At 50.5% G+C, this 124735-nt stretch overlaps 6 protein-coding genes across 6 annotated transcripts; 1 reads left to right on the forward strand and 5 right to left on the reverse strand.

Moving 5' to 3' along the window:
• Positions 1 to 1429: 1429 nt before the first annotated feature.
• On the reverse strand, positions 1430 to 4255 carry LOC137302412 (zona pellucida sperm-binding protein 3-like). The gene is made up of 9 exons (XM_067972060.1): positions 3869 to 4255; positions 2937 to 3052; positions 2748 to 2851; positions 2474 to 2651; positions 2263 to 2383; positions 2095 to 2186; positions 1853 to 2004; positions 1649 to 1781; positions 1430 to 1572 (listed from the first exon to the last, which is right to left on the reverse strand). The coding sequence occupies exons 1-9, from the start codon at positions 4241 to 4243 to the stop codon at positions 1569 to 1571; spliced, it is 1275 nt and encodes a 424-aa protein (XP_067828161.1). The 5' UTR covers positions 4244 to 4255; the 3' UTR covers positions 1430 to 1568.
• Positions 4256 to 9651: 5396 nt separating this feature from the next.
• Positions 9652 to 12936, reverse strand: LOC137302411 (zona pellucida sperm-binding protein 3-like). The gene is made up of 9 exons (XM_067972059.1): positions 12536 to 12936; positions 11522 to 11637; positions 11330 to 11433; positions 11069 to 11246; positions 10855 to 10981; positions 10685 to 10773; positions 10484 to 10605; positions 10278 to 10412; positions 9652 to 10199 (listed from the first exon to the last, which is right to left on the reverse strand). Exons 1-9 carry the CDS (start codon positions 12908 to 12910, stop codon positions 10081 to 10083), a joined length of 1365 nt encoding a protein of 454 aa, XP_067828160.1. The 5' UTR covers positions 12911 to 12936; the 3' UTR covers positions 9652 to 10080.
• A 3432-nt stretch (positions 12937 to 16368) lies between these two features.
• LOC137302165 (zona pellucida sperm-binding protein 3-like) lies at positions 16369 to 19364 on the reverse strand. Its single transcript, XM_067971830.1, has 9 exons — positions 18964 to 19364; positions 17951 to 18066; positions 17759 to 17862; positions 17498 to 17675; positions 17286 to 17412; positions 17116 to 17204; positions 16915 to 17036; positions 16709 to 16843; positions 16369 to 16630 (listed from the first exon to the last, which is right to left on the reverse strand). The coding sequence occupies exons 1-9, from the start codon at positions 19336 to 19338 to the stop codon at positions 16494 to 16496; spliced, it is 1383 nt and encodes a 460-aa protein (XP_067827931.1). The 5' UTR covers positions 19339 to 19364; the 3' UTR covers positions 16369 to 16493.
• A 5823-nt stretch (positions 19365 to 25187) lies between these two features.
• LOC137302410 (zona pellucida sperm-binding protein 3-like) lies at positions 25188 to 28070 on the reverse strand. The gene is made up of 9 exons (XM_067972058.1): positions 27683 to 28070; positions 26671 to 26786; positions 26479 to 26582; positions 26218 to 26395; positions 26005 to 26131; positions 25835 to 25923; positions 25634 to 25755; positions 25428 to 25562; positions 25188 to 25349 (listed from the first exon to the last, which is right to left on the reverse strand). Exons 1-9 carry the CDS (start codon positions 28055 to 28057, stop codon positions 25231 to 25233), a joined length of 1365 nt encoding a protein of 454 aa, XP_067828159.1. The 5' UTR covers positions 28058 to 28070; the 3' UTR covers positions 25188 to 25230.
• A 3709-nt stretch (positions 28071 to 31779) lies between these two features.
• Positions 31780 to 34781, reverse strand: LOC137302409 (zona pellucida sperm-binding protein 3-like). Its single transcript, XM_067972057.1, has 9 exons — positions 34376 to 34781; positions 33362 to 33477; positions 33170 to 33273; positions 32909 to 33086; positions 32696 to 32822; positions 32527 to 32615; positions 32326 to 32447; positions 32120 to 32254; positions 31780 to 32041 (listed from the first exon to the last, which is right to left on the reverse strand). Exons 1-9 carry the CDS (start codon positions 34775 to 34777, stop codon positions 31923 to 31925), a joined length of 1392 nt encoding a protein of 463 aa, XP_067828158.1. The 5' UTR covers positions 34778 to 34781; the 3' UTR covers positions 31780 to 31922.
• A 26866-nt stretch (positions 34782 to 61647) lies between these two features.
• Positions 61648 to 119207, forward strand: LOC137302303 (ephrin type-B receptor 3-like). The gene is made up of 13 exons (XM_067971943.1): positions 61648 to 61824; positions 87731 to 87795; positions 88576 to 89248; positions 95317 to 95472; positions 100855 to 101187; positions 102789 to 102916; positions 103534 to 103696; positions 105901 to 106000; positions 106717 to 106769; positions 110039 to 110161; positions 112966 to 113213; positions 116261 to 116476; positions 118659 to 119207. Exons 1-13 carry the CDS (start codon positions 61773 to 61775, stop codon positions 119205 to 119207), a joined length of 2859 nt encoding a protein of 952 aa, XP_067828044.1. The 5' UTR covers positions 61648 to 61772.
• The last annotated feature ends 5528 nt before the right edge of the window (positions 119208 to 124735 follow it).

The following is a 124735-nucleotide window of genomic DNA, read 5'->3' on the forward strand; positions in this document are numbered from 1 at the left end:
ACATTAAAAATAAGTGCATTTTTTTTTTTTTTTTGCAAGGATAGTCAGCACACTGACTGTTTAAAGTATTGGTACAATGAGGCAGTTGTAGCAAAGGCAGCAGAGAGAAGTGAAACTACAAATACATCCTTTGTCCTAGTTTGGAGGAGGAAAAAAGTGGACTTTCCAATATGAAAAGTTCTGATAGTTTCTCACCACCTGTTCTGTTTCCATTGGCAGGAGGGTCGGTAACTCCCGAGGACACAGATTTAAGATAATTGGCAAAGGAACCAGAGTTTGGGGGGTGGGGTGGAAGAAGGAGAACGTAAAATGCGCTGCCCGAAAGAGCAGTGAAAGAAAATTCAGTAGTAACTTTCAAAACAAAAAGGTGGATTAATATTTGAACATGTGCAGAGCTATGGGGAAGAGCAAGGTGAGTGGGGCAAATTGGATAGCTCTTTCAAAGAGCTGGCACAGGCACGATGGGCTGAATGGCCACCTCTTGCACTGCAAGCTTCCAAAGCTCCTTCTGAGATACAAGAAACAAAAAGTTCACCCACATAACCAACCATGACAAAGGAACCATGTGCAGTAACAGCAACCCATCACAAGTGTAGCTAATCTCACTGGTCCTTCACTTTGTTCTATTGTAAGCGCTGATCCTGTTCAGGTGCAGAAAATAATCAATAAGGCTAATGGAATGCTGGCCTTTATATCTAGAGGACTGGAGTACAAGGGGGGCAGAAGTTATGCTGCAGCTATACAAAACCCTGGTTAGACCGCACCTGGAGTACTGTGAGCAGTTCTGGGCACCGCACCTTCGGAAGGACATGTTGGCCTTGGAGGGAGTGCAGTGTAGGTTTACTAGAATGATACCCGGACTTCAAGGGTTAAGTTACGAGGAGAGATTACATAAATTGGGGTTGTATTCTCTGGAGTTGCGAAGGTTAAGGGGTGATCTGATCGCAGTTTATGATATTAAGGGGAACAGATAGGGTGGATAGAGAGAAACTATTTCCGCTGGTTGGGGATTCTAGGAGTAGGGGGCACAGTCTAAAAATTAGAGCCAGACCTTTCAGGAGCGAGATTAGAAAACATTTCTACACACAAGGGTGGTAGAAGTTTGGAACTCTCCTCCGCAAACGGCAATTGATACGAGCTCAATTGCTGAATTTAAATCTGAGATAGATAGCTTTTTGGCAACCAAAGGTATTAAGGGATATGGGCCAAAGGCAGGTACATGGAGTTAGATCACAGATCAGCCATGATCTTATCAAATGGCAGAGCAGGCACGAGAGGCCTGGCCTTATCCTGGGTACAAGTCCATCCCTTCAACAGACAACAGGAAGATAAGTCCTGTTGGACATAGACATCCAAAGTCTGTCTTCTTCACTAGCTTCAGGAAATGCTGAATTTCACCCGAGAAATAACAAAAATGGACAAAAAGCAGTTGTATTGTCATTTTATTGTTGAGCAATTTACATCAAGAAGCTGGATTCAGTCATGTTTCCTGGACAGTAGGAAGGCCAGAGATCAGGGCCTGAGCTGCTGGTGTCACAGCCATGACCAGAGGCACCTCAGAACCCACATCACCTGCAGAGAATGAGAAGCCAATTTTGAGTCAAGAGGCACAAGACTGGAATTGGGTTGTCGTCGAATCAACACTCACCTGGAGGAGAACGTGGAACCGCTCAGAGTCTCGGCCGCTTCACGGCCCGCTGAATGAACCAGGCCCTTCACATCAGCATCCAGAACGATCAGGGGTCCAAGGGAGGCCTCACCCTCCCACACAGGCTCCGACTCTGCAATTGGTTCCATCCAGTTACAAAACATCCAACTTTACCCCCCCTCAACACCCACCACCACAACATACCGAGCTCAGATGGAACCTCCCTCCAGCCCCTGGAGTGCAGTCTTCCGCCAGGTCCCAATATCGGAGCGGTGCAGTTGCCCCCATCACAACAGGCACAAACCTCATTGGATCCTTCCAACTGGGTCAGGTCCAATTCATTCACCAGGAACCATCTAAACAAGGAAGCAAGCCATCGGTCAAGAGTTGCATCCATACTCCAAAAAAATAAAAAAGTCCACCGTTCTTGGGCGGATTTAGCTCACCGGTTGGCTGGCTTCTGGAAGGAACAAGCCTTGTTCATCGAATCGGGCCTTCGCTCTGCTGCCACTACTTTCAGGTGGCAACTGATGAAGATCTACAGGAGACACATTCAGGAGTCACTGAGTGTCAACACTCACCATCTCACCCTTCAACATCCAGCCTCCTCTTACCAAATCCCGAGCATCCTCAAAGAAGCGGAAGGCATCCAGGTTGAACCTGATCTTGTCCCGGTGATCTCGCGGTGAGACGAAAGACGAAAGGGAGTCTTCACCTTGGCTGTCCAACAGGCAACTGGAAAGAGGGTGGGAAAGAGCTGTATGGATAAGAATGGATCCCACCAGCTATGGGACAGGCATTGCAGAGCCCAGCTATAGACCTTACCCATTGAAGTCAATGATATGGTATCTGGGGGTGGACTCCGGATCTGGGCTCAGTGTAGCTACACAGCTGTCAATGTAGAGCCTCAGCGACATGTGGTTCACCGTTACAACAGAGGCCTCGATGCGAATGAGGTCACCCAGGTGGTAGATTTGGGAGGCACGCTCTGCACTCCAGTCATCTGGAACACACACAAGGGGGAAGAGCTCTGGATTCCTCACTCGATCTCAAGAGACAGGTTAAAAACCGGCAAGGTAGACAATTGGCCATCACTTACCAGTCATCAGACGCAGGGAGAACGACAGACGTCCCTCGGCCGACTTGGTGGAGGAGAATGGGATCCAGGTGGGCTTGATAGCATTGCTGCTCACCGTCCTCTTCCTGTGGGAAGGAGCAAGGCCAGCTTTACTTCCAATTCACCCCCCCCCACTGCAAAATCAGGAGCCTCTCAATCACCCCCCCTTACCTGGGATAATGGCACTCAATAGGGATAACAGCTCCACTGGTTCTCACAATGACTCCTCCAATAGGGCTCGGCCTGTAGTACAGGTGGGTGGCGTAAATCAACAGGTCCTCAGTCATCTGGGAGAGAGAGAGGGAGGAAATCTGGTTAGGGTCAGGTACAGAACAGGGGGAAGTCATTCTTGGACAAGAGTGCAATTTGTTTTAAATCAATTGCTGCTGAAGAAAGAAACCCACTGAGCCCTTCATACTTGTGTTAACTAGCTAACTAACTAGAGCCAACCAACGAGAGCCAACCAACCAACCCTTTTCCTACATCTTATTTCTGCCTTTCAAAAATGAAACCTGCCATTTCCATTTGAAGTGATATTGTAGGCCATTGGGTGAAGGAGCCTCTCAATCACCTCCTTCCCCAGGATGAAGACACTCAAGAGACAATTGACTGCTCCATTGGTTCTCTCTCAAGTACCTCAATAGTCACTTGTGTTAAGGCATTCCACACCTTCACAACCCTGAGAATTTCTTCAAAGGATAATCCTCAGTCTATGTTCCCTCATCGCCATATCACCCGAGGCAAGTCATCTCTTTACTCTAGAAGCTCCCCTTAACCGGCCAATGAGAAAGGTCTCAATGTTTCCCCAAACCTTCCTGCAGAAAGAAGCTCGTGTGACTATTCAGCAGGCTCTTCCCATGATCCTTCCTGTAACAGGGCCCAAAACCACATGAAACCCCGACTGTGTCCTAACCAATGGACAGTAGAAATTAGAGACAGTTTATTCAAAACCACCCCAGTGTAATAAAAAATTGCCTGCACTCTGACCGACAAAGCTACAAACTCTCATTCACTTCCTCCACTGTTACCCTGCTCAGGAGAGCTCATTAACCTGGTTATTCAGTCTGTCCAGAGAGACGTGTTTTAATGAAGAATCACATTACCTTTACTGAGCTGTTACACTCATGGAGCCCGTAGTCAAAGAGGACGGTGTGGTTCTGAGAGTAGACCCCAGTTGGCCGACAACCTGCTGTCCCCAGGGTCAGGTCAGCAGCTTTAATCAGGTGCCTGGTTCCAAATAAATCCATGTCTACCCTCACCAGGAGGTTCTGCTCTCCACACTGCACCATCACAGTCTGCAGTGGGGACAGACTTCTCCCCTCAGACAGGCTGAAATGGGAACCAAAGGGAGGGGCAGGAGTGGCCTTCTCAATGTTCCATGGGAAGTCCCTGTTTCTAAACCGCTGCCAAGTATCAGAGCAACAAACAGCTCCGACCAAAACCAACAGAGAAACCAAACCCTCCACTAGTTGCCCCATAATACAAACTATTACAGCTCAACTGGGAACTGAAGGGAGTCACTGATCCCTTTTATACACAACCTGTAGTCAGTCACCTGACACCAATTGGATAAACGACCAATAGACTAATCTCATGACATCTTCCAACAATCTCACTCATTGGTTGGTCTCGCAAAAGATCTTCACACGGCGAGACTGGGTTAGTGATTGGGAGATGATCCAATGGAATTAGTCCAGGTTGCAGACAATCTGGGTCTCCTCTTCTTGTGTAACCATCATAAAAACCCCCCTAACAACCAATCTCAACTAAAGTGCCCCCTCCTGAGAGGGGCACAAACGATAATCACCCAAATCATAAAAAAGCAAAGGAAACTTATCAAATTCAATCATAATACTGAACGATAGGCGCTCCGGTCCCTGCGGTGCCCACCGGCCGCGGAAAGCCTCGAGCGTACCGGCAAACACCGCGTGCTCCCTCTCCAGGGGTCACCCGGGCGCAGAGAACGCCGCGGAAGAGAGGCAGACAGTCGGAGAGACCGTCCCCCCACGGGCCGCGTCCAACCTGGACCTGTGGATGGTCACCTTGGCCAGGCCCAGGAGCAGGCCCACGAGGAGATCCTTCGACCTGCCCGCCCCCCCCCTTCCTCACTGGGTGGCCCCAATCCAGAGACTTGAGCACATTATCCAGGCTGACACCCCCAGTGCCCGTACTGAGGGAGTGCTGCACTGTCGGAGGGGCCGTCTTTCAGTTGAGATGTTAAACGGAGGCCCCTCTCAGGTGGACGTAAAAGATCCCACGCCCTCTATTTCGAAGAAGAGAGAGGAGTTCTCCCCGTGTCCTGGGCCAATATTTATCACTCAACCATCATCACTAAAACAGATGATCTGGTCATTATCTCATTGCTGTTTGTGGGATCTTGCTGTGCGCAAATTGGCTGCTGCGTTTCCCACATTACAACAGTGACTGCACTTCAAAATGTACTTCATTGGCTGTAAAACGCTTTGGGAAGCCCTGTAGTTTGATCAAGTGACTGCTCCTCCTGTGCGATCGGAGACAGCAAGTGTCAGAAGGCTTGTCCCAGTCTGTATATCCCCCCACACCCCACCCTTAGTATTTTGTTAAGTGTAGTCACTGTTGTAATGTAGGAAACGCAGCACCCAATTTGCGCACAGCAAGATCCCACAAACAGCAATGTGATAAATGACCAGATAATCTGGACACCAGAGAGAACTCCCCCGCTCTCCTTCGAAATAGTGTCTGCAGGGGGTCTTGCTGTGAGAAAATACAATGTCGATTGGTTTACATAGAAAATAGGAGCAGGAGTAGGCCATTCGGCCCAGATAACAGCTTCTATAATTCTGCGTACGTATTGGGAGGCTGGAGAAGGCAGGTTATAAATGCACAGCCATCGTTTGTATGTTGTGCTCGAGACTTTGTGCAAACTCTCAGTAAACCCGGGTGAGACTGTCAGACTTTTCCTTTGTTGTCCCGGCGTCTCTCTGTATTCACAAGAGTTTTCACACAGGGGACAGTGCCCAGACAGTGCCCAGCTCCTGTATTGACCGGGCAGTGCCCGGCTCCTGCAGTGACCGGGCAGTGCCCAGCTCGTGTATTGACCGGGCAGTGCCCAGCTCCTGTAGTGACCGGGCAGTGCCCGGCTCCAGCAGTGACCGGGCAGTGTCCGGCTCCAGCAGTGACCGGGCAGTGCCCGGCTCCTGCAGTGACCGGGCAGTGCCACTAGGGGGACAAGGACGTGCTCATTATAATTGGTGTGGGTGCTGTGCCACCTGCTGTTGGTGACCCAGTACTGTAACTGAATCACAATTGGGCCCCGGCTGTTCAGTGGGTCGTTTGCTCTTTTTATATAAAAGATGTAGATTCTACACTGATGTCACATCGAGATGTTCAGCAACTCAAGGGGGTGCCTCCTTCCCAGGGGCACTTTTTATTGGAGATAAGATTCCTCAGGAATTGTCCCCTTGGATTGGAAAATTGCCAAAGTCACTCCATTATTGGGAGGAGAGATAATGAGAGACATTAATCGACTGGAATCTGTTGTCAGGGGCAGTGACTGAGCTCTTGGATAAAGATGGAGCCAGCATGGATTGTAAAGGATAAGTCATGTTTAACAAACCCAGTTAAATTTGTTGAGGTCACTAACGGGGTCGATGAGGGAATATCCATGGATGTTATTTATGTGGAATTCCAGGAGGCATTCGATAGCGTTCCACATAAGAGACTAGTCACAAAAATGAGAAATATCTGGAATTTGAGGCAACCTATTGATGAGGGTAGAGAATTGGTTAGGAGACAGGGTGGGGATAATGGGTCTGTACTCAAATTGGCAGGATGTGACCAGTGGTGTCCCCCAGGGATCTGTACTGGGGGCCTCAGCTTTTCACTCTATTTATAACGGACTTGGATGAAGGAATAGAGAGCTGTATATCCAAGTTTGCTGATGACACTAAGTGAGGTGACACAATAATTAGTGTAGACGGGAGCAGAACGTTTCAAAGGGACATTGATAGATTAAGTGAGTGGGCAAAACTGTGGCAGGTGGAGTTCACCATGGGGGGAGGGTGAGGTCACCCACTTTACACCCAAGAAAGATCAGAGTATTTTCAAAATGGGGAGAAGCTCGGAACTGTGGAGGAGCAGAGAGATTGAGGGGTCCAAGTACAGAAATCACTAAAAGCTAGTGAACAGGTACAAAAATAATTTAGCAGGCTAAAGGAATGTTGGTCTTTATCTCAAGAAGGCTGGATGTTATGCTACAGTTATATAAAGCTCTGGTCAGTTCTGGGCAGCGAACCTCAGGAAGGATATATCGGTCTTGGAGGGGGTGCAGCACAGATTCACCAGAATGATACTGTCCATGGCAGTATTGGTAGGAGTGACCACCGCACAGTCCTCGTGGAGACGAAGTCCCGTCTTCGCACTGAGGACACCATCCAACGTGTTGTGTGGCACTACCACCGTGCTAAATGGGATAGATTCAGAACAGATCTAGCAGCTCAAAACTGGGCATCCATGAGGCGCTGTGGGCCATCAGCAGCAGCAGAATTGTATTCCAGCACAATCTGTAACCTCATGGCCCGGCATATTCCTCATTCTACCATTACCAACAAGCCAGGGGATCAACCCTGGTTCAATGAGGAGTGTAGAAGAGCATGCCAGGAGCAGCACCAGGCGTACCTAAAAATGAGGTGCCAACCTGGTGAAGCTACAACTCAGGACTACATGCATGCTAAACAGCGGAAGCAACATGCTATAGACAGAGCTAAGTGATTCCACAACCAACGGATCAGATCAAAGCTCTGCAGTCCTGCCACATCCAGTCGTGAATGGTGGTGGACAATTAAACAACTAACGGGAGGAGGAGGCTCTGTAAACATCCCCATCCTCAATGATGGCGGAGTCCAGCACGTGAGTGCAAAAGACAAGGCTGAAGCGTTTGCAACCATCTTCAGCCAGAAGTGCCGAGTGGATGATCCATCTCGGCCTCCTCCCGATATCCTCACCATCACAGAAGCCAGACTTCAGCCAATTCGATTCACTCCACGTGAGAACAAGAAACGGCTGAGTGCACTGGATACAGCAAAGGCTATGGGCCCACACAACATCCCAGCTGTAGTGCTGAAGACTTGTGCTCCAGAACTAGCCACGCCTCTAACCAATCTGTTCCAGTACAGCTACAACACTGGCATCTACCCGACAATGTGGAAAATTGCCCAGGTATGTCCTGTCCACAAAAAGCAGGACAAATCCAATCCGGCCAATTACCGCCCCATCAGTCTACTCTCAATCATCAGCAAAGTGTCATCGACAGTGCTATCAAGCGGCACTTACTCGCCAATAACCTGCTCACCGATGCTCAGTTTGGGTTCTGCCAGGACCACTCGGCTCCAGACCTCATTACAGCCTTGGTCCAAACATGGACAAAAGAGCTGAATTCCAGAGGTGAGGTGAGAGTGACTGCCCTTGACATCAAGGCAGCATTTGACTGAGTGTGGCACCAAGGAGCCCGAGTAAAATTGAAGTCAATGGGAATTAGGGGGAAAACTCTCCAGTGGCTGGAGTCATACCGAGGACAAAGGAAGATTGTAGTGGTTGTTAGAGGCCAATCATCTCAGCCCCAGGACATTGCTGCAGGAGTTCCTCAGTGCAGTGTCCTAGGCCCAACCATATTCAGCTGCTTCATCAATGACCTTCCCTCCATCATAAGGTCAGAAATGAGGATGTTCGCTGATGATTGCACAGTGTTCAGTTCCATTCGCAACCCCTCAGATAATGAAGCAGTCCGAGCCCGCATGCAGCAACACCTGGACAACATCCAGGCTTGGGCTGATATTTGGCAAGTAACATTCGCTCCAGACAAGGACCATCTCCAACAAGAGAGCATCTAACCACCTCCCCATGACATTCAACGGCATTACCATCGCTGAATCCCCCACCGTCAACATCCTGGGGATCATCATTGACCAGAAGCTTAACTGGACCAGCCATATAAATACTGTGGCTACAAGAGCAGGTCAGAGGCTGGGTATTCTGTGGCGAGTGACTCACCTTGTGACTCTCCAGGGCATTGCCACCATGTACAAGGCACAAGTCAGGAGTGTGATGGAATACTCTCCACTTGCCTGGATGAGTGCAGCTCCAACAACACTCAAGAAGCTCGACACCATCCAGGACAAAGCAGCCCGCTTAATTGGCACCCCATCCACCACCCTAAACATTCACGCCCTTCACCACCGACGCACAGTGGCTGCAGTGTGCACCATCCACAGGATGCACTGCAGCAACTCGCCAAGGCTTCTTCGACAGCACCTCCCGAACCTGCGACCTCTACCACCTGGAAGGACATGGGCAGCAGGCACATGGGAACAACACCACCTGCACGTTCCCCTCCAAGTCACACACCATCCCGACTTGGAAATATATCGGCCGTTCCTTCATCATCGCTGGGTCAAAATCCAGGAACTCCCTTCCTAATAGCACTGTGGGAGAACCGTCACCACACGGACTGCAGCGGTTCAAGAAGGCGGCTCACCACCACCTTCTCAAGGGCAATAAATGCCGGCCTTGCCAGCGATGCCCATGTCTCATGAACAAATAAAATGTTAAATTATGAGTACAGGCAACATTGACAAGGCTTTTATCCCCTTGTGCATAGAAGTTTAAGGGGTGATCTTGTCAAGACATTTAAAGGATTTGATGGGGTAGATATTGATTAAAAGTAGAGGCAGGCCGTTCAGGGGTGATGTCAGGAAGCACTTCTTCACACAAAGGGGAGTGGAAATCTGGAACTCTCCCAAAAGCTGGTGAAGGGGATTAATTGATAATTTCAAAACTGATCAATAGGCGTATGAAGAGAACCAAGGTGGGTCGATGGGGTTAAGAGATTAGCCATGATCTAATTAAATGATAGAATATGATCCTATGACAAGACCAGCAAATTAACACAAACCAATGTTTAAAATGCTCCCAATCACTAAGAACTTGGCACAGTTCAGTGGGACTCAATATCCCCACGGTGAGACGATCAGGGAGCCTGTAGTCAGGCTGGTCAAACTCACACCACAGATACTCAAGACCAGGAGAACCCCTCAAGACCAATAAACATTTCATTAACAATGAACGTGGAACATTTGTATAGCTAGTTATTACACTAGTTTTCAGTCAGTAACCAAATGAAATTCACTACAATGAGATTTGTTCCTCATTCAATCACTTTATTGATTATTTGATAACTGGCACTTATTGTCTGTCTCCAGCCCACACAACATCCAGTGACAAATGAGCAACCAGCCATTAGAAGATACAAGTAGTCACTGCTTTATTGGTCATTTGATAACTAGTTGAACTGTGTTTGCTTGTGTTTCCTGTACAGGAACAAGGCGATCAAAGAAGCAGAGATCAGAGAGACAGCGCTCACAGTCAGGGCCAAAATCAGGACCACCTCAGACTCCACACCTAAAAAGCAACAAGAAACCAATGGTTAGAGAAGGAAATACTGAGGGGAAAATGGAAACTAGCAGTCGGCCAACTCACCACCTGGAGACCTCTCCTGCATCCTTTGCTCAACCTCATTAAGGGGCTCAGTTGCCAGGTCTGTCACATCAGGATCCAGAATGACCAGGGGTCCAAGTGAGGCCTCACCCTCCCACTTCAATTCAGCATCACTCTCTGCAATATCAAACATTCCAGTTAGAGAGGGTAAAGGGGGACCTCCAACATAGAGAGGATCAATGTCCTACCAGGTCCAGATACAAGATCCCTCCTTCCTCTGGAATCAAATCGGAATTCCCTCGTGACACTGCAGTTGTCCAGATGACAACAGGCACATACATCATTGGTCGATTCTTCCAATGGGGTCCAGCTAAACCAGAGAATCAGTTTATCAACCAGGTTGTGCATCACTTCACACAACACATCCCCGTGGGAGAAAGGGAACTTACACATTCTGCATCTTGTGGAAAGTACAAGCTTTGTTCATGGAATCTCTCCGATCCACTGCAGCAACTTTCAGGTGACAGGTGATGAAAATCTGAGGGACACATTCAATACAAGTTGTTATTCAGTGACTCCCCTCCCAACATGGGGAACCCAATGATCGGCTTCCTCTTACCAGGGAACGGTCATCTCCAAAGAAACGGAACGCATCCAGGTCAAACTGGAGTTTGTCCAGCTCACGTTCATCTCTGGGCAACACAAAGGTTGAAAAGGAGTCCTCGGCTTTGCTGTCCAGGAGGCAACTGAAGAGTCAAAAAAAAAGGGCCATGAAGTGAATCAAGTGAAGCCATTGAGAGGAGAGCAGCTGGAGAAAGCAGAGAGCTCCTTACCCATTGTAGTCAATGATGTTGTATCTTGGGGTGGAATCCTTGTCTGGGCTCAATGTAGCTGCACAGCTGTCAATGTAGAGCTTCAGGGGCATGTGGTTGGTCATTGAAACAGAGGCCTCAATGTGAATGAGGTCACCCAGGTAGTAGACAGTCGAGGTGCGCTCTGTAAGCCAATCATCTGATGAACAAGAGTTGGAGTCAGTGGGTGTAACTCCCATTGGACAACGACAGGAAAGTCCTCCCCGTCCACCCATCACATACCATTCATTAGACGCAGTGAGAATGACAGAAGCCCTTCTCCAGACTTGGTCGAGCTGAATGGGATCCAGGTGGGCTTGATGGGGTTACTGCTCACATTGCCCTTCCTGGAAAGGACAGTGGACTCATTTTAGGATAAGTTCAGAGAACTACAGCAGCTGTAGATCAGATTTGCGACAGAGTAAAGATTCTTACCTCAAATAGTGGCACTGGATGGGAATGACAGCTCCATTCGTTCTCACAATGACTGATCCACCAGCATTTGGGGTGTGGTTCAGGTGGGTGGTGTAGACCAGGAAATCTCCAGCCATCTGAAAGACATCAGGTGAAGGAATGAAGAGCTGGTCTCATTGGACAAAAGCTATTTCTGGTCATTTTCCTGCCCTGTTAAGCAGCAGTTTGAGGGGTTTCAGTTGCTCCCCAATGACACATAATTGAAGCAGCTCCACCATTGAGTGAAGTTGCCTGGAGCAGCCTCTGTTACTCTGCTCAGTCCACCTTCTATTACAGGGGACTTCAGGCCTGCAGTCAGAAACCCTGAAATGATTTGGCTCGGCCAGGTTAGATGAGAATTCTACCCTATATAGAATAGAGCTTCCACCGTAAGGGGCTTCAATTGACCCCTGGGATGGAGCACTAAACACAACATCACTTTTAAACCTCATCTGTGTCCGTGGAATCACGGAGGGGGTCGGCAGGTCTAAGAACCAAAAGTGGAGTTCCCCTTTAATACATTGTAGCCCAATTATCCCACTAGTTTAGTCTTTCAAGAGAAGTCCCAACAGGTTCGACAACACTGAACATCCATTGACCTGAAGTTGAGGCAACAGACCAGAATATCCATGAGAAGGAAAAGGATAAATCTACAGAGGCACAAAAGGAAGGACTTGTTTGGGGAAATGTAGGTGAAGGTGCAAGGCCAATAGAATTGAAAATCAAAGTTAGAGAATAGGAAAGACCAGTTAAAGAAAGTTGTAGAGTCTTGGAGACAAATTAGAATCTTTTAAAGATAAAAGAAAAGAGACATGTTAACAAAGTAGTTTCACACAGGGCGATAGTTAACATTGCAAGAACCTGTACAGGGATTGGAGGAAGAGTTCAGGGATCTCCTCAAACTAAGTGGCTGGAGTTTCACCCGATGTTCATGAGTTCAGAGTGAGGAGTAATCTACACAGGGAAATTGGAGCAAGAGTTGAGGAATCACATTACCTGCAATCTGCTGCCACATTCATGGAGCCCATAGTCAAAGAGGACAGTGTGGTTCTGAGAGTAGATCCCAGTTGGCCGACAACCTGCTGTCCCCAGGGTCAGGTCAGCAGCTTTAATCAGGTGCCTGGTTCTAAATAAATCCATGTCTACCCTCACCAGGAGGTTCTGCTCTCCACACTGCACCATCACAGTCTGCAGTGGGGACAGACTTCTCCCCTCAGACAGGCTGAAATGGGAACCAAAGGGAGGGGCAGGAGTGGCCTTCTCAATGTTCCATGGGAAGTCCCTGTTTCTAAACCGCTGCCAAGTATCAGAGCAACAAACAGCTCCGACCAAAACCAACAGAGAAACCAAACCCTTCACTAGTTGCCCCATAATACAAACTATTACAGCTCAACTGGGAACTGAAGGGAGTCACTGATCCCTTTTATACACAGCCTGTAGTCAGTCACCTGACACCAATTGGATAAACGACCAATAGACTAATCTCATGACATCTTCCAACAATCTCACTCATTGGTTGGTCTCGCAAAAGATGTTCACACGGAGAGACTGGGTTAGTGATTGGGAGATGATCCAATGGAATTAGTCCAGGTTGCAGACAATCTGGGTCTCCTCTTCTTGTGTAACCATCATAAAACCCCCCCGAACAACCAATCTCAACTAAAGTGCCCCCTTCTGAGAGGGGCACAAACGATAATCACCCAAATCATAAAAAAACAAAGGAAACTTATCAAATTCAATCATAATACTGAACGATAGGGGCTCCGGTCCCTTTCGGTGCCCACCGGTCACGGAAAGCCTCGAGCGTACCGGCAAACACCGCGTGCTCCCTCTCCAGGGGTCACCCGGGCGCGGAGAACGCCGCAGAAGAGAGGCAGACAGTCGGAGAGACCGTCCCCCCACGGGCCGCGTCCAACCTGGACCTGTGGATGGTCACCTTGGCCAGGCCCAGGAGCAGGCCCACGAGGAGATCCTTCGACCTGCCCGCCCCCCCCTTCCTCACTGGGTGGCCCCAATCCAGAGACTTGAGCACATTATCCAGGCCGACACCCCCAGTGCCCGTACTGAGGGAGTGCTGCACTGTCGGAGGGGCCGCCTTTCCGTTGAGATGTTAAATGGAGGCCCCTCTCAGGTGGACATTAAAGATCCCACGCCCTCTATTTCGAAGAAGAGAGAGGAGTTCTCCCCGTGTCCTGGCCAATATTTATCCCTCAACCATCATCACTAAAACAGATGATCTGGTCATTATTTCATTGCTGTTTGTGGGATCTTGCTGTGCGCAAATTGGCTGCTGTGTTTTCCACATTACAACAGTGACTGCACTTCAAAATGTACTTCATTGGCTGTAAAACGCTTTGGGACGTCCTGTAGTTCGATCAAGTGACTGCTCCTCCTGTGCGATCGGAGACAGCAAGTGTCAGAAGGCTTGTCCCAGTCTGTATATCACCCCAAACCCCACCCTTAGTGTTTTGTTAAGTGTGGTCACTGTTGTAATGTAGGAAACGCAGCACCCAATTTGCGCACAGCAAGATCCCACAAACAGCAATGTGATAAATGACCAGATAATCTGGACACCAGGGAGAACTCCCCCGCTCTCCTTCAAAATAGTGTCTGCAGGGGGTCTTGCTATGAGAAAATACAATGTGGATTGGTTCACATAAAAAATAGGAGAAGGAGTAGGCCATTCGGCCCAGATAACAGCTTCTATAATTCTGCGTATGTGTTGGAAGGCTGGAGAAGGCAGGTTATAAATGCACAGCCATCGTTTGTATGTTGTGCTCGAGACTTTGTGCAAACTCTCAGTAAACCCGGGTGAGACTGTCAGACTTTTCCTTTGTTGTCCCGGCGTCTCTCTGCATTCACAGTAATAAGTTAATATTCACAAGAGTTTGCATACAGGGGACAGTGACCGGGCAGTGCCCGGCTCCTGCGGTGACCGGGCAGTGCCCGGCTCCTGCCGTGACCGGGCAGTGCCCGGCTCCTGTAGTGACCGGGCAGTGCCCGGCTCCTGTAGTGACCGGGCAGTGCCCAGCTCCTGTGGTGACCGGGCAGTCCCACTAGGGGGACAAGGACGTGCTCATTATAATTGGTGTGGGTGCTGTGCCACCTGCTGTTGGAGACCCAGTACTGTAACTGAATCACAATTGGGCCCCGTCTGTTTCGTGGGTCGTTTGCTCTTTTTATATAAAAGATGTAGATTCCACACTGATGTCACATCGAGATGTTTAGCAACTCAAGGGGATGCCTCCTTCGCAGGGGCACTTTTTATTGGAGATACGATTCCTCAGGAATTGTCCCCTTGGATTGGAAAATTGCCAATGTCAATCCATTATTGGGAGGAGAGATAATGAGAGACATTAATCGACTGGAATCTGTTGTCAGGGGCAGTGACTGAGCACTTGGATAAAGATGGAGCCAGCATGGATTGTAAAGGATAAGTCATGTTTAACAAACCCAGTTAAATTTGTTGAGGTCACTAACGGGGTCGATGAGGGAATATCCATGGATGTTATTTATGTGGAATTCCAGGAGGCATTCGATAGCGTTCCACATAAGAGACTAGTCACAAAAATGAGAAATATCTGGAATTGGAGGCAACCTATTGATGAGGGTAGAGAATTGGTTAGGAGACAGGGTGGGGATAATGGGTCCGTACTCAAATTGGCAGGATGTGACCAGTGGTGACCCCCAGGGATCTGTACTGGGGGCCTCAGCTTTTCACTCTATTTATAACGGACTTGGATGAAGGAATAGAGAGCTGTATGTCCAAGTTTGCTGATGACACTAAGTGAGGTGACACAATAATTAGTGTAGACGGGAGCAGAAAGTTTCAAAGGGACATTGATAGATTAAGTGAGTGGGCAAAACCGTGGCAGGTGGAGTTCACCATGGGGGGAGGGTGAGGTCACCCACTTTACACCCAAGAAAGATCAGAGTATTTTCAAAATGGTGAGAAGCTCGGAACTGTGGAGGAGCAGAGAGATTGAGGGGTCCCTGTACAGGAATCACTAAAAGCTAGTGGACAGGTACCAAAAATAATTTAGCAGGCTAAAGGAATGTTGGTCTTTATCTCAAGAGGGATGGAAGTTATGCTACAGTTATATAAAGCTCTGGTCAGACCCCATTTAAATACTGCGTTCAGTTCTGGGTAGCGAAGCTCAGGAAGGATACTGGAGCTAAAAGGGTTAAGTTATGAGGACAGGTTGCACAAACTAGGCTTGTATTCCCTTGTCTGCAGAAGGTAAAGGGGTGATTTAATTGAGATGTTTAAGATGATTGAAGGATTTGATGGGGATGAGAGAGAGAAACTATTCAGACTGGTCAGGAGAGTCCGGAACAAAGGCGCATAACCTTAAAATTAGAACTAGGAAGCACTTCACACAAAGGGGAGTGGAAATCTCGAATTTTCTCCCAAAAGCTGGTGAAGGGGATTAATTGAGAATTTCAAAACTGAACAATGGGTGTGTGTTAGGTAAGGGTATTGAGGGTTTATGGAACCAAGGTGGGTCGATGGGGGTTGACAGATTAGCCATGATCTAATTGAATGGTAGAACATGATCCTATGACAAGACCAGCAAATTAACATCAATTTACAAAATGCTCCCAATCACTGAGAACTTGGCACAGTTCAGTGGGACTCAACATCCCCACGGTCAGAGGATCAGGGAGACGACAGTCAGGCTGGTCAAACTCACACCACAGATACTCAAGACCAGGAGAACCCCTCAAGACCAATAAACATTTCATTAACAATGAACATGGAACATTTGTATAGCTAGTTATTACACTAGTCTTCAGTCAGTAACCAAATCAAATTCACTGCAATGAGATTTGTTCCTCATTCAATCACTTTATTGATTATTTGATAACTGGCACTTATTGTCTGTCTCCAGCCCACACAACATCCAGTGACAAATGAGCAACCAGCCATTAGAAGATACAAGTAGTCACTGCTTTATTGGTCATTTGATAACGAGTTGGACTGGGTTTGCTTGTGTTTCCTGTACAGGAACAAGGCGATCAAAGAAGCAGAGATCAGAGAGACAGCGGTCACAGTCAGGGCCAAGATCAGGACCACCTCAGACTCCACACCTAAAAAGCAACAAGAAACCAATGGTTAGAGAAGGAAATACTGAGGGGAAAATGGAAACGAGCAGTCGGCCAACTCACCACCTGGAGACCTCTCCTGCATCCTTTGCTCAACCTCATTCAGGGGCTCAGTTGCCAGGTCTGTCACATCAGGATCCAGAATGACCAGGGGTCCAAGTGAGGCCTCACCCTCCCACTTCAATTCAGCATCACTCTCTGCAATATCAAACATTCCAGTTAGAGGGGGTAAAGGGGGACCTCCAACATAGAGAGGATCAATGTCCTACCAGGTCCAGATACAAGATCCCTCCTTCCTCTGGAATCAAATCGGAATTCCCTCGTGACACCGCAGTTGCCCAGATGACAACAGGCACATATGTCATTGGTCGATTCTTCCAATGGGATCCAGCTAAACCAGAGAATCAGTTTATCAACCAGGTTGTGCATCACTTCACACAACACATCCCCGTGGGAGAAAGGGAACTTACACATTCTGCATCTTGTGGAAAGTACAAGCTTTGTTCATGGAATCTCTCCGATCCACTGCAGCAACTTTCAGGTGACAGGTGATGAAAATCTGAGGGACACATTCAATACAAGTTGTTATTCAGTGACTCCCCTCCCAACATGGGGAACCCAATGATTGGCTTCCTCTTACCAAGGAACGGTCATCTCCAAAGAAACGGAACGCATCCAGGTCAAACTGGAGTTTGTCCAGCTCACGTTCATCTCTGGGCAACACAAAGGTTGAAAAGGAGTCCTCGGCTTTGCTGTCCAGGAGGCAACTGAAGATTAAAAAAAAGGGCCATGAAGTGAATCAAGTGAAGCCATTGAGAGGAGAGCAGCTGGAGAAAGCAGAGAGCTCCTTACCCATGGTAGTCAATGATGTTGTATCTTGGGGTGGAATCCTTGTCTGGGCTCAATGTAGCTGCACAGCTGTCAATGTAGAGCTTCAGGGGCATGTGGTTGGTCATTGAAACAGAGGCCTCAATGTGAATGAGGTCACCCAGGTAGTAGACAGTCGAGGTGCGCTCTGTAAGCCAATCATCTGATGAACAAGAGTTGGAGTCAGTGGGTGTAACTCCCATTGGACAACGACAGGAAAGCCCTCCCCGTCCACCCATCACATACCATTCATTAGACGCAGTGAGAATGACAGAAGCCCTTCTCCAGACTTGGTCGAGCTGAAGGGGATCCAAGTGGGCTTGATGGGGTTACTGCTCACATTGCCCTTCCTGGAAAGGACAGTGGACTCATTTTAGGACAAGTTCAGAGCACTACAGCAGCAGATGATCAGATTTGCAACAGAGTAAAGATTCTTACCTCAAATAGTGGCACTGGATGGGAATGACAGCTCCATTAGTTCTCACAATGACTGATCCACCAGCATTTGGGGTGTGGTTCAGGTGGGTGGTGTAGACCAGGAAATCTCCAGCCATCTGAAAGACATCAGGTGAAGGAATGAAGAGCTGGTCTCATTGGACAAAAGCTATTTCTGGTCATTTTCCTGCCCTGTTAAGCAGCAGTTTGAGGTGTTTCAGTTGCTCCCCAATGACACATGATTGAAGCAGCTCCACCATTGAGCAAAGTTGCCTGGAGCAGCCTCTGTTACTCTGCTCAGTCCACCTTCTATTACAGGGGACTTCAGGCCTGCAGTCAGAAACCCTGAAATGATTTGGCTCGGCCAGGTTAGATGAGAATTCTACCCTATATAGAATAGAGCTTCCACCGTAAGGGGCTTCAGTTGACCCCTGGGATGGAGCACCAAACACAACATCACTTTTAAACCTCATCTGTGTCCGTGGAATCATGGAGGGCGTCGGCAGGTCTAAGAACCAAAAGTGGAGTTCCCTTTAATACATTGTAGACCAATTATCCCACTAGTTTAGTCTTTCAAGAGAAGTCCCAACAGGTTCGACAACACTGAACATCCATTGACCTGAAGTTGAGGCAACAGACCAGAATATCCATGAGAAGGAAAAGGATAAATCTGCAGAGGAACAAAAGGAAGGACTTGTTTGGGGAAATGTAGGTGAAGGTGCAAGGCCAATAGAATTGAAAATCAAAGTTAGAGAATGGGAAAGACTGGTTAAAGAAAGTTGTAGAGTCTTGGAGACAAATTAGAATCTTTTAAAAATAAAAGATAAGAGACATGTCAACAAAGTAGTTTCACACAGGGTGATAGTTAACATGTCAAGAACCTGTACAGGGATTGGAGGAAGAGTTCAGGGATCTCCTCAAACTAAGTGGCTGGAGTTTCACCCAATGTGAATGAGTTCAGAGTGAGGAGTAATCTACACAGGGAAATTGGAGCAAGAGTTGAGGAATCACATTACCTGCAATCTGCTGCCACATTCATGGAGCCCATAGTCAAAGAGGACGGTGTGGTTCTGAGAGTAGATCCCAGTTGGCCGACAACCTGCTGTCCCCAGGGTCAGGTCAGCAGCTTTAATCAGGTGCCTGGTTCTAAATAAATCCATGTCTACCCTCACCAGCAGGTTCTGCTCTCCACACTGCACCATCACAGTCTGCAGTGGGGACAGACTTCTCCCCTCAGACAGGCTGAAATGGGAACCAAAGGGAGGGGCAGGAGTGGCCTTCTCAATGTTCCATGGGAAGTCCCTGTTTCTAAACCGCTGCCAAGTATCAGAGCAACAAACAGCTCCGACCAAAACCAACAGAGAAACCAAACCCTTCACTAGTTGCCCCATAATACAAACTATTACAGCTCAACTGGGAACTGAAGGGAGTCACTGATCCCTTTTATACACAGCCTGTAGTCAGTCACCTGACACCAATTGGATAAACGACCAATAGACTAATCTCATGACATCTTCCAACAATCTCACTCATTGGTTGGTCTCGCAAAAGATCTTCACACGGAGAGACTGGGTTAGTGATTGGGAGATGATCCAATGGAATTAGTCCAGGTTGCAGACAATCTGGGTCTCCTCTTCTTGTGTAACCATCATAAAAACCCCCCGAACAACCAATCTCAACTAAAGTGCCCCCTCCTGAGAGGGGCTCAAACGATAATCACCCAAATCATAAAAAAACAAAGGAAACTTATCAAATTCAATCATAATACTGAACGATAGGCGCTCCGGTCCCTGCGGTGCCCACCGGCCGCGGAAAGCCTCGAGCGTACCGGCAAACACCGCGTGCTCCCTCTCCAGGGGTCACCCGGGCGCAGAGAACGCCGCGGAAGAGAGGCAGACAGTCGGAGAGACCGTCCCCCCACGGGCCGCGTCCAACCTGGACCTGTGGATGGTCACCTTGGCCAGGCCCAGGAGCAGGCCCACGAGGAGATCCTTCGACCTGCCCGCCCCCCCCCTTCCTCACTGGGTGGCCCCAATCCAGAGACTTGAGCACATTATCCAGGCTGACACCCCCAGTGCCCGTACTGAGGGAGTGCTGCACTGTCGGAGGGGCCGTCTTTCAGTTGAGATGTTAAACGGAGGCCCCTCTCAGGTGGACGTAAAAGATCCCACGCCCTCTATTTCGAAGAAGAGAGAGGAGTTCTCCCCGTGTCCTGGGCCAATATTTATCACTCAACCATCATCACTAAAACAGATGATCTGGTCATTATCTCATTGCTGTTTGTGGGATCTTGCTGTGCGCAAATTGGCTGCTGCGTTTCCCACATTACAACAGTGACTGCACTTCAAAATGTACTTCATTGGCTGTAAAACGCTTTGGGAAGCCCTGTAGTTTGATCAAGTGACTGCTCCTCCTGTGCGATCGGAGACAGCAAGTGTCAGAAGGCTTGTCCCAGTCTGTATATCCCCCCACACCCCACCCTTAGTATTTTGTTAAGTGTAGTCACTGTTGTAATGTAGGAAACGCAGCACCCAATTTGCGCACAGCAAGATCCCACAAACAGCAATGTGATAAATGACCAGATAATCTGGACACCAGAGAGAACTCCCCCGCTCTCCTTCGAAATAGTGTCTGCAGGGGGTCTTGCTGTGAGAAAATACAATGTCGATTGGTTTACATAGAAAATAGGAGCAGGAGTAGGCCATTCGGCCCAGATAACAGCTTCTATAATTCTGCGTACGTATTGGGAGGCTGGAGAAGGCAGGTTATAAATGCACAGCCATCGTTTGTATGTTGTGCTCGAGACTTTGTGCAAACTCTCAGTAAACCCGGGTGAGACTGTCAGACTTTTCCTTTGTTGTCCCGGCGTCTCTCTGTATTCACAAGAGTTTTCACACAGGGGACAGTGCCCAGACAGTGCCCAGCTCCTGTATTGACCGGGCAGTGCCCGGCTCCTGCAGTGACCGGGCAGTGCCCAGCTCGTGTATTGACCGGGCAGTGCCCAGCTCCTGTAGTGACCGGGCAGTGCCCGGCTCCAGCAGTGACCGGGCAGTGTCCGGCTCCAGCAGTGACCGGGCAGTGCCCGGCTCCTGCAGTGACCGGGCAGTGCCACTAGGGGGACAAGGACGTGCTCATTATAATTGGTGTGGGTGCTGTGCCACCTGCTGTTGGTGACCCAGTACTGCAACTGAATCACAATTGGGCCCCGGCTGTTCAGTGGGTCGTTTGCTCTTTTTATATAAAAGATGTAGATTCTACACTGATGTCACATCGAGATGTTCAGCAACTCAAGGGGGTGCCTCCTTCCCAGGGGCACTTTTTATTGGAGATAAGATTCCTCAGGAATTGTCCCCTTGGATTGGAAAATTGCCAAAGTCACTCCATTATTGGGAGGAGAGATAATGAGAGACATTAATCGACTGGAATCTGTTGTCAGGGGCAGTGACTGAGCACTTGGATAAAGATGGAGCCAGCATGGATTGTAAAGGATAAGTCATGTTTAACAAACCCAGTTAAATTTGTTGAGGTCACTAACGGGGTCGATGAGGGAATATCCATGGATGTTATTTATGTGGAATTCCAGGAGGCATTCGATAGCGTTCCACATAAGAGACGAGTCACAAAAATGAGAAATATCTGGAATTTGAGGCAACCTATTGATGAGGGTAGAGAATTGGTTAGGAGACAGGGTGGGGATAATGGGTCTGTACTCAAATTGGCAGGATGTGACCAGTGGTGTCCCCCAGGGATCTGTACTGGGGCCTCAGCTTTTCACTCTATAACAGACTTGGATGAAGGAATAGAGAGCTGTATATCCAAGTTTGCTGATGACACTAAGTGAGGTGACACAATAATTAGTGTAGACGGGAGCAGAACGTTTCAAAGGGACATTGATAGATTAAGTGAGTGGGCAAAACCGTGGCAGGTGGAGTTCACCATGGGGGGAGGGGGAGGTCACCCACTTTACACCCAAGAAAGATCAGAGTATTTTCAAAATGGGGAGAAGCTCGGAACTGTGGAGGAGCAGAGAGATTGAGGGGTCCAAGTACAGGAATCACTAAAAGCTAGTGAACAGGTACAAAAATAATTTAGCAGGCTAAAGGAATGTTGGTCTTTATCTCAAGAAGGCTGGATGTTATGCTACAGTTATATAAAGCTCTGGTCAGTTCTGGGCAGCGAACCTCAGGAAGGATATATCGGTCTTGGAGGGGGTGCAGCACAGATTCACCAGAATGATACTGTCCATGGCAGTATTGGTAGGAGTGACCACCGCACAGTCCTCGTGGAGACGAAGTCCTGTCTTCGCACTGAGGACACCATCCAACGTGTTGTGTGGCACTACCGCCGTGCTAAATGGGATAGATTCAGAACAGATCTAGCAGCTCAAAACTGGGCATCCATGAGGCGCTGTGGGCCATCAGCAGCAGCAGAATTGTATTCCAGCACAATCTGTAACCTCATGGCCCGTCATATTCCTCATTCTACCATTACCAACAAGCCAAGGGATCAACCCTGGTTCAATAAGGAGTGTAGAAGAGCATGCCAGGAGCAGCACCAGGCGTACCTAAAAATGAGGTGCCAACCTGGTGAAGCTACAACTCAGGACTACATGCATGCTAAACAGCGGAAGCAACATGCTATAGACAGAGCTAAGTGATTCCACAACCAACGGATCAGATCAAAGCTCTGCAGTCCTGCCACATCCAGTCGTGAATGGTGGTGGACAATTAAACAACTAACAGAAGGAGGAGGCTCTGTAAACATCCCCATCCTCAATGATGGCGGAGTCCAGCACGTGAGTGCAAAAGACAAGGCTGAAGCATTTGCAACCATCTTCAGCCAGAAGTGTCGAGTGGATAATCCATCTCAGCCTCCTCCCGAGATCCCCACCATCACAGAAGCCAGACTTCAGCCAATTCGATTCACTCCACGTGATAACAAGAAACGGCTGAGTGCACTGGATACAGCAAAGTCTATGGGCCCCGACAACATCCCGGCTGTAGTGCTGAAGACTTGTGCTCCAGAACTAGCCACGCCTCTAACCAATCTGTTCCAGTACAGCTACAACACTGGCATCCACCCGACAATGTGGAAAATTGCCCAGGTATGTCCTGTCCACAAAAAGCAGGACAAATCCAATCCGGCCAATTACCGCCCCATCAGTCTACTCTCAATCATCAGCAAAGTGTCATCGACAGTGCTATCAAGCGGCACTTACTCGCCAATAACCTGCTCACCGATGCTCAGTTTGGGTTCTGCCAGGACCACTCGGCTCCAGACCTCATTACAGCCGTGGTCCAAACATGGACAAAAGAGCTGAATTCCAGAGGTGAGGTGAGAGTGACTGCCCTTGACATCAAGGCAGCATTTGACTGAGTGTGGCACCAAGGAGCCCGAGTAAAATTGAAGTCAATGGGAATTAGGGGGAAAACTCTCCAGTGGCTGGAGTCATACCTAGCACAAAGGAAGATGGTAGTGGTTGTTAGAGGCCAATCATCTCAGCCCCAGGACATTGCTGCAGGAGTTCCTCAGGGCAGTGTCCTAGGCCCAACCATATTCAGCTGCTTCATCAATGACCTTCCCTCCATCATAAGGTCAGAAATGAGGATGTTCGCTGATGATTGCACAGTGTTCAGTTCCATTTGCAACCCCTCAGATAATGAAGCAGTCCGAGCCCGCATGCAGCAAGATCTGGACAACATCCAGGCTTGGGCTGATATTTGGCAAGTAACATTCGCTCCAGACAAGGACCATCTCCAACAAGAGAGCATCTAACCACCTCCCCATGACATTCAACGGCATTACCATCGCTGAATCCCCCACCGTCAACATCCTGGGGATCATCATTGACCAGAAGCTTAACTGGACCAGCCATATAAATACTGTGGCGACAAGAGCAGGTCAGAGGCTGGGTATTCTGCGGCGAGTGACTCACCTTGTGACTCTCCAGGGCATTGCCACCATGTACAAGGCACAAGTCAGGAGTGTGATGGAATACTCTCCACTTGCCTGGATGAGTGCAGCTCCAACAACAATCAAGAAGCTCGACACCATCCAGGACAAAGCAGCCCGCTTAATTGGCACCCCATCCACCACCCTAAACATTCACTCCCTTCACCACCAGTGCACTGTGGCTGCAGTGTGTACCATCCACAGGATGCACTGCAGCAAATCGGCAGGGGTTCTTCGACAGCACCTCCCGAACCCGCGACCTCTACCACCTGGAAGGACATGGGCAGCAGGCACATGGGAACAACACCACCTGCACGTTCCCCTCCAAGTCACACACCATCCTGACTTGGAAATATATCGGCTGTTCCTTCATCGTCGCTGGGTCAAAATCCTGGAACTCCCTTCCTAACAGCACTGTGGGAGAACCGTCACCACACGGACTGCAGCGGTTCAAGAAGGCGGCTCACCACCACCTTCTCAAGGGCAATAAATGCTGGCCTTGCCAGTGATGCCCATGTCTCATGAACAAATAAAATGTTAAATTATGAGTACAGGCAACATTGACCAGGCTTTTATCCCCTTGTGCGTAGAAAATTAAGGGGTGATCTTGTCAAGACGTCTAAAGGATTTGATGGGGTAGATATTTCCTCTGGTGGGGGGAGTCCAGACCAAGGGGGCATAACCTTACAATTAGAGCTAGGCCATTCAGGGGTGATGTCAGGAAGCACTTCTTCACACAAAGGGGAGTGGAAATCTGGAACTCTCCCAAAAGCTGGTGAAGGGGATTAATTGACAATTTCAAAACTGATCAATAGGTGTGTGTTAGGTAAGGGTATTAAGGGTTTATGGAACCATGGTGGGTCGATGGGGGTTAAGAGATTAGCCATGATCTAATTGAATGGTAGAACATGATCCTATGACAAGACCAGCAAATGAACACAAACCAATGATTAAAATGCTCCCAATCACAGAACTTGGCACAGTTCAATGGGACTCAATATCCCCACGGTTAAACGATCAGGGAGCCTGTAGTCAGGCTGGTCAAACTCACACCACACAGATACTCAAGACCAGGAGAACCCCTCAAGACCAATAAACATTTCATTAACAATGAACATGAAATATTTGTATAGCTAGTTATTACACTAGTCTTAAACAGTAACCAAATGAAATTCACTACAATGAGATTTGTTCCTCATTCAATCACTTTATTGATTATTTGATAACTGGCACTTATTGTCTGTCTCCAGCCCACACAACATCCAGTGGACAAATGAGCAACCAGCCATTAGAAGATACAAGTAGTCACTGCTTTATTGGTCATTTGATAACTAGTTGAACTGGGTTTGCTTGTGTTTCCTGTACAGGAACAAGGCGATCAAAGAAGCAGAGATCAGAGAGACAGCGCTCACACTCAGGGCCAGGATCAAGACCACCTCAGACTCCACACCTAAAAAGCAACAAGTAACCAATGGTTAGAGAAGGAAATACTGAGGGGAAAATGGAAACTAGCAGTCAGCCAACTCACCACCTGGAGACCTCTCCTGCATCCTTTGCTCAACCTCATTAAGGGGCTCAGTTGCCAGGTCTGTCACATCAGGATCCAGAATGACCAGGGGTCCAAGTGAGGCCTCACCCTCCCACTTCAATTCAGCATCACTCTCTGCAATATCAAACATTCCAGTTAGAGAGGGTAAAGGGGGACCTCCAACATAGAGAGGATCAATGTCCTACCAGGTCCAGATACAAGATCCCTCCTTCCTCTGGAATCAGGTCGGAATTCCCTCGTGGCACCGCAGTCGTCCAGATGACAACAGGCACATATGTCATTGGTCGATTCTTCCAATGGGGTCCAGCTAAACCAGAGAATCAGTTTATCAACCAGGTTGTGCATCACTTCACACAACACATCCCCGTGGGAGAAAGGGAACTTACACATTCTGCATCTTGTGGAAAGTACAAGCTTTGTTCATGGAATCTCTCCGATCCACTGCAGCAACTTTCAGGTGACAGGTGATGAAAATCTGAGGGACACATTCAATACAAGTTGTTATTCAGTGACTCCCCTCCCAACATGGGGAACCCAATGATCGGCTTCCTCTTACCAGGGAACGGTCATCTCCAAAGAAACGGAACGCATCCAGGTCAAACTGGAGTTTGTCCAGCTCACGTTCATCTCTGGGCAACACAAAGGTTGAAAAGGAGTCCTCGGCTTTGCTGTCCAGGAGGCAACTGAAGATTCAAAAAAAAGGGCCATGAAGTGAATCAAGTGAAGCCATTGAGAGGAGAGCAGCTGGAGAAAGCAGAGAGCTCCTTACCCATGGTAGTCAATGATGTTGTATCTTGGGGTGGAATCCTTGTCTGGGCTCAATGTAGCTGCACAGTTGTCAATGTAGAGCTTCAGGGGCATGTGGTTGGTCATTGAAACAGAGGCCTCAATGTGAATGAGGTCACCCAGGTAGTAGACAGTCGAGGTGCGCTCTGTAAGCCAGTCATCTGAAGAACAAGAGTTGGAGACAGTGGGTGTAACTCCCATTGGGCAAAGACAGGAAAGCCCTCCCCGTCCACCCATCACATACCATTCATTAGACGCAGTGAGAATGACAGAAGCCCTTCTCCAGACTTGGTCGAGCTGAATGGGATCCAGGTGGGCTTGATGGGGTCACTGCTCACATTGCCCTTCCTGGAAAGGACAGTGGAGTCATTTTAGGACAAGTTCAGAGAACGACAGCAGCCGTAGATCAGATTTGCAACAGAGTAAAGATTCTTACCTCAAATAGTGGCACTGGATGGGAATGACAGCTCCATTAGTTCTCACAATGACTGATCTACCAGCATTTGGGGTGTGGTTCAGGTGGGTGGTGTAGACCAGGAAATCTCCAGCCATCTGAAAGACATCAGGTGAAGGAATGAAGAGCTGGTCTCATTGGACAAAAGCTATTTCTGGTCATTTTCCTGCCCTGTTAAGCAGCAGTTTGAGGGGTTTCAGTTGCTCCCCAATGACACATGATTGAAGCAGCTCCACCATTGAGTGAAGTTGCCTGGAGCAGCCTCTGTTACTCTGCTCAGTCCACCTTCTATTACAGGGGACTTCAGGCCTGCAGTCACAAACCCGGAAATGATTTGGCTCAGCCAGGTTAGATGAGAATTCTACCCTTTATAGAATAGAGCTTCCACCGTAAGGGGCTTCAATTGACCCCTGGGATGGAGCACTAAACACCACATCACTTTTAAACCTCATTTGTGTCCGTGGAATCACGGAGGGGGTCGGCAGGTCTAAGAACCAAGTGGAGTTCCCCTTTAATACATTGTAGCCCAATTATCCCACGAGTTTAGTCTTTCAAGAGAAGTCCCAACAGGTTCGACAACACTGAACATCCATTGACCTGAAGTTGAGGCAACAGACCAGAATATCCATGAGAAGGAAAAGGATAAATCTGCAGAGGAACAAAAGGAAGGACTTGTTTGGGGAAATGTAGGTGAAGGTGCAAGGCCAATAGAATTGAAAATCAAAGTTAGAGAATGGGAAAGACCAGTTAAAGAAAGTTGTAGAGTCTTGGAGACAAATTAGAATCTTTTAAAAATAAAAGATAAGAGACATATCAACAAAGTCATTTCACACTGGGTGATAGTTAACATGTCAAGAACCTGTACAGGGATTGGAGGCAGAGTTCAGGGATCTCCTCAAACTAAGTGGCTGGAGTTTCACCCAATGTGAATGAGTTCAGAGTGAGGAGTAATCTACACAGTGAAATTGGAGCAAGAGTTGAGGAATCACATTACCTGCAATCTGCTGCCACATTCATGGAGCCCATAGTCAAAGAGGACACTGTGGTTCTGAGAGTAGATCCCAGTTGGCCGACAACCTGCTGTCCCCAGGGTCAGGTCAGCAGCTTTAATCAGGTGCCTGGTTCTAAATAAATCCATGTCCACCCTCACCAGGAGGTTCTGCTCTCCACACTGCACCATCACAGTCTGCAGTGGGGACAGACTTCTCCCCTCAGACAGGCTGAAATGGGAACCAAAGGGAGGGGCAGGAGTGGCCTTCTCAATGTTCCATGGGAAGTCCCTGTTTCTAAACCGCTGCCAAGTATCAGAGCAACAAACAGCTCCGACCAAAACCAACAGAGAAACCAAACCCTTCACTAGTTGCCCCATAATACAAACTATTACAGCTCAACTGGGAACTGAAGGGAGTCACTGGTCCCTTTTATACACAACCTGTAGTCAGTCACCTGACACCAATTGGATAAACGACCAATAGACTAATCTCATGACATCTTCCAACAATCTCACTCATTGGTTGGTCTCGCAAAAGATCTTCACACGGAGAGACTGGGTTAGTGATTGGGAGATGATCCAATGGAATTAGTCCAGGTTGCAGACAATCTGGGTCTCCTCTTCTTGTGTAACCATCATAAAAACCCCCCGAACAACCAATCTCAACTAAAGTGCCCCCTCCTGAGAGGGGCTCAAACGATAATCACCCAAATCATAAAAAAACAAAGGAAACTTATCAAATTCAATCATAATACTGAACGATAGGCGCTCCGATCCCTGCGGTGCCCACCGGCCGCGGAAAGCCTCGAGCGTACTGGCAAACACCGCGTGCTCCCTCTCCAGGGGTCACCCGGGCGCGGAGAACGCCGCGGAAGAGAGGCAGACAGTCGGAGAGACCGTCACCCCACGGGCCGCGTCCAACCTGGACCTGTGGATGGTCACCTTGGCCAGGCCCAGGAGCAGGCCCACGAGGAGATCCTTCGACCTGCCCACCCCCCCCTTCCTCACTGGGTGGCCCCAATCCAGAGACTTGAGCACATTATCCAGGCTGACACCCCCAGTGCCTGTACTGAGGGAGTGCTGCACTGTCGGAGGGGCCGTCTTTCTGTTGAGATGTTAAACGGAGGCCCCTCTCAGGTGGACGTAAAAGATCCCACGCCCTCTATTTCGAAGAAGAGAGAGGAGTTCTCCCCGTGTCCTGGTCAATATTTATCCCTCAACCATTATCACTAAAACAGATGATCTGGTCATTATCTCATTCTGTTTGTGGGATCTTGCTGTGCGCAAATTGGCTGCTGCGCTTCCCACATTACAACAGTGACTACACTTCAAAAAGTACTTCATTGGCTGTAAAACGCTTTGGGAAGTCCTGTAGTTCGATCAAGTGACTGCTCCTCCTGTGCGATCGGAGACAGCAAGTGTCAGAAGGCTTGTCCCAGTCTGTATATCCCCCCACACCCCACCCTTAGTGTTTTGTTAAGTGTGGTCACTGTTGTAATGTAGGAAACGCAGCACCCAATTTGCGCACAGCAAGATCCCACAAACAGCAATGTGATAAATGACCAGATAATCTGGACACCAGGGAGAACTCCCCCGCTCTCCTTCAAAATAGTGTCTGCAGGGGGTCTTGCTATGAGAAAATACAATGTGGATTGGTTTACATAGAAAATAGGAGCAGGGGTAGGCCATTCAGCCCAGATAACAGCTTCTATAATTCTGCGTATGTATTGGGAGGCTGGAGAAGGCAGGTTATAAATGCACAGCCACCGTTTGTATGTTGTGCTCGAGACTTTGTGCAAACTCTCAGTAAACCCGGGTGAGACTGTCAGACTTTTCCTTTGTTGTCCCGGCGTCTCTCTGTATTCACGGCAATAAGTTAATATTCACAAGAGTTTTCACACAGGGGACAGTGACCGGGCAGTGCCCGGCTCCTGCGGTGACCGGGCGGTGTCCAGCTCCAGTAGTGACCGGGCAGTGCCCGGCTCCTGTATTGATCGGGCAGTGCCCGGCTCCTGTATTGACCGGGCAGTGCCCAGCTCCTGTAGTGACCGGGCAGTGCCCAGCTCCTGTAGTGACCGGGCAGTGCCCAGTTCCTGTAGTGACCGGGCAGTGCCCAGCTCCTGTAGTGACCGGGCAGTGCCCAGCTCCTGTAGTGACCGGGCAGTGCCCAGTTCCTGTAGTGACTGGGCAGTGCCCAGCTCTTGTGGTGACTGGGCAGTGCCCAGTTCCTGTAGTGACCGGGCAGTGCCTGGCTCCAGTAGTGACCGGGCAGTGCCCGGCTCCTGTAGTGACCGGGCAGTGCCCAGTTCCTGTAGTGACCGGGCAGTGCCACTCGGGGGACAAGGATGTGCTCATTATAATTGGTGTGGGTGCTGTGCCACCTGCTGTTGGTGACCCAGTACTGTAACTGAATCACAATTGGGCCCCGGCTGTTCAGTGGGTCGTTTGCTCTTTTTATATAAAAGTTGTAGAATCTACACTGATGTCACATCGAGATGTTTAACAACTCAAGGGGGTGCCTCCTTCCCAGGGGCACTTTTTATTGGAGATAAGATTCCTCAGGAATTGTCCCCTTGGATTGGAAAATTGCCAATGTCACTCCATTATTGGGAGGAGAGATAATGAGAGACATTAATCGACTGGAATCTGTTGTCAGGGGCAGGGACTGAGCTCTTGGATAAAGATGGAGCCAGCATGGATTGTAAAGGATAAGTCATGTTTAACAAACCCAGTTAAATTTGTTGAGGTCACTAACGGGTCGATGAGGGAATATCCATGGATGTTATTTATGTGGAATTCCAGGAGGCATTCGATAGCGTTCCACATAAGAGACTAGTCACAAAAATTAGAAATATCTGGAATTTGAGGCAACCTATTGATGAGGGTAGAGAATTGGTTAGGAGACAGGGTGGGGATAATGGGTCTGTACTCAAATTGGCAGGATGTGACCAGTGGTGTCCCCCAGGGATCTGTAGTGGGGCCTCAGCTTTTCACTCTATAACAGACTTGGATGAAGGAATAGAGAGCTGTATATCCAAGTTTGCTGATGACACTAAGTGAGGTGACACAATAATTAGTGTAGACGGGAGCAGAACGTTTCAAAGGGACATTGATAGATTAAGTGAGTGGGCAAAACTGTGGCAGGTGGAGTTCACCATGGGGGGAGGGTGAGATCACCCACTTTACACCCAAGAAAGATCAGAGTATTTTCAAAATGGGGAGAAGCTCGGAACTGTGGAGGAGCAGAGAGATTGAGGGGTCCAAGTACAGGAATCACTAAAAGCTAGTGGACAGGTACCAAAAATAATTTAGCAGGCTAAAGGAATGTTGGTTTTTATCTCAAGAGGGATGGAAGTTATACTACCGTTATATAAAGCTCTGGTTAGACCCCATTTAAATACTGCGTTCAGTTCTGGGCAGCGAAGCTCAGGAAGGATACTGGAGCTAAAAGGGTTAAGTTATGAGGACAGGTTGCACAGACTGGGCTTGTATTCCCTTGTCTGCAGAAGGTAAAGTGGTGATTTAATTGAGATGTTTAAGATGATTGAAGGATTTGATGGGGATGAGAGAGAGAAATTATTCCTACTGGTCAGGAGTGTCCAGAACAAAGGCGCATAACCTTAAAATTAGAACTCGGAAGCAATTCACACAAAGGGGAGTGGAAATCTCAAACTTTCTCCCAAAAGCTGGTGAAGGGGATTAATTGAGAATTTCAAAACTGATCAATAGATCCGTGTTAGGTAAGTGCATTAAGGGTTTATGGAACCAAGGTGGGTCGATGGGGGTTAAGAGATCAGCCATGATTTAATTGAATGGTAGAACATGATCCTATGACAAGACCAGCAAATTAACATCAATTTACAAAATGCTCCCAGTCATTGATAACTTGGCACAGTTCAGTGGGACTCAATATCCCCACGGTCAGAGGATCAGGGAGCCTGTAGTCAGGCTGGTCAAACTCACACCACACAGATACTCAAGACCAGGAGAACCCCTCAAGACCAATAAACATTTCATTAACAATGAACATGGAACATTTGTATAGCTAGTTATTACACTAGTCTTCAGTCAGTAACCAAATGAAATTCACTACAATGAGATTTGTTCCTCATTCAATCACTTTATTGATGATTTGATAACTGGCACTTATTGTCTGTCTCCAGACCACACAACATCCAGTGACAAATGAGCAACCAGCCATTAGAAGATACAAGTCATCACTGCTTTATTGGTCATTTGATAACTAGTTGAACTGGGTTTGCTTGTGTTTCCTGTACAGGAACAAGGCGATCAAAGAAGCAGAGATCAGAGAGACAGCGGTCACAGTCAGGGCCAAGATCAGGACCACCTCAGACTCCACACCTAAAAAGCAACAAGAAACCAATGGTGAGTGAAGGAAATACTGAGGGGAAAATGGAAACGAGCAGTCGGCCAACTCACCACCCGGAGACCTCTCCTGCATCCTTTGCTCAACCTCATTAAGGGGCTCAGTTGCCAGGTCTGTCACATCAGGATCCAGAATGACCAGGGGTCCAAGTGAGGCCTCACCCTCCCACTTCAATTCAGCATCACTCTCTGCAATATCAAACATTCCAGTTAGAGGGGGTAAAGGGGGACCTCCAACATAGAGAGGATCAATGTCCTACCAGGTCCAGATACAAGATCCCTCCTTCCTCTGGAACCAAATCGGAATTCCCTCGTGGCACTGCAGTTGCCCAGATGACAACAGGCACATATATCATTGGTCGATTCTTCCAATGGGGTCCAGCTAAACCAGAGAATCAGTTTATCAACCAGGTTGTGCATCACTTCACACAACACATCCCCGTGGGAGAAAGGGAACTTACACATTCTGCATCTTGTGGAAAGTACAAGCTTTGTTCATGGAATCTCTCCGATCCACTGCAGCAACTTTCAGGTGACAGGTGATGAAAATCTGAGGGACACATTCAATACAAGTTGTTATTCAGTGACCTCCTCCCAACATGGGGAACCCAATGATCGGCTTCCTCTTACCAGGGAACGGTCATCTCCAAAGAAACGGAACGCATCCAGGTCAAACTGGAGTTTGTCCAGCTCACGTTCATCTCTGGGCAACACAAAGGTTGAAAAGGAGTCCTCGGCTTTGCTGTCCAGGAGGCAACTGAAGAGTCAAAAAAAAGGGCCATGAAGTGAATCAAGTGAAGCCATTGAGAGGAGAGCAGCTGGAGAAAGCAGAGAGCTCCTTACCCATGGTAGTCAATGATGTTGTATCTTGGGGTGGAATCCTTGTCTGGGCTCAATGTAGCTGCACAGCTGTCAATGTAGAGCTTCAGGGGCATGTGGTTGGTCATTGAAACAGAGGCCTCAATGTGAATGAGGTCACCCAGGTAGTAGACAGTCGAGGTGCGCTCTGTAAGCCAATCATCTGAAGAACAAGAGTTGGAGTCAGTGGGTGTAACTCCCATTGGGCAACGACAGGAAAGCCCTCCCCGTCCACCCATCACATACCATTCATTAGACGCAGTGAGAATGACAGAAGCCCTTCTCCAGACTTGGTCGAGCTGAATGGGATCCAGGTGGGCTTGATGGGGTTACTGCTCACATTGCCCTTCCTGGAAAGGACAGTGGAGTCATTTTAGGACAAGTTCAGAGAATGACAGCAGCCGTAGATCAGATTTGCGACAGAGTAAAGATTCTTACCTCAAATAGTGGCACTGGATGGGAATGACAGCTCCATTAGTTCTCACAATAACTGATCCACCAGCATTTGGGGTGTGGTTCAGGTGGGTGGTGTAGACCAGGAAATCTCCAGCCATCTGAAAGACATCAGGTGAAGGAATGAAGAGCTGGTCTCATTGGACAAAAGCTATTTCTGGTCATTTTCCTGCCCTGTTAAGCAGCAGTTTGAGGGGTTTCAGTTGCTCCCCAATGACACATGATTGAAGCAGCTCCACCATTGAGTGAAGTTGCCTGGAGCAGCCTCTGTTACTCTGCTCAGTCCACCTTCTATTACAGGGGACTTCAGGCCTGCAGTCAGAAACCCTGAAATGATTTGGCTCGGCCAGGTTAGATGAGAATTCTACCCTATATAGAATGGATCTTCCACCGTAAGGGGCTTCAATTGACCCCTGGGATGGAGCACTAAACACAACATCACTTTTAAACCTCATCTGTGTCCGTGGAATCATGGAGGGGGTCGGCAGGTCTAAGAACCAAAAGTAGAGTTCCCTTTAATACATTGTAGCCCAATTATCCCACGAGTTTAGTCTTTCAAGAGAAGTCCCAACAGGTTCGACAACACTGAACATCCATTGACCTGAAGTTAAGGCAACAGACCAGAATATCCATGAGAAGGAAAAGGATAAATCTACAGAGGCACAAAAGGAAGGACTTGTTTGGGGAAATGTAGGTGAAGGTGCAAGGCCAATAGAATTGAAAATCAAAGTTAGAGAATGGGAAAGACCAGTTAAAAGAAAGTTGTAGTGTCCAGGAGACAAATTAGAATCTTTGTTAAATAAAAGATAAGAGACATGTTAACAAAGTAGTTTCACACTGGGTGTGAGTTAACATGTCAAGAACCTGTACAGGGATTGGAGGAAGAGTTCAGGGATCTCCTCAAACTAAGTGGCTGGAGTTTCACCCAATGTTAATGAGCTCAGAGTGAGGAGTAATCTACACAGGGAAATTGGAGCAAGAGTTGAGGAATCACATTACCTGCAATCTGCTGCCACATTCATGGAGCCCATAGTCAAAGAGGACGGTGTGGTTCTGAGAGTAGATCCCAGTTGGCCGACAACCTGCTGTCCCCAGGGTCAGGTCAGCAGCTTTAATCAGGTGCCTGGTTCCAAATAAATCCATGTCTACCCTCACCAGGAGGTTCTGCTCTCCACACTGCACCATCACAGTCTGCAGTGGGGACAGACTTCTCCCCTCAGACAGGCTGAAATGGGAACCAGAGGGAGGCCCAGGGGGAGGGACTCTCTGAGGTCCAGGGGTGGGTTTTACTCTTCTCCATGGAAATCTCTGGTCTCTAAACTGTTGCCAAATATCAGAGCAACAAACAGATCCAACTAACAACAGCACTGGGACTAAACCCCTCACCACACAATCCCCCATGATACCAAACAACTCAACTATCACTTTACTGACCAACCAGCACCTTTTATACACAACCTGCACTCACCTGACTCCAATTGGACCAGATGAGGCTCAACGAGATCGATAGACTAACCTTACTTTTTAAAGGGGGCCTGAACACACAAAGAATAAACCTGCTTTTCCATCCACACAAAAGAGAAAGAGATGTTGCCCTATTCTGGTGCAGGCATAACCTGACCTGACCTGACCTGACCTGACCAGACCATAAACCAACAACTGGGAAGGGGGGAAATGATCATCAACTGCAGGTGCTTCATAGCAACACCCAACAGAGGGAGAAAGAAGGTCGGGGGTTGTCATTCACTGGGGACTGTTGGAGGGTCGGGGGAGGAAAGAAGATCCCAGAAGGGTGGGGCTTTCCCTCCAGTGTCTGGCCCAGGATAGCTGGAGTTGCCTGGGTGAAGTTATTTCCTAGTTCAACCATCTATAGAGGACTGAGCCTGGTCAGTTCCAGGTGTCCAGGGGAAGATATCTCCTCCCCACCCACTTTTGCAGCAACCCGACCATGCAGCTTCCCATCCTACCATCATGTCCTCTCTCGCTCTCTTTTTTAAACATAGCAAGGAAGCCCCTCTCCCAGCAAACCACGAGAACTCGGGGGAGAGGCAGTTTCCTTTATTTCGGCCTTTGCTATTGGCGGGCCTGAGACTTGGGGTGAGTGTGGCTCTCGCTGGAGAATGGTGACGCCATCTTTGCCGGCGCCGGGTCCCAGCAGGACGTATGCGGGCGTTGCCTCGGCTGCTGGGCCGGCAACTTTCCGCCTCATCACGAGGAGGCACGGGGTGAAGAGCTACGCCCACCCCAACATGACGATTGAGGCCTGCGTAAAGGCCACGGCCGAGGTTGTCGGCCCCTCGGCCATCGTCGCGGCCTCTAAAATGTACGGGAGGGCGGTGTTCTTCCTGAGGTCCGAGCGGGCGGTGTCCCTGGCCCTTAGTAAGGGGCTCACGGTTGGCGGGACCTTCCTGCCGGTGGACCCGCTGGAGGCCACCGCGCAGCGGCTCGTGTTATCCAACGTCCCGCCCTTTCTACCGGACGAGCTCCTCCTCCCCCACCTGCGTCAACTGGGGGAGGTGAGGTCGGGGGGTAACGCCGCTGCCGCTCGGGCTCAGGGAGAGCAGCCTCCGGCACGTTTACTCCTTCCGTCGCCAGGCCTTCGTCAAGCTGGCGCGGGAGGAGGTCACGGAGGGGGGCTTTCGTGCCCTGTACGAGGGGACCGCCTGCCGCGTCTTTTGGATGGCAGAGGGTGGGCGGTGCCATGCTTGTAAGGAGGTGGGGCACCCAAGAAAGAACCGCCCCGCCTCCCAGGCCGCCAAAACGGCCAAGGCTGTCTCCGCCTCCGCCTCCGCTGCCCCCGCGTCAGGAGAAGAAACTGCGCGGGCGGAGGTTGCTGTTAAGGCCTCCGCCGTTGGGGGGGGGGGGAAGGAGGGCACCCTCGTGGGAAAAAAGGCGCGGAGATAAAGAAACACCTCGAGGCCGGTCCCCGGGACGTTGCACACCGTCCTGAGCCCGGGTTATATCTCGCGGTCGTGTCAGAGCCCGGGCTCTTTACTGATGAGGAGGGAGCCGAGGAGGGGGCCCCAGCAGACATGGCCGCCCGGTGAGGAGGGGGACGTCCTGGTGGGTCCGCTCCTGGGCCTGTCCAAGGTGGCTATCCACAGGTCCAGGGAAGACGCGACCCGTGGGGGCGGTCGCTCCGACTGTCTGCCTCTCTTCTGCGGCATTCTCCACCCCCGGGGGGGGGGATGGAGGGGGAGAGGGGAAGACCCCAGTGCGCACAATTCTAAAAGGGGTACAGGAACGGGGCGATCTGAGGGTATATGTTCACAAATTATTGAAGGTGGCAGGGCAGGTTGAGAAAGCAAGCAGGATCCTGGGCTTTATAAATAGAGGCATGATGAACCTTTTATGAAACACTGGTTCGGCCACAACTGGAGTATTGTGTCCAGTTCTGGGCACCGCACTTTAGGAAAGATGTGAAGGCCTTAGAGAGGGTGCAGAAGAGATTTACTGGAATGATTCCAGGGATGAGGGACTTCAGTTACGTGGATAGACTGGAGAAGCTGGGGTTGTTCTCCTTGGAACAGAGACGGTTGCGAGGAGATTTGATAGAGGCCTTCAAAATCATGAAGGGTCCAGACAGAGTAGATAGAGAGAAACTGTTCCCATTGGCGGAAGGGTCAAGAACCAGAGGACAGAGATTTAAGGTGATTGGCAAAAGAACCAAAGGCGACATGAGGAAAAACTTTTTTTTACACAGCGAGTGGTTAGGATCTGGAATGCACTGCCCGAGGGGGTGGTGGAGGCAGATTCAATCATGGCCTTCGAAAGGGAACTGGATAAGTACTCGAAAGGAAAAAAATTTGCAGGGCTACGGGGAAAGGGCGGGGGAGTGGGACTCGCTGGATTGCTCTTCCACAGAGCCGGCACGGACTCGACGGGCCGAATGGCCTCCTTCCGTGCTGTCACCTTTCCGTGGTTCGAGTTGTAACTCTGCTGCAGTACCAGAGCTCCGCCAACGGGAGGCACTAGCGCACCTTCCCAGCGACAGGATGAGCCAAAAATAAGCGCGGAAAGTTCCGGAAGCACTCCGCAGCTCGGGCAGCATCTGTAGAAAGAGAGAGACTGCAGTGAATGTTTCAGGTCGGTGACCTTTCACTGGAAGTGAAAGGGGATGAACAGCTTTTAAGGAAGTGCGGAGCCTGGGAAAAGGGGAGGCAGGAAAAGAACAAAAAAGGGGAGAGGTTTGTGAGAGGGTGGCGGACGAGGGAACAGGAGCAGGCCATTCAGCCCCTCGAGCCTGTTCCGCCATTTAGTTGGATAATGGCCGATCTTAATCTTAATCTCCGTCTCCCCGCCTTGGTTGCGTAATCCTTGCCGAACAAAAATCCATCCAAAGCAAAACACTGCGGATACTGGAAACCTGAAATTAAAACAGAAAATGCTGGAAAACACTCAAATGAGGCGGAATCTGTGGAGAAAGAAACAATTAACCTTACGTCAGAACTGGGAAATCTATCAATCTCAGTTTAGAAATTTTCAATTGACCCCCCAGCCTCAACTGCTTTTTTTTGGGGGCAGAGAGTTCCAGATTTCCACTCCCCTTTGTGTGAGGAAGTGCTTCCTGACGTCACCCCTGAATGGCCTGGCTCTAATTTTAAGGTTATGCCCCCTTGTTCTGGACTCCACCCCCACCGGGCTTCAAGGGTTAAGTTACGAGGAGAGATTACACAAATTGGGGTTGTATTCTCTAGAGTTTCGAAGATTAAGGGGCGATCTGATCGAAGTTTATAAGATATTAAGGGGAACGGATAGGGTGGATAGAGAGAAACTATTTCCGCTGGTTGGGGATTCTAGGAGTAGGGGGCACAGTCTAAAAATTAGAGCCAGACCTTTCAGGAGCGAGATTAGAAAACATTTCTACACACAAAGGGTGGTAGAAGTTTGGAACTCTCTTCCGCAAACGGCAATTGATAGTAGCTCGATTGCTAAATTTAAATCTGAGATAGATAGCTTTTTGGCAACCAAAGGTATTAAGGGATATGGGCCAAAGGCAGGTTTCTGGAGTTAGATCACAGATCAGCCATGATCTTATCAAATGGCGGAGCAGGAATGAGGGGCTGAATGGCCCACTCCTGTTCCTATGTTCCCCCACAACCAGAGGAAATAAGGTAGATAGTTTCTCTCTATCAACTCCTTGAAGCACCTCGACGAGATCACCCCCTTAATCTCCTGTGGTGCGATGTTGGCTGGAACACTGGACGCTCTCCCCACTCCTCTTCGAAGAGGACCCATGTGATACCATCGTGGATCCTCACTAGTGGCTTCCCAACACCACTGTCTGGTGCTTTGTATCGACGACTGAGCATTGAATCCAGCTAATCAGCTTACAATTACCTTCAAGAATCTCAAAAAGAAAGCCAATGAAGTGCTTTTTGAAGTGTAGTCACCGTTGCAATGTAGGAAACGCGGCAGCCAATTTGCGCACAGCAAGATCCCACAAACAGCGACGTGGTAATGACCAGATCATCTGTTTTTAGTGATGTTGGTTGAGGGATGAATACCAGGGGAGAACTCGCCCTGTTCTTCTTCCAAATAGTGCCAAGGCCGACATCAAAAGTCTTTGTGTGTGTGTATGTGTATGGAATCGTATCGAGCGTCCTCTGAGAGCCCAAGTACGTTGTACTATCCACACAGAGGTCTCACCCATTAGTCAACTGTGGCTCAGTGGGTTGCACTCTCATCTTGACGTCAGAAGGGTCTGGGTTCAAATCCCACTCCAGAGACTTAAGCCCTGTCATCCAGGCTGACACTCCCAGCGCCGGTACTGAGGGAGTGCAGCACTATCTGAGATGCCGTCTTTCGGATGAGATGTTAAAGCTCCCATCGCCACTATTTCAAAGAAGAGCAGGGGAGGTGTCCCAGTTGATATTTATCCCTCAGCCTGCAGATTATCTCATTGCTGTCATGTGGGATCTTGCTGTGTGCAAATTGGCTACATAGGAACAAGGAGTAGGCCATTCAGCCCCTCGTGCCTGCTCCGCCATTTGATAAGATCATGGCTGATCTGTGATCTAACTCCATATACCTGCCTTTGGCCCATATCCCTTAATACCTTTGGTTGCCAAAAAGCTATCTATCTCAGATTTAAGTTGAGCTAGTATCAATTGCCGTTTGCGGAAGAGAGTTCCAAACTTCTACCACCCTTTGTGTGTAGAAATGTTTTCTAATCTCACTCCTGAAAGTTCTGGCTCTAATTTTTAGACTGTGCCCCCTACTCCTAGAATCCCCAACCAGCAGAAATAGTTTCTCTCTATCCACCCTATCCGTTCCCCTTAATATCTTATGAACTGCCGCGTTTCCTACATTACAACAGTGACTACACTTCAAAAAGTCCTTCGTCGGCTGTAAAGCGCTTTGGGACGTCCTGAGATCGTGAAAGGCGCTATATAAATGCGGGTTCTTTCTTTAATTTGTTTTCTGCTCAAAAGAGTTCGAGGATAACTGAAGCTTGACCCAGTCACTTCTAAATCCGTGCTCGCTCCCCGTCGTGGGCCGCTGTGCTCCTTGGATCGTCCCTTATCAGACTTGCAGCAATCTCCTCATGACAGACACCAGGCTAACTGTGGCCCCGATCTTTCCCTGCGGTGGTGGGAAGCCCGTTCAGGGAACTGGGTGTGAGAGTTTACAATACTCAGCTGTCTGAGGCCGAAGACTTTGGCAGCGACTGACGGCAAGCAGCTGTGAGCTTGTTGCCATCGGTGACTCGGGCTGAACCTGTCCCTTCCACTGAGACGATAGGCCCCCTTTTATTTTTCTTCAGACTTTGCAGCAAAGTAATGCTGTCCCATCAAACACTCCCAGGGTCAGGTACAGGGTTAGATACAGAGTAAAGCTCCCTCTACACTGTCCCATCAAACACTCCCAGGGCAGGTACAGCACGGGTTAGATACAGAGTAAAGCTCCCTCTACACTGTCCCATCAAACACTCCCAGGGTCAGGTACAGGGTTAGATACAGAGTAAAGCTCCCTCTACACTGTCCCGTCAAACACTCCCAGGGCAGGTACAGGGTTAGATACAGAGTAAAGCTCCCTCTACACTGTCCCATCAAACACTCCCAGGGCAGGTACAGGGTTAGATACAGAGTAAAGCTCCCTCTACACTGTCCCATCAAACACTCCCAGGGCAGGTACAGGGTTAGATACAGAGTAAAGCTCCCTCTACACTGTCCCATCAAACACTCCCAGGGTCAGGTACAGGGTTAGATACAGAGTAAAGCTCCCTCTACACTGTCCCATCAAACACTCCCAGGGTCAGGTACAGGGTTAGATACAGAGTAAAGCTCCCTCTACACTGTCCCATCAAACACTCCCAGGGTCAGGTACAGGGTTAGATACAGAGTAAAGCTCCCTCTACACTGTCCCATCAAACACTCCCAGGGTCAGGTACAGGGTTAGATACAGAGTAAAGCTCCCTCTACACTGTCCCATCAAACACTCCCAGGGTCAGGTACAGGGTTAGATACAGAGTAAAGCTCCCTCTACACTGTCCCATCAAACACTCCCAGGGCAGGTACAGGGTTAGATACAGAGTAAAGCTCCCTCTACACTGTCCCATCAAACACTCCCAGGGCAGGTACAGGGTTAGATACAGAGTAAAGCTCCCTCTACACTGTCCCATCAAACACTCCCAGGGCAGGTACAGCACGGGTTAGATACAGAGTAAAGCGCCCTCTACACTGTCCCATCAAACACTCCCAGGGCAGGTACAGCATGGGTTAGATACAGAGTAAAGCTCCCTCTACAGTATCCTGTCAAACACTCCCAGGGCAGGTACAGCACGGGTTAGATACAGAGTAAAGCTCCCTCTACATTGTCCCATCAAACACTCCCAGGGCAGGTGCAGCATGGGTTAGATACAGAGTAAAGCTCCCTCTACACCGTCCCATCAAACACTCCCAGGGCAGGTACAGCATAGGTTCGATACAGAGTAAAGCTCCCTCCACAATGTCCCATCAAACACTCCCAGGGCAGGTACAGCACGGGTTACATACAGGGTAAAGCTCCCTCTACACTGTCCCATCAAACACTCCCAGGGCAGATACAGAATTGGGTTAGATACAGAGTAAAGCTCCCTCTACATTGTCCCATCAAACACTCCCAGGGCAGGTACAGAATTGGGTTAGACACAGAGTAAAGCTCCCTCTACACTGTCCCATCAAACACTCCCAGGGCAGGTACAGCACGGGTTAGATACAGAGTAAAGATTAATCCATGCATCCAAAGAGACCCTAATATCTCCTTCCCCAGTGTGGTATCCAGTTGTTTCTTAAATGATTCCAGGGTTTTGAAGTTTTCACTGAAAGGACAACAGTGAATCCGTAGGCACTGTATGTTTCAGCGGTCGGGTCTGGTGGGCGATGACCCTCTGCGAAAATAGAGGCTCCACTTGCCCTCTCGGGTGGATGTAAAAGATCCCACGGCCACTATTTCGAAGAACTGCAGGGGAGTTCTCCCCGGTGTCCTGGGCCCAATATTTATCCCTCAACCAACATCACTAAGAACAGATTATCTGGTGATTATCATATTGCTGTTTGTGGGATCTTGCTGTGCACAAAATGGCTGCCGCGTTTCCTACATTACAACAGTGACTACACTTCGAAAGTACTTAATTGGCTGTGAAGTGCTGTGGGACATCCTGAGGTCATGAATGGCGCTATATAAATGCAAATCTTTCATTTTTCTTTTAAATAGTCCGCGATCAGCGGATGAATATAAGTTTATTTTTGTGTACAAGATAGTAGCAGAATCGGGCAGAGAGAGAGAGACTTCAAAAACTCGCTGCAGAGCACCATCTACTGGCCAGAGCCTGCAACTGCAGAGTTACAGGCAACTGTTTACATACAGGATTACCATTCTAATGTTTACATAGGCGGTTTCAATGTTATGGGTTGACTTGAAACTGTGACCAAAAACCATGACAGCAGGAAGTTGGGAGAGGGATTGCATGCCTACAAATGGTTCGGAATGATACACTAGTCAACCTCCCCTGACGTTGTAGATGGAGAGTCCAAGACCAAGCAGGGCTAGAAGGTGGGGGGAGAGTTGGACCGTTATGACCATTTTAAAGTCATAACTTCCAAACTTATTTTTAAATACCCCCAATATAAGCTCTTATGGCCACATTTGTAATGGGAACTGTCTATGTGAATTTGTCACGCTGTAATTACACACTCCAGCCAGTGGTGGCGCTGTGGCACCTATTCCTGATGAGGAGGTTTGCAGCGTGACGTGTTTACATAGGAAGATCCCATTATAAATGTGGACATAGGGAATTAAAACAGAAAAGCTCACTCTACATCACCATGCAGAGGTAAGCTTATATAATATAGTTATATAGTGTATAGTGATGTAATAAGTTTAAAGTCTCCTCTTCAAATGTTCACCATCAATGGATGGACAATCAAGGCGGGGTGGCGGAGTAGGGGGAGTGGGCAGGGAGTCCACGATTGCCCTGGTGACTGGTCAGCGAGGTTTCCTGTTGGTGTCAAATGATACCAGAAAAGGATGATACCAGAACTGAGAGGACCAGGAAAGACTAAACAGGCTGGGGCTCTTTTTTCCAGAAAAGACAAGGCTGAGGGGTGACCTGATAGAGGTCCTTAAGATCATGAAGGGGTTCGATAGGGGAGACGTAGAGAAGATGTTTCCACTTGTGGGGGGGGGGAACCAGAACGAGGGGCCACAAATATAAAGATGGTCACTAATAAATCCAATCGGGAATTCAGGAGAAACTTCTTTACCCAGAGTGATGAGAATGTGGAACTCGCTCCCACAAGGAGTAGCTGAGGCGAATAGCAGAGATACATTTAAAGGGAAACGAGATAGACACATGAGGGAGAAAGGAATAGAAGGATATGCTGATAGGGTGAGATGAAGTAGGGAGGGAGGAGGCACGAGTGGACTAGTCGGGCCGAATGGCCTGTTCCTGTGCTGTACGTTCTATGTAGTTCACTCTGCAAATTGGCCCTATCATGTTTACTTTGTAGGCCAATTCCCACCCGCTGCTTAAATCTCCTCCCATATCTCGCAGTGAGAATAACCAGTGTGAGAGAGGGCAAAAAGGCCTGTTTTTTTTGTTTGTACACTGCCCTGGCTGCCTCCACGCTGCCAGAATTGATGTTAATAGCTTCTTTCCCACGATGACGCCCTCCTGGACCATTCCCAAGATTTCCCTTGTTTTTCCCGGATATGTGTTGACGATATAGGAAACATACTCAGCACACCGACACAAAGAAATGATAACTTTGGGCTCTTTATGTCTGTGTCGCTGAAATTGATGGTAAAATTGGCATTGGGGGAAGCTGGCACGTTTTACTGGAAGCTCAAACCTTCTGCATTACTGAACAGCCCAATGCCAATTCTCTCCTCTGATTTCTACACACACATTCTCTCAATGTGCGAGGGCACTTACCTTTGCACTTTAACTGCATTTAGGACACAGATCAGCCATTGAATGGTGGAACAGGCTCGAGGGGCCGAATGGCACGGGGGAGGGGTGGGGGGTTGGCATTACTTTGGTTCAGCATTCCTGAGCTCAAGGGCGTGACGAAAATCAGCGAGGGCGCCTGCTCCTGATGGATATTTCGTGACCCTTTGATGTGTGAAGCTCGGATGAGCCTCCACCTTTATCCTGTCAACTCTCACTGCTTGGGGCTCGCGCATGTCAGCTGTGGTTCAGCGTCCGCCCTCCCGCCTCTGAGTCACGAGGCTGTGGGCTCCAGAGACCGGAGCGTTAAAATCAAGGCCGACGTTCCCAGCGCCAGTACCCCGGGGGGAGCGCTGCACTGTGGGAGGTGCCGTCTTTCGGACGAGACGTTAAACCGAGGCCCCCCCACCCGTCTGCCCCTCGAAGGAGAGCAAGGGGGAGTTCGTCTCCCCCCACCCCCCCGGTGTCCTGGGCCGATATTTACCCCTCAACCAACTCCACTAAAAAAAAAAACCAGACGGTCATTTGTCTCGTTGCTGTTTGTGGGATCTTGCTGTGCGCAAATTGGCCGCCATGTTTCCCTACAGGGAGTGCACTTCATTGGCTGTGAAACACTTCGGGACATCGTGACAAGTGCTGAATAAAAGGCAAGTTCGTTCGTCCCCACTTTTTTTAGATGATTCTGTTCTTCAGCCTCTTCCATATCAACCCCCTCCCAACTCCCCAATCCCTCTCACGCTACAGCAGCTGATTCATGGCACCTTTGATCTCCTCCACGTTCTCTGAAAGTCCTACTCTCTGGAACTCCCTCCCCAAACCCGTCCCCCTCTCTCTAATTCAGCCCCCCAGCCTTTATTAAAAACCCGTCTTTTCAACCGATCTTTCAGACGCCCAGTGTGGCTAGGTTGTCCACCTTGTCTTATGAGGAAAAGTTGGGCCTGTATACATTGGAGTTTAGAAGAATGAGAGGTGATCTTATTGAAATGTATAAGATCCTGAGGGGACTCGATGGGGTAGATGCTGAGAGGATGTTTCCCCTTGTGGGGGAGACTGGAACTAGGGACCACAGTTTAAAAATAAGGGGTCTCCCATTTAAGACAGAGATGAGGAGAATTTTTCTCTCTCAGTGAGTCTGAGGAACTCCCTTCCCCAGAGAACGGTGGAGGCAGGGTCATGGGATATTTTTAAGGCTGAGTTAGTTAGATTCCTGATTAACAAGGGAGTCAAAGGTCATAGGAGGTCGACGGGAAAGTAGGGTCGAGGTCACAATCAGATCAGCTATGATCTTATCAAATGGCAGAGCAGGCAAGAGGGGCCGAATGGCCTACTCCTGCAGTCAATTCGTATGCTCGACCTATTTTTTTTGACATATATATGTAATTTTCCTCTCACTTAAAGCAATTTGGGATGTTTTGCTACTTTACAGGCACTGTGTTGCACAAACGCAAATGGTTGTTTATGATGTGGCAGACTATTCCACCACGGGAGGCATCGCAGCGGATCCTCCAATCCCGTCCTCACCCAACGTTCACACATGCTCAGTGCACTCATCACGGGCGAACTGGCATTCGAAGTTCCCACAGGCCTCAGAATCCCTAGTCGTGTGCTGAGTGCGACACTCCCTTCATTCCTTCCCCCCTCAATATTGGTCCAAAGACAACTTACGTTGACCTCTCTGTGTGAATTCTGGAACATTCCCCCACCATCTCCCCATTACGTAGTCAACAATGTCATTCCAAGATGGCACTTTTAGTTCAGAGAGAAGACAGTGTGCGTTTTCCCCAATACACCGGCTATCTGAAATACATTTTAATGTTGTTTAGCACCTCCACTGGCGGGGAGGGTGTAATTACAGTGTGACACGTTTACATAGGCAGTTTCCATTATAAATGTGGTCATAAGGATTTGTAATGAAAAAAATTCACAGGAATTGTACATAGATGTAAGAAAGAAAGAACTTGCATTTATATAGCGCCTTTCACATCCTCAGGTCGTCCCAAAGCGCTTCACAGCCAATGGAGTACTTTTCAAGTGTAGTTGGCGCCCACTTCTAATTCCATAACATCGTCCGTCTCCGCCCTGCCTCAGCTTATCTGCTGCTGAAACCCTCATCCATGCCTTTGTTATCTCCAGACTCGATTAATCCAATGCTCTCCTGGCCGGCCTCCCGTCTCCCACCCTCCCTAAACTTGAGCTCATCCAAAACTCTGCTTTCCGTATCCTAACTCGCACCAAATCCCGTTCTCCCATCACCCCACTGTGCTCGCTGACCTACATTGGCTCCCGGTCCACCAACATGTCAAATTTAAAGTTCTTATCCTTGTTTTCAAATCCCTCCGTGACTTCGCCCCCCCCCCCAATCTCTGAAGCCTCCTCCAGCTCTACAACCCTCCGAGAACTCTGGATTCTTCCAACTCTGGCCTCTTGTACATCCCCAATATTAACCGCTCCACCATTGGCGGCCGTGCCTTCAGCTGTCTAGGTCCTAAGCTCTGGAATTCCCTCCCTAAATCTCTCCGCCTTTCTGCCTCTCTCTTGTCATTAAAACCTACCTCTTTGACCAAGCTTATGGTCCCCTGTCTTAATATCTCCTTAAGTGGCTCGGTGTCAAATCTTGACTCATATCACTCCAGTGAAGCGCCTTGGGACATTTTACTATGTTAAAGGCGCTATATAAATGCAAGTTGAGGTTGTTGTAATGTAGGGAAACGCAGTAGCCAATTTTCACACAGCAAGATTGCACAAACAGTAATGTGACAACGACCAACAATTTGCATTTATATAGCGCCTTTAACGTAGTAAAATGTCCCATGGTGCTTTACAGGAGCGATTATCAGACAAAATTTAACACCGAGCCATGTAAGGAGATATTGGGACGGGTGACCAAAAGCTTGGTCAAAGAGGCAGGTTTTAAGGAGCATCTTAAAGGAGGAGAGAGAGGCGGAGAGGTTTAGGGAGGGAATTCCAGAGTTTGGGGCCTAGACAGCTGAAGGCACGGCCGCCAATGGCGGAGCGATTAAAATCGGGGGATGCGCAAGAGGCCAGAATTGGAGGAGCGCAGAGATCTGGGAGGGTTGTAGGAGCTGGAGGAGGTTACAGAGATAGGGAGAGGGGGCGAGGCCATGGAGGGATTTGAACACAAGGATGAGAATTTTAAAATCGAGGCGTTCCCGGACCGGGAGCCAATGTAGGTCAGCGAGCACAGTGGGTGATGGGTGAACGGGACTCGGTGCGAGTTAGGATACGGGGCAGCAGAGCTTTGGATGAGCTGAAGTCTACGCTGGGTGGGAGGCCGGTCAGGAGAGCATTGGAATCAGTCGAGTCTGGAGGTAACAAAGGCACGGATGAGGGTTTCAGCAGCAGATGAGCTGAGGCAGGGGGCGGAGACGGGCGATATTACGGAGGTGGGAGTAGACGGTCTTGGTGATGGAGAGGACATGTGGTCAGAAGTTCATCTCGGGGTCAAATCGGACGCCAAGATTGCGAACGGTCTGGTTCAGCCTCAGAGAATGGCCAAGGAGGGGGACGGAGTCAGATGATCTGTTTTTCAGTGATGTTGGTTGAGGGATAAATAGCGCCCAGGACATCAGCGGAAACTCCTCTGCTCTTCTTCCAATAGCGGCAACGGGATCTTTGACGTCCACCGGAGAGGGGCAGACGGGGCATTGGTTTGACGTCTCATCTGAAAGACGGCGCCTCCGACAGTGTAGCACTCCCTCAGCACTGCACTGTCGTGTCTCCTTCCCTCTCTATCAATCAGAGCGAGACAAACTACACTTAATATATCGGTTGACATATCTAATTGCTGTTTTAATTTGTCGCAATTAAATTGCAGGTTGCACGAGTTGTTACGATCTGGAATGCGCTGCCTGAAAGGGCGGTGGAAGCAGATTCAATAGTAACTTTCGAAAGGGGAACTGGACAAATACTTAAAAAAGGGAGAAAGATTTGCAGGGCTGTGAGGAAGAGCAGGAGTGGGACTAATTGGATAGCTCTTTCAAAGAGCCTGCACAGACACGACGGGCCGAGTCGCCTCCGTCCGCACTGTGTGATTTTTCAAAGACCACGGGCGAAATTGTTTCCAGGAGAAATTTTCTGCTTTGCCTTTGACTGCGAAGGAAAATTGAATCCGTATTTTTTGACCTGGAATTTGACGCAGCAGGGTCCAGGTCAGAACGAAATTCCTTTCTAAAGCAGTTACCGAGGGAAACAGCCTGTGACAGGGGTCCCTTATCATCCAGTAACGACAGAGGCCATTCACGGTGGATGAGTAAGAGGCGGGAGGGCCAGGAGGCCGGCCACTGAGAGCGCTGGGGTCAGCGTGCATCATCCCAAAGCCAAGTGCCGACACAATACATGGGGACCGCGCTCCAGAGGCCTCGTTTCCCATCTGACGCTCGAGGGAGTTACACCCAGGTCGAAACAGGAAGTGCCAGAACAATGACCATCCTGAGACTACACAATGAGATTTATTTTTTTTGGAGTGGGGGGGGGGGGAGTGGGGGGTTGGAATGTTTAATAAACCTGGTGCGAGGCCCACACCAGAAAAGGGACAACGAGAAAAGACGAGGAGAGGATTCACGCACTGCGTGCGAGCGAGCGTGTGCGCGGGCCGCGGACATCTGTTGGCGTGTTTGCAACATCTGGCCGTTACGCTTCCCCTGTGATCTTTGGAGATCAAACTCCTCTCGGTGCCAACTCACGATTCCACCCGTCCCGGTACCCCGGCCCCAATTCCCTCCCTCCCCAGCTCTCCGCGCGGGCCTTGTTGGCCGGCTATTCCACTGTGAGGGGCATCGCCGCCGAGCCCAATCCTGCCACTCCCCCACCCCCCCCAACCAACCAAAGCTCACACACGCAGACGCACGCATTTTCCTGCAGGGGTCGCTGGTTAGCAATCTAGGGCAGGGAACCCTGGTCGACTTTCCCCACCCCCCCTCCACCCAATCATAGACCCCCCTTTCGGTGCAACATGTGCCAACCCATTGGGCCAACGACAACTTGCTTTTATGTAATACCTCCGCTGACTCACCCTCGTCTCTGCGCTCCTCCAATTCTGCCCTCTCGCCGACTTCCTTCGCCCCACCGTTGGCGGCCGTGCCTTCAGCCGTCGAGGCCCCAAGCTCTGGAATTCCCTCCCTAAACCTCTCCGCCTCTCCCTCCTCCTTTAAGACGCTCCTTAAAACCTACCTCACCTGTCCTAATATCTCCTCATGTGGCTCGGGGTCAAATTTTGTCTGATAATCGCTCCTGTGAAGCACGTTGGAGACATTTTACTATGTCAAAGGCGCTATATAAATGCAGGTGGTTGTTGTAAGTATGGAGAGGCACTATAATTGGTCCCAGTGTCACTGGACCATGGGAGGGGGAGGGAGGAGAGAGGGAGGGGGAGGGGAGAGGGAGGGGGAGGGGAGATGGAGGAGGGGGAGGGGAGAGGGGATGGGGAGAAGGGGAGGGGAGATGGGGGAGGGGGAGGGGAGATGGGGAGAAGGGGAGGGGAGATGGGGAGAAGGGGAGGGGAGATGGGGGGGAGGCGAGATGTGGAGATGGGGAGAAGGGGAGGGGAGATGGGAGAAGGGGAGGGGAGGGGAGATGGGGAGAAGGGGAGGGGAGAGGGGAGAGGGGGAGGGGAGAAGGGGAGGCGAGAAGGGGAGGGGGAGGGGAGAGGGGGAGGGGAGGAAATGAGTCCCTCTCTGTTCTTAGTCACGATGTTTTTTTTATATGAAAACAGAAAAACCCGGAAACGCTCAGCAGGTCGGGCAGCATCTGTGGAGAGAGAAACAGAGTTAATGTTTCAGGTCGATGACCTTTCGTCAGAACTGGAAGAAGTTTAAGATTAAAACAGCAATAAAGCAAATACAGAGCCGGGGGACAAAGGGGGGGGGGGGGAGTGGGGCGGGGGGGACAGGGAATGGAGAAAGGGGAGAGGTCTCTGATCGGGCGGAGGGCATAAGAGATTAAATGACAAATGGGATGATGGCGCGAGGTAATCCCGCTGGATGACCGAAACCTCCTCCATATAGTGTGGAGACCCTCTCTATTACCCCAAATCTCCCCCTATAGTGTGGAGACCCTCTCTATTACCCCAAATCTCCCCCTATAGTGTGGAGACCCTCTCTATTACCCCAAATCTCCCCCTATAGTGTGGAGACCCTCTCTATTACCCCAAATCTCCCCCTATAGTGTGGAGACCCTCTCTATTACCCCAAATCTCCCCCTACAGTGTGGAGACCCTCTCAATTGCATTAAACCTCCTCCTATAGAATGGAGACCCTCTCTATTACCCAAACCTCCTCCTATAGTGTGGAGACCCTCTCTATTACCCAAACCTCCTCCGATAGTGTGGAGACCCTCTCTATTACCCAAACCTCCCCCCTATAGAGTGGAGACCCTCTCTATTACCCAAACCTCCTCCCTATAGTGTGGAGACCCTCTCGATTACCCCAAATCTCCCTCTATAGTGTGGAGACCCTCTCTATTGCCCAAACCTCCTCCCTATAGTGTGGAGACCCTCTCTATTACCCAAACCACCTCCTATAGTGTGGAGACCCTCTCTATTGTCCAAACCTCCTCCCTATAGTGGGGAGACCCTCTCCATTACCCAAACCTCCTGCGAAAGTGTGGAGACCCTCTCTAATACCCAAACCTCCTCCTATAGAGTGGAGACCCTCTCTATTACCCAAACCTCCCCCCTATAGTGTGGAGACCCTCTCTATTACCCAAACCTCCCCCCTATAGAGTGGAGACCCTCTCTATTACCCAAACCTCCTCCCCATAGTGTGGAGACCCTCTCTATTACCCAAACCTCCTCCTATCGTGTGGAGACCCTCTCTATTACCCAAACCTCCTCCTATAGCGTGGAGACCCTCTCTATTACCCAAACCTCCTCCCCATAGTGTGGAGACCCTCTCTATTACCCAAACCTCCTCCTATCGTGTGGAGACCCTCTCTATTACCCAAACCTCCTCCTATCGTGTGGAGACCCTCTCTATTACTCCAAATCTCCCCCTATAGTGTGGAGACCCTCTCAATTGCATTAAACCTCCTCCTATAGCGTGGAGACCCTCTCTATTACCCAAACCTCCCCCTATAGTGTGGAGACCCTCTCTATTACCCAAACCTCCTCCTATAGTGTGGAGACCCTCTCGATCACCCAAACCTCCCCCCTATAGAGTGGAGACCCTCTCTATTACCCAAACCTCCTCCGATAGAGTGGAGACCCTCTCTATTACCCAAACCTCCTCCTATAGAGTGGAGACCCTCTCTATTACCCAAACGTCCTCCTATAGTGTGGAGACCCTCTCTATTACCCAAACCTCCCCCCTATAGAGTGGAGACCCTCTCTATTACCCAAACCTCCCCCCTATAGAGTGGAGACCCTCTCTATTACCCAAACCTCCCCCCTATAGAGTGGAGACCCTCTCTATTACCCAAACCTCCTCCGATAGAGTGGAGACCCTCTCTATTACCCAAACCTCCTCCTATAGAGTGGAGACCCTCTCTATTACCCAAACGTCCTCCTATAGTGTGGAGACCCTCTTTATTACCCAAACCTCCCCCCTATAGAGTGGAGACCCTCTCTATTACCCAAACCTCCACCGATAGAGTGGAGACCCTCTCTATTACCCAAACCTCCTCCTATAGAGTGGAGACCCTCTCTATTACCCAAACGTCCTCCTATAGTGTGGAGACCCTCTCTATTACCCAAACCTCCCCCCTATAGAGTGGAGACCCTCTCTATTACCCAAACCTCCCCCCTATAGAGTGGAGACCCTCTCTATTACCCAAACCTCCCCCCTATAGAGTGGAGACCCTCTCTATTACACAAACCTCCTCCGATAGAGTGGAGACCCTCTCTATTACCCAAACCTCCTCCTATAGAGTGGAGACCCTCTCTATTATCCAAGCCTCCTGCTACAGTTTTGAGACCCTCTCTATTACCCAAACCTCCTGCTATAGTGTGGAGACCCTCTCTATTACCCAAACCTCCCCCCGATAGAGTGGAGACTCTCTCTATTACCCAAACCTCCTCCGATAGTGTGGAGACCCTCTCTATTACACAAACCTCCTCCTACAGAGTGGAGACCCTCTCTATTACCCAAACCTCCTCCCTATAGAGTGGAGACCCTCTCTATTACCCAAACCTCCTGCTATAGTGTGGAGACCCTCTCTATTATCCAAACCACCTCCTATAGTGTGGAGACCCTCTCTATTACCCAAACCACCTCCTATAGTGTGGAGACCCTCTCTATTGCCCAAACCTCCTCCTATAGTGTGGAGACCCTCTCTATTACCCAAACCTCCCCCTATAGTGTGGAGACCCTCTCTATTACCCAAACCTCCTCCCTATAGTGTGGAGACCCTCTCTATTACCCAAACCTCCTCCTATAGTGTGGAGACCCTCTCTATTACCCAAACCTCCCCCCTATAGAGTGGAGACCCTCTCTATTACCCAAACCTCCTCCCGATAGTGTGGAGACCCTCTCTATTACCCAAACCTCCCCCTATAGTGTGGAGACCCTCTCTATTACACAAACCTCCCCCTATAGTGTGGAGACCCTCTCTATTACCCAAACCACCTCCTATAATGTGGAGACCCTCTCTATTACCCAAACCTCCCCCTATAGTGTGGAGACCCTCTCTATTACCCAAACCTCCCCCTATAGTGTGGAGACCCTCTCTATTACCCAAACCACCTCCTATAATGTGGAGACCCTCTCTATTGCCCAAACCTCCTCCCCATAGTGTGGAGACCCTCTCTATTACCCAAACCTCCCCCGATAGTGTGGAGACCCTCTCTATTACCCAAACCTCCCCCTATAGTGTGGAGACCCTCTCAATTGCATTAAACCTCCTCCTATAGAGTGGAGACCCTCTCTATTACCCAAACCTCCTCCTATAGTGTGGAGACCCTCTCTATTACCCAAACCTCCTCCTATAGTGTGGAGACCCTCTCTATTACCCAAACCTCCTCCCCATAGTGTGGAGACCCTCTTTATTACCCAAACCTCCTCCTATAGAGTGGAGACCCTCTCTATTACCCAAACCTCCTCCGATAGAGTGGAGACCCTCTCTATTACCCAAACCTCCTCCTATAGAGTGGAGACCCTCTCTATTACCCAAACCTTCTCCCTATAATGTGGAGACCCTCTCTATTACACAAACCTCCTCCTATAGAGTGGATACCCTCTCTATTACCCAAACCTTCTCCCTATAATGTGGAGACCCTCTCTATTACCCAAACCTCCTCCTATAGAGTGGAGACCCTCTCTATTACCCAAACCTCCTCCTATAGTGTGGAGACCCTCTCTATTACCCAAACCTTCTCCCTATAATGTGGAGACCCTCTCTATTACCCAAACCTCCTCCTATAGTGTGGAGACCCTCTCTATTACCCAAACTTCCTCCTATAGTGTGGAGACCCTCTCTATTACCCAAACTTCCCCCTATAGTGTGGAGACCCTCTCTATTACCCAAACTTCCTCCTATAGTGTGGAGACCCTCTCTATTACCCAAACTTCCTCCTATAGTGTGGAGACCCTCTCTATTACCCAAACCTCCTCCTATAGTGTGGAGACCCTGTCTATTACCCAAACCTCCTCCTATAGTGTGGAGACCCTCTCTATTACCCAAACCTCCTCCTATAGAGTGGAGACCCTCTCTATTACCCAAACCTCCTCCTATAGAGTGGAGACCCTCTCTATTACCCAAACCTCCCCCTATAGAGTGGAGACCCTCTCTATTACCCAAACCTCCTCCTATAGAGTGGAGACCCTCTCTATTACCCAAACCTCCCCCTATAGAGTGGAGACCCTCTCTATTACCCAAACCTCCTCCTATAGTGTGGAGACCCTCTCTATTACCCAAACCTCCTCCTATAGAGTGGAGACCCTCTCTATTACCCAAACCTCCCCCTATAGAGTGGAGACCCTCTCTATTACCCAAACCTCCTCCTATAGAGTGGAGACCCTCTCTATTACCCAAACCTTCTGCCTATAGTGTGGAGACCCTCTCTATTAACCCAACCTCCTCCTATAGCGTGGAGACCCTCTCTATTACCCAAACCTCCTCCTATAGAGTGGAGACCCTCTCTATTACCCAAACCTCCTCCTGTAGAGTGGAGACCCTCTCTATTACCCAAAACTCGTCCGATAGATTGGAGACCCTCTCTATTACCCAAGCCTCCTGCTACAGTGTGGAGACCCTCTCTATTACCCAAACCTCCCCCCTTTACAGTGGAGACCCTCTCTATTACCCAAACCTCCCCCTATAGAGTGGAGACCCTCTCTATTACCCAAACCTCCTCCTATAGAATGGAGACCCTCTCTATTACCCAAAACTCCTCCTATAGTGTGGAGACCCTCTCTATTACCCAAACCTCCTGCTATAGTGTGGAGACCCTCTCTATTACCCAAACCTCCCCCTATAGAGTGGAGACCCTCTCTATTACCCAAACCTCCTCCTATAGAGTGGAGACCCTCTCTATTATCCAAGCCTCCTGCTACAGTGTTGAGACCCTCTCTATTACCCAAACCTCCTGCTTTAGTGTGGAGACCCTCTCTATTACCCAAACCTCCCCCCTATAGAGTGGAGACCCTCTCTATTACCCAAACCTCCTGCTTTAGTGTGGAGACCCTCTCTATTACCCAAACCTCCCCCTATAGAGTGGAGACCCTCTCTATTACCCAAACCTCCTCCCTATAGAGTGGAGACCCTCTCTATTACCCAAACCTCCTGCTATAGTGTGGAGACCCTCTCTATTACCCAAACCTCCCCCTATAGAGTGGAGACCCTCTCTATTACCCAAACCTCCTCCCTATAGTGTGGAGACCCTCTCTATTACCCAAACCTCCTGCTATAGTGTGGAGACCCTCTCTATTACCCAAACCACCTCCTATAGTGTGGAGACCCTCTCTATTACCCAAACCTCCTCCCGATAGTGTGGAGACCCTCTCTATTACCCAAACCACCTCCTATAATGTGGAGACCCTCTCTATTGCCCAAACCTCCTCCCCATAGTGTGGAGACCCTCTCTATTACCCAAAGCTCCCCCTATAGTGTGGAGACCCTCTCAATTGCATTAAACCTCCTCCTATAGTGTGGAGACCCTCTCTATTACCCAAACATCCTCCTATAGTGTGGAGACCCTCTCTATTACCCAAACCTCCTCCTATAGAGTGGAGACCCTCTCTATTACCCAAACCTCCTCCTATAGAGTGGAGACCCTCTCTATTACCCAAACCTCCCCCTATAGTGTGGAGACCCTCTCTATTACCCAAACCTCCTCCTATAGAGTGGAGACCCTCTCTATTACCCAAACCTCCTCCTATAGAGTGGAGACCCTCTCTATTACCCAAACCTCCTCCCCATAGTGTGGAGACCCTCTCTATTACCCAAACCTCCTCCTATAGAGTGGAGACCCTCTCTATTACCCAAACCTCCTCCTATAGAGTGGAGACCCTCTCTATTACCCAAACCACCTCCTATAGAGTGGAGACCCTCTCTATTACCCAAACCTCCTGCTATAGAGTGGAGACCCTCTCTATGACCCAAACCTCCTCCTATAGTGTGGAGACCCTCTCTATGACCCAAACCTCCTCCCCATAGTGTGGAGACCCTCTCTATTACCCAAATTTCCTCCTCTAGTGTGGAGACCCTCTCTATTACCCAAACCTCCTCCTATAGTGTGGAGACCCTCTCTATTACCCAAACCTCCTCCTATAGAGTGGAGACCCTCTCTATTACCCAAACCTCCCCCGATAGTGTGGAGACCCTCTCTATTACCCAAACCTCCTCCTATAGAGTGGAGACCCTCTCTATTACCCAAACCTTCTGCCTATAGTGTGGAGACCCTCTCTATTAACCAAACCTCCTCCTATAGCGTGGAGACCCTCTCTATTACCCAAACCTCCTCCTATAGATGTGGAGACCCTCTCTATTACCCAAACCTTCTGCCTATAGCGTGGAGACCCTCTCTATTACCCAAACCTCCTCCTATAGTGTGGAGACCCTCTCTATTACCCAAACCTCCTCCTATAGAGTGGAGACCCTCTCTATTACCCAAACCTCCCCCTATAGTGTGGAGACCCTCTCTATTACCCAAACCTCCTCCTATAGAGTGGAGACCCTCTCTATTACCCAAACCTCCTCCTATAGAGTGGAGACCCTCTCTATTACCCAAACCTCCTCCCCATAGTGTGGAGACCCTCTCTATTACCCAAACCTCCTCCTATAGAGTGGAGACCCTCTCTATTACCCAAACCTCCTCCTATAGAGTGGAGACCCTCTCTATTACCCAAACCACCTCCTATAGAGTGGAGACCCTCTCTATTACCCAAACCTCCTGCTATAGAGTGGAGACCCTCTCTATGACCCAAACCTCCTCCTATAGTGTGGAGACCCTCTCTATGACCCAAACCTCCTCCCCATAGTGTGGAGACCCTCTCTATTACCCAAATTTCCTCCTCTAGTGTGGAGACCCTCTCTATTACCCAAACCTCCTCCTATAGTGTGGAGACCCTCTCTATTACCCAAACCTCCTCCTATAGAGTGGAGACCCTCTCTATTACCCAAACCTCCCCCGATAGTGTGGAGACCCTCTCTATTACCCAAACCTCCTCCTATAGAGTGGAGACCCTCTCTATTACCCAAACCTTCTGCCTATAGTGTGGAGACCCTCTCTATTAACCAAACCTCCTCCTATAGCGTGGAGACCCTCTCTATTACCCAAACCTCCTCCTATAGAGTGGAGACCCTCTCTATTACCCAAACCTTCTGCCTATAGTGTGGAGACCCTCTCTATTAACCAAACCTCCTCCTATAGCGTGGAGACCCTCTCTATTACCCAAACCTCCTCCCTATAGTGTGGAGACCCTCTCTATTACCCCAAACCTCCCCCTATAGTGTGGAGACCCTCTCAATTGCCTTAAACCGCGTCCTATAGTGTGGAGACCCTCTCTATTACCCAAACCTCCCCCCTATACAGTGGAGACCCTCTCTATTACCCAAACGTCCTCCTATAGTGTGGAGACCCTCTCTATTACCCAAACCTCCCCCCTATAGAGTGGAGACCCTCTCTATTACCCAAACGTCCTCCTATAGTGTGGAGACCCTCTCTATTACCCAAACCTCCCCCCTATAGAGTGGAGACCCTCTCTATTACCCAAACCTCCTCCTATAGTGTGGAGACCCTCTCTATTACCCAAACCTCGTCCGATAGAGTGGAGACCCTCTCTATTACCCAAACCTCCTCCTACAGAGTGGAGACACTCTCTATTACCCAAGCCTCCTGCTACAGTGTGGAGACCCTCTCTATTACCCAAACCTCCCCCTATAGAGTGGAGACCCTCTCTATTACCCAAACCTCCTCCTATAGAATGGAGACCCTCTCTATTACCCAAACCTCCTGCTATAGTGTGGAGACCCTCTCTATTACCCAAACCTCCCCCTATAGAGTGGAGACCCTCTCTATTACCCAAACCTCCTCCTATAGAGTGGAGACCCTCTCTATTACCCAAACCTCCTCCTACAGAGTGGAGACCCTCTCTATTATCCAAGCCTCCTGCTACAGTGTTGAGACCCTCTCTATTACCCAAACCTCCCCCCTATAGAGTGGAGACCCTCTCTATTACCCAAACCTCCTCCTATAGTGTGGAGACCCTGTCTATTACCCAAACCTCCTCCTATAGTGTGGAGACCCTCTCTATTACCCAAACCTCCCCCTATAGTGTGGAGACCCTCTCTATTACCCAAACCTCCTCCTATAGAGTGGAGACCCTCTCTATTACCCAAACCTTCTGCCTATAGTGTGGAGACCCTCTCTATTAACCAAACCTCCTCCTATAGCGTGGAGACCCTCTCTATTACCCAAACCTCCTCCCTATAGTGTGGAGACCCTCTCTATTACCCCAAACCTCCCCCTATAGTGTGGAGACTCTCTCAATTGCCTTAAACCGCGTCCTATAGTGTGGAGACCCTCTCTATTACCCAAACCTCCCCCCTATACAGTGGAGACCCTCTCTATTACCCAAACCTCCTCCTATAGAGTGGAGACCCTCTCTATTACCCAAACCTCCTGCTATAGAGTGGAGACCCTCTCTATTACCCAAACTTCCTGCTGTAGTGTGGAGACCCTCTCTATTACCCAAACCTCGTCCTACAGAGTGGAGACCCTCTCTATTACCCAAGCCTCCTGCTACAGTGTGGAGACCCTCTCTATTACCCAAACCTCCCCCAAAAGAGTGGAGACCCTCTCTATTACCCAAACCTCCTGCTATAGTGTGGAGACCCTCTCTATTACCCAAACCTCCTCCGATAGAGTTGAGACCCTCTCTATTACCCAAACCTCCTCCCTATAGTGTGGAGACCCTTTCTATTACCCAAACCACCTCCTATAATGTGGAGACCCTCTCTATTGCCCAAACCTCCTCCCCATAGTGTGGAGACCCTCTCTATTACCCCAAATCTTCCCCTATAGTGTGGAGGCCCTCTCAATTGCATTAAACCTCCTCCTATAGAGTGGAGACCCTCTCTATTACCCAAACCTCCCTCCTATAGAGTGGAGACCCTCTCTATTACACAAACCTCCTCCTATAGAGTGGAGACCCTCTCTATTACACAAACCTCCTCCTATAGTGTGGAGACCCTCTCTATTACACAAACCTCCTCCTATAGAGTGGAGACCCTCTCTATTACACAAACCTCCTCCTATAGAGTGGAGACCCTCTCTATTACACAAACCTCCTCCTATAGTGTGGAGACCCTCTCTATTACCCGAACCTCCTCCGATAGTGTGGAGACCCTCTCTATTACCCAAACCTCCTCCCTATAGTGTGGAGACCCTCTCTATTACCCAAACCTCCTCCCTATAGTGTGGAGACCCTCTCTATTACCCGAACGTCCTCCGATAGTGTGGAGACCCTCTCTATTACCCAAACCTCCTCCTATAGAGTGGAGACCCTCTCTATTACACAAACCTCCTCCTATAGAGTGGAGACCCTCTCTATTACCCAAACCTCCTCCCCATCGTGTGGAGACCCTCTCGATTACCCAAACCTCCTCCTATAGTGTGGAGACCCTCTCTATTACCCAAACCTCCTCCCGATAGTGTGGAGACCCTCTCTATTACCCAAACCTCCTCCCCATCGTGTGGAGACCCTCTCGATTACCCCAAATCTCCCCCTATAGTTTGGAGACCCTCTCAATTGCATTAAACCTCCCCCTTATAGAGTGGAGACCCTCTCTATTACCCAAACCTCCTCCTATAGTGTGGAGACCCTCTCTATTACCCAAACCTCCTCCTATAGAGTGGAGACCCTCTCTATTACCCAAACCACCTCCTATAGAGTGGAGACCCTCTCTATTACCCAAACCTCCTCCCTATAGTGTGGAGACCCTCTCTATTACCCGAACGTCCTCCGATAGTGTGGAGACCCTCTCTATTACCCAAACCTCCTCCTATAGAGTGGAGACCCTCTCTATTACACAAACCTCCTCCTATAGAGTGGAGACCCTCTCTATTACCCAAACCTCCTCCCCATCGTGTGGAGACCCTCTCGATTACCCAAACCTCCTCCTATAGTGTGGAGACCCTCTCTATTACCCAAACCTCCTCCCCATCGTGTGGAGACCCTCTCGATTACCCAAACCACCTCCTATAGAGTGGAGACCCTCTCTATTACCCAAACCTCCTCCTATAGTGTGGAGACCCTCTCTATTACCCAAACCTCCTCCTATAGTGTGGAGACCCTCTCTATTACCCAAACCACCTCCTATAGAGTGGAGACCCTCTCTATTACCCAAACCACCTCCTATAGTGTGGAGACCCTCTCTATTAACCAAACCTCCTCCTATAGCGTGGAGACCCTCTCTATTACCCAAACCTCCTCCCTATGGTGTGGAGACCCTCTCTATTACCCCAAACCTCCCCCTATAGAGTGGAGACCCTCTCAATTGCCTTAAACCGCGTCCTATAGTGTGGAGACCCTCTCTATTACCCAAACCTCCTCCTATAGAGTGGAGACCCTCTCTATTACCCAAACCTCCTCCCTATAGAGTGGACACCCTCTCAATCGACCAAACTTCCTCCCTATAGTGTGGAGACCCTCTCAATTGCCTTAAACCTCCTCCTATAGTGTGGAGACCATCTCCATTACTCAAACCTCCTCCTATAGAGTGGAGACCCTCTCTATTACCCAAACCTCCTCCCCATAGTGTGGAGACCCTCTCAATTACCCCAAATCTCCCCCTATAGTGTGGAGACCCTCTCAATTACCCCAAACCTCCTCCTATAGTGTGGAGACCCTCTCTATTACCCAAACCTCCTCCCTATAGTGTGGAGACCCTCTCTATTACCCAAACCTCCTCCCTATAGTGTGGAGACCCCCTCAATTGCCTTAAACCTCCTCCTATAGAGTGGAGACCCTCTCTTTTACCCAAACCACCTCCTATAGTGTGGAGACCCTCTCTATTACCCAAACCTCCTCCGATAGAGTGGAGACCCTCTCAATTGCCTTAAACCTCCCCCTATAGTGTGGAGACCCTCTCTATTACCTAAACCTCCTCCTATAGTGTGGAGACCCTCTCTATTACCCAAACCTCCTCCTATAGAGTGGAGACCCTCTCTATTACCCAAACCTCCTCCTATAGAGTGGAGACCCTCTCTATTACCCAAACGTCCTCCTATAGTGTGGAGACCCTCTCTATTACCCAAACCTCCTCCTATAGAGTGGAGACCCTCTCTATTACCCAAACCTCCTCCTATAGAGTGGAGACCCTCTCTATTACCCAAACCTCCTCCTATAGAGTGGAGACCCTCTCTATTACCCAAACCTCCTCCCGATAGTGTGGAGACCCTCTCTATTACCCAAACCTCCTCCTATAGTGTGGAGACCCTCTCTATTACCCAAACCTCGCCCTATAGAGTGGAGACCCTCTCTATTACTCAAACCTCCTCCCTATAGAGTGGAGACCCTCTCTATTGCCCAAACCTCCCCCCTCTCGCATTTTCAGAAGCCGCTTGTCCCTCCCTGCGGTCACGTCTCTTCAGGGTTGGGCTTGGGGGTGTCGCCGCCAGAGGGCGCGGGTTCTCCACGGCCACAAAAGGACATCTTTTCCCCGGCAGCGAGTCGGTGCTGGCTGGGTGTAATCTTCGAATCTGTTGTGTGCGAAACAAGGCGACGCTCTGAACGACCCTCTTTTTTTTGGCAGGTTCGAGGCGCATTCACCATGTGCAGGAGAACAAAGGCGTTGGATTAGGAGCAGGAAAGGAATTTTATTTTGGAGGGGTGGGAAACACTTTTTTAAAAACTGGGGAGAAGAGCAAATGCAAAAGACAGTGAGAAAGATCTGCAATATGATCTCTCCATTCTCAAATCATCCCTTTAATACAAGTGCAAAAAGAAAAGATTTTGAAAATTAGACCCTCAAAAAGTTTACCTGAAATTTATTAGGATATAAAATTATTGCCACAAATTCACCCGAAGAGGAATTTTTCTCCCTAAAATTAAACATTTATGAAGGGGAAAAATTTGCAGAGTGATTGGGGAGGGGTGAACTCAATTAGATTGCTCTTTCACAAAGGGCCAGCACAGGCACGATGGGCCAAATGGCCTCTTTCTGTGCCAGATTTAATAAGTGCAGTCATTATTTCATTTGATGTTTGCTGAAATGTCTTTTTTTGGGAGTGGGGTGGGGGGAGAAAAAAAGTTTTAAACAAGTTTGGGGGTGGGGTTTAAACGAGCTGGCTGTGATTGACAGCCCGGTGGACCAATTGGAGCGGGGAGGGGGCGGCTCCAGTCAGTTTCAGCCTCCAGCTGCTGGGGAAGTTTTGTGGCAAAGTTTTTTTCTCTTGTTGGCGGAGGTTTGGAAAGTTTGCGGAGGGTCCGGGATGCGCTGATCGCAGGGAGAGACCGGTTCGTACCCACCCCCCCAGTCTCACCCCCTGCCCCGGAGGAAAGGGCAACCATGAGTCGCTGGCTGCTTTGCTGCTTGCTCCCTGCTGCACTGGCTGTGGAAGGTGGGTTTTGATCTGCTTATTCCGCGGTAGAGAGACAGAGACAGAGACAGAGAGAGAGAGAGAGAGCAATGTGCAGGGTCCAGAGCGGCTTTGTGAGGCTTGGGATGGGTTTGGGGAGAGAGAGGAGCCCCGGAGTCCTCACTGGAAGCTGCATTGGATGCAAGGGTTTGGAGAGGGGGTTGATGATGGGGTTTGATGATGGGGAGGATGGAGGGTTTGATGAGGGGGAGGATAGAGGGGTTTGATGAGGGGGAGGATGGAGGGGTTTGATGAGGGGGAGGATGGAGGGGTTTGATGAGGGGGTGGATGGAGGGGTTTGATGAGGGGGTGGATGGAGGGTTTGATGAGGGGGTAGATTCAGGGTTTGATGAGGGGGAGGATGGAGGGTTTGATGAGGGGGTGGATGGAGGGTTTGATGAGGGGGTAGATTCAGGGTTTGATGAGGGGGAGGATGGAGGGTTTGATGAGGGGGTGGATGGAGGGTTTGATGAGGGGGAGGATAGAGGGGTTTGATGAGGGGGTGGATGGAGGGGTTTGATGAGGGGGTGGATGGAGGGTTTGATGAGGGGGTGGATGGAGGGGTTTGATGAGGGGGTGGATGGAGGGGTTTGATGAGGGGGTGGATGGAGGGTTTGATGAGGGGGTGGATGGAGGGTTTGATGAGGGGGTGGATGGAGGGTTTGATGAGGGGGTGGATGGAGGGTTTGATGAGGGGGTGGATGGAGGGTTTGATGAGGGGGTGGATGGAGGGTTTGATGAGGGGGTGGATGGAGGGTTTGATGAGGGGGTGGATGGAGGGTTTGATGAGGGGGTGGATGGAGGGTTTGATGAGGGGGTGGATGGAGGGTTTGATGAGGGGGTGGATGGAGGGTTTGATGAGGGGGTGGATGGAGGGTTTGATGAGGGGGTGGATGGAGGGTTTGATGAGGGGGTGGATGGAGGGTTTGGAGAGGGGGTGGATGGAGGGTTTGATGAGGGGGTGGATGGAGGGTTTGGAGAGGGGGTGGATGCAGGGGTTTGATGAGGGGGTAGATGGTGGGTTTGGAGAGGAGGGGGGGCAGATACAGGGTTTGGAGATAGAGGGGGGGCAGATACAGGGTTTGGAGTGAGGGGGGGGCAGACACAGGGTTTGGAGAGGGGGGGTGCAGACACAGGGTTTGGAGAGAGGGGGTGCAGATACAGGGTTTGGAGAGAGGGGGTGCAGATACAGGGTTTGGAGAGAGGTGGGGGCAGATACAGGGTTTGGAGAGGGGGGGGCAGATACAGGGTTTGGAGAGGAGAGGGGGCAGATACAGGGTTTGGAGAGAGAGGGGGGGCAGATACAGGGTTTGGAGAGAGGGGGGGCAGATACAGGGTTTGGAGAGAGGGGGGGGCAGATACAGGGTTTGGAGAGAGGGGGGGCAGATACAGGGTTTGGAGAGAGGTGGGGGCAGATACAGGGTTTGGAGAGAGGTGGGGGCAGATACAGGGTTTGGAGAGGAGGGGGGGGCAGATACAGGGTTTGGAGAGGAGAGGGGGCAGATACAGGGTTTGGAGAGGAGAGGGGGCAGATACAGGGTTTGGAGAGGAGAGGGGGCAGATACAGGGTTTGGAGAGGAGAGGGGGCAGATACAGGGTTTGGAGAGAGGTGGAGGGGCAGATACCCAGTGCACGGAGATGCAGCTGAGAACATAGAACCATTTTAAGAGAGCTCCCGTTAAATTTGGGCGTGTGAGGAGGCGGGGGGAAAGGTAGTTTGGGACTGAGCCTGTCGGTCGTCGTTGGCTGCTTGTTCTCTGGCTGATCGTGTAATCGGAGCCAGCTGAATAGTTCTCACATAAAGTCAGTGTGCTGTACCTTTCTTCTTCCAATGGGCTGCCGTGCTTTGCTGTTGAAAGGGAGGCTGCGGAGTCAAACCATTGTCTGCCTGTTTCCTTTTCTATATATAATCTCGGGGGGGGGAAAAAAATGCATTTTAAGGAGGCGCTCAGGATTTAATAGAGGGGTACAAAATTCCGAGGGGGCTTTTGCTGGAGTAAATAAGGAGAAACTCTTTCCACTGGCAGAATCGTCGGCTAACCAGAGGACACAGGTTTAAGATAACTGGCAAAAGAACCAGAGAGGGGGAGAATTTTTTATTTAACGCAGTGAGTTGTTCTGATCTGGAACGCGCTGCCTGAAAGGGCGGTGGAAGCAGATTCAATAGTGACCTTCGAAAGGGAATTGGATAAATACTTGAAAAGGAAAAATAATTGCAGGGCTGACGGGGTAAATGGGTTTGGGTGAGGGAGGTTTTGAGAGAGAGAGAGAGAGAGACCGATTCGGACGGCTCTTTCAAAGGGCAGGCACGAGGGGCCGAGTGGCCTCTTTCCGAGTGCTGTGTGTGTTTCAGTTTCCTGAAAAGAATCGGAGACAGGAAAGGGTGGGAGAGAGTGAAGATTCCCAGAACAATAGGGAGGAGGGGCGTCTTGTACCTGGAGTGTGGGGTGCATGCGGATGGTGGGGGGGGGTGGTTGGAAGGTTTTGGAGAGACCTGGTGTGGGTCATCGCATGCGAGGCTGCTTCTAAGATGGCGGGAGGCTGGGTCACGGATTTACGCTCTGGGGGTATTGGTGTCGTAAACGGTCAATCTGTTCCCGAGGAAACCGTCCGCCTGTTCTCGTCAGGGAGACGGTAGATTAGGAGTATTTGGATGGCGGACATTCTGACCTCGTTCTGCTGGCCTGTGTTGGGGGAAAAAAGCCCCCTTTTTCTTCCCTCTACCCTCCCCTTCCTCGACCCGCGTTTTTGTTATTCCCAGGGAGACACAGGAATAGGAGGAGGCCGTTCAGCCCCTCGGGCCTGTTCCGCCATTCAGTTAGATCGCGGGCTGACCTGTACCTCAACTCCATTTGCCCGCCTTTGCTCCACATCCCTCGATCCCCTCACCCAACAAAAGTCTATCCATCTCGGTCTTGAAATCTCCAATTGACCCCCAGCATCCAGGGCCCTTTTTGGGGGGAGAGAGTTCGAGATTTCCACTCCCCTTTGTGTGAGGAAGTGCTTCCTGACATCACCCCTGAACGGCCTGGCTCTAATTTTAAGGTTATGCCCCCCTTGTTCTGGACTCCCCCCACCAGAGGAAATAGTTTCTCTCTATCCACCTTATCAAATTATTTCACCCCTCAATCCTCTAAACTTGAGGGAATACAGGCCTAGTCTGTGCAACCTGTCCTCGTAATTTAACTCTCTAAGCCCTGGTATCATTCTGCTGAATCTGCTCGGCACCCCCTCCAAGGCCAATATATCCTTCCTGAGGTGCGGTGCCCAGAACTGAACGCAGTGCTCCAGATGGGGGTCTGACCAGGGTTCTGATCACCAGTGACTTGGGAGCTCATGAGACACTAGTCTTGACACTGATACTGGGTTGGTCAGTGAGGCCGGAGACAATGGGTGTGGATTAGACAAACTCTGTCGCGGCCTCCCATTTGAAAAATGTGTAGGGCTGTGGGGGATGGAGTGGGACCAATCAGCTAGCTCCCTCAAAGAGCTGTCACAGGCGCAAAGGGCTGAATGGCCTCCTTTGCTCCATGATTCAACTCCATTGCCTTTTCTGATCGATGCAAGCCTGGTTTCCAATATAAGACGGTCTCTTTCAGCACTTGTAACATTATCATGGGGGTGGGGGATGCGGAAAGACCCCTAGGGGGAAACACGCAGCGTCTGAAAGGGTGTTGGTCCTTCGTCAGAACTGAGAAAAAAGAGACAAGAGGCAGCCAGATGAGATGTTTTCGCCACTCCCCGTTCCTTTCAGTCTCGAGACTGTTTTGTTATGACGGCTGCTTAGAGCCCCTCCCTTGTAGGTGTCGGCCGTGGATCAGTGGGTAGCACTCGCTCGCCTCTGAGTCAGAAGGTCGTGGGTTCAAGTCCCCCTCCAGAGACTTAAGCCCCGTATTCTAGGCCGACACGCCCCAGTGCCAGTGCTGAGGGAGTGCTGCACTGTCGGAGGTGCCACCTTTGGGATGAGACGTTAAACCGAGGGGCCCCCCCCTGCGTGTAAAAGATCCCACGGCCACTGTTCGGAAGAAGAGCAGGGGGAGTTCTCCCCGGTGTCCTGGACCAATATTTATCCCTCACCCTTGCCTTCAAATCCTTCCATGGCCCTTGCCCCTCCACTCCCCTATCTCTGTAACCTCCTCAAGCCCCCACAGCCCTTTCCGAGATCTCTGCGCTCCTCCGGTTCTGGCCTCCCCGATTTCCTTCGCCCCGCCATTGGCGGCCGTGCCTTCAGCCGCCCAGGCCCCAACCGCTGGAATTCCTAAATTGTCTTTCGTTCTGCAACGCCTGTTAAAACCTAATGTCGGTGACTTTCCCGCCGTGCCATGGGCGAGTCTGAATATCTTGGTGTGAAAAATAATTTGTTCAACTATCGGTGAATTCTAAAGGGAAGGTGGTCACCCAGACAAGGCTGGACAAGGGACTGTCTCCTCTACAATGACTCGGTGAACTGGATTGATGATTTAATGGCGGTCTTTCTTTTTTGGCGAAGTTTGTTGGAATAGAGGAGACCGCAAGGCTGAGTTTTCAAGAGCGGTGAACTGATTTGGTTTGACCGTTGAAGTAAGAGGGGATGTCGGGGGAAACTTTCGTCCTGAGGGCAATTGAATTGCCAGGGAAGGATATTGAGGTCGGCAGTGTGAATTGAGTCAAGAGGCAACTGGATGGGTCTCTGGGGAGAGGAGGGATTGAGGGATCTGGTCAGAAGATGGGGCTGAACCACCCAGTGGTGACTTAGCTGTTCTGAAGATTTCTTGTGTTCACACACGTCCCTTGTTTAGACCCATGTGTACTTGTGGGAGTTTATTGGGGATATGGTGAGCCCAGAAGGGCCCCCTTTTGCTCTACGTACTTGTTCTCGGGCTGCGGGCGACGCTGGCAAGGCCTCGTTCATCGCCCTCCTAATGCCCTCTGACGTTGCAAATAGAACTGAAGCAGGCATTAAGACTCAAGCACGTAGCGCGGAGCCGAAGTCACACGTAAGGCCACCCCCACCCCGAGACCGACAGATCAGTAGGTGAGCCGGTAACAAAATACCGCGGCGGGGGGGCGCTGGAAACCTGAAACAAAATACCGGAAAGTGCCGGAAACTCTCAGCGGGTTGGGCGGCGTCCGCGGAGAGAGAAAGAAACCAGAGTTAACGTTTCAGGGCGATGACCTTTTCGTTGGTTCCGTTCCAAAATGGCATCCTCCTGAAACGTTACCTCTTGTTTCTCTCTCTCCTCAGATGCTGACTCTTTCCACAATTTTCTGGTGTTTTCTAAAATTTCATTAGGGAGCCAGTTGGGGTTTTTTTTTGGCGACAAATCAAAAAACATGCTTTTTTTTTCCCTCACGATCAATTTTGTATCCTGCTAATTTACCGGATTTAGATTCCCAACTGGCTGTGGTGGGATTTGAACCCAATGCGGTACCAGGCCAGCAATCCTTGGAGGTAACCATGAGGCTACCTGACATAGGGAGAGGGCCTTGGGCTTCCAGTGATGGTGTTTTCTCCCTTTTTTAACGGAGAATTTAATTGCCGTGTGTCCTAATTTAATCAAAAAGGATAGAGAGGACACCTGGAGAAGGTACAAAATTCATTAACAAGGATGATACCAGAACTGAGAGGTTACAACCGTCAGGAAAGATTGAACAGGCTGGGGCTCTTTTCTCTGGAAAGGAGAAGACTGAGGGGTGACCTGATCGAGGTCTTTAAGATTACGAAGGGGTTTGATAGGGTAGACATGGAGAAGATGTTTCCACTTGTGGGGGAGACCAAAACTAGGGGCCATAAATATAAGATAGTCACCAATAAATCCAATCGGGAATTCAGGAGAAACTTCTTTACCCAGAGAGTGGTGAGAATGTGGAACTCGCTCCCACAAGGAGTAGTTGAGGCGAATAGTGTAGATACATTTAAGGGGGAGTTGGATAAATAGATGACGGGGAAAGGAATAGAAGGATATGCTGATAGGGTGAGATGAAGTAGGGAGGGAGGAGGCCCGTTTGGAGCATAAACACCGGGATAGACCAGTTGGGCCGAATGGCCTGTTTCTGTGCTGTGCGTTCTATGTACATGGACTGAATAAACTAGTATTATTGTGAAACATTACACTGGCACTATCCTTCCCTCAACACACAACAAGAAACATCAAAGACTATCAGTTACTCAGTGGCTGATAAGATGTGAAGATTGAGGCATGCTTGAGTCAAACATAGGATTACAATTTATCTTTTGTACTGAAGACTGGATTTGCAGATGAACTTCAAAGCCAGCTGGCAAGGCTGTCAAGTGACTGAACTCTGTACTTAATCTTCACACTGCTCTGCAGCAGATATGGGAGCATAATTGGACTGCATTCAATTTCCTTTTTAAGTAGACAATATCTACAGTGATCCTGGGCAGTCGCAAGGACTTGGCTGTGTTTACACTGTATCTGGAGTGAGTCCGGGTCCCAGTCAGGGCCGTGTTTACACTGTATCTGGAGTGAGTCCGGGTCCCAGTCAGGGCCGTGTTTACACTGTATCTGGAGTGAGTCTGGGTCCCAGTCAGGGCTGTGTTTACAGTGTATCTGGAGTGAGTCCGGGTCCCAGTCAGGGCCGTGTTTACACTGTATCTGGAGTGAGTCCGGGTCCCAGTCAGGGCCGTGTTTACACTGTATCTGGAGTGAGTCTGGGTCCCAGTCAGGGCCGTGTTTACACTGTATCTGGAGTGAGTCCGGGTCCCGTTCAGGGCTGTGTTTACAGTGTATCTGGAGTGAGTCCGGGTCCCAGTCAGGGCTGTGTTTACACTGTATCTGGAGTGATCTGGGTCCCAGTCAGGGCTGTGTTTACACTGTATCTGGAGTGAGTCTGGGTCCCAGTCAGAGCCGTGTTTACACTGTATCTGGAGTGAGTCCGGGTCCCAGTCAGGGCTGTGTTTACACTGTATCTGGAGTGACTCTGGGTCCCAGTCAGAGCTTGTTTACAGTGTATCTGGAGTGAGTCTGGGTCCCAGTCAGGGCTGTGTTTACACTGTATCTGGAGTGAGTCTGGGTCCCAGTCAGGGCTGTGTTTACACTGTATCTGGAGTGAGTCCGGGTCCCAGTCAGGGCCGTGTTTACACTGTATCTGGAGTGAGTCCGGGTCCCAGTCAGGGCCGTGTTTACACTGTATCTGGAGTGAGTCTGGGTCCCAGTCAGGGCTGTGTTTACAGTGTATCTGGAGTGAGTCCGGGTCCCAGTCAGGGCCGTGTTTACACTGTATCTGGAGTGAGTCCGGGTCCCAGTCAGGGCCGTGTTTACACTGTATCTGGAGTGAGTCTGGGTCCCAGTCAGGGCCGTGTTTACACTGTATCTGGAGTGAGTCCGGGTCCCGTTCAGGGCTGTGTTTACAGTGTATCTGGAGTGAGTCCGGGTCCCAGTCAGGGCCGTGTTTACACTGTATCTGGAGTGATCTGGGTCCCAGTCAGGGCTGTGTTTACACTGTATCTGGAGTGAGTCTGGGTCCCAGTCAGAGCCGTGTTTACACTGTATCTGGAGTGAGTCCGGGTCCCAGTCAGGGCTGTGTTTACACTGTATCTGGAGTGACTCTGGGTCCCAGTCAGGGCTGTGTTTACACTGTATCTGGAGTGACTCTGGGTCCCAGTCAGAGCTTGTTTACAGTGTATCTGGAGTGAGTCTGGGTCCCAGTCAGGGCTGTGTTTACACTGTATCTGGAGTGAGTCTGGGTCCCAGTCAGGGCTGTGTTTACAGTGTATCTGGAGTGAGTCCGGGTCCCAGTCAGGGCCGTGTTTACACTGTATCTGGAGTGAGTCCGGGTCCCAGTCAGGGCCGTGTTTACACTGTATCTGGAGTGAGTCTGGGTCCCAGTCAGGGCCGTGTTTACACTGTATCTGGAGTGAGTCCGGGTCCCGTTCAGGGCTGTGTTTACAGTGTATCTGGAGTGAGTCCGGGTCCCAGTCAGGGCTGTGTTTACACTGTATCTGGAGTGATCTGGGTCCCAGTCAGGGCTGTGTTTACACTGTATCTGGAGTGAGTCTGGGTCCCAGTCAGAGCCGTGTTTACACTGTATCTGGAGTGAGTCCGGGTCCCAGTCAGGGCTGTGTTTACACTGTATCTGGAGTGAGTCCGGGTCCCGTTCAGGGCTGTGTTTACAGTGTATCTGGAGTGAGTCCTGGTCCCAGTCAGGGCCGTGTTTACACTGTATCTGGAGTGAGTCCGGGTCCCAGTCAGGGCCGTGTTTACACTGTATCTGGAGTGAGTCCGGGTCCCAGTCAGGGCCGTGTTTACACTGTATCTGGAGTGAGTCCGGGTCCCAGTCAGGGCCGTGTTTACACTGTATCTGGAGTGAGTCTGGGTCCCAGTCAGGGCTGTGTTTACAGTGTATCTGGAGTGAGTCCGGGTCCCAGTCAGGGCCGTGTTTACACTGTATCTGGAGTGAGTCCGGGTCCCAGTCAGGGCCGTGTTTACACTGTATCTGGAGTGAGTCTGGGTCCCAGTCAGGGCCGTGTTTACACTGTATCTGGAGTGAGTCCGGGTCCCGTTCAGGGCTGTGTTTACAGTGTATCTGGAGTGAGTCCGGGTCCCAGTCAGGGCTGTGTTTACACTGTATCTGGAGTGATCTGGGTCCCAGTCAGGGCTGTGTTTACACTGTATCTGGAGTGAGTCTGGGTCCCAGTCAGAGCCGTATTTACACTGTATCTGGAGTGAGTCCGGGTCCCAGTCAGGGCTGTGTTTACACTGTATCTGGAGTGACTCTGGGTCCCAGTCAGGGCTGTGTTTACACTGTATCTGGAGTGACTCTGGGTCCCAGTCAGAGCTTGTTTACAGTGTATCTGGAGTGAGTCTGGGTCCCAGTCAGGGCTGTGTTTACACTGTATCTGGAGTGAGTCTGGGTCCCAGTCAGGGCTGTGTTTACACTGTATCTGGAGTGAGTCCGGGTCCCAGTCAGGGCCGTGTTTACACTGTATCTGGAGTGAGTCCGGGTCCCAGTCAGGGCCGTGTTTACACTGTATCTGGAGTGAGTCTGGGTCCCAGTCAGGGCTGTGTTTACAGTGTATCTGGAGTGAGTCCGGGTCCCAGTCAGGGCCGTGTTTACACTGTATCTGGAGTGAGTCCGGGTCCCAGTCAGGGCCGTGTTTACACTGTATCTGGAGTGAGTCTGGGTCCCAGTCAGGGCCGTGTTTACACTGTATCTGGAGTGAGTCCGGGTCCCGTTCAGGGCTGTGTTTACAGTGTATCTGGAGTGAGTCCGGGTCCCAGTCAGGGCTGTGTTTACACTGTATCTGGAGTGATCTGGGTCCCAGTCAGGGCTGTGTTTACACTGTATCTGGAGTGAGTCTGGGTCCCAGTCAGAGCCGTGTTTACACTGTATCTGGAGTGAGTCCGGGTCCCAGTCAGGGCTGTGTTTACACTGTATCTGGAGTGACTCTGGGTCCCAGTCAGGGCTGTGTTTACACTGTATCTGGAGTGACTCTGGGTCCCAGTCAGAGCTTGTTTACAGTGTATCTGGAGTGAGTCTGGGTCCCAGTCAGGGCTGTGTTTACACTGTATCTGGAGTGAGTCTGGGTCCCAGTCAGGGCTGTGTTTACACTGCATCTGGAGTGAGTCCAGGTCCTAGTCAGGGCTGTGTTTACACTGTATCTGGAGTGAGTCCGGGTCCCAGTCAGGGCTGTGTTTACACTGTATCTGGAGTGAGTCCAGGTCCTAGTCAGGGCTGTGTTTACACTGTATCTGGAGTGAGTCTGAGTCCCAGTCAGAGCTTGTTTACACTGTATCTGGAGTGAGTCCGGGTCCCAGTCAGAGCTGTGTTTACACTGTATCTGGAGTGAGTCCGGGTCCCAGTCAGAGCTTTTTTTACACTGTATCTGGAGTGAGTCTGGGTTCCAGTCAGGGCTGTGTTTACACTGTATCTGGAGTGAGTCCTGGTCCCAGTCAGGGCCGTGTTTACACTGTATCTGGAGTGAGTCCGGGTCCCAGTCAGGGCTGTGTTTACAGTGTATCTGGAGTGAGTCCGGGTCCCAGTCAGGGCCGTGTTTACACTGTATCTGGAGTGAGTCCGGGTCCCAGTCAGGGCCGTGTTTACACTGTATCTGGAGTGAGTCCGGGTCCCAGTCAGGGCCGTGTTTACACTGTATCTGGAGTGAGTCCGGGTCCCAGTCAGGGCCGTGTTTACACTGTATCTGGAGTGAGTCCGGGTCCCGTTCAGGGTTGTGTTTACACTGTATCTGGAGTGAGTCCGGGTCCCAGTCAGGGCTGTGTTTACACTGTATCTGGAGTGAGTCCAGGTCCTAGTCAGGGCTGTGTTTACACTGTATCTGGAGTGAGTCCGGGTCCCAGTCAGGGCTGTGTTTGCACTGTATCTGGAGTGAGTCCCGGTCCCAGTCAGGGCTGTGTTTACACTGTATCTGGAGTGAGTCCGGGTCCCAGTCAGGGCTGTGTTTACACTGTATCTGGAGTGAGTCCGGGTCCCAGTCAGGGCCGTGTTTACACTGTATCTGGAGTGAGTCCGGGTCCCAGTCAGGGCCGTGTTTACACTGTATCTGGAGTGAGTCCGGGTCCCAGTCAGGGCTGTGTTTACACTGTATCTGGAGTGACTGAGTTTCAGGTGAGAGTTGGGACTATTTATACCGGATTTCAGTCAGTGTTTATTTTAAATGATGTGGAGATGCCGGTGATGGACTGGGGTTGACAATTGTAAACAATTTTACAACACCAAGTTATAGTCCAGCAATTTTATTTTAAACATTTACCTGAGGAAGGAGGAAGCCTCCGAAAGCTTGTGAATTTAAAATAAAATTGCTGGACTATAACTTGGTGTTGTAAAATTGTTTACAATATTTTAAATGGATTAACGCCGTCATTAAAAGAGGTGAGAGGGGTTTGATGTGAGCCTGTTAAGTGTTTGATTATCTCCATGCCAATTATTTCCAGACTCACCAGTTCACGATTTATCCCATCTCTTCAATCCAGTGGTGTGTGGACTAAGATTCTGGAGTTTTTCAGTACTAAACTGATATTGCTGGCTGAGATTGGTGTTTCCCAGTGTTGCCAGTGAACATATTTAGTGCGTTGGTATCTGATTACAGGGATAAATTTCACTGAAGCCAATGGTCCAAGGCATGTGATGGACTTAATCGATCATTTCAAAGCGTTCCTGCCCTCGCTGATGGACCTGTACCCCAGTGTTACACGCTGGCGGACCCGTACCCACCAGTGCTGTACCCCAGTGTTGTACAAATCATGGCAACACACTGCGTAAAAAAATATTCTCCTCATCTCCCCTCTTGTTCTTTTGCCAATTATCTTAAATCTGTGTCCTCTGGTTACCAACCCTCCTGCCACTGGAAACAGTTTCTCCTTATTTACTCTATCAGAACCCCCCCCATGATTTTGAACCCCTCTATTACATCTCCCCTTAACCTTCTCTGCTCTAAGGCTAACAGTCCCAGCTTCTCCAGTCTCTCCACATAACCGAAGCTCCTCATCCCCGGTACCGTTCAATAATGGCGGAATAGGGCCTCGCGACGGAGTCAGCTGACTCCACCTGCACTCGTGTCTGCTGTAAGGTCGCCAATTCTGGTTGGACGTATTCTTGGAGGCGTCATCACGTGACCTCCGACCCCCTCCCCCCGACCCTCCCGCCATTGGTCACCCCACACGTCCATCCTCACCACATTCCTGCACCAATCGGAAAGCAAACAGACCTCACTACTTGATTGTGACCTCCATTGGTTCGCGGTCGGGCAACGCCTCCATTTTAAAATTCTCATCCTTGTTTTCAAATCCCTCCGCGGCCTCGCCACCCCCCTCCCTATCTCTGTAACCTCCTCCAACCCTCCGAGATCTCTGCGCTCCTCCAATTCTGACCTCTTGGGCATCCCCCGATTTCCATCGCTCCTCCATTGGCGGCCGTGCCTTCAGCTGCCTGGGCCCCACGCTCTGGAATTCCCTCCCTAAACCTCTCCGCCTCTCTCTCTCCTCCTTTAAGACGCTCCTTAAAACCTACCTCTTTGGCCAAGCTTTTGGTCACCTGTCCTAACATCTCCTTATGTAGCTGGGTGGCAAATTTTGTCTGATTTACGCTCCTTTGAAGCGCCTTGGGACGTTTTACTACATAAATGCAAGTTGTTGTATGATTCTTGACTGTCAGCCAAGCAGCCTTTCTCTTTAACCCATCCCCAATATTTTTACAAAAGTAAAATGAATAAAGTTTTTTAGGGCACCCTGTGATTTTTCTCCGGGATTTTTTTTTTGCTCGCTGCAATGACCTTGAGATTAATCTTCGATGTCCTGGAGACTCCAGGACAATCCTGGAGGGTTGGCGACCCTCGTCTGCTGCTGTTATCTCGCTCGGCGTTGCCGGGGAAACAGCAGGCCCCATCTGCAACGTGTGACTCCCGGGTTTTCGGCCTACCGCAGTCTTCTGGTGAGTTAAGTGCCCCGGGCCTGCTGAGGAGAGCTTGCAGCAGGGCGTGAGACTCCACACAGTCCTCGCTCGCACCCTGTCAGAACACGAGCCGCCTCTCGGCTGCCGGTTATTATAAACTCAATGGAGGCCTTTGAAGAGCTGCTCTGGTTCTTGTTGTCTGTGGGATGTGCAGCACTGATACTTCCATCCAGACAACTGCCCAGCAACAGAGATTTCTTCAAACCGCACTCTGGTCTTGTAATCACTGTAACACTCACTGATTCCGGCCTCTTGGCTATCCCCGATTTTCTTCGCTCCACCATTGGCGGCCGTGCCTCTAACCGTCTAGGCCCTGAGCTCTCGATTTCCCTCCCAAAACCTCTCCACCTCTCTTTGCCCCTTTCAAACGTTTCTTAAAACCGACCTCTTTGGTCACCTGTCCTAATATCTCCTTATGGGCTCAGTGTCAAATTTTGTTTGATAATCGCTCCTGTGAAGCATCTTGGGGACGTTTTACTACGTTAAAGGCGCTATATAAATGCAGGTTGTTGTTGATATATCTCATGCCCCTCACTGTAACACTCTCTGATATACCCCACACCCCTCACTGTAACACTCTCTGATATACCCCACACCCCTCACTGTAACACTCTCTGATATACCCCACACCCCTCACTGTAACACTCTCTGATATACCCCACACCCCTCACTGTAACACTCTCTGATATACCCCACACCCCTCACTGTAACACTCTGATATATCCCACACCCCTCACTGTAACACTCTCTGATATACCCCACACCCCTCACTGTAACACTCTGATATACCCCACACCCCTCACTGTAACACTCACTGCTAATGCATTCCTGCTATGTTTGATGGGACAGAGTAGAGGGAGCTTTACTCTGTATCTAACCCGTGCTGTACCTGCCCTGGGAGTGTTTGATGGGACAGTGTAGAGGGAGCTCTACTCTGTATCTAACCCGTGCTGTACCTGCCCTGGGAGTGTTTGATGGGACAGTGTAGAGGGAGCTTTACTCTGTATCTAACCCGTGCTGTACCTGCCCTGGGAGTGTTTGACGGGACAGTGTAGAGGGAGCTTTACTCTGTATCTAACCCGTGCTGTACCTGCCCTGGGAGTGTTTGATGGGACAGTGTAGAGGGAGCTTTACTCTGTATCTAACCCTGTACCTGCCCTGGGAGTGTTTGATGGGACAGTGTAGAGGGAGCTTTACTCTGTATCTAACCTGTGCTGTACCTGACCCTGGGAGTGTTTGACGGGACAGTGTAGAGGGAGCTTTACTCTGTATCTAACCCGTGCTGTACCTGCCCTGGGAGTGTTTGATGGGACAGTGTAGAGGGAGCTTTACTCTGTATCTAACCCTGTACCTGCCCTGGGAGTGTTTGATGGGACAGTGTAGAGGGAGCTTTACTCTGTATCTAACCCTGTACCTGACCCTGGGAGTGTTTGACGGGACAGTGTAGAGGGAGCTTTACTCTGTATCTAACCCGTGCTGTACCTGCCCTGGGAGTGTTTGACGGGACAGTGTAGAGGGAGCTTTACTCTGTATCTAACCCGTGCTGTACCTGCCCTGGGAGTGTTTGATGGGACAGTGTAGAGGGAGCTTTACTCTGTATCTAACCCTGTACCTGGCCCTGGGAGTGTTTGACGGGACAGTGTAGAGGGAGCTTTACTCTGTATCTAACCCGTGCTGTACCTGACCCTGGGAGTGTTTGATGGGACAGTGTAGAGGGAGCTTTACTCTGTATCTAACCCGTGCTGTACCTGCCCTGGGAGTGTTTGATGGGACAGTGTAGAGGGAGCTTTACTCTGTATCTAACCCGTGCTGTACCTGCCCTGGGAGTGTTTGATGGGACAGTGTAGAGGGAGCTTTACTCTGTATCTAACCCGTGCTGTACCTGACCCTGGGAGTGTTTGACGGGACAGTGTAGAGGGAGCTTTACTCTGTATCTAACCCTGTACCTGACCCTGGGAGTGTTTGACGGGACAGTGTAGAGGGAGCTTTACTCTGTATCTAACCCTGTACCTGACCCTGGGAGTGTTTGACGGGACAGTGTAGAGGGAGCTTTACTCTGTATCTAACCCGTGCTGTACCTGCCCTGGGAGTGTTTGATGGGACAGTGTAGAGGGAGCTTTACTCTGTATCTAACCCGTGCTGTACCTGCCCTTGGAGTGTTTGATGGGACAGTGTAGAGGGAGCTTTACTCTGTATCTAACCCTGTACCTGACCCTGGGAGTGTTTGACGGGACAGTGTAGCCTTTCTCGCCCCCTGTACATATGAGGAAATCGATGGACTGTCGGTCGTCCGTGTTCTTGGAGCAGAGTTGTAGGAAGTGCTGCCTCTGCCTTCTGCTGTCTAAATGATGGACGAGTGGAAAATTGAAATCTTGGCTGGAGGATATGTTTGTAAACAGTGCTTGCAGTTCTGCAGCTGAGAATTGAAGATGGTAAATGCAATATTTGTGTGAATATTCGTTCCCAGTCTAAACAGTGAGAGGGGACTAACTGTCCCCGTAGGATGGAAGTCCTGGGTTGCATTCGTAGGCTGCGGTGAGACTGCGTTGACTTTGACCCAGAGCAGCTCGGATTGTAATGGATTTATTTGGCACCGTGCGGTCCCCGCCCTCTCCTGCTGCCCCGTATCCAAACTCGCACCGAGTCCCGTTCACCCATCACCCCCCTGCGCTCGCTGACCTACATTGGCTCCCAATCCAGCAACAGATTTTAAAATTCTCATCCTTGTGTTCAAATCCCTCCATGGGCCTCGCCCCCTCTCCCTATCTCTGTAACCTCCTCCAGCCCTGCAACCCTCCGAGATCTCTGCGCTCCTCCAATTCTGGCCTCTTGCGCACCCTGGGTTTTAATCGCTCCACCATTGGCCGTGCCTTCAGCCCGTCTGGGCCCTAAGCTCTGGAATTCCCTCCCTGAACCTCTCCGCCTCTCTCTCCTCCTTTTAAGACGCTCCTTAAAACCTCCCTCTTTGGCCAAGCTTTTGGTCACCTGTCCTAACATCTCCTTATGTGGCTCGGTGTCAAATTTTGTCTGATAATCGCTCCTGTGAAGCTCCGTGGGACGTTTTTACTACGTTAAAGGCGCTATATAAATGCAAGTTGTTCTTCTGTTCCTCTGGCCTCTCGATTACCACTTTTTCCCGGTTCGTTCCCCTCTGTCAGGAGCAGCCGACCATCCAGCTCTTCTGAGCTTTTCTTTGGAACTCTTTCCCCTAAATCCCCTTTCCCTCGTCACCTCTCTGCAACGGGGTACGGTAGGCTAGTGGCTAAGCCACTGGACTAGTAATCGAGAGAGCGGTTTGACTTCTGTTAAACATCTGGAAATCCAAAGTTGGTACCAGTGACCATGAAGCTGCCGGATTGTCGTAAAAACCCAACTGGTTCACCAGCGGTCCTTCAGGGCAGGAAACCGGCCGTCCTTACCCACTCTGGGCCTATACCTGACTCCAGTCCCCCACACCAATGGGGTTGACTCTTAATTGCCCCTTGAAATGCCACTGAAGTGCCATCCAGAGGTTCAAGAAACCACCACCACCCTCTCAGGGCAACTAGGGGATGGGCAATAAATGCCAGCCTTGCCCACGTCCCCAGAATTAATAATATATAAAAAAAAACAATAAAAAGAATAAAATCGATCTCTTTGCCAGTACCATCTCCTCTCTTCCCAACCCCTCCAATCCCATTCCGTTCTTCCCGTCTCTTGTTCGATTTCCTTCTCGCCCCTCTTAGTAAAGTGCTCAGAGGTGGTTTTTTTGGGGTGAAGGCGTGCGATATCGACGCAAAGTGTCGCCCCCTTAAAAGTCATGGCGGGCAACCTGTGGTCAAGTGGTCTACGTTTCTTGGTGGATGAACCCCGGAATGCAGGGGGGCTGTGAAGAGGCCCGCCCCAGTTCACCCGTGATCTCCTCCAGGCTCCAGTCCGACCATTTAAGAAAGAAAGCTGCTTTCCCCAACTCGAAAGCCGCTATCCCACCGCTATTAACTGATCCTGGAATCGGTCTAATTTTGAATGGTTGGACCGAGTCGATTATTTATTGAACGAGGCGACAGTTAGGCCCAGTAGGTCAACGTGAAGAAGACATATCTCCAGTTTAGTGAGCGGATAAATGGGGTTGAGATGGAAGCATAGAAAATAGGAGCAGGAGTAGGCCATTCGGCCCTTCGAGTCTGTTCTGCCATTCAGTATGGTCATGGCTGAGCCTCTATCTCAATACCATATTCCTGCTCTCTCCCCATACCCCTTGATGTCTTTTATGTCTAGAAATCTATCTAGCTCCTTCTTAAATATATTCAGTGACTTGGCCTCCACTGCCTTCTGTGGTAGAGAATTCCACAGGTTCACCACCCTCTGAGTGAAGAAATTTCTCCTCATCTCAGTCCTAAATGTCCTACCCCGTACCCTGAGACTGTGACCCCTCGTTCTGGACCCACCCCCCCCAGCCAGGGGAAACACCCTCCCTGCATCCAGTCCTGTCAGAATTTTATGTTTCAATAAGATCCCCTCTCATTCTTCTAAACTCGAGTGAATACAGGCCGAGTCGACCCAATCTCTCCTCATCCTGCCATCCCAGGAATCAGTCTGGTAAACCTTCGTTGCACTCCCTCCATGGCAAGGACATCCTTCCTCAGATAAGGAGACCAAAACTGCACACACTACTCCAGGTGTGGTCTCACCAAGGCCCTGTATAACTGCAGTAAGACATCCCTGCTCCTGTACTCAAATCCTCTTACAGGTACAGATCCGCCATGACCCGATTGAATGGCGGAACGGGCTCGAGGGGCTGAATGGCCTCCTCCTGTTCCTATGTAGCCTTTCTTAGTTCCCTCCAAAACCCCACTGTGTTGACTCTGTACCTTTCTGTAAGCATGGCTGAACACAATGCTCCTGTGTGGTTTGACTAATGCTTTATGGAGAGTCACTTAACGTTTAACATTGGGTTTATAATCTCCCGATCTCCTCAATACACCTCCGCGTTTAGTGCAGCTTCCCGACGTCGGCCTTGCATTGTGGCGACACTTTGTGTTTGCTCAGTTATCCCACCCGGATCTTTTTGTTGACTTGTTTGATTTAATATTCATGTTTTCAGCGCCGATACGCGTTATCTTGCAAGTCGCACCGTTAAAGGTCATTTGTGATTTTCCCCTGCTCTCCCTGTGTAACGAAAGTCACGGTGTCACACTGCACAGAAGGAGGCCATTCGGCCCATTGTACCCGTGTCGGCTCTTTGAAACAGCTATCCAGTTAGCTCCACTGTCATTTCCCCACAGCCCTGCAGATTTTTCCTTTTCAAGTATTTATCCAATTCCCTTTTGAAAGTTACTATTGAATCTGCTTCCACCGCCCTTTCAGGCAGTGCGTTCCAGATCATAACAACTCGCTGCGTAAAAATAATTCTCCTCATAAAGAAAAAAGACTTGCATTTATATAGCGCCTTTCACGACCTCTGGACATCCCAAAGCGTTTTACAGCCATTGAAGTACTTTTGAAGTGTAGTCAATGTTGCAATGGAAACATGGCAGCCAATTTGCGCACAGCAAGCTCCCACAAACAGCAATGAGATAAATGACCAGATAATCTGTTTTAGTGATGTTGGTTGAGGGTTAAATATTGACCAGGACACCGGGGAGAACTCCCCCTGCTGTCCTTCGAAATAGTGGCCGTGGGATCTTTGATGTCCACCTGAGAGGGGCAGACGGGGCCCTCGGTTTAACGTCTCATCCGAGAGACTGATCTCCCCCTCTGGTTCTTTTGCCAATTACTTTAAATCTGTGTCCTCTGGTTCCCGACCCTCCTGCCACTGGAAACAGTTTCTCCTTATTTACTCCATCTAAACCCTTCATGATTTTGAACGCCTCTATTAAATCTCCCCTTAACCTTCTCTGTTCTAAGGAGAACAATCCCAGCTTCTCCAGTCTCTCCACATGAACTGAAGTCCCTCATCCCTGGTACCATTCTGGTAAATCTCCTCCGCACCCTCTCCAAGGCCTTGACATCCTTCCTAAAGTGCGGTGCCCAGAATTGGACACAATACTCCAGCTGAGGCTTAACCAGTGATTAATAAAAGTTTAGCATAATTTTGCTCAATTTTAACTCTTTGAAAGAGCTGTTTAATTAGTCCCACTCCCCATGCTCTTTCCCCAAATTTTTCCTTTTCAAGCATTTATCCAATTCCCTTTTGAAAGTTACTATTGAATCTGCTTCCACTGCCCTTTCAGGCAGCGAATTCCAGATCAGAACAACTCGCTGCGTAAAAAGATTTTCTCCTCCCATTGATGGTGTTTAACATTTGGTATTTCCACTGAAATCAAAAACTCATTCGTCAAACGCATTGACAATCAAGCCAGCAACATCAAACAGAAGCTTCACAAATACATTTGCAAGGATACCACATGTTGTAAGCAGAGGAATCTTCCCACTCCCCCACCACCCCGTCAACTCTGGATTGTATCCCTTGCCTCCAAACATCAGACTTACCCACACGGTCTTACCATCTGCAAATTTAGACAACTACGTTCCATGAAAAGCAGAGGTCCCTTGGTCTGCTCCCTGGGGAAACTTTTGCTCGTCCTCTTAGACCTGCTGCTGTTGGCCTGATGCCTTTGGTGTCCAGTTTACATCGAGCCCTACAGCAGAGAAACAGGCCATTCGGCCCAACTGGTTTGTACTCCACTCGAGCCTACTTCATCTCACCCTATCAGCATATCCTTCTATTCCTTTCTCCCTCATGTATCTATGCTATTTGCCTCAACTGCTCCTTGTGATAGCAATTTCCACGTTCCTACGCTCTCTGGGTAAAGAAGTTTCTCCTGGATTCCCTTTTGGATTTATTGGGCTTATATCGATGACCTCGAGATTTGGTCTCCCCCCGCATGTGGAAGCATCTTCTCCACGTCTGCCCTCTCAAACCCTTCCGTTATCTTAAAAGACCTCTATCAGGTCACCCCTCAGCCTCCTCTTTCCTTGAGAAAGGAGCCCCAGCCTGTTCAGCCTTTCCTGATAAGGATATCCTCTCAGTCCTGGCGGTGTCCCTGTGAATGGTTTTACCAAATTCTGCTTTATCTGCAGACCTTTCATTCGGGCCTCTGGTCTCTTGTGAGCGGAGTCGCCAACCCTGGGTTGGACACGTTGCTGGAGGCTTCATCACATGACCTCTCACCGCCCCGCCCCCCCCACACGCTCCTGCCATTGGTCGCCTGACACGTCCATCCTCGTGACGCGCCACCTTCCCACGGCCAATTGGGAGAGCGAGCAGACTCTTGGTTGTCTGGACAATTCCTGGAGACTCCAGGACAATTCCTGGAGGGTTGGCAACCCCAACTTGTGAGAGGTTTCGTTAAATACCTCCTACAAGTCATGATATCTATTTAATTTGCACTCACTCCAACGCAATAAGATGTCGGCCGTGACTCAGCGGGTCGCACTCTCATCTCTGAGTCAGAAGGTCGTGGGTTCGAGTCCCCGCTCCAGAGACTTGAGCCCACAATCCGGTGCCAGTACTGAGGGAACGCTGCGCTGTCGGAGGGGCCGTCTTTCGGATGAGACGTTAAACCGAGGGCTCTTCCCCCCCTCGGCTGCTATTGGAAGAAGAGAGAGGGAGTCCTTCCAGGTGACCTGGACAGTGTTTACCCCTCAACCAGCACCTGAAATACAGATGATCTGGTCATGATCACATCGCTGTTTGTGGGATCTTGCTGTGCGCAAATTGGCTGCCGTCTTTCCTACATTACAACAGGGACTACACTTCAAAAGTACTTCGTTGGCTGTAAAACGCTTTCGCGAGGCCGTGAAAAGCGCTATATAAATGCAAGATCTTTTTTCTCTTTCTGATTCCCTCTTTCCCAGGACCTCGGAACTGTGGGAAAATTACAAGCTTTTAAAAAGCCTAACCGTTCCCTCTCGCCTTGCTTGTCCCCTCCTACGCTTTGCCACCTTGAGTGGTGCCTTGTGCGAGAGACCTTTAACCTTTCACCTCGTTCCTTGACAATAGACAATCTGATCTAATGATCTGTTATGTGGTTACTTCTGGATTCTCCCAAATCTCGGCGTTAAATATCACATGAGGTGTGGTTTCCTTGTTGTAACATGCATTGTGTAGATAATGGACTGAGACTTCACTTATCCATTTTCAGGCACACACTTGTGTTTGTTGTAATTAGCCAAGATGAGGTAATAGGTTTGGTAACAAAATCCTTTTATCTGATTCTAGATTGTGTGATTAGGCTGCAGTCTGACTCCCTGAGTATAAGAATCGTTTTCGCCCAGGTTCATCCATCGGTGTTCCCGCCTTGGCTCGGCGGGTAGCACGCGCACCTCCGTAGTGGCAAGGTCGTGGGTTCGAGTCCCGCTCCGGAAGACTTGAGCACGTAATCTGCGCCTGGCGCCTCGGTCTCGCACCGCGGGGGTGCTGCACTGTCGGAGGGTGCCGTCTCTCAACCGAGGCCCCGTCCGCCCTCTCGGGCCGAGTTTTCTTTCCCCCCCTGGTGTCCTGGGCCAATATTTATCCCTCAACCAACACCATTTAAAAACAGATTATCTGGAAATTTATCTCAGTGCTGTCTGTGGGATCTTGCTGTGCGCAAATTGGCTGCCGTGTTTCCTACATTACAACAGTAACTACCTCATTGGCTGTGAGACGCTTTGGGACGTCCTGAGGTCGTGAAAGGCGCTATATAAATGCAAGTTCTTTCTTATTTCTTTGCCCGATCAGTTATAAGCGACACTGTAACCTAGTAATTACTGCTGGCAATGATAACAATGATTGCTTGGCGTGTTTGCGTGACGATGGGTTATTTACAATGGATTAAAACCTTCGCTGAAATAAAGTAGCATCACTCAAACACTCATCACTCTTAAAGCCCCTTCAGCGTAAGGAAAGGGGCCTTATGGAAGGAGAGGGGGGAGATTAATAAAAATAGATTAAAATCTGGAATTCTCTTTTCCCTCCCTGCTCAGGAAGGATATATTGGCCTTGGAGGGCGTGCAGCGCGATTTCACCAGAATGATACCAGGGCGAAAAGGGTTAACCTTCGAGGACAGGTTGCACAGACTCGGCTTGTGTTCCCTCGAGTGTAGGAGATTAAGGGGTGATCTAATCGAGGGGTTTAAAGGATTCGATAGGGTCGATAGAGAGAAACCATTTCCTCTGGTGGGGGGAGTCCAGAACAAGGGGGCATAACCTTAAAATTAGAGCCAGGCCGTTCAGGGGTGATGTCAGGAAGCACTTCTTCACACAAAGGGGAGTGGAAATCTGGAACTCTCTCCCCCAAAAAAGCTGTTGAGACTGGGGGTCAATTGAAAATGTCAAAACTAAGATTGATAGATTTTTGTTCGGTAAGGGTTACGGGAGCTAAGGGGAGTAAACGGAGTTGAGGTTCAGATCGGCCATGTTCTAACTGAATGGCGGAACCGGCTCGAGGGGCTGAATGGCCTCCTCCTGTTCCTGTGTTTCTAGATAAAGGAATGGATGCCAAGCGGAGGGAGAAATTCAAAGAGTCACTTTTTAAAGGACGGGTTTTGAAAAGGGTCTTTCAAAGTGGAGAGGGGTTGAGTGAAGGGGACGGTGGAGCCAAGGGAAGGGAAGGGGGGAGGTCCACAGAGGTCCAGAGCTGGAGAACAGAAGGGTGTAGGAGGAAGACATGAGGCTGGAGGAGGTTGCAGAGAGAGAGGGAGAAAGCAGGGGGAGTAGGAGGGTGAGGTTGTGGGGAGATTTGAAGGGGAGGACGAGGATTTTAAGTCTGCGGGACAGGGAGCCAGAGTAGGTCAGTGAGGATGGGGGAATGAGGGGCAAGTGGGACATGGCGTGGGGAAAGGATATGGGGAACTGAGCAGGAATTCTTAAACTTGTCTCTTGATTGACACCCTACCATCTCCTCCAGACTCCAAATTGAACATGACCGTTAATTCAGTTTCATCGTCAAATGGTCCCCTGAATTAGGGGAGGGTGGCTGACTCGAGGGGGAGGGAGTGAAACCAACTAAACGCTTGTATCTAGTTCAGAATTTGCGTTGAGATTGGCTTCAGAGCTCCTTTTGATAACTCCTGAAATCGCTTGATTGACGTAGACAAACATGCACTCCCCTGTCCACAGGTCTAAACAACTAACATTCGGGCATGTCAACACCTGCCGCTGTTTCCGCATGAGTCAAATATCCTCCCTACCTCATAGTCCAGAGATCTGGTAGCTAAATTAAATAACAACAACAACAACTTGCATTTATATAGCGCCTTTAACGTAGTAAAACGTCCCAAGGCGCTTCACGGCAACGTAATCAGACAAAACTTTGACACCGAACCCCATAAGGCGACATTAGGACAGGTGACCAAAAGCTTGGCCAAAAAGGTAGGAGCGTCTTAAAGGAGGAGAGAGAGGCGGAGAGACCAAGACGTTTAAGGAGGGAATCCCCAGACAGCTGAAGGCACGGCCGCCAATGGTGGGAGATTTGATAGAGGTATTTAAAATCACGAAGGGTCGAGACGGAGTAGATAGAGAGAAACTGTTCCAATTGGCGGAAGGGTCAAGAACCAGAGGGCGTAGGTTTAAGGTGATTGGCAAAAGAACCAAAGGTGACATGAGGAAAAACTTTTTTTACTCAGCGAGTGGTTGGGATCTGGAATGCACTGCCCGAGGGGGTGGTGGAGGCAGATTCAATCATGGCCTTCAAAAGGGAACTGGATAAGTACTTGAAAAAATTTGCAGAGCTGCGGGGATAATGCGGGGGAGTGGGACTAGCTGGCTCGCTCTTGCCTAGAGCCGGCACGGACTCGATGGGCCGAATGGCCTCCTTCTGCGCTGTAACCTTTCTATGATTCTATTCTATGAAGGAAGTGGAGGGTGGACAAGAGGCCAGAATTAGAGGAGCGCAGAGATCTCGGAGGCTTGTAAGACTGGAGGAGGTTACAGAGATAGGGAGAGGGGGTGAGGCCGTGGAGGGATTTGAACACAAGGATGAGAATTTTAAAATCGAGGCGTTCCCGGACTGGGAGCCAATGTTGGTCAGCGAGCACAGTGGGGTGATGGGTGAGCGGGACTCGGTGCGAGTTAGGATACGGGGCAGCAGAGTTTTGGGTGGGCTGAAGTTTACGGAGGGCAGAAGGTGGGAGGCCGGCCAGGAGAGCGTTGGATTAATCGAGTCTGGAGGTGACAAAAGGCACGGATGAGGGTTTCAGCAGCAGATGGGCTGAGGCAGGGACGGAGACGGGCGATATTACGGAGATGGAAATAGTGACGAGAAAATCTGTCGCAACTTAACCACTCTTTGTAAGCTCGGTGAATTGAGGGTCAGCCACGATGGGTCAATGGTCCCTATTAACTGTACCTCCCGTTAGAGTGCATTTAGATAAGGGAGTGATTGCACTTAGCTTCATCTCAACGTCCTGATGGATCTCCATTTGGACGTTGACGATTGGGGCCTACTATATGAGGCGGGGGGCCCTATCTCTGTAACCTCCTACAACCCTCAGAGATCTCTGCGTTCCTCCAATTCTGGCCTCTTGCGCATCCCCGATTTTCATCGCTCCACCATTGGCGGCCGTGCCTAGGCCCTAAGTTCTGGAATTCTCTCCCTAAACCTCTCCGCCTCTCTCTTCTCCTTTAAGACGCTCCTTAAAACCTACCTCTTCGACCAAGCTTTTGGTCGCCTGTCCTAATATCTCCTCACGTGGCTCGGTGTCAAATTTTGTCTGATAACCGCTCCTGTGAAGCGCCTTGGGACGTTTTACTACGTTAAAGGCGCTATATAAATGCAAGTAGTAGTAGTAGTAGTAGTAGCATTGCTAGTAACCCATGCATTGCCCAACTGCCTCAGCCCGTCTACTGCTGAAACCCTCAGCCATGCTTTTATTGCCTCCAGACTCGACTATTCCAATGCTCTCCTGGCCGGCCTCCCACTTTCTGCCCTCCGTGAGCATCAGCTCTGCGGCCCCGTATCCTAACTCTCACCGAGTCCCATTCAAGCATTGCCCAACGGGGCAAAGAGGACGTCGAGTCCAGTTTGGAATTCTCGAGGAGTGAATTCTATTGGAACTGTGGCCAGGTTCAGTTCGGCCCAGTTGGGGCGATCCATTTTGAGAAAGGCGGTACCCAGCATGTTGGCTGTGCTCCCCTTCTGTTTGGGCAGCACCGTTTTTAAAACGGAGTCACCGTGGTTTACTCGTGAGTTGGCGTCAGGAATTGCAAAGGGGGCCGGTTAAAATCGGTCCATGGGAGAAGGGCAGTGGGGTGGGGGGGTGGCATAACTAGAATATATTTTTATATATAGAATTTTAAGTGGGACAAAGATGGCAAATTTAAACTGGTTTCTGTAAGTGGTGTTTTACTGCCTTTGTGGTGTGCGTGTGCGGTTGGGTATGTGCTTGTGTTCTTGGGCTTGTAAACCTGCTCTAATAATCCAGAGAACGTGAGTTCAAATCCCACTGTGGCAGTTTGAGAATTCGAATTTAATTTTTTAAAAAAGGAACAAAATCTCAGTAAAAGTGACCGCGAAGCTGTCCAATTGTCGTTTGAAAACCCCAACTGGCTCATTAATGTCCTCTCGGGAAGGAAACCTGCCGTCCTTACCCCGGTCTGGGTCTATACGTGACTCCAGCCCCCACATCAACGTGGTTGACTCTTAACTATCTTCTGAAGTGGCCCAGCCAAACCACCAAGTGGAGTGCAGCATTGTCAGAGGCGCTGTCCTTCAGATGAGATGTCAAACTGAGATCCTGTCTGCCGATTCAGGTAGATGTAAAATATCCCATGGGTGCTCCCCCCACCCAGTGTCCTGGTTAATCTTCCTCCCTCAACCATCACCATCAAAAACATTAATTGGCCATTCATCTCCTTGCTGTTTGTGGGATCTTGCTGTGTGCAAAATGGGCAGGTATGTCCACCTACATATAGAAAGAATCTGCATTTATATAGCGCCTTTCACAACCGCAGGACGTCCCAAAGAGCTTTACAGCCAATTAAGTACTTTTTGACGTGCGGTCGCTGTTTTAATGTCGGAAACGCGGCAGCCAATTTGCGCACAGCAAGATCCCACAAACAGCAATGTGATAACGACCACATCATTTGTGTTGGTTGAGGGATAAATATTGGCCCAGGACACCGGGGAGAACTCCCCTGATCTTTACCAATAGTGGCCGTGGGATCTTTTATGTCCGCCTGGTTTAACGTCTCATCCGAAAGACGGCGCCTCCGACAGTGCAGCACTCCCTCAACGCTGCATTCGGAGTGTCGGTCTGGATTACGTGCTCAAGTCCCTCGAGTGGGACTCGAACCCACGACCTTCTGATTCAGAGGCGAGAGTGAGGCCCGCAGCTGAACCTCGAAAGTGGTTGATTGTAAGCGAACCAGTTTTAGGGACACATCTGTGGGATGTTTGCCCGTTCAAGTATTGTGAAAACGCCAAGATTCACTCAAGATTTAACAAGAGTTTTCTGAGTGTTTTGGAGATCGTTCTGAAAACCCTCTCTTTTTTTTTATCTTTCACTCCTGTCACAGAAATGTTGATGAACACACAGCTGGAGACTGCTGACCTGAAGTGGACGGTGTATCCAGAGACAGGGGTAAGAATTGGGTAGTCCTTTAAACATCTCTTTCCGTCAAGTCTACTCCAGGCGGAGGATCATCCTCTGACCCGCCGATCGTGCAGAGGGAGGGCAAAGCAAACATCTCTCGAGACTCCGTGTGAGATTCCTTGGCTTTGTAAATAGAGGCATAAGAGAGGCAAAAGCAAGGAAGTTATGCTAAACCTTTTATAAATCACTGATCGGGCCCCAGCTGGAGGATTGTGTCCAATTCTGGGCACCGCACTTTAGGAAGGATGTCAAGGCCTTGGAGAGGGTGCGGAGGAGATTTACCAGAATGGTGCCAGGGATGAGGGACTTTATTCATGTGGAGAGGCTGGAGAATTTGGGGTTATTCTCCTCAGAGCAGAGATGGTTAAAGGGAGATTTAATAGAGGCGTTCAACGTTTTGATAGAGTAAATAAGGAGAAACTGTTTCCATGAGGAGGGTCAGTAACCAGAGGACACAGATTTAAGATAATTGGCAAGAGAACCGGGGGGGGTGGGGTGGGGGTGGCGAGAAGGGGGGTTGGGGGGACGCGGAGAGAACCGGGGAGGGTGCGGAGAGAGACGGAGGGGGGGGGGCGCGGAGAGAGACAGGGTCGGAATTCCAGAACTTTGAGGCCTTGGCGGCTGAAAGCACGGCCGCCAATGGTGGGTGCGATGAAAACCCGGGGCACGCTTAAGAAGCCAGAGTTGGAGGAACGCAGGGATCTGGGAGGAGCTCACGAGACGGTTTCCCTCCCTCACGGTTCTCTCTCTCTTTCTTTTTCCGTCCAGTGGGAAGAGGTGAGTGGAAGTGACGACGAGATGAACACGGTGCGGACGTACGAGATCTGTCAGGTCTACTCGCCCAACCAGAACAACTGGCTGCGTACTACTTACATCCCCCGGAGGGGGGCCCAGCGGGTCTACGTGGAGCTGAAGTTCACCATGAGGGACTGCTCCTCCATCCCCAACGTCCCCGGCTCTTGCAAGGAGACCTTCAACTTGTACTATTACGAGGCGGACTCCGACTCGGCCAGTCAGCGGGCGCCGGCCTGGATGGAGAACCCTTACGTCAAGGTGGACACCGTGGCGGCTGACTCCGTCTTCCCCAACAAGAAGGTGGGCCGGGCCAATACCAAAACCCTCAACCTGGGGCCCCTCCGGGCTAGCGGTTTCTACCTGGCCTTCCAGGACCAAGGGGCCTGTATGGCCCTCCTGTCCGTCCGCGTCTACTTCAAGAAGTGCCCGGCCATGGTGGCCAGCTTCGCCTCCTTCCCCGAGACGGTGACCGGGGCCGAGCCCACCTCCTTGGTCATCGCGCCGGGCGCCTGCCTCCCCAGCGCGGTGGAGGTCTCCATCCCCCTCAAGCACTACTGCAACGGAGACGGCGAGTGGATCCTGCTGGTCGGCAAGTGCACCTGCGGGCCGGGGTACGAGCCGGCGGAGAAGGACACCATTTGTAAAGGTGAGGCGAGGCGCGGGGCGGAGGGGGTAGGGGGTGGTGGTGAAGGGATGGGACGTGGACATCGATCGATTAAGAGTCACGTTACGTCGCGTCGCGTCAATTCTACAGCACAGAAACGGGCTATTGGGCCCGATTGGCCTACGGGCCTACCGCGAGAGGCTTCCACGGGGGCATCACCATGGCACCCAAATCAACAACAACAACAACTCGCGTTTATATCGCGCCTTTAACACAGTAAAACGTCCCCAAGGCTCTTCACAGGAGCGTTAATCAAACCGAGCCACGTGAGGTATTAGGACAGGTGACCAAAAGCTGGGTCAAAGAGGCATCAAGGTCAAAGGGATATTCGACCTGGGAATCTGCACAGGGAGGCATCTTTTACCCAAGTTACCCGGAACGGTTTTCGATTTAAAACTCATTTCACTTGGGATTTTTAAATTTTGTTCCTGTTTTGCATCGAATGTACGGCACAGAAACAGGCCATTCGGCCCAACTGGTCTATCCCGGTGTTTATGCTCCACACAAGCCTCCTCCCTCCCTACTTCATCTCAACCTATTAGCATATCCTTTCTCCCTCGTGTGTTTATCCAGCTTCCCCTTAAATGTATCTCTGTTATTCGCCTCAACTACTGATTTTAAGATTATGTCCCCTTGTCCGAGACTCCCCCACCAGTGGGAAAAAGTTTCTCTCCATCCACCCTATCAATTCCTTTCAAAATCGTAAAAGCCTCAATCAAATCACCCCTTAACCTTCCATATTGCGGGGAATACAAGCCTAGTGTATGCAATCTCGCCTCGTAATTTAACCCTTGGAGCCCTGGTAACATTCTAGTGAATCTGCGCTGCACTCTCTCCAAGGCCACTATATCCTTCCTAAGGTGCGGTGCCCAGAACTGTACACAGTGCTCCAGATGTGGTCTAACCAGGGGTTTGTACAGCTGTGGCAAAACTTCCTTCCCTTTGCATTCTGGCCCTCTCGATATAAAGGCTAACGTTCCATTAGCCTTTTTGATTATTTCTTGTCTCTGACCACTGTATTTTTAGTGATCTGTGTACATGGACCCCTAAATCTCTTTGGGCCTCCCCTGTTCCTAACTTTTCACCATTTAAAAATACTCGGATCTGTCCTTCCTTGGTCCAAAATGGACAACCTCTCACTTATCTGCATTGAAATCCATCTGCCATAGTTTTGCCCACTCGCTTAAAGTATTGTGCACAGTTCTGGTCTCCATATTATAAAAAGGATATAGAGGCACTGGAGAAGGTGCAAGAAAGATTTATAAGGATGATATCAGAACTGAGAGGATATCCTTATCAGGAAAGGCTGAACAGGCTGGGGTTCCTTTTTTTCCAGCAAAGAGAAGGCTGAGGGGTGACCTGATAGACGTCTTTAAGATTGATAGGGGAGACGTCGAGATGTTTCCATTTGTGGGGGAGACCAAAACTAGGGGCCATAAAGTGTAGACGTGTGGAACTCCCTCCCACAAAAAGCAGTAGATGCCAGCTCAATTAATAATTTTAAATCTGAGATCGATGGATTTTTGCTGGCCAAGGGAATTAAGGGATAAATGGAGACAGATCAGCCTTGATCTCATTGAATGGCGGAACAGGCACAAAGGGCCGAAAGGCCTCCTCCCATTCCTGTGTTCTAGTCTTGGAGTTCCTGTTGTCATGACAACTGGTGACGAAACATCAAATTAGAGGGCTGACTTGCCCCGCCCACTGCTAATCTTAAAATATCATTATTAAAGTGTTTATTTTTAGAGTCAGACGGGTGTCTGGCCCTCGTGGAAACCCATTGTTCTGGTTTACTCGTCTCCGAGCCAAACGACTGAGAAGTCCATTAAGGGAGAGTCTCTGCTTTCCCAATATGGAAGGAGGGCGGTAGAGGGAGAGAGGGCGGTAGAGGGAGAGAGGGCGGTAGAGGGAGGTTAGGAAAAAGAGAGAGGGAGGAGGTGGAAGGTGAGGAGAGATTGCAGTGAATCCGTTAAGCGAGAGTCTGCTTGCCCACAGAGGGATGTGCCCCACTTATCTGAATCCAGAGTGTGCAGGTAGAATGTTCTGGAAGTGGATGGTAGCTCTGTCGGCAGCTGTGAAGGGAAAAGACGGGCGGGTAATGTGCTGGTAGTTCGGAGATGGTTCCCATTTCTAGGGTTGCACCTCCAGGTTTTTGGCGTTGGAGATGACACGTCCGCGATGAGAGCCTGTGACGCGGCCGACCGCGCCAATCTCTACGTTTAGCCGCTTGGCGTGCAGTTTGGCTCGAGCAAAGTGACCCAGCACCTTTGCCGAAACTTACAGTAGGCCTCGGCCTTGGCTCTATCGGTACGGCTCTCGCCTCTGAGTCAGAAGGTCGTGGGGTCAGGTCTCACTCCAGAGACTTGTGCACAAAGTCTAGGCCGACACTCCCAGCGCCGAGGGAGCGCTGCGCCGCCGGAGGGGCGGTGCCGAGGGAGCGCTGCGCCGTCTTTCAGATGAGACGTTAAACCGAGGGCCCCGTCTGCCCCCTCAGACGGACGGAAAAGATCCCACGGCCACTATTGGAAGAAGAGCAGGGGGGAGTTCTCCCCAGTCTCCTGGGGGGCCAATATTTATCCCTCAACCTACGCCACCAAAAACAGATTATCTGGTCATTGCTGTTTGTGGGATCTTGCTGTGTGGAAATTGGCCGCTGCGTTTCCTACATTACAAGAAGTGACTACACTTCAAAAAGTCCTTCATTGGCTATGACGTGCTTTGGGCCGGGGCGTCCTTTATTCGTTCTTCAATATTGAGGATGGGAGGTTGGGGACGGAGAGGGAAGAATGGGTCACTTTCATCGGGGCCATTTCACGTGCTCACTATCGAATTAAATTTTCACCGGCCAGAGCGCTGGTTAGGCCTCGGCCTGGTCCAATTCTGGGCACCGCACTTTAGGAAGGACGTCAAGGCCTTGGAGAGGGTGCGGAGGAGATTTACCAGGGATGAGGGACTTCAGTTCGTGTGGAGAGACCGGAGAAGCTGGGATTGTTCTCCTTGGAGCAGAGAAGATTAAGAGGAGATTCAAGATGAGAATTGTTTTTTGACGCAGCGAGTTGTTACGATCTGGAACGCGCTGCCTGAAAGGGCGGTGGAAGCAGATTCAATAGTAACTTTCGAAAGGGAATTGGAGAAATACTTGCTGGAATGTGTGTGCGCGATTGTAGGGACACTTACAGTCGGCCGTGGCTCTGTGGGTCTCTCTCTCTCTCTGGCCTCTGAGTCAGGAGGTCGTGGGTTCAAATCCCACTCCGGAGACTTGAGCACAAAATCCAGGCCGACGCTCCCGGTGCCGGTACTGAGGGAGCGCAGCACTGTCGGAGGTGCCGTCTTTCGGATGAGACGTTAAACCGAGGGCCCCGCCTGCCCCTCCCAGGTGGACGTAAAAGGATCCCACGGCCCACTATTGGAAGAAGAGCAGGGGGGAGTTCTCCCCGGTGACCTGAGCCGATATTTATCCCTCAACCCCCATCATCAAAAACGGATTAACTGTTCATCCCAGTTGTAGTCTGCATTGGACCTGATATTGATATCCCCCCCACTCTATGGTTGAATAGCCCCCTCCCGCCTGGGCCCGTATATGAGAAAAAGCCCTGCGGGTTAGGCCATGGAAAGCAGCCCTCACACGTGCGGAACTGCCCTTCCCCGCCCTGGACCAGGGCCTTCGAGTGGGATGGATGGATGGATGGAGAGAGGGAGGGGAGCGGGCTGGATCAGTCGGAGAGGGAGCGAGCTCTTGACCGAACAATCTGTTCGGGGTGAACGGGCCCTGCCGGATTTCGATGGTAACGGGCTGGTGCGCGAAAGAACCGCGGGATAAAAACACGGACACGAGCCTGGGTGCCGAGAGGGGGGGGTGGAGAGAGAGAGAGAGAGAGAGAGAGGGAGGGGGGGCCTGCTGTTGGGAATCCCTCCCCCTTCAGTCCAAAGGGTTGGGCCGCATCATGAGGAGAGCCGGTGACCTCTCTTGGCACACGGTGACCCCCCTCTCCCTGTCGACTGCTCGCCACAGATGCCAACTCTGGCTGGAGGTTTCATCACCAGACCTCCAACCGCCCCACCCTGTCGAGCAGCCGTTTCTCTGAATATCTTTATAGCTAATACGTTTACAACTAAATATTGTTTTTTTTGTTGGCGGCAGCGTTCTGGAGACTCGTGCTTAATTTCCAGGGACAATCCTGAAGGGTTGGCGACCCCTTGACCGCTCCTCTCAATTTGCCTCGTCCCCTCGAGCGACCCCGTGAAGCCTGAGGCCTACGCGTGAGGCAATTAGCGCCGCTCCTCGGGTGGTGGTGGGCGGGGGGACGGGGACGCAGAATCCTGTGCTAATCGCCTCGTGTTGGTGGGGGGGGTGGTGGTGGGGAAGATTTATTCGTCAACCCAGATTTCCACCGCCCCCCCCACCCCCACTGCCTGAGGGGAACAAAGATCCTTGACGACCTGTGAAATGATTGAGACCGAAATGCTCCTTTAATTAAAGGCGTAGGTCCCACCCCTCCCCCCTTCTGTGGGCCTGTGAATTGAGGAGAAGCCCCAGACAATAGAGAGAGAGAGAGAGAGAGTCTGATGGGGGCCCAGGAGAGACCCCCTCCCATCCTCCAAAGCTCTAGAGAGACAGTCGGGCGTAGCTGTTGTGTATTTTGTGTGTGTGTGTGTGTGTGTGTGTGTGTGTTTTTGTGCTGAGACGCGAAAACACAAAGATTTTTGAAGGAAAGTGCATTCCTGGGCAAAAAAGAAACGCTCCTCAGAAGGAATTTGTTTCCGCCTCTGCGCTGGCCTCTTCAAAAAGAGCGGCGGCCTCCTCCTCTCTGGCACGTCATTTGTGTGTGGGGGTTTTTTTTTATTCATAGGGGAGGAGGAGAAGGAAGGGGAAAAAAAAAGCCTTTTCAGCCTTTAGCCGTCAAAGCAAGGCAAGGCGGGGGAGGGGCGGGGGGGCTTTTAATCCTCTGCTACCACCCCGGTCCCCCGAGGGGCAGAGACTCGCAGGTGGTGTAACCCCCCGCAGCACAGGTGACTTTGAGGAATGAGACCCCGGCCTCTGCCTGATCCAGGGAGTTTGGTGAACCGCGACGGTCACTGCACAAGCCTCAAATTCCAGCTTATAGCTTGCCCCCTTCCAGACACAGACACCGTCTCGCGCCCAGACGCGGGCGCGGCCTCTCGCACCCCAGACGCGGGCGCGGCCTCTCGCACCCCAGACGCGGGCGCGGCCTCTCGCACCCCAGACGCGGGCGCGGCCTCTCGCACCCCAGACGCGGGCGCGGCCTCTCGCACCCCAGACGCGGGCGCGGCCTCTCGCACCCCAGACGCGGGCGCGGCCTCTCGCACCCCAGACGCGGGCGCGGCCTCTCGCACCCCAGACGCGGGCGCGGCCTCTCGCACCCCAGACGCGGGCGCGGCCTCTCGCACCCCAGACGCGGGCGCGGCCTCTCGCACCCCAGACGCGGGCGCGGCCTCTCGCACCCAGACGCGGGCGCGGCCTCTCGCACGTCGTTCTCCAGTCAATAGTCGAGTTCGGAGGGTCTGGGATGATAGGACGGACTGTCGTTCCTATAGAAAGAACGAACTTGCATTTATATAGCGCCTTTCACCACCTCAGGACGTCCCCAAATCGCCTCACAGCCGAGGAAGTACTTTTTTTTTTGAAGTGTAGTCAATGTTGTATTGTAGGAAACGCAGCGGCCAATTTGCGCACAGCAAGATCCCACAAACAGCAATGAGACAAATGACCAGATAATCTGTATTGTAGGTGTCGGTTGAGGGATTAAATATTGGCCCCCGGACACCAACTTCCTCGCCCTTCCTCCATATCCCCCCTCCCCACCGCCCGAAGTAAGTGGGTGTGTCGGGGGGGAGGAGCAAGCTTCTCTTAAAGGGACAGTGTCGGGACTGACCCATCCCTCGCCAAAAGACAAAAAAAAAAGCGTTTGGCTGACCTGATGTGCAAATCGAGCCTACGGCAGGTAATGGAGCATCCTCGAAACTGGGGTTGCTGCTTTTAATGTTCCTCTCGCTTGTCTTTTTTAAAATTTTGTTTTGTTTCTCTCCAGCCTGCGTCACCGGCACTTTCAAGGCCAGCCAAGGCGAGGGTCCTTGCGCTCTGTGCCCCCGCAACAGCGACGCCAACTCCCAGGGCGCCACCTCCTGCAGCTGCCAGAGGGGGCACTACCGAGCCAACAACGACCAGCCCGAGATGCCCTGTACAAGTAAGTCAATGGCCGGGCGCCAACTCGACCGGTGGGTTACGGCCTCCCGGGGGCGCCGCCCGGCACCGGCTTGGCTCGGCCGGTCCGGCTCCCGAGTCAGGAGGTCGCGGGTTCGAGCCCCGCGCACCTTCTGCGAGCGCCACCGACCGAGCCAAGCTGACCGCTTGGCGCCCCGGTTTTAAGGCGCCCGCACGGACACTTGTATTTCTGTCGCGCCTTTCGGGACCTCCCAAAGCGCTTTTCAGCCAATGACGTACCGTCGTAGTGAAATCGCTGTTGTAATGTTGGGAAACGCGGCAGCCAATTTGCGCACAGCAAGATCCCACAAACAGCACTGAGATAATGATCAGATAATCTGTTTTTTAGTGGTGTTGATTGAAGGATAAATGTTGGCCCCAGGACACCGGGGAGAACTCCCCCCTGCTCTTCTTCCAATAGTGGCCGTGGGATCTTTTACGTCAACCTGAGAGGGGCGGACGGGGCCCTTGGTTTGACATTTCATCCGAAAGACGGCACCTCTGACAGTGCAGCACTCCCTCGGTACCGGCACTGGGAGTGTCAGCCTGGATTATGAGCTCAAGTCTCTGGAGCGGGGACTTGAACTCACTCACTCAGAGGCGAGACGGCTAAACCCTGAGCCACGGCTGATTAACCCAGAAACGGGCCTGGTTTTCACTGGGACCTTCCCAGCCGCTTGGCTTTAGCGAATCGGGCCGGTTTACTTGGGAGAGCTGAGGCTGAAGCTGGTGACAAGGCCGAGAATTACAGAGAATTTACAACAGCACAGAAACAGGCCATTCGGCCCATCTGGTCTATGCTGGTGTTTATGCTCCACGCGAGCCTCCTCCCTTCTTCATCTCACCCTATCAGCATATCCTTCTATTCCTTTCTCCCTCTTGCATTTATCTAGCTTCCCCTTAAATGTTATTCACCTCAACTATTCCTTGTGGGAGCGAGTTCCACATTCTCACCGCTCTCTGGGTAAAGAAGTTTCTCCTGAATTCCCGATTGGATTTATTAGTGACTATCTGATATTTATGGCCTCTCGTTCTGGTCTCCCCCACAAGGGGAAACATCTTCTCTACGTCTCCCCTATCGAACCCCCATCATAATATCAAAGACCACTGTTAGGTCACATATAAGGAGAGATAAACAAGTGTTTTGTGGGGTGGAATCAGCCTGAGAACTGGAAGGTAATTGGAGAAAGGGAGCCCAATCATATTAAACTCCTTCCTTCTGACGCTCTGAATTTGCACCTCTAAATACGGATAAAGGCCGGAGATTAGCGACAGATTATCCCGACTCTTTGTACAAATCAGAAATGGGGACGTTCGCTGATGATTGCACAGTGTTCAGTTCCACTCGCAACCCCTCAGATAATGAAGCAGTCCGAGCCCGCATGCAGCAAGACCTGGACAACATCCAGGCTTGGGCTGATAAGTGGCAAGTAACATTCGTGCCAGGCAATGACTATTTCCAACAAGAGAGAGTCTAACCACCTCCCCTTGACATTCAACGGCATTACCATCGCCGAATCCCCCACCATCAACATCCTGGGGGTCACCATTGACCAGAAACTTAACTGGACCAGCCATATAAAAACTGTGGCTACAAGAGCAGGTCAGAGGCTGGGTATTCTGCGGCGAGTGACTCACCTCCTGACTCCCCAAAGCCTTTCCACCATCTACAAGGCACAAGTCAGGAGTGTGATGGAATACTCTCCACTTGCCTGGATGAGTGCAGCTCCAACAACACTCAAGAAGCTCGACACCATCCAGGACAAAGCAGCCCACTTGATTGGCACCCCAACCACCACCCTAAACATTCACTCCCTTCACCACCGGCGCACAGTGGCTGCAGTGTGTACCATCCACAGGATGCACTGCAGCAACTCGCCAAGGCTTCTTCGACAGCACCTCCCAAACCCGCGACCTCTACCACCTAGAAGGACAAGGGCAGCAGGCACATGGGAACAACACCACCTGCACATTCCCCTCCGAGTCACACACCATCCCGACTTGGAAATATATCGGCCGTTCCTTCATCGTCGCTGGGTCAAAATCATGGAACTCCCTTCCTAACAGCACTGTGGGAGAACCGTCACCACACGGACTGCAGCGGTTCAAGAAGGCGGCTCACCACCACCTTCTCAAGGGGCAATTAAGGATGGGCAATAAATGCCGGCCTCGCCAGCGACGCCCACATCCCATGAACGAATAAAAAAAAACGTGATTTAGTTTCCACCTCCTGACATCTGTCCTCAGTTTGTCCTTCATTGGCCCTCTTGTGTTCTTGGCCTATCTGGGTTTTGACGCGATTTGCCCAGAGACTTGAGCCTATAATCCTGGCCGACACTCCCAGTGCCAGTACTGAGGGAGTGCTGCTCTGTCACAGGTGCCGTCTTTCGGATGAGACGTTAAACCGAGGCCCCGTCTGCCCCTCTCAGGTGGAAGTAAAAGATCCCACGGGATCTTGCTGTGCGCAAATTGGCTGCCGTGTTTCCTGCATTATAACAGTAGGTGAGGTTTTGACTATTAAGAAAGAAAGAACTTGCATTTATATAGCGCCTTTCACCACCTCAGGATGTCCCAAAGTGCTTCACAGCCAATGTAGTACCTTTTTCTTTTGAAGTGTAGTCACTGCTGTAATGTAGGAAATGCAGCAGCCGAATTTGCGCACAGCAAGATCCCACAAACAGCAATGAGTTAGGCGACGAGATCATCTGTTTCCATTGATGTTGGTCGAGGGGTAAATATTGGCCCCAGGACACCGGGGAGAGCTCCCCCCTGCTCTTCTTCGAAATAGTGGCCGTGGGATCTTTTACGTCCACCTGAGAGGGGCGGACGGGGCCCTCGGAACATTTGAATCATTTATTTATGGGGCGAAAGAGGTTAAATTAAATTACGAGGACAGGCTGCATAGACTAGGCTTGTATTCCCTCGAGGATAGAAGATTAAGGGGTGATCTAATCGAGGGGTTTAAGATGATTAAAGGATTCGATAGAGTCGATGGAGAGAAACTATTTCCTCTGGTGGGGGGAGTCCAGAACAAGGGGGCATAACCTTAAAATTAGAGCCAGGCCGTTCAGGGGTGATGTCAGGAAGCACTTCCTCACACAAAGGGGAGTGGAAATCTGCAACTCTCTCCCCCCAAAAAAGACTGAGATTGATCGATTTTTGTTGGGTGAGGGGATTAAGGATCATGGGGCTAAGGCGGGGAGATGGAGTTAGGTCACAGGTCAGCCATGATCTCAGTGAATGGCGGAACAGGCTCGAGGGGCTGAATGGCCTCCTCCTGTTCCTGTGTAACAGTCTCGAGGGGCTGAGTGGCCTCCTCCCGTTTCCTATGTTTATTCTTGCACTCAGTGCACCTAAACGAGTTGTTACCTGGTGAATAAACACAGCGGTTACTGGACAAAATAAATGGGCCCCTTTAAGACGATGAGACTGGCAACTTTGATGTTGACATTCAATGCAAATTGATAAATGATTCTCGTTTTTATGGCCAAAATAAGCGACTGCCCATTTTAAATCCCCTTCTGAGGACTCTCCTTCGAAAAGCCCCCCCCACCCCAGTTCCTCGAGTCTTCCCTCCGACGCCCCCTGGGGATCGGCCTCGTTGCTCTGCTCCCCGCTGAGCACTTTGTGTACTGGCTACTCTGGACAGCTGCTCCACCAGGGGGGGCACGCGCCACTAGGTGGGAGCTGTTGGGAGTTTAACCCGTTGCAAGCGCAGATGCACGGTTGGCCTCCCACTGCTTGCTGCGCCTCAGTGGGTCGCACTCTCTCGCCTCTGAGTCAGAAGGTTCGAGCCCCCACTCCAGGGACTCGAGCCCCCCCGCAATCCGGGCCCGACGCTCCCAGTGCCCGTACTGAGGGAGTGCTGCACTGTCAGAGGTGCCGTCTTTCGGATGAGACGTTAAACTGTCTGCCCCCCTCTCGGGTGGATGTAAAAGATCCCACGGCCACTGTTTCGAAGAAGAGCAGGGGGGAGTTCTCCCCGGTGTCCTGGGGCCAATATTAATCCCTTAACCAACATCACTTTTAAAAAAAAACAAGATTATCTGGTCATTATCTCATTGCTGTTTGTGGGATCTTGCTGTGCGCAAATTGGCTGCCTCGTTTCCTACATTACAACAGTGACCACACTTCAAAAAGCACCTCATCGGCTGTGAAGCGCTTTGGGACGTCCTGAGGTTGTGAAAGGCGCTATATAAATGCAAGTTCCTTCCTTTTGTCGTCTTGCCCAGTTCGAACCACCCAACCCATTGGGGGATGGGCGTACCGGGTTACCATGGAGCCGAGTGAGAAGATAACAGCTCCCACTGCCAGGCCTGGTCCCTCCTGGACCCATTGGCTGGATAGTCATTCATCGGCAGCGCCCTGGAGTTCTGCGGACTTGCTTGGCTCAGGTGCAGCCTGCCACAGAGGAATAGCTCGGTTCCGGTCTTCCCCCCCCCCCCCCCCCCGTTGTTACTAGAAGCCCTAACCTTAACAATGTAGGAATAACTTTTGGGAGCTGGACGGCCCAGTGGGTTGGACTCTGACCTTTCACCTCTGGGCCCCGGTGGTTGATTCTAGCCCAGACTGATTGGGTTAAAGCTTCCTTGTGTAGACGATTCGATCCAGTTCTGAATTAGTCAGTGGTGTACCTGCCCTGGGAATGTTTGATGGGACAGTGTAGAGGGAGCTTTACTCTGTATCTAACCCGTGCTGTACCTGCCCTGGGAGTGTTTGATGGGACAGTGTAGAGGGAGCTTTACTCTGTATCTAACCCGTGCTGTACCTGACTCTGGGAGTGTTTGATGGGACAGTGTAGAGGGAGCTTTACTCTGTATCTAACCCGTGCTGCACCTGCCCTGGGAGTGTTTGATGGGACAGTGTAGAGGGAGCTTTACTCTGTATCTAACCCGTGCTGTACCTGCCCTGGGAGTGTTTGATGGGACAGTGTAGAGGGAGCTTTACTCCGTATCTAACCCGTGCTGTACCTGCCCTGGGAGTGTTTGATGGGACAGTGTGGAGGGAGCTTTACTCTGTATCTAACCCGTGCTGTACCTGCCCTGGGAGTGTTTGATGGGACAGTGTAGAGGGAGCTTTACTCTGTATCTAACCCGTGCTGTACCTGCCCTGGGAGTGTTTGATGGGACAGTGTAGAGGGAGCTTTACTCTGTATCTAACCCTGTACCTGCCCTGGGAATGTTTGATGGGACAGTGTAGAGTTTCATTCGCCAGCATTGACCTCCCTCACCTTGTGCGATTTCCAGTGTCCGTTGATACTCTGAGAGCTGCCTGTTTAAGTAGGCCCGATTATTGAGTGGGGGTGACGCCACTGTCTTCGTTGCCGTCGGTTACCAACCCTTGACCTTTTCCCGTTTTCCCCCAGCCGTCCCCTCGAAGCCGCGGGACGTGCGGTCGAGCGTCAACGACACCACGGTGACCCTGGAGTGGAGCGAGCCGCAGGAAGATGGCGGCAGGGAGGACCTGAGCTATACCGTGGTTTGCCGGAAGTGCCCAGCGGGCCGGCCCTGCGAGCGCTGCGAGGACGGCATCAGGTACTGGCCCCGGCAGGCCGGGCTGAAGCAGCGGAGCGTGAGGGTCAGCCAGCTGGAGGGGCGCTCCTCCTACGTCTTCGAGATCCAGGCCCGCAACGGGGTGTCGGGCCTGAGCCCCCACGGCCCGCACTTCGCCCCCATCAACGTCACCACCAACCAGGACGGTAAGTGGAGCGCCGGGGGGAAAGGGGGGATCTCTCCTCTCCATTTGGCCTCTCTTTCTATCTCTCTGTGTGCCCCCCGCCCCCCCTTTTCCGTCCACCTGAGAGGGCGACCAGGGCCCTCGATTTAACGTCTCGCCCGAAAGGCGGCACCTCCGACAGTGCAGCGCTCCCTCAGTACCGGCACTGGGGAGTGTCGGCCCGGGATTATGGGCTCGAGTCTCTGGAGTGGGGGCTCGAACTCCCGCTCTGACTCAGAGAGGAGGGAGTGACTCCCGTTGAGCCAGGGCCCACTCTTTGGCCACTGCCCCAAAGGCGTCAGTAACGAGTTCCATATCCCTCCCTCTCCCCACTCCAGAATACCGGAGTGAGACCTGCCCAATTTATATCTAGTCTCTCGCGCTCCCCCGTCCCTTCTTTATTCTCCTCACTCGTTCTCTTTCCCTCTCTCCCCTCTCTCTCTCCTCTCTCTCTCTCTCCCCTTCCCCTCCCTCTCCGTCTCTTCTTTATTCTCCTCACTCGTTCTCTCTCTCTCTCTCTCTCTCTCTCTCTCCCCTCTCTCTCTCTCCCCTTCCCCTCCCTCTCCGTCCCTTCTTTATTCTCCTCACTCGTGTTCTCTCTCTCTCTCTCTCTCTCTCACTCTTTCTCCCCTTCCCCTCCCTCTCCATCTCTTCTTTATTCTCCTCACTCGTTCTCTCTCTCTCTCTCTCTCTCCCCTCTCTCTCCCCTTCCCCTCCCTCTCCGTCTCTTTATTCTCCTCACTCGTTCTCTCTCTCTCTCTCTTTCTCTCGCTTTCTTTCTCTCCTTCCCCTCCCTCTCCATCTCTTTTATTCTCCTCGCTTGTTCTCTCTCTCTTTCTCCCCTTCCCCTCCCTCTCCATCTCTTCTTTATTCTCCTCACTCGTTCTCTCTCTCTCTCTCTCTCTCTCCCCCCTCTCTCTCTCTCTCTCTCTCTCTCTCCCCTTCCCCTCCCTCTCCGTCTCTTTATTCTCCTCACTCGTTCTCTCTCTCTCTCGCTTTCTTTCTCTCCTTCCCCTCCCTCTCCATCTCTTTTATTCTCCTCGCTTGTTCTCTCTCTCTTTCTCCCCTTCCCCTCCCTCTCCATCTCTTCTTTTATTCTCCTCGCTCGTTCTCTCCCTCTTTCTCCCCTTCCCCTCCCTCTCAGTCTCTTCTTTATTCTCCTCACTCGTATTCTCTCTCTCTCTCTCTCTCTCTCACTCTTTCTCCCCTTCCTCTCCCTCTCAGTCTCTTTATTCTCCTCACTCGTATTCTCTCTCTCTCTCTCTCTCTCTCTCTTTCTCCCCTTCCTCTCCCTCTCCGTCCCTTCTTTATTCTCCTCGCTCGTTCTCTCTCAACCAACGCCACCAAAAGAAACAGATTAAACCGGCCACTTATTGTGCTCGTTGCTTTGTGGGATCTTGCTGTGCCGCAGAACGCCCCTAACATTAGGGCAGCGGCTACACTTTGGAAGTGACTCGGCTCGGGGACTGCGGAGCGTCCCGAGGAGGCGATCGCTTACGGATGCGAGTCTTCTCTTCATCTCCCTGTTCGAATGTCGGGGCCTGTCTTTGACGGAGGAATTCTGATGTTTACCATTTTTTTCAGCGAGTCCCTTCTTCATCGACACCGTCCGCCAGACCACAGTCACCAGGAACAGCATCGCCCTGCAGTGGCCGGTCCCAACGTCAGTCCGCAGCCAGGTCCTGGACTACGACATCAAGTACTATGAGAAGGTGAGCGGGCCGGGAAGGGACGCAGAGCAAATGGAGTCGCCATTGGCAACACTTTTAATCTGCAATGGTTTGATGGTGGTTTGAGTGGGCGTAGGCCGCAGCCTGTGCGCGGGTGGGCGCGGGCCGCGGCCTGTGCGCGGCTGAGGGCTCGGGAGTCAGAAGGTCGTGGATTCGAGCCCCACTCCAGAGACTTGAGCCCATAATCCAGGCCGACACTCCCCAGGGCCGGCACTGAGGGAGCGCTGCACTGTCGGAGGTGCCGCCTTTCGGATGAGACGTTAAACCGAGGCCTCATTTGCCCTCTCGGGTGGATGAAAAAGATCCCAAGTTCTCCCCGGTGTCGTGCCCAATATTTATCATCGCTAAAAACAGATTAATTGGCCATTTATCTCATTGCTGCTGGTGGGACTTTGCTGTGCACAAAATGGCTGCCGCATTTCCTGACATAACAACAATCCTTTGCTTTCATCGACACCTTGGAGATATTTGAGTGATGCGATAAGGGAGGGGTATTAATACAAGTCTTTAACGTTTGGAGGGGGCAAATCGGTTTGTAGAATAAATGTTTTCTGTTGGATTCCATCGACCTGATCCTTTCGTTCTTTGGCCTTCCGCAGGATATGAATGAAACCAGTGCCTCGTACATCACTAGCCCCACAAATTCCCTGTCGATTGAAGGCCTGAAGAGCGGAGTCGTGTACGTGGTCCAGGTCCGGGCCAGGACTGAGTCGGGCTACGGCTCGTTCAGCCGCAAGAATGACTTCTGGACTCTGAGTGGAGGTACAGTAAAGCCCCAGGCTTTGCTCTTCGACGTAGGCCCGTAATGGTTAACGGGCTAACTTGCCAACCCTCCAGGATTGTCCCTGGAGTCTCCAGGAATTAAAAAAATAACCTCCAGGACACCGTTACGTGCAAAACACCCGGGAGAAAAATCATTTATCTTAAAAGAAAAAAGTGTTTTTAAAAATTTTCTTGGAATACTTTTGTTTATTAGTTATAGAAGTATTGATCTCTCGCTCCCAGTCGACAACAATAACGGGAATTTAACAAAGCAAAATGTCCCCAAGGAGCTTCACAGGAGCGATTATCAAACAAAATTTGACACCGAGCCACATAAGGAGATATTAGGACAGGTGACCAAAAGCTTGGTCAAAGAGGGAGGTTTTAAGGAGGGTCTTAAAAGGAGGAGAGAGAGGCGGAGAGGTTTAGGGAGGGAATTCCAGAGCTTTGGGGCCTAGGCGGCTGAAGGCACGGCCGCCAATGGTGGAGCGATCTAAAATCAGAGGATGCGCAAGAGGCCAGAATTGGAGGAGCGCAGAGATCTCGGAGGGTTGTAAGGGCTGGAGGAGGTCACAGAGATAGGGAGAGGGGGCGAGGCCCATGGAGGGATTTGAACATGAGGATGAGAATTTTAAAATCGAGGCGTTCCCGGACCGGGAGCCAATGAAGGTCAACAGGTGATGGGTGAGAGTTAGGATACGGGGCAGCAGAGTTTTTGGACGAGCTCAAGTTCACTGAGGATGGGAGGCCGGCCAGGAAGAGCGTTGGAATAGTCAAGTCTGGAGATAACCAAGGCAGGGATGAGGGATTTAGCAGCAGATGAGCTGAGGTGGGGGCCTCCAACTGGGAATGAATCCAACTGGATTTGGCAACCCTAACCTTCAAGGCCCTTGGGCCGTCTTGAGTGGCATGGGAGGGATTTATTTGCGGAGGGCGGTGGGGTTTGAATCCAAATTTGCCAGATCAAAGAAGACAACTTCAAACGGCCTGTTTTTCAAAAAGGAATCCCACAGTGAGCTTCAAATCGAAACATTGCTTCTTCACTTGATGTGACAGCCCAAATAAAGCAAATGAAAGGAACTCTCCTGGAGCTCGAGTTCCAACTGTTAGTTACGTGTTGCTGGTCTATCTCCACGATTCCCTGCGATATCCCACGGGTCATTTAAGAAAGAACGAACTTGCTTTTCTTGTGCACCTTTTACGCCCTCAGGACGTCCCAAAGTCCTTCACAGCCAATACTTGTGAGGAGTAGTCACTGTTACAATGTAAGAAAACGCCAATTTGCGCACAGCAAGATCCCACCAACGGCAATGGCATAAACGACCAGATCATCTGTTGCGATGATGTTGGTTGAGGGATAAAAATTGGGCCAGCACACCGGGGAGAACTCCCCCACCCCCCCCCCCAGCCTGCTCCTCTTCGAAGTAGTGGCCGCGGGATCTTTTACGTCCACCTGAGAGGGGCAGACGGGGCCCTCGGTTTAACGTCTCACCCGAAAGACGGTGCAGCGCTCCCTCAGTGCTGGCACTGGGAGCGTCGGCCTAGATTTTTGTGCTCGAGCCTCTGGAGTGGGGCTTGAACCCGCGACCTTCTGACTCGGAGGCGAGAGAGTGCGACCCGCTGAGCCGTGGCCGACACGAGTCCCAAGTTTTGGAAGCACGTGTCCAACTGATGAGACCCACAAACACTCCTGGTGCCAGCACTGAGGGAGGCGCCGTCTTTCGGATGAGGCGTTAAACTGAGGGCCGAGCCCGGCCTCTCGGGTGGACGTAGAAGCCACTGTTTCGAAGAAGAGCCAATCTTTATCCCTCAACCGACGCCATCAAAAGCGGGATTGACCGCTCTTTGTGGGATCTCGCTGTGCACAAAAAAATGGCTGCCACATTTGGCTACATAATGAAGGTGACTGCGCTTCGGAATTAATTCACGGGCTGTGAAGCACTTTGGGGCGTCCTGAGGTCGGAAACTCTTTCCTTTTACCCTTAAACTCAAATTGCTCCAAGCGCCAGTCAAACCACCAACATCTCACTCAAATAGTCAACACGTTTAATCCCTCCCCAAAACCTCTCGCTCTACCGTGTCTCGCAGAAAAAAAAGCACCATGAAAATTTCGCCCGTCCGACATTTTTATTTTGGGTTGGGTGGGGAATCGGGCTGGAGGCCGCGTAGAGCTGACCCGTGTGCCCCGCCTCTTGTCGTTGCAGATACCGCGAGTCGCCGCGAGGAGCTCCTGCTGATCACCAGCTCCATCTCGGCCGCCGTCGTCCTCCTGGTGGCGGTGGTGATCGCCGTCGTCTGTCTCAGGTAAAGCCGAGCGCGCCGTTCATCTCCGGGTTCTGGCAGGATTTGGGAGGCGGCCGAGTGGGGCAGCTCGCTCGGGGGGCCCCCACCCACCCACCCTCCCTCCCTCCCTCCCGCTCGGGAGTAGTAACTAAAAGGGGGAAGGGGCTTTGGGATTACACCATGCAGATTAGTATATGGGATAGCTTTACTGCACGTGCCTATTGACGCCATGTTGGTCAAGGCTTTTTAAGAGGGACTTAGATAAGTACACTTTAAGGTTGACATTAACAGTCAAGGAGTAGGGAGATGGGATTGGCCCCAATTGGGGCCAGTTTACCCACTGTGGGCCGGCTGGCATCCTTCTGTACAGGGGTTTTCATGGTCCAATTTATTAGGGCCTGGGTCAGATAGGTGCTAGTGTAACATTGGGTAAACGCTCCCAATAAGTACCGGGGCCCCAGGGCCCCACCCCACCACTGTCCCGGGGCCCCCCGCGCCCCGCCCCCCTCTGTCCCGGGGCCCACTCCGTGCCCCGCCCTCTCTGACCGGGTCTCTTTCCCCCCCCCGCCATGCCCCAAACTATCCTCTGTCTCCACTCCGTGGGACTCATTTGCTTTCGGTAAGGACGGTCGTTCTGTTGTCCGTGGGTCTCGGTCAAACTCTCGGCCCCGTGGGCGAGGCAGCGGCCCGCGATTAACCCCTCACCCGTTTCTTTTTTTTTCCCCCCCCCCCCACAGGAAGCAACGCAAACGAGACCCGGACTATTCCGAGAAGCTGCCCCCGAATATCGGTAAGTCTGGAACCCTCTCCCGCCCTCCCCCTACCCCGCCATCGGCCGAGGTTTCTAAAACCGTGAAAGGAGCAGGAGTAAATTGATTGAGGCGAAGAATTGTTCATCCTGGTTCATAGAATCATATAGAATCATAGAAGTTACAACATGGAAACAGGCCCTTCGGCCCAACATGTCCATGTCGCCCAGTTTCTCCCACTAAGCTAGTCCCAATTGCCTGCACTTGGCCCATATCCCTCTATACCCATCTTACCCATGTAACTGTCCAAATGCTTTTTAAAAGACAAAATTGTACCCACCTCTACTACTGCCTCTGGCAGCTCGTTCCAGACACTCACCACCCTTTGAGTGAAAAAATTGCCCCTCTGGACCCTTTTGTATCTCTCCCCTCTCACCTTAAATCTATGCCCCCTCGTTATAGACTCCCCTACCTTTGGGAAAAGATTTTGACTATCTACCTTATCTATGCCCCTCATTATTTTATAGACTTCTATAAGATCACCCCTTAACCTCCTACTCTCCAGGGAAAAAAGTCTCAGTCTGTCTAACCTCTCCCTGTAAGTCAAACCATCAAGTCCCGGTAGCATCCTAGTAAATCTTTTCTGCACTCTTTCTAGTTTAATAATATCCTTTCTATAATAGGGTGACCAGAACTGTACACAGTATTCCAAGTGTGGCCTTACTAATGTCTTGTACAACTTCAACAAGACATCCCAACTCCTGTATTCAATGTTCTGACCAATGAAACCAGGGTCGCCAACCCTCCAGGATGGTTGGTCGAGGTTTGTCTGGACTGAAGTCCATGGGCCACCTCTGACCTCTGGTGATCTGGCCCATGGTGACTGAGGCCTTCTTTATGTTTCTAGTTCTTACTCACCGGTTGGTCCTTTTTTTGGATTTCATGGCACTGGAGGTTTGGGAAGGACTATTTAGTGCAGTCACCTCATGCATAGGGTCGCCAACCCTCCAGGATTGACCTGGAGTCTCCAGGAATTGAAGATTAATCTCCAAGAAACTGCTGCGAGCAACACCCAGGAGAAAAATCGTCTTTAAAAAAATGTTTTCTTTGTTTATTAGTTATAAAATTATTGGGGGGGAGGGGGGAGGACTGTTTGACTGAAGGCGAGGAATCATCCAATTGGGTAATGAAGGTGGGGCCCGGCGAGGTTGGACGTGTCGGGCGGCCAATGGCAGGAGAGTGGCAGGATGTCAAGGGGTCACAGTCTCTGGATACGGGGTCTGCCATTTAGAACCGAGATGAGGAGAAATGTCTTCACTCAGAGGGTGGTGAACCTGTGGAATTCTCTACCACAGAAGGCAGTGGAGGCCAAGTCATTAGATGTATTCAAGAAGGAGATAGATATATTTCTTAATGCTAAAGGGATCAAGGGATATGGGGAAAAAGCGGGAGCAGGGTACTGAGTTAGACGATCAGCCGTGATCATTTTGAATGGCGGAGAAGGGCCGAATGGCCTACTCTTGCTCCTATTTTGTATGTTTCTATGTCAAGTGATGAAACCTCCAGGAATAGGCCCAACCAGAGTTGGCAACCCTGGGCCTCGATGGTCGATAAATCCCAGATCAGAACAGCGAGATCTGTTAATATCAGCAACTTGGGAGGCCGCGTGAACCAATGGGGATCTGGGTTTAAACGTTATCCGGGCCTCCCCCAGGCGCCATGGTCCGAATCTACGCAGCACCCCGCCCCCCACCAAGGGCAAATAGTTTGGTCATCCTGGCGATGGGTTCAAATTCCAGAGGACGCAAATTTAAAAATCAAAACAGGTGCCCAGTAAGCACTCGGTAGGCCGGGCAGCATCTGTGGAGAGAGAGAGAGAGAGAGTTAAGGTTTCAGGTCGATGACCTTTCGTCAGAACTGGTAGAAGTTCGAGCTTACAAGCAAGTCCAGAGGCAGGGACAGAAGGGGGGATATTCTTGTTTGTTTTAATTCAGATTCCCAGTGCTTTGCTTTAGTGACGCAAATTAACAACGAGGCAGTTAGCCAGAAGGAAGGGTGAAGGAGGTTTTGTTTTCACCCGAAGGGTAGTGAGAGTTGGGGAACCGGGTTTCCGGGGAAGGTCATTGGAGCGGACCATGTGGGGTTCGAGAGACGGTCAGCTACGTGAACAGAAAATGCCGGAAAACAGTCAGCAGGTCGGGCAGCATCTGTGGAGAGAGAAACAGAGTTAACGTTTCAGGTCGATGACCTTTCGTCAGAACTGGAAGATGAGGGACTTCAGTCATGTGGAGAGACTGGAGAAGCTGGGATTGTTCTCCTTAGAGCAGAGAAGGTTAAGGGGAGATTTGATAGAGATGTTCAAAATCATGAAGGGTTTTGATAGAGCAAATAAGGAGAAACTGTTTCCAGTGGCAGGAGGGTCGGTAACCAGAGGACACAGATTTAGATCGGCAGAGGAGATATGAGGAAACATTTTTAAGACTGGACTGGGCGGTGGAAGCAGATTCAATAGTAACTTTCAAAAGAGAATTGGATAAATACTGAAGGGAAAACATTTACAGGGCTATGGGGAAAGAGTGGGACTAATTGGATAGCTCTTTCAAAGATCCAGCACAGGCACGATGGACCGAATGGCCACCTCCTGTGCTGTACCTACCGTGATAGAGATGCATAGCTTTAAAGCAAGTGCGGAGCCAGGGAAAGAACAAACGGGAGAGGTCGGAGATAGGGACAGGGGGCAGGAGAGATTAAACAACGAAAGGGATGATGGTGCAAGGTGAGAAGGTGGTGACAAGACGAGATAAGAAACAAAGGTCCAGGGGAGGTGTGGACGGTTACAGCGGAGCGGGAGGGAAGGATGGAAAATCTGGCAAAGAGGAGGAGGCCGGGGGGGATTGTGGGGTGGGGAGACAAAAGCAGGTAGACCCCAGGGGTACGGTCCGTCCAGCCGGCCGTGTTCCGAGAGGGCATCCCCGGCCCACCTTCCCCCTCCGTTCCCAGTGGCAGTGGGGCAGCCACCCTCCCATCGCTAGCACCCGCCGTCCGAGAGAAAACGGGAGCGGTGGTTTCAGGTCGAAACTCGACGTTGCGGCCGGAGACGAGATGAGGTGTTGTTCCCCGAGACGATTGGATGCGTTCTGAAAGAGAAGGCGATTGAGGAACGGGGAGGTGAGGCCAATAGCAAGCCTCCAACTGATGTCGTAGGCCTCGTCTCAAAGTGGTGGGTTGGGCGGGGGGGAATTTTTGGAAGCAAAAACAATGTATTGCTTTTAGGGTTCACTCTCGGTAACCAGTCTGCGTTACTCTGTAGTTACTCCAGGAGTTAAAGTCTACATTGACCCCTTCACCTACGAGGACCCCAATGAGGCTGTCCGAGAATTTGCCAAGGAGATTGATGTGTCCTACGTGAAGATTGAAGAAGTTATCGGAGCAGGTGGGTCGAGGCCCGTCCAGAGTGGACCCATTGTTTCAAGTGTTCCTGTGATCGGGGTGGGGGCGGGGAGGATTGTGAGAGAGACCCGGATCATGCTATGCACACGCGTGTGTGACTTGAACTGGATCACGCCCTTGGGCGCGAAAGAAAGACACGGACTGGGTTACGTGTGTGGGAGAGTGTCGGGTACACGCGTGTTTGACCTGCACTCGTTCATGTGTGTCTGTGTATGACCTGTGTAGTCGGTCACGTATGTGCCTCTAATTGTGACGTAGACTGGATTCTGATTTCCCATGTTAACCCAGGCCCTGCGTGAACACACACAAGGACTTTACCTCGGTTATCTCTAATGTATTAAAAAAAACTTGTATCTGCATGCACTTCCTGTCTACAAAACCTTACTTCCTGTTGTCACACTATTTTGTGACAACTTTCACCATTATAAATTCCTTTGTCCACATTTAGACTGGAAATTGCCTATGTAAACTCATCACGCTGTAATTACACCCTCCCACCAGTGGTGGCACTGTACATGGAAACAGAGGAACAGGCCATTCAGCCCCTCGAGCCTGTGCCGCCATTCAATTAGGTCATGGGCTGATCTGTATCTTAACTCCATCTACCCGCCTTGGTTCTGGAACCCTTAATCCCCTCGCCTAACGAAAATATATCAATCTCAGTTTTGAGATTTCCAATTGACCCCCGGCCTCAACAGCTTTTCGGGGGAGAGAGTTCCAGATTTCCACTCCCCCTTTGTGTGAAGAAGTGCTTCCTGACATCACCCCTGAACGGCCTGGCTCTAATTTTAAGGTTATGCCCCCCTTGTTCTGGACTCCCCCCACCAGAGGAAATAGTTTCTCTCTATCGACCCTCTCAAATCCTTTAATAAACCTCAATTAGATCACCCCTCAATCTTCTACACTCGAGGGAATACAAGGCTAGTCTGTGCAGCCTGGCCTCATAATTTAACCCTTTTAGCCCCGGTATCATTCCAGTGAATCTGCGCTGCACCCCCTCCAAGGCCAATATATCCTTCCTGAGGTGCGGTGCCCAGAACTGAACGCAGTGCTCCAGATGGGGGTCGAACCAGAGCTTTATATAACTGTAGCATCACTTCCACCCCTTTGCATTCCTGTCTTCAGGCCAACATTCCATTGGCCGCCTTAGTTATTTTTCTGTACCTGTGCACTAGCTCTGAGATTTTTGAGTGATAGCTCCTAAGATTGCCTCTCCCGGCTCCTTGGTCTGCCCTTCGGAGAGACTCCCACACTCCAACCAACTCTCCTTCAATGCTTCCCCAAAATGCCATAAGATTTGCTACTTCATAGAACCACAGAAAGGTTACAGCACGGAAGGAGGCCATTCGGCCCATCGAGTCCGGGCTGGCTCTCTGCAAGAGCAATCCAGCTCGACCCGCTCCCCCTGCTCTTTCCCCGTAGCCCCGCACATTTTTTTTCCTTTCAAGTACTTATCCAATTCCCTTTTGAAGGCCATGATTGAATCTGCCTCCAGCACCCCCTCGGGCAGTGCATTCCAGATCCTAACCACTCGCTGTGTTTTTTAAAAAAAAGTTTTTCCTCATGTCCCCTTTGGTTCTTTTGCCAATCACCTTAAATCTATGCCCTCTGGTTCTTGACCCTTCCGCCAATGGGAACAGTTTCTCTCTATCTACTCTGTCTGGACCCTTCATGATTTTGAATACTTCTATCAAATCTCCTCGCAACCTTCTCTGTTCCAAGGAGAACAACCCCAGCTTCTCCAGTCTGTCCACGTAACTAAAGTCCCTCATCCCTGGAATCATAGAAGCATAATTATGAATAATATCAAATCGAAGTGTTACATAAAAATAAGGACAGAATGTATGACTTCAAAATGAGAACTGAATCACACTTATCTCCTCTGCCCACTCGGCCCACTCCACCTGAAGACTACACTTGGTTTTGACTCTTTGTATGCGTTGCCACGGGAGATCTGATTAATATATGAATAGCCTGTGGGAGAAGCAAGGACGTTATGCTAAACCTTTATAAATCAGCGGTTAGGCCTCAGCTGGAGGATTGTGTCCAATTCTGGGCACCGCACTTTAGGAAGGATGTCAAGGCCTTGGAGAGGGTGCGGAGGAGATTTACCAGAATGGTACCAGGGATGAGGGTCTTCAGTTATGTGGAGAGACTGGAGAAGCTGGGATTGTTCTCCTTAGAGCAGAGAAGGTTAAGGGGAGATTTGATGGAAGTGTTCAAAATCATGAAGGGTTTTGATAGAGTAAATAAGGAGAAACTGTTTCCAGAGGCAGGAGGGTCGGTAACCAGAGGACACGGATTTAAGATAATTGGCAAAAGAACCAGAGGAGGAGATGAGGAGAAATTTATTCTACGCAGCGAGTTGTTCTGATCTGGAACGCGCTGCCTGAAAGGGCGGTGGAAGCAGATTCAATAGTAACTTTCTAAGGGGAATTGGATAAATACTTGAAAGGAGAAAAATTTACAGGGCTATGGGGAAAGAGACTAATTGGATAGCTCTTTCAAAGAGCCGGCACAGGCACGATGGGCAGAATGGCCTCCTTCTCTGCTGCATGATTCGATGGGAGAAGGTGATGAGGTAGCACTGAGGCAAGGTCATTGTGGTTTCACCAATTTCCTTAAAAGCTACCTCTTTGACCGAGCTCCTGGTCAACTGCCTTAATATCTCCTAATGTGGCTCGGTTTCAAACTTTGTTTGAGAACTACTCCTGTGAAGCGCCTTGGGGACGTTTTACTACGTTAAAGGCGCTATATAAATGCAAGTTGTTGTTGTTGTTGTTACAGGCGAGTTCGGTGAAGTGTGCCGTGGGCGTCTGAAGGTGCCGGGGAAGAGAGAGATCTACGCCGCAATTAAGACACTGAAGGGCGGCTACACGGACAAGCAGAGAAGGGACTTCCTGAGTGAGGCGAGCATCATGGGGCAGTTTGACCACCCCAACATCATCCACTTGGAGGGCGTGGTCACCAACAGTTGCCCGGTCATGATCATCACAGAGTTCATGGAGAACGGAGCGCTCGACTCCTTCTTGCGGGTGAGTTTGACTTTGGCGACGTCCCACGGGAAGGGGGTTCCCCAGAGAATTGACGGCCAGCCGTGACCGATTTGGAGTGGGAGCCTTCTGCATCTTCGTTCCAGCCAGTGCTGCAGAATGTGTGTTGGGTTTGGAGGGTGGGAGTTAGTTGATAGGTGGCCAACCATGGATCAAAATTTGGGGCTTAATCTCACTCTTGTTCTCCAGGGTTGGGAGGGCCAGTCACTTTTTTTTATTCGTTCATGGGATGTGGGCGTCGCTGGCAAGGCCGGCATTTATTGCCCATCCCTAATTGCCCCTTGAGAAGGTGGTGGTGAGCCGCCTTCTTGAACCGCTGCAGTCCGTGTGGTGAAGGTTCTCCCACAGTGCTGTTAGGAAGGGAGTTCCAGGATTTTGACCCAGCGACGATGAAGGAACAGCCGATATATTTCCAAGTCGGGATGGTGTGTGACTTGGAGGGGAACGTGCAGGTGGTGTTGTTCCCATGTGCCTGCTGCCCTTGTCCTTCTAGGTGGTAGAGGTCGCGGGTTTGGGAGGCGCTGTCGAAGAAGCCTTGGCGAGTTGCTGCAGTGCATCCTGTGGATGGTACACACTGCAGCCACAGTGCGTCGGTGGTGAAGGGAGTGAATGTTTAGGGTGGTGGATGGGGTGCCAATCAAGCGGGCAGCTTTGTCCTGGATGGTGTCGAGCTTCTTGAGTGTTGTTGGAGCTGCACTCATCCAGGCAAGTGGAGAGTATTCCATCACACTCCTGACTCTCGCAGAGTTTGCAAGGAAGGTTGGGATTCCTGAATGCTTGGCCAACACTTGGGCTGCCTTGTGTTTGAGCGAGTGCTGAAACCCTCCGGATCGTTGGGTGGACTCCTGCACGGATCAGTCCGAAAGTGCGGAGCTGGATTCCCACCAACAGGATTTGTGGCTTTCCGACTTCCAATGGCAGTGGTGGCACCAAGTAAAATAAACGGCGGGGTGGGGGGGAAGGTGGGGTCACACGGAGATCAGCGTGTCCCGTTAGAGCAATCCCACCCTCCCCCCAACTTGACTACTTCTTATCATAGTAGGTACAGCTCAGGAGGAGGCCATTCGGCCCATCGTGCCTGTGCCGGCACCTTGAAAGAGCAATCCAATTAGTCCCACTCCCCCTCTCTTTTCCCCATCGCCCTGTAATTTTTTCCCCTTCAAGTATTTATGCAAATTCCTTTTGAAAGTTACTATTGAATCTGCTTCCACCGCCCTTTCAGGCAGCGCGTTCCAGATCATAAATTGCTGCGTTAAAAAAATGTTTCCTCATCTCGCCTCTGGTTCTTTTGCCGATCGCCTTAAATCTGTGTCCTCTGGTTACCGACCCTTCTGCAACTGGAAACAGTTTCTCCTTATTTACTCTTTCAAAACCCCTCATGATTTTGAACGCCTCTATTAAATCTCCCCGTAACCTTCTCTGCTCTAAGGAGAACAAGCCCAGCTTCTCCAGTCTCTCCACATAACTGAAGTCCCTCATCCCTGGTACCATTCTAGTAAATCTCCTCCGCACCCTCTCCAAGGCCTTGACGTCCTTCCTAAAGTGCGGTGCCCAGAATTGGACACAATCCTCCAGCTGAGGCCTAACCAGTGTTTTTGTAAAGGTTTAGCATAACTTCCTATACCTAAAGCCGAGGATCCAGTATGCTTTTTTTAACAGCCTTGCTTCTTTTATTGGAGTATCTCGGCCCAGACCCCAGTGATTTAAGCCATCCCCGGTCTGTCGGTTCGGTTCTGCGCCGGGCTTTGAATTTGCCGAACCGAGCCGCCCGTGAGCCGAGGCCCCGGTCTCGGACAGGCCCCCGAGGCAGCCACCGGTCCCGGTGACCCACGGCTGACTCTGCCCTGCCTGCCGGCCGCCGCACAGCGGCCCGGAATTTTCCACGTGTCTAGGCTCGGTGGGGAGCTGCTCGCTCTCTCTCTCTCTCTCTCTCCCGCCTCCGAGCCAGAAGGTCGTGGGTTCGAGTTCCCCACTCCTCGAGCACGTCATCCAGGCCGACACTCCCCGGCGCCGGTACTGAGGGAGCGCTGCGCTGTCGGAGGTGCCGTCTTTCGGGTGAGACGTTAAACCGAGGGCCCCGTCTGCCCCTCTCAGGCGGACGTAAAAAAATCCCACGGACATTGTTTCGAAGAAGAGCAGGTGGGTTCTCCCCATTGTCCTGGGCCCAATATTCCTCCTTTAACTGACATCACTAAAACACATTGACTGTTACCCCGTGCTCTGCATGAACACTCAAGTGGTTTAAATAATATAATATTGTAAAAAGTTTGCCTACGTAAGAAGAGTGACTGCACTTTTGAAGGAATCCATTGATCATTGGATGTTCTGTGGAAATGATAAGATGCTAAGTGTTAAATTCTGTTGTTCCGACAGAGATTTTCTGTCCGCAAGTCGTTACAGACAGAAAACTAAAGCAAAGGAAAGATTTGCATTTATATAGCACCTTTCACATCTTCAGGGTGTCTCAAGGCACTTCACCGCCAATGAAGTACTTTTTGAAGTGTTGTCACTTGTAACGTAGGAAACATGGCAGCCAATTTCCACACAGCAAGATCCCACGAACAGCAATGTGATAAATGGCCAGCTGTTCTGTTTTAGTGATGTTGGTTGAGGGATAAATATTGGCCCCAGGACACTCCTGCTCTGATTGGAATAGTGGCCGTGGGATCTTTGACGTCCACCTGAGAGGAGATGACGGGGCCCTCGGTTTAACGTCTCATCTCAGTGCCGCACTGGATTGTGGGTTCAAGGCTCTGGAGTGGGACTCGAACCCACGACCTTCTGACTCAGAGGCGAGCGAGAGAGAGAGAGAGAGAGAGAGAGAGAGCCACTGAGATTTTTTGGTTCAGCAAGGGTATTAAGGGTTACGGAACTAAGGCTGGCAGATGGAGTTAGGATACGGATCGGCCCACGATCTCGTTGGATGGCAGAACAGGCTCGAGGGGCTGAATGGCCTCCTCCCGTTCCTAGCTCTGACCCTTGGTGTTGGTTTGCCCTGTAATTGTTTCTTTCTCTATGTTCTCCCACAGCAAAATGATGGGCAGTTCACCCCGATCCAGCTGGTGGGGATGTTGCGAGGTATTGCCTCGGGGATGAAGTACCTCTCGGACATGAGCTACGTCCACCGTGACTTGGCGGCCCGTAACATCCTGGTGAACAGTAACCTCGTGTGCAAGGTGTCTGACTTCGGCCTGTCTCGTTTCCTGGAGGAGAACTCCTCGGACCCCACCTACACCAGCTCCTTGGTAAGGATCCATCTCTATGAGCAAACTCGAAGAGGTTGGATTGGTGTTGTATCAGGAGTTGGTCAACAGCATCAGCTTGCATTTATATAGCGCCTTTAACATCCCGAGGCGCTTCACAGGAGCGTAATCAGACAAAATTTGACGCCGAGCCACGTAAGGAGATATTAGGACAGGTGACCAAAAGCTTGGTCAAAGAGGTAAGTTTTAAGGAGCGTCTTAAAGGAGGAGAGAGAGAGGCGGAGAGGTTTAGGGAGGGAATTCCAGAGCTTAGGGCCTAGGCAACTGAAGGCACGGCCGCCAATGGTGGAGCGATGAAAATCGGGGATCCGCCAGAGGCCAGAATTGGAGGAGCGCAGAGATCTCGGAGGGTTGTCGGGCTGGAGAAGGTTACGGAGGTAGGGAGGGGTCAAGGCCATGGAAGGATTTGAACCCAAGGATGAAAATTTTAAAATTGGCGTTGTTGGACCAGGAGTCAATGTCGGTCAGCGAGCACAGGGGGTGATGGGTGAACGGGACTTAGTGCAAGTTAGGATACGAGGCTGCAGAGTTTTGGATGAGCTGAAGCTTACGGAAGGTGGAAGGCCGGCCAGGAGAGCATTGGATTAATCAAGTCTGGACGTGACAAAGTCATGGACGAGGGTTTCAGCAGTAGATAAGCTGAGGCGGAGCGGAGACAGGCGATGTTATGGAGATGGAAGGAGGCGGTCTTGGTGATGGAGAGGACATGGGGCTGGAGGCCATCTCAGGGTCAGGACCCAGCTGGTGCACTGAGTACAGTTTTGATCACCCAATCATAGGAATGGACCAAGTTGAACTGTGGTTCAAATCCCAGAGTAGACAAGTTAAAGATTAGGGAGGGAGGAGGGTTCTTTGTGACGCAAGTGAAAGGCAACGAGTTACCAGGGAAGGAAATTGAAACGCACAGTGTAAATGGGCTCGAGAGTCAATTAGGGGCGTTTCTGGAGAGAAAAGTGATTGAGGGAGATGGTGGGATTGAGGGATAGGTAGGGTTGAGGGATATGGGGACGCGGCCGGAAGGCGGGGGTTGAGGGACGCGGCCGGAAGGCGGGGGTTGAGGGACGCGGCCGGAAGGCGGGGGTTGAGGGATGGATGCGGTGAGAAGGTGGGGTTGATCTTGCAAGAGGGTTTTGGGGGCCTGTGGGCCTTTTTTTTTATTCCTACAGTGAGAGGCGACTCACCTACGCTTAGAGTAATCATGTCCTCCTTGCCCATCGTTTAGACGCCAGGAAGTATTTGCACGGAGGGTGACCAACAGCTGCCAGGAACGGCGGGGCAGGGGGGCTGAGGGGAGGGACAGTGAACTCACAAGAACCAGCCAATGCGTTAATGGGGAGACATTAGGGCTGGTAATCTGAAAGGATGGGCTCAAGGGCCGCCTTCAACAATAACTTGCATTTATATAGCGCCTTTCATGTAGTAGAAGTCCCAAGGTCCTTAACAGGAGTGATTATCAGACGAAATTTAACACCGAGTCACATAAGGAGATATTAGGACAGGTGACCAAAAGCTCGGTCAAAGAGGCAGGTTTTAAGGAGCGTCTTAAAGGAGGAGAGAGAGGCGGAGAGGTTTAGGGAGGGAATTCCAGAGCTTAGGGCCCAGGCAGCTGAAGGCAGGGCCGCCAATGGTGGAGCGACGAAAATCGGGGGATGCGCAAGAGGCCAGAATTGGAGGAGCGCAGAGATCTTTGAAGGTTGTAGGAGCTGGAGGAGGCTACAGAGATAGGGAGAGGGGGCGAGGCCATGGAGGGATTTGAAAACAGGGTTGAGAATTTTTAAATCGAGGCGTTGCTGGACCGGGAGCCAATGTCGTTCAGCGAACACGGAGGGGGTGGTGGGTGAACGGGATTTGGTGCGAGATCTAGCTTGTGGGCTTGTATTATAGTCCCGTTGGCCATCCTCTGATCCCCTTGTTTTCCCAGTGTGTTTAATTCCCAACAGACCATTTTGGGATTCAAATAGCCTGGCGGCCATTTTGAATAGCGGAGGAAAATGGCCAATGTCCATTCTGGAGTATTCCAAAGTGGAAACGTATTGTACGTTAAGGAAAAAGAGAGTTTGTTCGTTCAGAAACAGTTGGATTTATCACTGGTATCATTTGCGTTCCGGTTTTTTAAAATATATTTAAAGATTAACAATTTCCCCCCTTTTTATTTTGGACACAGGGTGGAAAGATCCCGATCCGATGGACCTCTCCGGAAGCCATTGCTTTCCGCAAATTCACCACCGCCAGTGACGTGTGGAGTTATGGGATTGTCATGTGGGAAGTGATGTCGTTTGGTGAACGACCCTACTGGGACATGTCAAACCAGGATGTAGGTGTTCAGAGACTGCCTGTATCAAGCGCCCTTTTCTTTCTTGTACAATGCAGTGTCCCAAACCATTTCACTGAGTTACGTCGAAACTGCAGCGCAGAAACAGGCCATTCGGCCCAATGGGTCTATCCCGGTGTTTATGCTCCACACGAGCCTCCTCCCACCCTTACTTCATCTCAGCCTATCAGCATATCCTTCTATTCCTTTCTCCCTCATGTGCTTATCTGCCCTCCCCAAACTTCGTTCCTGTCATTAGGAGTGATTCCCGGTATAATTTCTATTCCCCCCAGTGTTCGAAGGTTGTGCCTCGGGGGATGGATGAGCTACCTGTCGTTCTGTTTCCATTTTCACTCTTGTAAGGGGAAGCTAAGGGGAGAAAGAAATGGAAGGGCATGCTGACAGGGTGAGGTTGGCATTGGGGCATAAACACCGGGATAGACCAGAAGGGCCGAATGGCCTGCTCCTGTGTTGTAGATACTGTGCAATACTCTCCTCGCTCGGATTTACACACTTTTCCCAATTATCCGCAACATCTGATGTAATTTTGTTTGAAATTTTCATTTCAATGAGATCCCCCAGATTTCCTGCACACATCTGCTCATCCTTGTAACCCACGTGGTTGTTGTGCTCACCAAGTGTCACGAGTACACTTTACCTCCTCGTTCCTTCAGACACGCCCACTTGTTAAACCGAGGTTCCTTCTCCCTGTTCCATTGCTTCCGAATGGCAATATTTGAAGAGCTAAAGATGGACTGAGAAAGCGATAGGCGCACAGAGAGGGAAAGAAAGAGAGAGAGAGAGAGAGAGAGATAGATATAGGAGGGGAGAGAGAGAGAGAGAGAGAGAGAGCGAGATATAGGAGGAGAGAGAGAGAGAGAGAGCGAGATATAGGAGAGAGAGAGAGCTAGATATAGGAGAGAGAGAGAGAGAGAGCTAGATATAGGAGGAGAGAGAGAGAGAGAGAGAGCTAGATATAGGAGGAGAGAGAGAGAGCTAGATATAGGAGGAGAGAGAGAGAGAGAGAGAGAGAGCTAGATATAGGAGGAGAGAGAGAGCGAGCTAGATATAGGAGGAGAGAGAGAGAGAGAGAGCGCTAGATATAGGAGGAGAGAGAGAGAGCGAGCTAGATATAGGAGGAGAGAGAGAGAGAGAGCGAGCTAGATATAGGAGGAGAGAGAGAGAGCGAGCTAGATATAGGAGGAGAGAGAGAGAGCGAGATATAGGAGGAGAGAGAGAGAGAGAGCTAGATATAGGAGGAGAGAGAGAGAGCGAGATATAGGAGGAGAGAGAGAGAGAGAGCGAGCTAGATATAGGAGGAGAGAGAGAGAGAGAGCGAGCTAGATATAGGAGGAGAGAGAGAGAGAGCTAGATATAGGAGGAGAGAGAGAGAGAGAGAGAGAGCGAGCTAGATATAGGAGGAGAGAGAGAGAGAGAGCGAGATATAGGAGGAGAGAGAGAGAGAGAGCGAGCTAGATATAGGAGGAGAGAGAGAGAGAGCTAGATAGATATAGGAGGAGAGAGAGAGAGAGAGCGAGCTAGATATAGGAGGAGAGAGAGAGAGAGCTAGATATAGGAGGAGAGAGAGAGAGAGAGAGAGCTAGATATAGGAGGAGAGAGAGAGAGAGAGAGAGATATAGGAGGAGAGAGAGAGAGAGAGAGAGATATAGGAGGAGAGAGAGAGAGAGAGCGAGATATAGGAGGAGAGAGAGAGAGAGAGCGAGATATAGGAGGAGAGAGAGAGAGAGAGCGAGATATAGGAGGAGAGAGAGAGAGAGAGCGAGATATAGGAGGAGAGAGAGAGAGAGAGCGAGATATAGGAGGAGAGAGAGAGAGAGAGCGAGATATAGGAGGAGAGAGAGAGAGAGAGCGAGATATAGGAGGAGAGAGAGAGAGAGAGCGAGATATAGGAGGAGAGAGAGAGAGAGAGCGAGATATAGGAGGAGAGAGAGAGAGAGAGAGAGATATAGGAGGAGAGAGAGAGAGAGAGAGAGATATAGGAGGAGAGAGAGAGAGAGAGCGAGATATAGGAGGAGAGAGAGAGAGAGAGCGAGATATAGGAGGAGAGAGAGAGAGAGAGAGCGAGATATAGGAGGAGAGAGAGAGAGAGAGCGAGATATAGGAGCAGAGAGAGAGAGAGAGCGAGATATAGGAGGAGAGAGAGAGAGAGAGCGAGATATAGGAGGAGAGAGAGAGAGAGAGCGAGATATAGGAGGAGAGAGAGAGAGAGAGCGAGATATAGGAGGAGAGAGAGAGAGAGAGCGAGATATAGGAGGAGAGAGAGAGAGAGAGCGAGATATAGGAGGAGAGAGAGAGAGAGAGCGAGATATAGGAGGAGAGAGAGAGAGAGAGCGAGAGATATAGGAGGAGAGAGAGAGAGAGAGCGAGATATAGGAGGAGAGAGAGAGAGAGAGCGAGATATAGGAGGAGAAGAGAGAGAGAGGAGCGAGATATAGGAGGAGAGAGAGAGAGAGAGCGAGATATAGGAGGAGAGAGAGAGAGAGAGAGCGAGTGATATAGGAGGGGAGAGAGTAGGAGGAGAGAGAGCGAGCGAGTAGGGATATAGTGAGGAGAGAGAGGAGTGAGAGAGAGAGAGAGAGAGAGGAGAGCTAGATATAGGGAGGAGAGAGAGAGAGAGCGCTAGATATAGGAGGAGAGAGAGAGAGAGAGAGAGAGCTAGATATAGGAGGAGAGAGAGAGCGAGAGAGCGAGATATAGGAGGAGAGAGAGAGAGCGAGCTAGATATAGGAGGAGAGAGAGAGAGAGAGAGAGAGAGAGCTAGATATAGGAGGAGAGAGAGAGCGAGCTAGATATAGGAGGAGAGAGAGAGAGAGAGAGCGCTAGATATAGGAGGAGAGAGAGAGAGCGAGCTAGATATAGGAGGAGAGAGAGAGAGAGAGAGAGAGAGAGCTAGATATAGGAGGAGAGAGAGAGAGCGAGCTAGATATAGGAGGAGAGAGAGAGAGAGAGCGAGCTAGATATAGGAGGAGAGAGAGAGAGAGAGAGAGAGAGAGCTAGATATAGGAGGAGAGAGAGAGAGAGAGAGAGAGAGAGCTAGATATAGGAGGAGAGAGAGAGAGCGAGCTAGATATAGGAGGAGAGAGAGAGAGCGAGATATAGGAGGAGAGAGAGAGAGAGAGCTAGATATAGGAGGAGAGAGAGAGAGCGAGCGAGCTAGATATAGGAGGAGAGAGAGAGAGAGAGAGCGCTAGATATAGGAGGAGAGAGAGAGAGCGAGATATAGGAGGAGAGAGAGAGAGAGAGCGAGCTAGATATAGGAGGAGAGAGAGAGAGAGAGAGAGAGAGAGCTAGATATAGGAGGAGAGAGAGAGAGAGAGCGAGCTAGATATAGGAGGAGAGAGAGAGAGAGAGAGAGAGAGAGCTAGATATAGGAGGAGAGAGAGAGAGAGAGAGAGAGAGAGCTAGATATAGGAGGAGAGAGAGAGAGCGAGCTAGATATAGGAGGAGAGAGAGAGAGCGAGATATAGGAGGAGAGAGAGAGAGAGAGCTAGATATAGGAGGAGAGAGAGAGAGCGAGCGAGCTAGATATAGGAGGAGAGAGAGAGAGAGAGCGAGATATAGGAGGAGAGAGAGAGAGAGAGCGAGCTAGATATAGGAGGAGAGAGAGAGAGAGAGCGAGCTAGATATAGGAGGAGAGAGAGAGAGAGAGCGAGCTAGATATAGGAGGAGAGAGAGAGAGAGCTAGATATAGGAGGAGAGAGAGAGAGAGAGAGAGAGCGAGCTAGATATAGGAGGAGAGAGAGAGAGAGCGAGCTAGATATAGGAGGAGAGAGAGAGAGAGCTAGATATAGGAGGAGAGAGAGAGAGAGAGAGAGAGCGAGCTAGATATAGGAGGAGAGAGAGAGAGAGAGCGAGATATAGGAGGAGAGAGAGAGAGAGAGCGAGCTAGATATAGGAGGAGAGAGAGAGAGAGCTAGATAGATATAGGAGGAGAGAGAGAGAGAGAGCGAGCTAGATATAGGAGGAGAGAGAGAGAGAGCTAGATATAGGAGGAGAGAGAGAGAGAGAGCGAGATATAGGAGGAGAGAGAGAGAGAGAGCGAGCTAGATATAGGAGGAGAGAGAGAGAGAGAGCGAGCTAGATATAGGAGGAGAGAGAGAGAGAGAGCGAGATATAGGAGGAGAGAGAGAGAGAGAGCGAGCTAGATATAGGAGGAGAGAGAGAGAGAGAGCGAGCTAGATATAGGAGGAGAGAGAGAGAGAGAGCGAGATATAGGAGGAGAGAGAGAGAGAGAGCGAGATATAGGAGGAGAGAGAGAGAGAGAGCGAGCTAGATATAGGAGGAGAGAGAGAGAGAGAGAGAGAGAGCTAGATAGATATAGGAGGAGAGAGAGAGAGAGAGCGAGCTAGATATAGGAGGAGAGAGAGAGAGAGAGAGAGAGAGCTAGATATAGGAGGAGAGAGAGAGCGAGCTAGATATAGGAGGAGAGAGAGAGAGAGAGAGAGAGAGAGCTAGATATAGGAGGAGAGAGAGAGAGAGAGAGAGATATAGGAGGAGAGAGAGAGAGAGAGCGAGCTAGATATAGGAGGAGAGAGAGAGAGAGAGAGAGAGAGCTAGATATAGGAGGGAGAGAGAGAGCGAGCTAGATATAGGAGGAGAGAGAGAGAGAGAGAGAGAGAGAGCTAGATATAGGAGGAGAGAGAGAGAGAGAGAGAGATATAGGAGGAGAGAGAGAGAGAGAGCGAGATATAGGAGGAGAGAGAGAGAGAGAGCGAGATATAGGAGGAGAGAGAGAGAGAGAGAGCGAGATATAGGAGGAGAGAGAGAGAGAGAGCGAGATATAGGAGGAGAGAGAGAGAGAGAGCGAGATATAGGAGGAGAGAGAGAGAGAGAGCGAGATATAGGAGGAGAGAGAGAGAGAGAGCGAGATATAGGAGGAGAGAGAGAGAGAGAGCGAGATATAGGAGGAGAGAGAGAGAGAGAGCGAGATATAGGAGGAGAGAGAGAGAGAGAGCGAGATATAGGAGGAGAGAGAGAGAGAGAGCGAGATATAGGAGGAGAGAGAGAGAGAGAGAGAGAGATATAGGAGGAGAGAGAGAGAGAGAGCGAGATATAGGAGGAGAGAGAGAGAGAGAGCGAGATATAGGAGGAGAGAGAGAGAGAGAGAGAGCTAGATATAGGAGGAGAGAGAGAGAGAGAGAGCTAGATATAGGAGGAGAGAGAGAGAGAGAGAGAGAGAGCTAGATATAGGAGGAGAGAGAGAGAGAGAGAGAGCTAGATATAGGAGGAGAGAGAGAGAGAGAGCGAGATATAGGAGGAGAGAGAGAGAGAGAGAGAGAGAGCTAGATATAGGAGGAGAGAGAGAGAGAGAGAGCTAGATATAGGAGGAGAGAGAGAGAGAGAGAGAGAGAGCTAGATATAGGAGGAGAGAGAGAGAGAGAGAGAGCTAGATATAGGAGGAGAGAGAGAGAGAGAGAGAGAGCTAGATATAGGAGGAGAGAGAGAGAGAGAGAGAGCGAGATATAGGAGGAGAGAGAGAGAGAGAGCGAGATATAGGAGGAGAGAGAGAGAGAGAGAGAGAGAGCTAGATATAGGAGGAGAGAGAGAGAGAGAGAGAGCTAGATATAGGAGGAGAGAGAGAGAGAGAGCGAGATATAGGAGGAGAGAGAGAGAGAGAGCGAGATATAGGAGGAGAGAGAGAGAGAGAGCGAGATATAGGAGGAGAGAGAGAGAGAGAGAGAGCTAGATATAGGAGGAGAGAGAGAGAGAGAGAGAGCGAGATATAGGAGGAGAGAGAGAGAGAGAGCGAGATATAGGAGGAGAGAGAGAGAGAGAGAGAGAGAGAGCTAGATATAGGAGGAGAGAGAGAGAGAGAGAGAGAGAGCTAGATATAGGAGGAGAGAGAGAGAGAGAGCGAGATATAGGAGGAGAGAGAGAGAGAGAGAGAGAGAGAGCTAGATATAGGAGGA

Source organism: Heptranchias perlo, chromosome 35 (genome assembly GCF_035084215.1).
Source record: "Heptranchias perlo isolate sHepPer1 chromosome 35, sHepPer1.hap1, whole genome shotgun sequence".
Classification (NCBI taxonomy): domain Eukaryota; kingdom Metazoa; phylum Chordata; class Chondrichthyes; order Hexanchiformes; family Hexanchidae; genus Heptranchias; species Heptranchias perlo.

What these genes read in the sequence shown, in the direction of transcription:
- LOC137302412 (XM_067972060.1), bottom strand. Translation starts at nt 4,243, where the DNA reads ATGGGGCAACTAGTGGAGGGTTTGGTTTCTCTGTTGGTTTTGGTCGGA. An exon ending in AGTGTAACAGCTCAGTAAAG is followed by an intron (nt 3,053 to 3,868) that starts GTAATGTGATTC and finishes TCTCTCTCCCAG; the next exon opens with ATGACTGAGGACCTGTTGAT. An exon ending in TTCCAGAAGCCAGCCAACCG is followed by an intron (nt 2,005 to 2,094) that starts GTGAGCTAAATC and finishes TTCCTTGTTTAG; the next exon opens with ATGGTTCCTGGTGAATGAAT.
- LOC137302411 (XM_067972059.1), bottom strand. Translation starts at nt 12,910, where the DNA reads ATGGGGCAACTAGTGAAGGGTTTGGTTTCTCTGTTGGTTTTGGTCGGA. An exon ending in ATCCAGTGCCACTATTTGAG is followed by an intron (nt 11,434 to 11,521) that starts GTAAGAATCTTT and finishes TGTCCTTTCCAG; the next exon opens with GAAGGGCAATGTGAGCAGTA. An exon ending in GGATCTTGTATCTGGACCTG is followed by an intron (nt 10,413 to 10,483) that starts GTAGGACATTGA and finishes TTGATATTGCAG; the next exon opens with AGAGTGATGCTGAATTGAAG.
- LOC137302165 (XM_067971830.1), bottom strand. Translation starts at nt 19,338, where the DNA reads ATGGGGCAACTAGTGAAGGGTTTGGTTTCTCTGTTGGTTTTGGTCGGA. An exon ending in GGATCTTGTATCTGGACCTG is followed by an intron (nt 16,844 to 16,914) that starts GTAGGACATTGA and finishes TTGATATTGCAG; the next exon opens with AGAGTGATGCTGAATTGAAG. An exon ending in GCAGGAGAGGTCTCCAGGTG is followed by an intron (nt 16,631 to 16,708) that starts GTGAGTTGGCCG and finishes GTTGCTTTTTAG; the next exon opens with GTGTGGAGTCTGAGGTGGTC.
- LOC137302410 (XM_067972058.1), bottom strand. Translation starts at nt 28,057, where the DNA reads ATGGGGCAACTAGTGAAGGGTTTGGTTTCTCTGTTGGTTTTGGTCGGA. An exon ending in AATGTGGCAGCAGATTGCAG is followed by an intron (nt 26,787 to 27,682) that starts GTAATGTGATTC and finishes GATGTCTTTCAG; the next exon opens with ATGGCTGGAGATTTCCTGGT. An exon ending in ATCCAGTGCCACTATTTGAG is followed by an intron (nt 26,583 to 26,670) that starts GTAAGAATCTTT and finishes TGTCCTTTCCAG; the next exon opens with GAAGGGCAATGTGAGCAGTG.
- LOC137302409 (XM_067972057.1), bottom strand. Translation starts at nt 34,777, where the DNA reads ATGGGGGATTGTGTGGTGAGGGGTTTAGTCCCAGTGCTGTTGTTAGTT. An exon ending in ATCCAGTGCCACTATTTGAG is followed by an intron (nt 33,274 to 33,361) that starts GTAAGAATCTTT and finishes TGTCCTTTCCAG; the next exon opens with GAAGGGCAATGTGAGCAGTA. An exon ending in GGATCTTGTATCTGGACCTG is followed by an intron (nt 32,255 to 32,325) that starts GTAGGACATTGA and finishes TTGATATTGCAG; the next exon opens with AGAGTGATGCTGAATTGAAG.
- LOC137302303 (XM_067971943.1), top strand. Translation starts at nt 61,773, where the DNA reads ATGAGTCGCTGGCTGCTTTGCTGCTTGCTCCCTGCTGCACTGGCTGTG. An exon ending in GCCCGAGATGCCCTGTACAA is followed by an intron (nt 95,473 to 100,854) that starts GTAAGTCAATGG and finishes GTTTTCCCCCAG; the next exon opens with CCGTCCCCTCGAAGCCGCGG. An exon ending in CGCTCGACTCCTTCTTGCGG is followed by an intron (nt 113,214 to 116,260) that starts GTGAGTTTGACT and finishes GTTCTCCCACAG; the next exon opens with CAAAATGATGGGCAGTTCAC.